The sequence below is a fragment of the Camelus ferus genome, chromosome 12 (assembly GCF_009834535.1).
Source record: "Camelus ferus isolate YT-003-E chromosome 12, BCGSAC_Cfer_1.0, whole genome shotgun sequence".
NCBI lineage: Eukaryota > Metazoa > Chordata > Mammalia > Artiodactyla > Camelidae > Camelus > Camelus ferus.
In genome coordinates this window covers 53,071,908-53,177,585 of record NC_045707.1, presented here as the reverse complement: position 1 = coordinate 53,177,585, position 105,678 = coordinate 53,071,908, and the positions used below count along the sequence as shown (strand labels likewise).

Genomic DNA, 105,678 nt, shown 5'->3' with positions numbered 1-105,678 from the left:
GTGCAAAAACTTGTACGTTTAATTAGATCCCATTTGTTTATTTTTACTTTTATTTCTGTTTTTCCAGGAGGTGGTTCAAAAAATATATTGCTGTGCTTTATGTCCAAGAGTGTTCTGTCTGTGTTTTCCTCTAGGAGTTTAACAGTATCTGGTCTTATGTTTAAATCTTTTTGAGTTTATTTTTGTACATGGTGTTGCAGATTGTTCTAATTTGTCTTCTACAGGTAGCTGTTCAATTTTCCCAGCACCACTTACTGAAGAGACTGTCTTCAATTTCTCCATTGTATATTCTTCCCTCCTTTGTTGTAGATTAATTGACCTTAAGTGTGTGGGTTTATTTCTGGACTTTCTATCCTATTCCATTGAGCTGTGGGTCAGTTTTTGTGCTAGTACCAGACTGCTTTGATTACTGTAGCTTTGTAGTAGAGTCTGAAGTCAGGGAGCATGATTCCCCCAGTTCTGTTCTTCTTTTTCAAGACTGTGTTGGCTATTTGGGGTCTTTTGTGTTTCCGTATAAATTTTTAACTTTTATTGTTCCAGTTCTGTGAAAAATGCCATTGCTAATTTGATAGGGATTGCACTGAACCTGCAGACTGCCTTGGTAGCATGGTCATTTCAACAGTGTTGATTCTCCCAATCCAAGAGCACAGTGTATTTTTCCATCTGTTTGTGTTGTCCTCAGTCTCCTCCATCAGGGTCTTATAGTTTAGGAGGGCAGGTAGGTCTTTGCCTCCTTGGGTAGGTTTGTTCCTAGGTATTTTATTCTTTTTGGTGTGATGGTAAATGGTGTATGGTATTGTTTCCTGAATTTCTTTTTCTGCTATTTTGCTGTTGGCATATAGAAATGCAGCTGATTTCTGTATATTAATTTTGCATCCTGCAACTTTACCGAATTCATTGATGAGTTCTAGTGGCTTTCTGGTCACTTCTTTTGGGTTTTTTTAAGTATAATATCATGTCATCTGCAAACAGTGACTGTTTTACTTCTTCTTTTCCAATTTGGATTCCTTTTTTTTTAATTTTCCTTCTCTGATTGCTGTGACTAAGACTTCCAAAACTATGTTGAATCACAGTGGTGAGAGTTGGCATCCTTGTCTTGTTCCAGATCTTAGAGGAAATGCTTCCAGCTTTTCCCCATTAAGTATGATGTTAACTGTGGGTTTGTCGTATGTGGCCTTTATTACGTTGAAGTATGTTCTGTCTATGCCCACTTTCTAGAGAATTCTAATCATAAATGGAGTTGAATTTTATCAAAAGCTTTCTCTGCATCTATTTAGATGATCATATGGTTTTTATTCTTCAGTCTGTTAATGTGTATCACACTGATTGATTTGCAGATACGGAAAACTCCCTGCACCCCTGGGGTAAACCCCACATGATCAGGGTGTGTGACCCTTTTAATGCATTGCTGGAGTCGATGTGCTAGTATTTTGTTGAGGATTTCTGCATCTATATTCATCAGTGATATTGGCCTGTAATTTTCTTTTTTGTGATATCTTTGTCTGGTTTTGGTATCAGGGTGATGTTGGCCTCATAGAAGGAGTTTGGAAGTGTTCCTTCCTCTGCAGTTTTTGGGAATAGTGTTAGAGGGACAGGTGTTAACTCTTCTCTAAACGTTTGGCAGAGTTCCCCTGTGAAGCCATCTGTCCTGGACTTTCGTCTGTTGGGAGTTTTTAAATTACGGATTCAACTTCAGTGCTGGTGACTGGTCTGTTCATAGTTTCTATTTCTTCCTGGTTCAGTCTTGGCAAATTGTGCCTTTCTAAGAAATTGTCCATTTCTTCTATGTTGTCCTTTCTGTTGGCGTACAGTTGCTCACACAGCCTCTCATGATCCTTGTATTTCTGTGCTGTCGGTTGTAACGTCTCCTTTTCCATTTCTGATTTTACTAATTTGGGCCCCTTCCCTTTTTTCTTGATGGGTCTGACTAAAATTTATCAATTTTATTTATTTTTTCAAAGATCCAGCTTCCAGTTTCATTGGTCTTTTCTAGTTTTTTTTCAGTCCCTATTTTGTTTATTTCTGCTCTAATCTTTATTTCTTTTCTTCTAACTCTGGGTTCTGCTTGTTCTTCTTTCTCCAGCAGCTTTAGCTGTGAGATTCGGTGGTTTACCTGAGATTTTTCTTGTTTCCTGAGGTAGGCTTGTGTCGCTATAAACTTCCCTCTGAGAACTGCTTTTGCTGTGTCCCAGAGGTTTTGGACTGTTGTGTTTTCATTTGTCTGAAAGTACTTTTTTATTTCCTCTTTGATTTCTTTCGTGATCCACTGGTTGCTCAACAGCATACTGCTTAGCCTCCAGGTGTTTCCAGGTTTTTTCTTGTAGTTGACTTTTAACCTTATAGCCTTGTGCTCAGCAAAGATGCTTGGTGTGATTTCAGTTTTCTTAAATTTCCTGAGGCTTGCTTTGTGTGCCAGCATGTGGTCGATTCTGGAGGATGTTCCACGGGCACCTTCCTTGAGGAGAACGTGTGTTCTGCTGCTTTCAGATGGAGTGCTGTGTAGACATCAGTCAGGTCCGTCTGCTCTGATGTGCCGTTTAGGGCCTGTGTTTCCTGACTGACTCTGTCTGGGTGATCTGTCCACTGATGTAAGTGGGGTGTTAGGGTCCGCCACAATTACTGTGCTATTGTGGATTTATCCTTTTATGTCTGTTCACAGTTGCCTCATGTATTGAGGGGCTCCCACATTGCATGCATATGTATTTACAGTTACTACATCCTCTTCTTGGATTGATCCCTTGAGCATTACGTAGTGTCCTTTGTCTCCTGTAGCAGTCTTTAAAGTCTGCTCTGTCTGATACAAGTATTGCTACTCCAGCTTTTTTTGGTTTCCTTTTGCATGGCTTATCTGTCTCCATTCCCCTCATTTTCAGCCTGCAGGTGTCTCTAGCTCTGGAGTGGGTCTCTTGCAGACAGCATATATATGGGTCTTGTTTTTATATCCATTCAGCCAGACTGTGTCTTGGTTGGAGCATTTAATCCGTTTACATTTAAGGTAATTGATACATATGTTCTTATTTCCATTTTGTTAATTGTTTTGGTTTTGTTTTTGTAGGTCTTTTTTTCTTTTTCCTCTTCTTTTTGTTCTCTTTCCTTGTGTTTTGATGACTAGAGAAGTTCCTTTAACATGCGTTGTAAAGCTAGTTTGGAGGTGCTGAATTCTTTAGTTTTTGTTTATCTGTGAAGTTTTTGATTTCTCCATCAAATCTGAATGAAAGCCTTGCTGGATTAGAGTACTCTTGGTTGTAAGTTTAGTCTATTCTTGGTTCCTTCTAGTGTGTTACTCATTTCAGTAATTTTATTTTTCAACTCTGTTTGGATATTCTTTATATTTTCCAACTCTTTGCTAAAAACTTCGCTCTGTGCATCTATACTCCTCTTGAGTTCTGTGAACACCTTTGCCATCATTACTTTAAACTCTTTCTCAGATAAGTTGCCTATCTCCTCATCACTTATTTCTTCTGGGATTTTATCTTGTGCCTTGGCCTGGAAGACATTCCTCTGCCACCTTATATTATCTGTCCTTCTATTTGTATTTTCAGGTAGGTTACGTTTCTTGACCTTGGAGAGGTGGCCCTCTGTGGGAGACGTCCTGTGCGTCCCAGCAGTACACTGCTGTCTTGTCACCCAAGGGCCAGGATCCAGCTGGTCCCAGTGTAGAGTCTGGCCTGTTTGTGGATTCCTCCCACAGGCTTCAGGATTGTTGTCTTATTTCTGGTACCTGCCCCTGGTGGGTGAGGCTGGACTAGAGGCTTATGCAGGTTTCCTGGCAGGAGGAGCTGGTGCCTGCTCACTGCTGGGTGAGGCCTGGTCCTGGGCCTCTGGTGGGTGGGGCCGTGTCTAGAGGCCTTTGTGGCTCAGGAGGTCTGCTGATGGGTGGGGCTGCGTTCCCACCCAGTGCGTTGTTTGGCCTGAGGCTTCCCTACAGGCTGTTGGGTGGGGCTAGGTTGGTGCTAATGATCCAAGCAAGGTGTCAGCCTCCAAGAAAGCTCAGGTAGGTGAAAACAATTAATTAAACGTCATTAGGAAAGTGTACTTTGTTATTAAACATAGGCAGGTGCAGGACTAGATTTGGTTGCCTCCATTAAGAGAACAAGTTTACTTAGAATGCTTCTGGTAACAGACTGTGTGAAACTTACTGATATTTTTGACAAACTTTCTATCAAATTCTAATTAAAGTTCTTCTGACTTCAGCTGACTTTGGGACGCTTCAGAGGGCCCCCGAGATGTCTTAGAGAAGGACATGAAGCTAACTAGGCCTGGTTGCTGTGCAGAACAGCGGGGAAGCGGTCAAGCGAGTGATGAGGGGTAAGCCTCCTTCGTTGTCCCACACCTCTGCCTCGGGTTATACGGATTAAGGTCATTGGTGTGGCCGTCCTAGGAATTATGGGAAGTTTCTGTCCTGGTATAACATGATCAGTCATGACTCTAGTTAGAATGTCCTGTGTCACAGCAGCTTGATAAAGCACCGTTGTCAGAAACACTGTGATCCGATCATGTCCTTTTCAGGTCTTCATCATCCACAGGCAGTCAGGCTGATGCTTTGCAGAACTGCTTCACCTTCAAGAGGATCCATAGAGAAGACTTTGACAGGTACAGGCTTCTCTTAAATTGTACTGCCGAGCTGGGCAAGATATTTAAGACATCTGATGAAAACTGATTTCATAAAACTATTGGTAACAGGGATCGACTGCATAGGACTGAGTGAACTGATGAATGTGGTTATAATTTTTTTGGTGGTTCGAAGTATTACTGGCTTTTAATCTACTGTTTTCTCACTGGATTGTTTACCAGATGTTTCCCTCCCCATCAGTACTGCCCCCAGTGTCAGGGCAGAAAGAGAATTCTCTAACGGAGTCGTCAGGGTGCAGCTACGCATGAGGTGGAGCAAGGCTTGCTGAGTCCGCTGCTAACAGCACGTGCACGAGGCTCGTGAAACACAAGTGATAAAATGTAGGGCCTGTGAAGCGCCTCCCACTGACACACCTCTGAGCCCGCTCACAGGCGTCCGGTTAGTTTCCCCCAACGTGGATAACGGGGCAAATACAAAGGAGGCCTCACACCGAGGGACTCGGCCTGAACCGGGACAGAGCCACCCCCACCCCCAGCATCGAGGGGCAGACGTTGTGATCATCAGTGCTTTCTGCTGAAAGGCTTTCAGTCAAAAGGAGAAATGATGGAAAAATCTGCACATACATACGGGGAGGCCATTCTGGCTCAGGTACGGTTTAACTTACAATTTACTGGCCAGAGTGGCGTGTTTTGCGACATTTTGGACACGCGCTGTACACCTGCTCTGGCCTTGAGGAGGGGAATGCATCTGAAAGTCAGAGCGAAGTAACTGTGGTTCAGATGGCCCGGGTAAACTGGGCGGCCACCGTGGGTGTGATTTCAGACACGTTCCTCTGTTGCTGAGAACTCCACTTTTTTTGAGCTGTGTCGGACTAAGGCACCACCAGCCATTCTCAAAGCAGCATCTGCTGGCAGGAGGCAGCTGCAGCCTTATGACCTCAAAGGCCTCCTCTTGTAAAATTAAATCTTTAGACAATAAAATTGCTTTAGATCAGATGTTAGCAGAGAAGAGGAGACATGTGTAGTGGCCAGTAGCTTTTTAAAATTTTTATTTTTATTGAAGTACAGTCAGTTTACAATGTTGTATCAATGTCTGGTGCACAGCATCATGTTTCAGTCATACATGAACACACATATATCCATTTTCATATTTTTTCCACAAGTTACTACAGGATATTAAATATAGTTCCCTGTGCTGTACAGTATAAACTTGTTGTTTATCTATTTTATATACAATAATTAGTATTTGCAAATCTCGAACTCCCAATTTGTCCCTTCCCACCCCCTTCCCCTCCTTGCGAGCATACGTTTGTTCTGTATGTCTGTGAGTCTGTTTCTGTTTAGTAAATAAGTTCATTTGTCTTTTTTCTTTTTTTATTTTAGATTCCACATATAAGTGATAACATGGTATTTTTCCTTCTCTCTCTGGCTAACTGCTCTTAGAATGACCATCTCCAGGTCCATCCATGTTGCTGCAAGTGGCCAGTAGCTCTTGTTACGTATATGTTGACACCACGTTAAAAGTTAAACCCTGAGATAAGTAAGTGGACAACTGGCTCCAAGTCTCCCCCAAAGTGCTAGGTCCAGACTGGTTTTCAGGCTTCCTCTCCTGAATTCCTCAGGGAATGAGATCTTAATCATACAGGACTCAGATCCAGGACTTGGAACTCCAGAATATTTCCAACTCCACAACCGTTCCCCAAACTGAAGTTGGGCTCTACCCCATTTCAGCAGGAAGTAGCCAAGTGGTTGTCACCCCTGAAAGATGTGGGGAGAGATGACACAGGACTGTCCACAGCGTCATTCCCCTCCTTGTCCAGCACCTGTTCTCCTCAGGACTGAGCAGCATCTCAAAACTAGGGGGTTATAACTGAGGGGGACCCTGTGGGATCCTCCCAGGTCAGACCCTCCCGCATCCTCTGCTGCAGCTCCCCTCTGAAGGACCAGATACCAGTATCTCATGCTTACTTCCTGAGGTTTTCAGATGCTCAAAACCACCACCAACAGGAAGAAATGAACTATTGACACAGAGCACATGGCCTCAGCCCTTCTCAGCTTGGGGTTGAGCATCAACCACCCTGTTCCATACACATCAACCAGCCAGAAGATTGTGCACAGCTGATCACGGACCCTGAGACCCTCTCCCTCAGCTGCCCTTTAAAAATGCTCAGCTGAAACCCTCGGGGAGGTTCTGGGGTGTGAACCACCCTGTCCTCCTTGCTCAGCCATGTGGTAAACCTTCCTCTGCTCCAGACCTGGAGATGTCAGTTTGTTTGGCTTCAGTTTGTGTCACGCACGTGGACTTGCCTTCGGGAACAGGCTCAGCTGGATGTGGCTCGGCTGGGCCCCTGGGGCCAAGTGTCCTGGTGAAGGCTCCTCCTCCCGCACTCATCATGGCACCGACAGACATGAGCACAGACAGGGACAGTTTCTTCTAGATCCTTCTATCAGCCAAAGCACGGCCAGCCCCGAGTCAAGCAGAAATATGCCCCACCCTGTCGGCATGAGGAACTTCGGCATCAAAGAGAGAAAGGCGAGCAGCTGGGGTGGGCCTCACAGACGTCCCAGGTGCACGAGTTTCCTGCAGCTGGTCTAGCTGACTGGCTGTTCTCGGCGTCCGCGGGGGCTGGTTCCAGGACCACCCCAGGCACCAGACCCACAGACGCTCTGGTCCTCTTGTGGAATGGCCTGATATTTGCAGATTTTTACACAAGTGCACCCTACGTGACTGACAATACAGTGCAAATGCCGAGGAAACAGTTGCCAGCGAGCAGCAAATTCAAGTTTTGCTCTTTGGAACCTCTGGAATTTTTCCCCCGAGGATTTTCCATCTGTGGTTGGTTGACCCCGCTGGTTTAAAGGGCTGACCGTACCACAAACCTATTGGTTTAAAGCAACACAAACTTCTGCCCTTAGGTCAGAGGTCCTAAAACCAAGGTTTCAGTAGGGAGTGTCTCGGGGAGACTTGAGAGGGACCCTTTCCTGCCTCGTCTGACTGCTCGTTCGTCCACACTCCAGGGCTCCTGGCCCCCGTCCTCCGAGCCAGCGCTCAGGCGGCCCGCCCACTGCCTCCGTCACCGTGTCTCCTGGCTCTCACCCTCCTGCTGCTCCGTCCTCGGAAGGCCCCTTACGATGACACAGCCCACCCAGGCAATCCAGCCACCTCTCCCTCTCAAGACCCTGACCGTAGCCACCTCTGCTCAGTCCCTTTGCCAGGTGAGGTCGCAGTCACAGGCTCGTGGACGAGGCAGGAGGTCCTGCTGCCCACGGTTAAGTACGCGCGAGGGGTGGAAACGACCACGTGGCCCCGTTAGAGGAAGTGCTCTGTCAGATGCTTTCCACCGGGCCCACCCAACCGCGTGGATAAAGCGTGAAGTGCGGGCGCTCCCTTCCTGCCGGGGACCAAGGGGTGGATGGGTCAGTCTGGGCTCCGGGCGCCGCTCCCCGCTGGACACACGGCCCTCGCCGGGAGGAGGCAGGGTCCCTGAGCCCCACCCGGAGTCGGAGGACATCTAATCGGGCCTTTGCTCACTCTAGTCATTTCTGGCAAATCACTCACTTTGGCCACAGCGATGACTTTAGAAGCCCCAAGAGGTTGCTGTCCTGTGTGGCCCTGACACCCGGGCTGTGATCTGAGGCTTCACTGGCTGCCCACCCCGTGTCGCTGGAGAGTTTGTGAACCAGGAAAGGTCAGGAGATGCAAAGGGTCGGGAAAAGCCACTCTGGAGGGCCAGGGAGTCCTCCTCAGCTGTACGTTCAAGGAGAAGCTGGTAGGTATTTGGTTTAGAAAACCCTGCAGACGGAACCAGAAAGAGAAGACTGAAAACCGTTGTCCTGAGCCTCCCGTGCCTGCCTTGTCACTCGGTACAGGCACCAGTGACCCCGTCACCCAGCTTATCACGCCTGTGCCTGGTCCTGTCTCCCTCGGGGCTCAGCAGCCCCGGCAGTGACGCCCGCGTGCCTGCCCAGAGCTCACGGGGACGGGGGCGTCGTGCTGCTGTGAGAATTAAGTGGAAAAGCACTCCATCTGGCACGGAGTGAGGTCCAGTGAGTAAGCACCATCGTTACATTATGTCAACTGACTGGAAAGGCTAGGAAGTGGGCGAGCTGCCCGCAAAGCATCTTCCAGAGGGAACGAGCAGAGGGCCCAGGTCACGGCGTGCGCCTGCCCGCAGCCCAGCCTTGGCCGTGCCGGGGCCCAGGCCAGTTCATGCTGAGGACCTGAGGGCTTCGACAGCCTCCAGAACAGCCCCCAGATGGTTAACTTGGCCATCTGGGTGGGCACCCCCCAGTCTGACTGTAAAATCACTGTGATCGGGGAACTACGGCTTGTGGATGGAAATGGGGTGAAAAGCGCCAGCCCCTCAGCTGTGGGCTCACGGGCACGAGACCAGCAAGTATGTGCACGTACATCCACGTGTGTGCATGTGCCAGCTGCACACGTGAGCAGACATCTTCAGACAACACCAGGCAAGCGTGGAAGCAAGTGCCACCGTCCCCTGCGCCCCAGGTCAGAGCACAGCGCCCGCGTCGGGGGCCCCAGGTCAGAGCACAGCGCCCGCGTCCAGGGACCCGACTCAGAGCTGCTCCCTCCCGGGCTGCAGTTCTTTGGAACCATGTTAATCTGGGTGCTTCACCAAGCTCACCTTCACTCACGTATTTACTGTTTCTTTGCTATTTCACCTCATCCCTTCAACTTTCTGAAACCATTTTGCTTCTTCCTAACGTGCGCCCTTTGGAGGCGGACGTGGAGTTGACTGGTGGTGGCAGTCAGTCTGGGGGCTTGGAGGGCGTGTGCGGCGGGGACGGGACCCGAGGGCGAGGAGGCCCCTGAAGCGGCCCATTTTATCTCCGCTTCAGGTCCAAGTTCCCTCAGAGGTGAATTTCCCTACGGCGATATCGTCTTCTTCCCACTCTACTTCTGACTCGCCTGGCTTCTTGAGCTGGAGCCTCCCTTCTCGTCTTTCTCGGTGCTTTACCCTCAGCCCCTCCCTCCTCCCGGGCTCGTCCCACATGTGTCGGACCCACCTCTGCCTTGTCCTTTGTGTAACACAATCTCGTAGGTTCTTCTTGCTTCTCTGGGGCTCCCGTGATTGCTGGGACCAGGTTTCTTTTTAAATGTATCCCTGACTTTCTAATTTCAGTGACTGTATTTTTACTTCTAGAAATTATTTTTCAAAACTTTCTGGTCAATGTTGTTGGTTTCATTTCTCCATATTCTAATAACTTTGTTTCTCTAAACCTGCTCAGCACACCTTACATCATGCTGTGTCCACCGTCCTGTGCAGGGTTTCCCTCGTTTAATCAGTGTTGCCCCTCAGGGGTCCTAGCTCTCTGCAGGGGTCGTGGTCCAGGCCCACCCTCCCCAACAGCCTTTACTTTCTGACCGGTTTGCCGACCTGGCTCCGGGCCCCTGGCGACTGGAAGGCGGCTGAGGGGAGCTGGGCCCCAGGCCCCAGGGTCCCACCCGACTTCTACGTTCCATCGTCAGTTCTGGCAGCAAGGACCCTTCTACTTCGCCACCAGCTTGGGGGCGTGTGTGTGTGTCCCTGACGTCCTTATGCACCACAACCGGGGGGACGAGTACACGACACCACAGCGCTGGAATCAAGCTTTCATTCAGAAAGACGCCTCCTCTCATCCCAGCAGGTCTGGCGGCGTGGACCTGAGTCAGCAGGGACCAGGTGACCCCAAGCCCGCAAGCACCGGGCGCCCCTCGGCAAGTCCCCTCAGCGGCTGCTCCTTCCTAGAAAGGCTGTGCGAGGGCGACGATTATGGCGGAGGCCATTTCCCGCCCCCAGGAAGGTCAAATAAAAACGTGAAGACGTGGCTCGTGTCCAGAGCGTCAGTCACAGAGCAGCTGTGCCTGTCTCCACAGCCTGCCTTCTCTGACCTGCTGCCTTTTCCAGATGAGCTGTAGGACGATTTCCCCGAGTTGTGAAAAGAGCTCTTCAGAATTCTGATGGAAATCAGTTTTGGCTCAGGTGTGTGAAGTGCTTGGGGAGCTGAGGCGTCCGGACAAAACTAGGGCTCTCATCCCGGAACGCAGCCCCGGCCTCATCAAACCTCCCTTGACGTCCCTCAGCCGAGAGTGGACGGTCGCTTGTCCAGGCTCTGAGACCGTCATGTTTGACCCCTGGTCTGGACGGGGTTACAACGTACACTGTTAGGCTTATTACCAACACTGTCAGTGAAATACTAATTTCTAATTAGATATCGCTGGAGTATTTAAGTGCTTTGCTTCTGTGTTCACTTTATAAGCGGGCATCTTGCTGAAGTTCTGGAATAACCCACAGCTTTCCTGGCGGTCACTACATCTACAATAACCCAAGTTACGGCTCCTGAAATACCCGAGTGCGTCACAGGAGAGTGGTGAGTGGGCGCTCCAGTTTTGTTCCCAACTTTAACAGGCACACGTCTCATGTTTCATAGTAACTTTGCTAATTTCACCTTCCTTTAAACATACTGGGTAACGAGTTTTATCAGGAATGGAAGCTGAATTATATTTTGAGGCATTTACCGAGTGTATGCCTTTCCACCTTTGTTCTACAAATACAGTAAAACGTGTATTTTTGCCACAAAGCCAACTGTGTATTTCTAGGATGCGTGCTAGCCTACTTGGTCGTGGACCGAAGTTCCAGTAATACAGCTGGTGCTGATTTGTTCATAACGCTTTAAGACTTTTGAACCTTTAATTATTTCTTACTTTCTCTGACAATTTTTGGTACGGGGTTCATGCTACCCGTATAAAATGAATTAGAATGTTTTTCTACATTCTGGGACAATTTAAATAGCTTTAAATATTTTCTCTTTGAAATGTTTAAACAATTCACCTGGAAAACACCTGGAATTAAAGTCACTTTAAAAATTTTCATGCTTTTATAAAGATGTCAATGGTTTTCTATCACAGACTCCTTGAGACGATTCTGATCATTTGTCTAATTTATAATCCGTCTTATCAAATTTACCAGCATAGAGCAACAGGGAACCTAGGATTTTTAAAAACTTTCATTTATCCTGAATAAGTACCTTGCTCTGTGTGCTCCTGGCTCTGTCTTTTGCTGTCTGTACACACAGCAGTTTCTTCAGTTCCGTTCAAAGCATTTTCTTCTGCTTTTAATAGTCGTTATCTCGACAGTTCCCCAAACATTCTTTTATCCTTCATTTTTGTCTCCATTTTACTTAGTTCCTGTCTGGTCTTTATTTCCTCCCTTCTGCTGACTTTTGGTTTTGCTCCTCTGTTTCTGACTCTTCCCGGCGCAGGTCAGGCTGTTTATGGGAAGGCCTGTGTCACTGTGAATGCCCCTCTCAGAGCTGCGCCTGCTGCGTCTCAGAGCCTTGGTATCGTGTTTTCAGAGCTTTCATTTTTCTAACTGTGGACACTGAAATGGAAGATTCGACTCCACTTCTGGTGAAAAGGTAGGAAATGTTTATTCACTAGGTCCTCCGTCCTACCTCGACCTCAGAGTCCCCTTAGTTCTGTTTTGACGTCAGTTAACACAGTTTCATCCAAATGCAACCAGGTTCCTGCTTTCCCTGTTACTCGTCCTGCTGAGCTCAGCATTTCACCCCATTTCATAAGCAGAGTCACAGTGATTTAAGCCTCCGTGTGGGTTCACTGCAGTCTCTGGTACGAGGCTGGTTTAATAAACTCAATTTTCTTCGCCTTTAAGCTGAACAGAATGACCCAAGTTCTCAGGACTAGGACGTGAGTGGTGTAACTTCAACACCTGCCAACCTGAGAGTGTCCATCCCGCTGTCTGCACCGTGACAGGAATGTTCACAGGCATGAATTCTCGGACCACAAGCGCCCTCCCTAGACCTGGAAGGTGGGTCCCACTGACCTCTGCCATCGTGTGAGGCCAGCGTGGTTTCTCCCCTCTTGCAGGAAACTGGCTCTGGTCTGCTTTGTCTCTGCCCCGGTCACATGAGCACTTGTGTCTAATACAGGACCTCTTCTCATGGGTCCCAGAGCGATGAGCCCTTGTCCCCCCTCAGATCTGCCTCTGAACAAGGCCTCCACCCCGCTGGCCCTGCCTGCCTCTCAGCATAAGCGTCGGGCCCTCCAGGACCCCGCTGCCAACACCAACTCGTCCCCTGAAGCACGGACGACGGTTCTTGTCTCTGATGCTCACTTCAGTCCCTACAAGTGTCACTGTGTCCACCCGAGCCTATTCCTACTATTTCTGCTGCTTCACATCTGCATGGGTTCTTACGCTTCTGAAGAGACACACACTTTCCTGAAAACTTTTCTTGATTCTGAAATGAGATTATATACTGATAGAGTATAATTTTTATGAGACTTGAGGATAATTTGTTTTGTTTCTCAGTATCCAACCCAAGACCCGAGTACCCCCCGCCCCCCAGTTCCTTCACTCATCTTTGGCTTCGGTGACAGACACCCTGGGTGTTGGGACCATGCAGTTAAAATTACGTACTCCTGCTGCAGAAAGGGAGATCTTTAATACAGTGAGAGAAGGACGCTGACATCCAGCTTCGCTCCCAAACACCAATTTTATTACAAATCACATAATTTTTACAGTCAACCCATGCCTTTAGTTCTGGAAACCCCACCTTGTGCGTCTCCACTGCCTCAGCTGAGCTGAAACATTCTAAACCTTACACAGCTTGTACAGGTTGCATTTCATAAGTTAAAAAAATGTTCTATTTTTCATGATAAATGGTGCTACTCATAACTTCACTTGGTAGACTTTTAGTTAGTTTGGTGATTTTTACAGTCGGACAAATAGCAACATGTCTATAATATCTCTAAGGAATAATCCAATCTAATGGTTTGCACCGGAGGCCAGGGAGTTGGATTTTGTCAAACCCAAATTGAACAGAGTTGAATTTAGGTTAATACAGAGGAAGGCGTGCTCTGGGTGCGTTGTCCTTTGTATTTCCTGAAGCATCAGGTGAATTGTAAACAGTTCAAAGAGCTTCTTGTTACTCCTGTAAGAGAACGGGCACAGGAATCACACACTTGGTGTAAATGCGGGGACACGGGTGGAGAAGGGGGGCAACACAGGGACAAAGGTGCCAAGACAGCCAAGCAGGTTCCATGAAACAGGCCTTAATGTGGAAAAGGACTAAGGAGAAAACAATTTTTTGTAACCCTGAAAACTGCACTGTGTCCGCTACCCGAGCATGGAGGGTTACCCCAGGAATCAGAGACGCCCGAATGACCACAGCAAGACGCCTCCCGCACAGAAGGTCAGAAATGAGGGGTTCTTACTTGATCTTGGAGAGCTTCTGTAGAATAATGCTGAGCTTTTCCAGGATGTGGAGGTCGAGCTTCGGGGCCCGGAGCAGCACGGAGCAGGTGCGGAAGAAGAGCGAGGTGCTGCAGGCCGCCAGGAAGGGCCGCAGGGACCCTGCCGACAGGACGGGCCAGGTGAGGGGCTGCGGGGAGCCGGCCGGCCGGGGGCCAGGACCGGGGGCGCTCACGAATACTCACTGGCGTTTTCACCCTTTCCACACTGAAACTCGGGGCAAAAACACCATCACATGTAAAATTAAAGTGTCTACTGGCTCTGGTTGAACACGCTAACCAAAGGGAGGGCCATTTTCCTGACATCAAACTTCCACCGAGCAGAACTCAGAAGAAAATCCATATGTGAGAGATGCCAGTAACAGTGGCCTGTTTAAATACTTAGCAACAGGACACTTTGTTGGGGTAGTAATTGTTTTTTAATGGAAGGAGGAGCCAATGTAATGGCTGGTCTTTATTGGAAAAAATGGGGTAGTAATTTTTTGAAAAATGAAATTCTTAAATTTATGGTTTTTAAGTGTTAATGACAGGTCATATAATCCCTGAAAAGGGAAGAACTTTTTAAGCATAAAAGGAAAAGGGGGAAAGATTCATAAAAGATTGAAAAATTTTACAAAATGAGATTGTTAAAATGTAAAAAAGAAATAGAGCTTTTGTCTTTTATTTTTTTCTAAAAAACAACAACAAAAAAAGGGGAAATCCCAAACTTGTGGTATGGGGAGCAGAAATCTTGTAATGTATTTGCCAAAAGATGAATATTTTACTAGAAAAAAGAGCTCTTACAAATCACTAAGAAAAAGACGTGGCCCCAACACGTTTAGCAATGAGCACGGCGCACACGGCAGCGACTCACAGAATAGACACAGGACAAACACCCGCCCTGGGGAGGGGTGGAACAAGTGGAATTTGGCAGATATGTATGAGAGGCCTTGGGTGTGTCCCCTGACTCAGCACCCCGCCTGCAGACTGAGGGGCACGAACGTGCACCTGCACGAGCAGGAGACGCAGCCCTAACAGGGAGAGGCGCGCGCTCTGGGGAACAGAAGGCGCACGCCGGCTGCCACGGTGCAGCACTGGTCGGTAACCAGGGAAGCTCGAGCAGAACATTTAATCGTGGCCTTTAAAACAGAGTCCCCTGTACACTCAGAGGCTCCCACAGTGAGTACAGAATTTATTGCAAACACAAGTAAGTGAACAAAGGACGTAAAATGAGAGCCCTGCGCTCACCGTTCTCTGCGAGGCCACAGCCGCTGAGTGAAGCGGACTATCCAGTAATGAAACCTGCAAGCCCAAACCCCAAACCATCAAGTCAGAGGAACACTGTTGCAGAACAGTGAGACCTGTGTGCAAGACGTGGGCTGTGCCCTTCACACGTGGCCACCTGGGGAAGAAGACACACCACTGCCCCCAAGAGTAACCAACACAGCGTCCACACACGCGTCTGGTGAGGGGGGGCCTGGAGGGGAATGGAGGAGTTGGCGGGGGATGGCTGGGATAGTGGGGTATGGAGCGGATGAAAGAGGGATGGTGAAAGACGGTGGCGGATGGCTGGGGTGGAGGAAGATGGTGGGGGCTGCCCAAGGAGATGCAGGGGGTAGTGGGGGATGGTGCGGACTAGCTGGGATGGAGGGGGATGGCTGGGATAGTGGGGGGGTGGGGGAGAGCTGGGATGGAAGAGATGGTGGGGTAGGGAGGGGGATGGCTGGTATGGTGCGGAATGGAGGGGGTTGGGGGGGTTGGAAGGGATGGCGGGGGATAGCTGGGATGGCCAGGGATGGAGGAGGACGGAGAGGTTGGTGGGAGATGGCTGGGATGTCGTGGGTGAAAGAAGGATGACGAAGGATGGAGGGGGAATGAAAAAAGGATAGAAGAGAAAGATGGGGATGATGAGGGGATGGTTAGGATGGTGGGAGAGCTGGGGTGGCTGGGAATGGAGGCAATGGAGGGATGGTGGCTGTGATAGTGGGGGGATGATGCGAGATGGCATGGATGGTGAGGAATGTCAGGGGATGGCTGAGAATAGAGGGGGCTGGGATGGAGGATATGGCAAGGATGGCAAAGGAGATGGAGAGGGCTGGTGGGAGATGGTGGGGCTGCCTGGGATGGAGGGAATAGTGTGCGATAGCTGCGGATGGCGGGGGATGGCGGGGGATGGCTGGGATAGAGGGGATGGCACAGGATAGCTAAGATGGCTGGGAATGGAGGGGGATGGTGGGGATGGAGGGGATGGTGGGGGATGGCTGGAATGGAAAAGATGGCTGTGATGGAAGGGGATGGAAGAGATGGAGGGAATGTGGGGGATGGCAGTGCATGGCTGGGATGGAGGTGATGAAAGAGGGATGATGGGGGATGGAAAGGGATGATGCGGTAGGGAGGGGGATGAAGGTTATGGCGGTGATGGTGGGGGTAGGAGGGGGATGATGGGAATGGAAAAGACAGTGTGGATGGCGGGGGATAGGGATGGAGGGGATGGCGAGCGAGATGGTGGAAGACGGGGGATAGAGGTGATGGCTGGGATGGCGGGGATAATGAGGGATGGAGGGGGATGGCTAGGATGAAAGGGGGATGGTGAGTGATGGCTGAGAATAGATGGGGATGGAGGGGATGGCTGTGATTGTGGGGATAACAAGGGATGGAGGGGGTAAAAAAGGGATGGTGGAAGATGGTGGGAGATGGCAGGTGACATCTCCAATGAAGGAAGGTGGGAGGGTGTGGAGGGGGTTGGCTGGCATGGAGGGAGACAGTGGAGGGTGAGGGGGGTGGCTACATGATGGTGTGAATGCCCTCAACGGTAACAAATGGCACACCTAAAAATGGCTGACATGGTCAACTATTTGTGTTTTTAACCATAATTAAAAATAAAACTATTTCAAAATAAATGAAGAAAAAAACTAAAGTGATGTGTGGATGGCATTTTTAAAATACTTTAGAGAACAAGAAAAAACAAATCTGCTTTTCACCTGTCCAGGATTAAACTTCAGAGAAGGTGTCTACACAGGTGTCCTCAAATTCCGAACATTACACCCTGAAGCCCCCGAACCATGTTGGGCATCAGCCCCCGAGCCGGGCGGCCCAGCACCAGCCCAGGGTCCCCTGTAGGCGGTGCTGCTGTCTGGGCACCAGGGCCCCTTCCCCTGCTGGTGCACTAGGGGCAGGGCCACCCAAGCCCCCCTCCCACTGCCCCCCCCAACCCCGGCCATGACCTGAGGTTCCGGCAACAGGCAGTTAGGAAAGAGCAAGTTGCAGAAAACAAACAAAACACAGGACTCAGGAATTCTGTGACCGCCTCTCTGGCTCTCCTGTTCCTTTTCCTTTGTTATTTTACCCACTTTTTACTCCATGTCATTCTTGTAATCTAAGAAATTTTCTTTTGATCTAACAATTCCACTTTCAGGTCTATTCTCCCAAATAAGCTCCTACATGTGCACATGAGCTTTTTTTATAAGTAAGTTTGTGGAGAGAAGCACTGTTTGAACCATAACAAACACAACAATAATGAAAAAGATTGAAATGTTGGGAGAATTACCAAATCGTGACAGAGACACAAAGTGAGCAGACGTCGCCAACAGACTTGCTGGAGGCAGGGCCATGACAGGCCTTCAACTTGCAAGAAAGTGAAATATTTGCAAAGTACAATTAAGTGACGCAAGCTTGTAAATAAATGTATATATATCTGGATAATAAAGCTTTTTGGTTTTTTGCCAGTTTGTAGTTTTCCAAATTTCTATTATTTTTATAACAGAAATAAATTTTACTTAGACACAAACTCAAATCTTTCTACTTGAACTATGCCTGACAAGAAAAGGAAAGTGTTCTTTGAAACAAAGTAAGACTCAAGTTCTCACACAGCTAAACCAGTGAGTAAGGGCTTCACCAGCGACAGGAGGGAAAACCAGAAACCACAGCCTTTCTGTAAGCACACAACCGGCCATGCATGGCTGCGCCCAGACGGCTGCAAGCAGAAGCCCTCCGCCCAGGAGCCCGCACTCAGGACACGCTGAGGGCACAGACCTGGGTCCACGCTCACGGCAGGGCGTCCTCGCAGCACGCGGGGACCCGAGCGGGGCTCCGGCCGCCCCTCCGACCTGGGGCTGGGAGCGGACGCCGGGCCCCCAGGCTTCCCGAGTCCCACCCAGCACAGAGGGCCGTCACTCTCCACATGCACATGACAGCAGAACCCACCAGGAGGCCTCCAGGTCACAGCCACCCACACCCAAGCCGCACTCGGGCCTGTGGAACAAGAACAAGGATGGCCGTCCTGACAGCCGAGTGCGGAGACGGCCGCGGCGGACCCGCGCGGCTCCTCTTCACCCTGCCTGGGCTCCGCCGCGGGCCCCAGCCCCGACCCTGACCCTGACCCCGATGGTCTAGGTGCTGCCCCTGTGAATCCAATAACCTTTTCAACTACAAGGTGTCTCAGTTTACCATCTTACAACACCATTAAAAACACCAGAAAAGGAAATAAACATACAAAATTCAAGTCCAATGTTTTAAATTATCACTGGAGTTAACCAACATGAAACTACTGTCAAGTCACTACCCGGTTTGCCTTCTGTGCAGGCTCCCGGGGAGCCAGTCCGGCCCCCGGAGGCCCGGGGCTGGAGTTCAGGCCCCCTGGCAGCTCCTTCCAGCCCCTCAAGGCCCCAGACGGGCTCAGAGGAGGCCTGAGACCCGGCACCTCACACGGGCCACCAGCACCCAAACGCTGAGGAGACAAGCCACCTGCAGACCAATTCCACCGAGGTTTCTTTTCCAACAATTTTCCCTGTGAACTTAAAAAACAGCATGTGGAAAGTATGTATATAGTGAAATGAGTTTACAAAAACAGAACATAAAACCAACGGTGAAGTACTGGCTACATTTTGATCCATCACTCATTCACTCCTTCAACAAATTTCACTGGCAAACACCAGGTACCAGACTTACAGTAAAAGTAGAAAATATACCCAGCAAATAGATAAACTCAGTCCAGTATCATCAAAGATCTCCCAAAAGTTCCCCAACACTGAGAATAGCGCAGCTCCCCAGCCATCTCCTCAGTGGGTGACAGAGGGTGAGCCCGGGTGTGAGTGCGGCTAGGGCAGGGCCCTGGCGGCCCGCAGTCTCGCGCAGGTGCCTGCAGCCACCTTTGGCTGCAGGGTGATTTGTCTCTGACAGACACACGCGGGCAGATCTGCTCTGAAGGACAGACATCGACATCTGAAAGATTTCTGTTTTCCTCAAAAAAACAAAAACAAAAAACAAAAAACAACCACACCAAAAAACCGTGACACTAGACGGAACTCTGCCAACCTAAATAAACAGTAATCTTGAGATACCATGTCTCAGTTTACCCATTTTTCACTTTTTGCTCCATACCTGATGTAGTGAATCAAGATCCAAAGCCTCAAGCTTGCTTACTGGTGGCCAGATGCCCATGGGCAGTCTAATGTCTGTCTCACAAGTGACAAATAGCAAGAAACACTATAAAGTCCGTCACAGGAAACAGATGGACTCTGGGGCAGGAGCAAACCTCCACCAGGGAGAGGTGCTCCCCGCATCGCCCCTCCAGGACCCACAGCCCAGTGTCACGCCCGAACTCCAGGTCGCCCGGCCGCGGGGCCCAGGACCAGTTCCCTGGGCCCCATCACTCACCCCCGCGCAGAGCAGGGCTTCCCGGCTGCGGCCCCACCTCTGGGAAGGCAGCAGCAGCCCCCCTGGAAGCACCGCGGCGGGCGGAGGGCATAGCACGGGGACGAGGGCTGCTGAGGCTACGCGCTCCCAGCCAACGCGTGACTCGAGGGGCCACCACCACTGCCAAGCGGAGCAGACGGAGAGATCACACTCGGCGCCCCCACCTCCCGGGCCATGCCAGGCCCACTAGGACAAGGCAGAGGGGCTTGTTAGACTAGCACAGAGCAACGGGAGAACGCCGCCGACTGCAGAACGAAATCCAGAGCCGAACCATGAGAACTTAACGGCGGCCCTGCGTCCTACACTGGGCCAGGGGGGCTGCGGGGCCAGGGCAGGACAGGGCTGGCCTCACCCTCCCCGAGGCCTCACCCCCACCAGCACATGGGCCTGCAGTGTGCTCTGTCACAGATGAGACCAAGGAGAACAGAGGAGGTGGCCCCGAGAGAAACAGGAGGGACGCTGGCAGAGCCAAGCCCACAACTGAGATGACCCCTGGGACCCACGTGGGGTTAGTGACAACGTAGACAGAGGGTTAGACAGGGCTGTCGAAAATCTTTTTAGCCCTTACACTACAAAATGCAACAGCGCCTGATGCGTAGGGTTGCTTTCAGAACAGATGAGAAAAGTCACCCACCGTCACTCCTCTGTGTGTACGAAACTGCAAACTTACTAGATTCCACTGTCATCTGAAGCAAACTATCGATGACACTGGACAGGAGTCCTTTACTGGATACTTTTAGGTGGCTTAGTATCACTGGAACAGCTTGATATTCCAAAAACAAGGCTTTTCCTTCCTCTGTCTTCAAGTCCACACAAAGAGAATCGAATGCCCGAGCCAGGAAGTCAGCTGAAAAACAGCGAGTAAACCAACGGCCATGTCAGTGGTCAGCGGGGTGAGACACAGGAGGTGAAGGGGACACTGTCACTCCAGCAGGTTCAGGAGGAAAAGAAAAATCACCTGATCGGGGATTACGGGCTAAATGCAGACATTACAACTCAAATGGGGGAGAAATGACATCACGACAGGGCATGTCTCTTTCAGGATTTCCATCTTTTAACACCAAAATAACAATAAACACCATTTCTTTTTCATATCAAGAAAGAGAACAGTCACTAACAGTAAATACCACAAGTGACGTTACTTCTCCACATGCGACTGTAACTACCGCCTGCTTCCAAAATTTAAACAGCACCGGTGCTTCCGCCTTCACAACCGCTTCTGAGGTCCCGCTGCTTCCTAGGTGTTTACCTATTTCAGAACGTAACTTCATACAAACTCGCCCAAAGGGTTCCACTCGGGGGCCCGTGACCCTGACGGAGGTCGCACACTGCACTCAGAGCCGGCCTTGGAGGATGAGTGCTGTGGGGTGTCACCCGTGACGCCCACCAGCAGGGACGGGGCCGTGTTTCCCTGGGGCCAAGGCAAGGACGGCCCTGCCAGACCCGGGTCCCCGGCGCCTCGTCCCAGGCGCTCAGACGCCCAGGAAGCACTAATGTGACTGGAATCAGTGCAGACGAGCCACACTTCCAGCCTCGCCCTTGCGCACCCTGCGCTCTTCATGGTCCAACACGCCAGCTTTCTGAGGCCCCTTCCACTCAGAACGCGAAGGTACAGAGCTGTTCACGTCCCAGTGAGTTAATCCTTCCACTCAGAGTTCTGTTTAAAAAAGGCTCAAGAGAGCCCTGAAATACCCTGAAAATACGACAGAGTCATCATTAAAATTCAGTCTTCTGGCCTCACGCTGCATTTCTTCTTTGCTGTCCCAGCTTACATAAACTAAAGAAATAATTTAAAACCCTAATTATTAAGAATGAGAAGCTGGAAATAACCTGTGTGAAATTAAAATACACGTGAAAGAACTTTTAGAAACCAAGATCGGTGCCTCTGCAACAAGCCACAATGCACCTCATTCTCACTTCTGGTAGGATCCAGCTCAAGGAGCATGGCTGTACTTAATTTTCGTAGTTTAATGAAATAAAACATTGCAAACTAAATGTGCATCTAGGTTAAGCAAAGCTGCTGGATTCTCTTCGGACCTGCGTCACTTAGGGACCCCCCTGCACTCGGCAGTAGCTCAGGGAGAAGAGCACAGGGCAGCCGCGCCCGGGAGCAAACGCTTTCACCACAGAGCCGCCTGCGGGGTTTGACACAAGTCCCTCCCTTCTCAGTGATGACATCTCAGATTAAACAGGATGGGTGCTACACGCTATAGAAAGTTTGCAAACTCACAAAACAGTCCTTTATCAGTGGGGCGGGCATGTAGAAAAATGGTGTTTGGTTATTTATTTAAAGTGGCCTTATTACATCCTTACTTTAATTTCCCTAATAGTGAAGGCTTGTTTTCTAAAAACAAGACCAATTTAACTTCAAAAAGCGTATTTTAAAAAATTTAGTTACCAGTTGTACCAAAACTCTGGTTTCTTTTTACCAATATGCTGTATTATTGAGTCTTTCGAAAATGCCCTGGCATTCAACGGTAATCTTCGCCCTATCAAGTGCACATGGCCGGCTCCACACCCCACTCTGCAGTGACCACTCACCCTGTGCACCCGGGCCAGCCAGTGATGGTGACACACAGACGCAGCAGAGATGGCTGAGCCCTCTGGGCCCAGGTAAGAAGAAAAAAGTCCTGTATTTCTGCCATTTAACTTCAGAGATAATCTCATTAGCCTGCTCACTCACCCTTATTTACCTAATCTTCACTCACGTTCCATTTACTCACAAGGGAGATGTTTTACAGGCATCGTATTAGACTAATACCCACATTTCACATGTTTGGCTTTGTCACCTGAACAGAATTTCTTTTTTCTATTTATTAACTGACAGTCCCGACAGTTACGCTCAGGTCGCAGGAGCTACGCTCTGGTCATGGCAGCTGCACTGGGGTCATACAGTGGTGACAACAGTCAAAATCAACAGACTTCTGTGAATCTCCTCTGGAGCTCACTTTCCGAAACAGTCACGTGGTGGTCCCTGAGCTGCTGTAACAAAACCCCACAGACCAGAGAAAGCATCGCCCACAGTTCCAGAGACTCCGGTCCGAGGCCCCGGCGCCAGTGGCCCTGGTGTCCGGCGAGTCCTCTTCCCGCCTCTCAGACGGTGCCTCGGTCGTGTCCTCACTAGGGGCCAGGGAGCTGCGGCCTCCTGCATCGGGGGGCAGACCAATCCCACCACCCCAACCAACCGCCCCCAAGGCCCACCTCCTGACACCACCTCCCTGCGCTGAGGACCTCACTGTGTGATTCCCAGGGGACACCAGCACTCAGACCGCAGCGCGTCACAGTCAGCAAATCTCTCCAATTTACAGAGCGTCCGCGAAGCAACAGCTGCCCCTCTTCCTTCCCAGAGTCACCCACCCTCCGTCCACGGCTCCCTGCGGGCAGCAGGTCCAACACTGCATCGCACAGAAGTGGGGACGGGGGCACTGCACTCTCCCTTTTTAGTATCTCCACTTCCTGTTTTATTAGCAGTGAGTGTTGCGTTTCATCAAATGGTGCCATGGTGCAGATGAGCTGCAATCTGGGCAACACCTCTCCTCACAAACGCCCTCTCAACCAGTCACCGCTCTGTCTGCTGTAACTCTGGGAACCACAGCCATGAGGGAGAAAGTAACTCAGAGTTACAATTTTGTCCTTCTCTTAAATTCCTTATAGTCAGGGGTAAGTAAAGAGAATGTGCCTCAGAGACAGTAATCAAATTAACTGCCGCTGTGCACTTAAAAAGCCACCAGACTGAGTTATAAAATTTAACAAACAGGGAACACAGAAAGATGGTCTGTTTACTGTCTGGCTACGCTGACATCGCTTACCTGCAACAAAAATTCTCATATTTAATAACCTGAAAAAATAACTACTTACTGTACATCAAAACTGCACTAAGAATGGCCACCTCTGACGGAACATTTTCAACTCAGTCATCCCCTGGCTCACTATTATACCTTGAGTGCTGGGCTGGGTGCTGGGGGGCAGCGGCAACCTTACAAACTAGCTGTGGGCCTGGCAGGCTTCCTCCGTGAAGGGCACATCACAACACCACAGGCCCTGGAGGGGCTCGTGGTCTCTGCCACCAGCCACTCCACTCTGCTGTCGCAAAGCAAAAGCAGCTGTGGACAACAGCAAACAAAGGTTGCGGAGACTGTGCCCAAGCAGAGCTGTGCTTATGAGATGGGGGTGGGCACATGCGGCCCAGGGGCTCCAGTTTGCCAGCACCTGCTCAAGCAAAAGGGAAAACAGGCCGCTTCAGTGCCGCGTCCCACGCGGTGCGGCGACGGCGAAGGTTTTTATGGGAACGTGAGTCAGCAAAGCTTCTGGGAGGGGCAGCAACCCAACCAACCATTTTCTCAAATTCTGCAATTAGACGAGTTTTTTACAATGTGCCACCATCACAGCACAACCTGAAATCTGACTGTGAAAACGTGAGGCACCGTGGACTGTGTGTGACTGCGTGTACGCGGCTTCACCGTGGAGCTGCTCACAGGACGCTATTCCATGCGCACATCTGAACGCTTACCTTGAGTGACTGTCTTGAGAACAATTAAAGTGGATAAAAATCTCAGAGGCAGACTGGAACTCTTAAAGAAAGCGGCTGTCCTTGGTTTGCTCTCCACCGAATGCACCACAGAGTTCTCCTGCACTCCCTTAGCTGCTACGCCTTTGAATATGTCTTCACCCAGTCTCCTCAGTGTTGACGTCAGAGTCGAGTGCTGTTAAAAACAGGTACTATCTTAGTACACTTATTCATGTTCAGAAAATATGTATTTTGAATAGTACAAATATATTAACTAAAAATAGCCAATCTTCTGCTAACTAAAAAAATTAAATGGAGGGGAAAATATGCAAGATCAAAAGGCAATAATTTTAAAATCAATTAAAAACTATTTGCAACTACATATTTCTCTAAAAGAAATAAGCAGAATTAAGACATTAGAAACAGTCATTTCCTAATAATAAAATTAGGAGAAGACCTGAGACCAGATTCCTGACGCAGAGCAGTCAAGAGGACAGAGGGAGGCTCGTGGGCTCTGCGCTGTCCTGCCACTTCCGTTCCCACCACTGGGAAAGGGCCCAGCAGGCGCACCTGAAGGGCTGGTTTACAAGGTGCCCGCCAGGGCCTCACTGCTTTCAAAGCTCAGGAAGACTGTAAATGTCACGGTGATTTTGATAAATTTTAACACCTTCAGAAAGATAAAACACTGGCTTAGAATCATGGATAATTCTCATGGCAAACAAACTAAAACAAGAAAATGGGAAAAACAGAAATGATGGCCATGACTGCCTCTAAAACAGCACAGGCTTTTTGGAGTTGCACAAACACGCTAAGAACAACACAGGAAAACCATCCAAACTGCTGCAGATGCGAGCACTTCAGCCAGGCTCAGAAATAATTTAAAATCCCTTTTATTACAGACCAATCCCCCAAACCCTCGTCACCAAGTTTTACAATGGCTTCCCCCATTTGTGAGGGTTTCTTCCAACTTGTACCCAAATCAGCACTGAGCTTGCAAGGTGGGTGACAAGTGTCCGCTGCAGAATTTCTGCACATAAGTCAGAGACAAACTGAGGCTTCCCGGACGCCAGAGGCCAAACGACCCGGTGGAGAGGGGCGCGCGCGGTGCCAGCTGGGTTACCCGCATCGCCACTGAGCTTCTACTGTCACCAGGAGAAGGTGATGCGTCTGTGTTTTACAAAAGAGGCGGTAGAAGGGAACACTTCAAACCGCACGCAGAGCGAGCCCACTAGAAAGACAGAGCTAAGTGGACTCTCTGATGTTCAAACATTACGTGACACCTGATACCACCCTTTATAACGGGAAGCACACTTTCTTCCTAGAACGTGTGTTGTTACGTCTCCCTTCACGTGAAACAAATGTGGCATCTGACTGTTCTGAATTCTCTGCCGACACCTTGCCCTCCCCGGGGGCCCACCTCCGCCAGGATGGGAACCCCAGCACTGGCACAGGACAGGGGGCCCGCCCAGCTGCGATGAGGGCATGTCACGGACAACACTGACCCTGTCTACCACGTTCTCAACAACCGGAGAACAGGACTTACACAGGAGAAGAAAAGCCAGACGGGCTGAAGAAATACCTGAAGAGACAGAGGCTGAGAACCTGACATTTGGCAAAAACTGTCCAGAGGTTGAGGAGGCTGACAGAGCCCCAAACAGGGTAAATCCAGAGCCCAGCAAGACGCACCACAAACTTACGAAAACTGAAGAAAAAGGGAAAACCTGAACACAATGATAGCGAAATGGACACATACAGGAAAGCAATTCAAATGACAGCAGATTTCTTACTATAAAGCATGGAAACTGACTAACAGGAGTGGGCAAGGGAGATGTGCTCCCAAATCCGGGATCCAGAGAGGACGTCCCTCAGGGATGGGGGAACATCAGGACTCGAAGACGAGGGACAGGGAAGCAGCTTGTGTCCAGCAGACGGTAGGAGGGGTGCCTCCAGGAGGGCACTGGTGCGGCGACACGGCAGACCCATCCCTTCGCCTGAGTCACAATTATGGGGTGGGGGGCGATTAAGGGATGAAAGGACGGTGCGGCCTTCAGGAGGTGATGGATAAACCAACCGGGGTCCATCCAGACAGTGGAATAGCATTCAGAGCTAAAAGCAAACGAGCTGTCAAGCCGTGAAAAGACGTGGAGGAGCCTTAAATACACGTGGCCAGGAGAAAGCCCATCTGAGGGTGCCTGCTGCACGACCCCAACCACGACGTTCCGTGTGGACCATGCGGACAGGGGGTGGTGAGAGGCTTCCAGGAGCCAGGGTTGAGGGAGGCAAGGCTGCAGGCAGTGGCTGTCAGTGTGTGTCCATTGACTGTGACAGATGTCCCCTCAGGTGGGGCCGGTCGTGGGGGAGGCTGTGTGTGTGTGGAGGCGGGGTATATGGGAAATCTCAATGCTCAATTTTGCTGTGAACCTAAATCTGCTCTGAAAAAATATAGTCTATACATTAAAACAAAGCAGTGTGAGCAGTCTTTATGGTGGTGGAACCGCTCTGTCACCTGGACCACAGTCATACCGGTATTGCGGCTGTGAAACCATGCGAGTCCTGCAAGGTGCTACCTCGGGGGCGGGGGTACCGGCGATCTCCATATTACTCCTCACAACTACAAGCAAACCTACAATTATCTCAAAGTAAAAAGCCTAATGTTTTAAAAAGTACACGCAAGTAGACAATTGTTAAAACTAGAATATTAAAATCCGTCAGCAGGTGTTGACTAAGTGAATGGGAGAGTGGCAGGAACACTACTTTTCACCAACGGCACAGAGTGGGGCACTGAGCACAGATTGGAAGTCAACAAAAATAGACTATAAATTACCTGAGGGAAAACGAGAAGACTATTTTGGAAGGAAGATAAAACAGTTTCATTCAGTTTTATGAGTCTAGCCTTCTATGGCTGAAAGTGAGCCTCCAGCCAACCTTTCTCAGAAAGCATGACACAAACAGCAAAGCAAACACGCTGTGAGAAGACAGGGGCGTGAACAGCCCTGGCAATGTATACAACTTTGTTTGGTGAGACAGTTAAGACCAATACAGTACCAGAAGGAACCCTATTTCAAAAAGACACCTGCACCTCAATGTTCACAGCAGCACTATCTACAATAGCCAAGACATGGAAACAGCCTAAATGTCCATCAACAGATGACTGGATGAAGAAGTGGTAGATTTACGCGATGGAATACTATTCAGTCATAAAAACTGACAACATAACGCCATTTGCAGCAACATGGATGCTCCTGGAGAATGTCATTCTAAGTGAAGTAAGCCAGAAAGAGAAAGAAAAATAGCATATGATATCGCTTACATGTGGAATCTAAAAAAAGAGAACAAATACAAAACAGAAACAGACTCATAGACATAGAATACAAACTTGTGGTTGCCAAGGGGACGGCGGATGGGAAGGGACAGACTGGGAGTTCAAAATTCATAGATACTGACAGGCATATGCAGAAAAGATAAAGAAGATTATACTGTATAGCACAGGGAAATGTATACAAGATCTTGTGGGAGCTCATGGTGAAAAAAAATGTGACAATGAATATATGTATGTTCCTGTATAACTGAAAAACTGTGCTCTACACTGGAATTTGACACAACATTGTATGACTATAACTCAATAAAAAAATGTTAAAAAAAAAAAACCTGGACTGTAAAAAAAAAATTAAATAAAACAACAAAAAGACCAATACAGTAAAATGGTATCGTGTGTGCACACACACGTGCAAACACACACGCTCACATACTCACACGCACCATGCAGGCAACGCACTTAGGACGTCCCCAGGAAAGAGACGTGTCCTCAGCCCATCACACTGCGTGCTGGATCCCATAGGACCAAGTGTGCACTACCGAACACAAATCTGTTTCTTGCCGCGGTAATCAAATGGAAGCTAGAACAGCATTTACAACAGTAACTGGGGAATTAAATTACAACTCACAAAACAGATGGTCATATATGCACCCCATCACTTGAATTAAATGACCTTTACATGAGTAGGTGGCACACACTCTTCGTTTTTTAAGATGCTGGAATAATTTCCCCTTCTTGATTATGTTACCCTCGTAATCACTGTCCCATTTAGCTAGTGTGTGTTTACTGGCATAAACACAAGAAATCAATTTCCATTACTTTCAAAAGAATATGAAAAATTATAAATTAAATTAGGGAGGAAAGTTGGTTTCGATAATAACCTAACTCAGTGAAATTCCTTCTTTACACAATTCTGAAACAAAAAACAAAGTCACACACTGAATCCCACTTATAGCCCTGAGCAGACAGACATAACGAGGAGAAAGGAAGAGAGTAAGGCAGAGGAGGCAAGGTGAAGTCCCAACACACAAACCCAGCATGTGGGACACCCGCTGGGCGAGCAAGACCAAGAGAAGGAATCCCAAGCAGGGTCCACGTGCGGACAGACCATCACCTGGGTTCCAGTATCCAGCTGCCGCAGAGACCAGTACAGAAACTTCACAAATGGCTCGTGGAGTTTGGTGTTCACAAGGGGCATCCACTGCAGCTGCTCGGCCATCACAGGCAGGAGCTGAGGGCGGAATGATGGAGATGTAAACCCATGCTGTTGTTCAGGGTCTGAAATCAATTACCACAACTTCCCCAAAATTATCTTCTTCTAAAAGAAAAAAGAAGTTCTCTAAAAAATAATCTTCACTTTAAAACCACATGTGATACAACATGAAACTATGTATCTGAAATATTAAATACGTATTTTCTTTGACCCAGCAATTGCACATCTAGGATTTTAAGGCTAACCTATAGAAACACACTCTTTAAATCTTAAATGGTTGCATAAATGTATGGGTCATATACAATCATTAAAAATGGTAACAGCAACTCTATTTACTGCAACGGCATATTCCGAGCTGATAAAAGCAGGTTACAAAGGTGTAGTAAGACCCCATGTACATAATATATACCTGAATTTATATTAAAAGAGATATGAAAAGATGTTTTTAAAAAATATTGACAGTGACATTTTAGTAACTGAAGTGATACTTACTTTCCTCTTTATATGTCTGTCTTTCATAATATCTTAATAATCCCACTTCTTAGGTTAGTTATCCTAAGAAAATCACCTAGAACATACCCCTCTGAAAGCACAGGTACAAAGATACTCAGCTACGTTGTTTATAAAACACAGAAGTAACGAACAGCCTAGCCACAGGGAAGCGGCTGTGTCAAGTGGAGAGCTACTCAGTGGACTACAGATTACAAACAGAAAAACATTAATGATAAAAATTAAGTAGGAATAATAAAAGCTAGGACACAAAACGTATCTAATGGACCACAGATGTGATGTCCAAGTCCGGCAGGACTCATCTGGCCTCTCCCAGTGTCACCAGGGCCCCGCCATCCACTCTCTCCCTGGGAAACGCGCCCCCTGGCCTGTAACACCGGTTTCTCCTGGGACTCCCCCACATCTTGGCCACCAGCTCTCTCTTGCTGCTCACCCTTGTCACCTGATCGCTAAGTATCGGAGCCCCTCACATTTGGCACGGCCAGCACAGACTCCAGACCCCCATGTTTACACATCAAGGCCCCCGTATCAATGCCCACAGGACACGTGCACTCTGGTGTCCCCAGTGCAACTTGCCCAAAATAAACTCATCAGACTGTGTGATGCTTCCTTTCTGAGTCAGAGCTACCAACACTCATCCTGGTGCAGAGGAAGAACAAGGGTGCCAACCCTGACACCTCAGCTTTCACACTGGCTCCATGACAAGTCTCATCAGCTTCACTGGCCAAATGCTTTTCACTGGCCCACTTCTAGGTCCACAGCCACCACCCTCCTCGCCCTGAACCACCTAAGAGCTTTCTGGTTCTTCCTCAGCGTCCACTCCTGTACCTCTTCAGCCTCACCTCCATTAATGGCCTCTGCTTAGGGCATAAACTAGGCCCTCTTCTCCCCCTAGAGCTCTGCACTGGTCTCCTCCTAGCCTTAGTTATTGTCTAGAATGAAACTTCAAGCAAAACTGAAAAATTACAGGCACCTTAAGTTGAGTACTCTTGTGGGTGTACAGAAGTTGATAACCACCTAATCTGTGTAGATCATAATTACAGGAAAAATGTATACTTTTAATCCCTCCCCTTAAATAATAATATTTAAACTTGGTCAAGAATGGAACACAACATTGTAAACTGACTATATTTCAATAAAAAAAATAAATACAGCAAATGAATTTTAAATTGAAAAAAAAAAACATGAAAGTGTTCTGTTTCAGGGGGAAATCTTTCCATTGGGACCACACACATATACATACAGGAAAAGTGCTCAGAATCATCTATGAGGTGTTTCTGCCACCCGACAAGTCACATAACACAAGGAGGCGAGCAGAGAAATGGGAAGCGGGAGAGTCGGCTGCCCGGACTCTCCAGCAAGCATCGGCAGGACCCTGAGGGCGGTGGGGGGCGGGGGGACGCCAAGTGCCCGCGTCCAGAGAGACTTCGGAGACACCGAGACCAAGAGCGCCTGGGGTTCTCTTCAGGTTTTTATGCTGGTGAGTTTTTCGCTAATGGCTTTAGTGAGATACAATTCACACATGTAAGGTGTACAATTCAGTGACTTTTAGTATATTCAGAGAGTCGTGAAACCATCGTCAGAACTGGTTTGAGAACGTTTCCACCCGTCAGCAGCCACCCCGACACTCCAGTCCTCGCAACGCGAGCCGGCTCTTGGCTGACGGACAGAATGCAATCACACAACACGCAGTCTTGGGTGACGCGCTTCTTTCACTCGCTGATGTTTTCAAAGTTCATTCACGCTGCAGCCCACACGTCTTTGGCCTTTACCAGCTTATTCAGCGCTGTCAGCTGGCAGGCAGCCGGCTGGTTCCCACTCGGGGGCCGCTGAGCCCCACGCCGTGTGAACAACCACGTGCGAGTCTGCGCGCGTGCCCAGGATGGGAGCCGCCACCCACACTTTTCCACCAAATAATTCAGGTAATTTCTCACCATTAAACCTGCCATTCAAGAAGGTGAAAAGAAGTTCTTCAGAGTAAAGTAAAAGGATATAGGTCAGAAACTGGGATCTACATAGAGAAAGAGCATTAAGGAAGAAACAAATGAAAGTAAAATAAAATCTTTCATTATTCTTGGTCACTCTCACAGGCAACAGTTTGTTCAAAATAACAACGGCAGCAAGGGTGTCAGGGATTCAGGGGCTTCTCATTACCAAAGAGTTGTAACTATTTTCTTAAATTACAGACATTAATTTGGATACTGACAATCATGATTTCAGTCAGTATGAGTTGTCATTAGAGATTGACAAGAAATACAGGTTTTCAATTTCTGGTCTGTTTTTAAAAAGAAATTTAAAAAGAAATTCCCATTGTGTTAAAAAAAAAACCCTAAGTATGAATTCATTTGAATTAAGCAAGAATGAATCTTTTTACAACTGACTATTGGAACGATCAATTTTCTATCAGAAATACTTTCAACACTTTTCTCTTGTACATTATGCCACAAGCTCCCTTCTCAGGTCTCACATGCACTGAATCATGCACCTGAAAACAAACCTTCACACACTTCTCCTGAATGTCATCTCTCTGAGAGGCAGGTCCAAGCACTGGCTTTTCACCGTCCACCTCAGATTCTTCCTGCTTCAATTTGCTGAGGTGATGATCCGAAATCCAGTCCATGAAGACAGTTAAGAGTTCATAAACCTGTCCATTAAGTGGTACCTACATGTGAAAATTAAATCAAACATTAATTTAAATTCATAGCCTCCTAGAACTTCAAAGGCAAGTTTTAAATTCGGCAAGTGATTACAGAATAATTTACCTAAGACACTTTACTAAAATATGTACTGAATGACAAAGCTTCTCCAAATGAAAGAAATTCGAAATCAAGTATCTCCAGTTAACATTAGAAGCACGTGAAATGCTGGTTGACCGAAGGCGAGAAAACCCATCACAATAAGGGAACTGAAAAACCTGTACCTTATTACTAAAACTGAGAATTCTTATTAAAATTCTTTACACACGTTTGATAACACAGGGAAGTAAAACTGGCCTTAAGAGCATGAGTCTTAAAAGAAAGAACTTAAACAAAAATGGCAGCCCCCCCCCCCCCAAGAACATGAAACCACCATTACTAACAGACTTTAGTAAAGGTTTCAAAAGCTGAACAGTTTCCACCATGGAACTTCTTATCTTCTTCCCAAGAAAGCTGGCTTTCTTTACATTAGTAACATTCTTTAAACAGGGTATGAAAATTTTTTCTGGAAATCCTGTTCAAGTGTCTACCAAAATAGGAGGAAAATAAGAACAAAAGGCCACAAAAACTTAATTCAACTAGACTGATTTTAGCACTCCTTCCAATCACTGTTAGTCAGTTAAATTCAACATTTATCACACACGTACCTTAAGAAGGGAATTATGCTCATTTTAGTTTTAGAGAAACATAAATGCAAATGAATAAAAAGGCAAAAGTAAGCAGATAGCAATTCACAAAAGGAGAATCAGATGAATGAAAACAGTTACCACATTATCCATTATTTTTAACCTTCTCAGTTTTCTTCAAATAGGAACTTCTGATGAAAACCACGATCATCTTGAGTACCTGAAAAAAAATCTCCACTTTTCCCAATTTTTTGTAATTAAAAAATTATTTTCACCAGCATCCCTCTAATAAAACACGGAAGGCTGTACGTCTGGTCAAAAGGAGGGGAGAAGTGACTCCTGCAACCACAAGACCCTGTGCGTGTCTGGTGCCCGGGGGAGAAAGCGGAAATTGTGGGGCCACAGGCCAGAAGGCAGAGCCTGGCTGGAGCCCTGGGGAAGACGTGCGGTCACTGCTGCTGCCCTCGGTGTTGCCCCCATGCTCCTGGGATGTGACGCACTGGACAGGTTCCGTCCTGCTCCCAGGCCTCCAGCTCATGCAGCAGAACTCCGACAGCCTGCTGGCTAAGTGCAGGCCCAGGGCCTCTGGCCACTGAAGGAGGTCTGCTCCCCACCTGCCCCACCAGGTCCACAACCATGGGTGGAAACCCTCAGCTGGGAACTTGGGGAGCCGGGGGCCCAGGCCCGGTGGTGCAGGTGTGGATGGCTTTCTGCTGATGGAGGCCATCCTCTGGCACTCCGTAGGCAGGACCGAGAGGCTGGCGGCTCTGAGACCAGAGTCTCGTCCTGCTGAGCCAGACCGCCAGCGCCGGGGTGGGGGTCACTGCCCAGCTCCCCTCCTGCGCTGCTGCTGAGACCCCCTGCCGCCACCTCTGAACAGGGCTCTCCTCCCACCTTACTTTGTGAAAAAACCCAGAGAATTTATCACCAGGAGACAGCAGCATCCACCCGCTGGAAAGGTCAAACGAGCAAGACAAGGACACCAGGTGATGCCAAGTGCCGGTGAAACCAGAGAGCACACACCGCCAGCAGGAGCAGGCGCAGGAGCAGGCACAGGGGCAGGACAACCCTCTGGAAAACTGGCCACTGCCCCAGAAGGTATGTCAACGTAATCTACCTCACGACCCAGACATGCCAGGCCCGGTCAGACTTTCAGAGGAACGGAAACATCTGTCCACAAAAAGCCTTGTACACAAATTTCCTTAGCGGATTATTCACGAAGAGACAAAACCCAGAAACAACCCGGGTGTCTATCAGCAGAAGGACGGACAAACCTCGACACAGTCACACTGGGACACCGAGCAGACGAAGGAACAGGTGCTGCCACTCCTGGCGTCACCAGCACGCACACCACAACGCCACCGGACTCAAGCTCGAAGTCAGGCAAAATTAACTCCTGGTGAATGAAATCACACCAATAACTACCACCCGCAGGGAATGAACATGAGGGAACGTCCCAGGTGTCGCCTACGCGAGGGAGGGCATTTGTCAAAGCTGATCAAACTGTACACTTAAGATCTGTGCATTAAGTTACTGTAGGTGATTTACACCTCAAAGAAAAGAAAAGTCTCAGCACAAAGAAATCCGTGAAGCGCACTCAGGGTGGCCTGCAGGCTTGAAAGAAAAGTAACGCCGAAGGTTATAGGTCCCAAAACACGACGAATAGCAAAGCCGGTAATAAGCTTAAGTTCCTGTGATTTGTCCATGTTCCTGGGCCTAAAACACTGGTGAAATATTTTGTTTTTGCAAACAAAAGCATATTTGAAATATTACAGAGACATTTCTCTGTAAAGAAATTATTATAATGAATCCTTTCACACCAAAAAGAACAAAGAGAAAAAAAAAGAACAAAGAGAAAACTACCTGGCTTTCCACTAGAGAAATTTTCAATCATATCATACCTTACAAGGTTTTGACACTGGAGCTTTTTCTTGTTTTAAACTTTTCACTTCTTGAGCAGCATGAGAATTTCCTTTCAATCTCTGTATTGTCATGAACTCATACTTCCTCTGCAACAGCACATATCCATGAGTTAAAGAAAAATTACACTAGAAGTGAGAAAATCCAAAGGCAGCCATTTTAAAATTCCCTTCTGTCACAAGAGAAGGTAACTTACCTGTAAATTATCCAAACGAGCTTGAACTCTTTTAGCCTGGGCCTCCAACTTCTTGTTTTCTTCACTTACTTCATTTAACTAAAGTAGAGGAACATTAGGTATTTCAACACAAACCTTAAGCCGATTTCACACTCAAGCTCATCTAGTCTACATACCAAGCAATGTAAGCAGCAGAGGCAGCATTCATGACTACAGGCCACAGTGAAAACCACCACTGTCCCTAAAACATTGGCAGTTTCTAAGAAAGTTTACTTCATTCTATGAAAAGAAGTAAATCTTTTTCTTCTATGCACAAGTCTCTAAACATCTTACACGTATATATTTTAATAGGAAACGTCTTTCAGAAAAAATTCAATTTTATACACACAATATCTTCCTTCCAAAAGAGCTCATCCTTTTCTCTGCAAGGTATTTAAAACAGGGACAGGGCACCTTAGTCTGGTTAGGAACTGAAATCAGTTAAGGCCAGGTTTTGGTTTGAGGAGGGTCAACCCACTGCTAATCGGCCTCCAGCCAGCATGCAGCCTACTGCGCCCACCTGAGAGCCTGGGGTGTCACTGGTCTCTCCCCACGACGGGGCTGGACATGAACTCCTGTCCCCTCAGCTTGGCAAGACTTGATGGGTAACGTTTTATTATTAACATTCATAATAAATCGATAGTAAAGCAAATTTTATGTATGCCCAGTGCAATCACAAATTACTACGTAAGTAGGTCACAGAAATAATTTACCTTTACTTAGCAATTTCAAACTACAGACCACTCTTCATGCTGGACGCTGGCAAACTGTGGCCCCTCCCTGCTTCTGGAAGTGATGTCTTAGCCGAGCACAGCCATGCCCACTCCCACGGCTGCCTTATGCTCCGAAGGCAGAGTTAAGTCACTGTGACAGAGACCACATGGCCCACAGAGCTCAAAATGCTTACTATCTGGTCCTTAGTAGAAAAAAAAATTGCTGACTCTGAGCTACACTAAACAGAGTAACCGTAAAGATGCATCTTCCACGGGGCCTGAGGGGCTTCTCTCAGGTTCTTTCAGTTTGCACACACTAGGGGACACACCCAGTTGTCAACAGGCTCAGGCACTTAAGGATGCACAGATCCACTCCAGTCCCCACACATGCCTGCAAACACGGATCATACTAACTTAAGAGGAAGTACGGGCAATAACGTGCTAAGCTTGCAACCAAAGACACCTTCTCAAAACACTGGCTGACACTGGTGGGAAACAGCAGGCATCCAGACAACAGGAAGCCAAGGTCACCCTCTAACCGTAGGAGGCGATCCATGAATCCAGGGATGCCAAAGTATTAGAGCAAGTGAGAAGCGGGTACCTGGTTATCACCGCTGAGGAGGAAGGTTCTAACAAGCAGCGACTACAGAAAATCAGAAAAAGAAACAGAGAACACATGACCAGCTCAGGAATTCCAGGAAGCCAACGATGTCTCTGAGTCTAAGCTTAGCTACCTTTCGGAATCCAGGGAGTTCCCAGCCCGACGCTTCCACTGCTCAGCTGACCAGGTGTACCCCACTTCCTGCTGTCTCCTCTACACACAAACACACACAAGACCATCCTCCTGTCCCTCTTTCACATACCCTTCACCTTCACACCTTTGTCAAACACTAGCAAAGGGAAGTAAAAGAATAAGTAAAAATACAACTCACAAAAACTTGGTGCACCTTTAGTATTGACCTAAACCACACTGCTTACACACATAAAAAATCCCTGTACCTGCGACCCAGCCTGTACTCATGACATGAGCTCACGCTCCTCCAAGCAGTCCCTGCACAGAACACACTCCGAGATCAGTAGTGTGTGTAACAGCATGACAAGGGGAAGCACTCCAGCCAGAAATTAGTGCCTGGAGGCGCCCAGGTGAGCAGGTTTTCCTTCTGCTTTTGTTAATCTAGTAATTGCTCTTATATTTTTAAAAATTTCAAGTTGCCAAACATCTCAGCTAGTTAAAAATACTTTCTTTATATTTGGAAGTATTTTATAAGGCTAACAAATAAAGATAATCATGATTTTCTCCAGCCAGAATATATTCTAAGATGTTCATTATTCATTTGTTCATCTATCTAGTTCTAAGAATGTCTTACAATCTAATACAGATAAAATAGGTCTTACCTGCTTTTTTAAGCTATCATTCAATTCCTTCAGTGCATCAAAAGAGGACCTTAGCCTCTTGCTTTCTTTATTCCTTTCCTTAAGAACTTCAGTTAAGTGCTCAACTTCTGCATCGTGTTGCTAGGACAGAAAAAATACGATCTAAAAATTAGGTACAGATTCCATGTTGCTAATGCTGCTGAAAATAATTAAAAATTAGGGCTCCTTGAACCACAAGGACTTTAATCAGTGTATTTAAGCATAATGACTAATACTGCAAACAACTTATAAAAACTGTATAATCAACCAAACTAATAACAAAGCATTAAAGGCTTTCATTAAATTACCTATTAAAACGTATTACACAAATTAATTAGCAAGCAATAAGGCTATTTTCTGCTTCTGTTCAGAAAAACTCACCACAGAAACTCACTGAAAAAATTTCTATTTGACATCACAGAATGATAAAACAATGAAGGATTTCTGATCCTTTCCCAGTGTATAGTTAGTTACTCATAGCTTTGTGGATTAAAATTTAAATAAAAAAGAATTAAAATTTAAATTATCCCTGAGGAGTAGAAGAAATAGTCTATAAGTAAAACTAATTTCTTGTTCTCATAAATTAGCTAAAATTGTTTTACATCTCAAAAAACCTAAATACATAGTAAAATTTTTTGAGCCCCAAAATACTGGACTCTCCTTAATCAGTTTTATAAATTATTATAATAATAATTTATTTCCCTTATTTAAATGAGAAGCACGTGTTAGATTTAAAGTGTGAATACTTATATAACTTCTTTCACTTCTTACTTTCAAATTTATTCAGAATGTATTAAAACAAGTGAGTTTCCATAGGAAATCAAGAAACAATTCATTTCCCTCTTCCAAGTAATCATATAGGCACCATTTAAATAAAGCAGTTAATTTTATACTTAATATGAACAGCAGACAGACTCCAAAGAGAAAAAAAATCAAGACTGAAGATGGAGGTCGCTGAGAATTTAAGCACTCATTCTTTTGCCCTGTTTGAAAATCCAATCATGAGGAAAAAGTTAGCTTTCTGCAGTCTTATTACTATATTAAATGACCCCTTAAATAACTTAGGCTATGGTTACACATACTATAAATATTTAAAAATTAGATTAATATTCTCACCACACAAATTTTCCCACATCCAGAAGATATGAAAAACATATGACACCGGGGGGGGAGGGGCGGCAGACACAGCTCAGTGGCAGAGTGTGTGCTCAGCACACATAAGGTCCTAGGTTCAATCTCCCGTGCCTCCGTTTAAAAAAAAATTAAATTAAAAAAATAAAAAAACAAACAAAGTATACAACATGGGTTCCATTTCAAGGGTGGTGGGATAAGCCCACTGCACTCTACTTCTCTTTCTGATTATAACAAAAAACCGGAAAACCGTACACAAAACACAAAAAGCAACCAACTGAGGAATGTCAAAGGGAAACAAAAGCAGGGAATTGGAGACAGGAGCGAACACCTGGAGAAGCAGCCCTCCAGGGGCTGAAGTTCCTCGGGCTTCGCTTCCCTTTTCTCTGGAGTCTCGCCCCAGCAGGCCCCAGTCACGGCTAATCGGACGGAGAGAAGCTGCTTTTCAGGGCTGGGAACCCAGGAATGAGGAGCCCAACGAGCTGAAGAGCGTGCTGAAACCCGGCTTGGCCCTGAGCTGGGGAAGGGGCAGAGGCCAGGGCGCAGTTTAAAAACAGGTGCCCCCACCCACTCAGCCAGCCACCCTCCGCCTCGCGCAGGCACATCAGAGACCTGAGCATCACAAGAAGGCCGAGAACCTGAGGCTCAGGCCGCCCAGTGGGGGCCACAGCACATGCCCTGGAGCAACAGCCCTGGCTCCAGAAACGGAGCAAGAGGCTCCGGCCCACATGGCGACAGACCAACTGGGCTCAGGGCTTCAGAAATCAGTGAAGACAACCAGCGCTCTCCAGGAGACTATGACAGGGTCCAGAATCTACACAGCATCATCCATAGAAGGTCCTGAAGACAAGCCAAAGGCCACCGGACACAGAGAACCAGAAAAATGGGACCAGGTTTCAGCAGAAACGCCAGCCCTGGACGCCCTGGAGTGGGTTTGTAACTGAATTCCATGAGGTAAACACACGTGGACAGACACAAACTTTTGTTAGAAAAATGGAAATTGGACGTCGTGGAACTTTAAAATAGCAGAAACAAAGCATCCTCTAGATGAACTCAACAGCAGCACGGAACGAAAGGAGAAACCACGAGCAGAGCAGGCCCCGAAGGCCCCGCCGCGAGGACAAGGAGACGGAAAGCCTCCAAACCGGAGGGCAGCCAGCACCCGGCACGAGTTGCCGGAGGCCGGGAGGAGGGGGAGCAACTGGAAGAGAAGAAACACCAGAAGGGGCATCAGCAGACATGCCCCTGATCTGGGGACAGACCCAAGGTTATAACTTCCAGACGTTTGGTGACGCTGACAGGACAGAATCAGGGAGCAGCAGGCAGACACATGCTGACACACCACTGCTAAATCCAAATGTGCACCGGCCATGCTGGCCTGACGCTCAGGGCCGGGCCACGGGGCTGACGGTGGTTGAGGGCACAACCAGGGGCACTAGGGACTCCCGTGCTGAGTACAAGACTGTGTGCGCTTCTCAAAACAAACAAGGAATTCTACACTATGTAAGGCAAACACACACTGACACATGGCTTGATGTAAAACAAAGAACGATGCCAGACCAACCACGTGACATAAAAACACTGAATGTGATCGTTAGGAAACAATCAGGCAAACAGGACACACCATACTCCACAGGACTGTTGGCCAGGAGTCTTCACAGAAAAGCCGCAAAAAAGCAGAAATGAGTAATGATGCTGACTGCTCTAGATCCAGAGAAACCGGAGATTTACACAGATTTTGTCTAGTTCATTGATCAGAGAACAAAATAGAACAAAGACCAATAAAAGACAATTGGGGGGCCAACTGGGAAAGCGAATGTAGACTGTACGTGTTTATGAAGTTAATCACTTAATTAGCATTCTTTTCCTGTGAGATACTGTTGTGGAGAGTGTCCTAACTCCCGGGCAGTCACGCTCCTCCTGGGACTGAGGAAGGACTCAGATGCTACGCTTGGACTTTTGCAACTTACCTGCAAATGGTCCAGAAAACATGTGCATGGTTGGGGGGACGGAGAACAGGGACGTGGGGGACGCTAACAACCAGAGTCCAAACTCAGGGGAAAAGGGGAAGCACCTGACTCTAAAGTCAAGGCCAGGTAGTTACCTCCTTTATAATCTGGAATCTTGTAAGAACCTCTTCTCTGACACCTTTAATTTTACTCAAGGCAGTTTCATGTTGGAAAAGCAGCTGTTCTCTTTCAACCAGGAAACGTTCTCGCTTCTGAAGCTCTTCAGCGAACTCCTGCTGTGCTGTGGTCTCACACTGCATCAAAAGGCCAGACCTCAGTGTTTTTAGAATTCACCATAGTACACATTATCTTTCCTTCTTCACCAGGCAGTGCTCAGGGCCTCCGGGCAGCCGGCGAGACCGCAACCAGCAGCAGCTGGACTAGTGCAGCAGGAGACTTGCACAGGAACTCTGTCCTGCTGCAGAATGTGTGGACCAGACCCGAGAGCACCTGGTATCCCAGCAGTCAGTCCCCCAGCCCCCAGGCCCAGCCTCACCCTCGCTCCATGCCCACTTTCCTGCCTTCCTGGCCCCCCCAACCATGGCGCCGAGCAGACCCTTGTGCTGCCAGGGCCAGCTCCTGCCCCACCACCTCCACTCCCTCCTTCCAGTCCGCACGTCCTCTGCACCTGAATGGCCGGGTCTCGCTCCACCCCAGGAAGGAGAGGGCAGAGCGGGCTCTCAGGACACCCTGCCTTGCATGGAGACTGCCCCCATCCCCAAGCTCTCACACCTCGTCTGAAATGAGGTCTCTCTGGACCCCACCACTGATCTCCCCTCACAAACTCAAGAATTCCATCTACACTCGCTGAGCCCTCTTCCCGTCCCAGTCACTTAACCACTCCTCAATTTCCTTGAATCTGGCCTCGATCTCTGTCCCCTGCAGAGTGGCTTCCCCAGGGCTAAGTCTGTGGCTCGGTCCCCCTGGGTCTCCTGGTCTCTCAGCAGCATCTCATCCTCTGCCCCTTCCTTCCGGCTTAAAGGGCCCCTCTGTCGGACCCCCTACTCCCTCGGCCATGGTGTCCATCCCCCCAGCAGGCTCGGCCTCCTCACTGCCCACCCTTCAACTACTAATGAATGTTCTTTGGGCTTCAGCCACTTTCTCTCTGTCCACACTCACTCACTTGGTTCCATCCAGCCTAGGGCTAAAACCACTGTGTCCGAGACAAGTGCCTCCAAGCTCTTTCTCCCAATCTCCAGACTCAAGTCCAAACGGCCCACTTACATCCCAGCTGCATGCTGTCAGGCAGCACAACATAAACACACCCAAAATTCAACTTAATCACCCCAACGAGACAGCACTCCACACCTGCTAAGATGGCCTGACAGTGACAAGTGTCCTCGAGGGCAGGGAGGCCGGGAGCCCCGTGCACTGCCGGTGGGGCTGGAAACACCACAGATGGCTACCGCCCGACCCAGGACTCCACTCCCAGGAGAGATGACAGCATTACGCCCACACAAAACTTCAACACGAATGTTCACAGCAGCGTTAGTCATAAAAGTCACAAAGTGGAAACAGCCCACATCCCGCCCCTGGGAGCACAGATAAGGAAAACGTGGCGCACCCGTGTGAACGTCACTCAAGGTTTGGATGCGCTGCGGCCTGGACAAACCCTGAGGACACCTGCCCGCACTCTCTCTGCACCGCCTCCGACACATCACGCCAAGTCCCAAGTAAGTCTCCCATCTACTCGCTTGTCTCTCGGCTGCCACCCCATTCCACGTAACCGCTCACTGGAGTATCCTGTCCAAGTTACCAACTTCCACACCTGCCCCCTCCACACCATCAGTCTCAGCTCACCTTCATTCAAGCCATTTCTCAGTTACCCACCACACTTCCCTACAGTGAGCATGACGCCAGGCCTCGGGGCCTCTCCCACTAGAATGTCTGTCTATAATGTGCCCCTTTGCCGGGCAGACCCTACCCTCCTTCAGCGTCTGACCTCTTGGAAACGCCTTGCCTGACCTCTCCAGCCACCCCAATTGGGTGTTCCTGCTGTAACTACACTGTGCACTTAAACTTATTAACTATATGGGACTTAATGATTCCCTTCCAATAAACTATGCATGGCAAAGACCATATATAATCTATTCACATCTATATACACAGCACTTAGCATGAATAACCATATTAACAGGTGTTCAAATATTTGCTGAATGTATGAAATCACGTAGCATAACAAGAATGTATATATTTAATAATTAACAAATAGAAGACCACAAAGTAATTTTTAAAGTCACATAAAACTACAGATTAATTAAACCAGATTAATCCACTGCATTTCATTTTTTAAATTAAATATTTATACTTCATGTGCTTGCCATGGATGAGATATATCCTTAGGATCCTTTTTTTTTAATCCCATAAAGCATTACCGAAGACATCTTCCTAGTGCACTGTTTTTCACCCTGGCACTCCTCTGCCTGAGTTTCCACTATCTTCTTTCAGTATCAGACAGGCTGATAAATTCACAATCTGATAAATCACTCTTTTCCAAAAATCTCTCACCTCCAATTCCTCATACCTAGAATGTCCTCCCCACTGCTCTCCTCTTTAAATTCTACCTTTGGGTCAAGTGACCAAGCTAAGTCTCTCCCTGAACTTTTCCATTATTTTAGGCCAAAAAATCTTCTGAAATGCTATGGTAATTATAATCTGAATTATTTAGACAAAATGAGTTACTGATTTTTAAAAACTGTTTATTTCATCTGTATAAAAAGACTTTCAAACAGAATTGTTCCTATATATGCTTTTGCTTCCTTCTGTAGTCCCACCTCCTGGACACTTGATGAATACACAAATTACATCCTTTAGAAACAACCACAACAAAAATCCCAGGGAAGACAGATAAAGTGATATAGACTGGATAGAGACTGAACAAGAGAACTTCCTACTTATGGGTATTTAAAACAAATGACTCTAGAAGACCTACTTCAAAAAGCACACTTTACCAGCAAATTTTACTTCTTAAGCAAGGATGGGATGGCACGGGAATAAACACAAAACACCACCAGCCACACTCCTCTCTCAGCCAGCTCTGCCCTGCTCCACAGGAGCTCTGAGGCACTGCGAGGGCTCCTGCCGACCCTGTCTGGCTGCACTGATCTAAAATAACTGAAACCAGATACCTCACACTTGTATTTTCTAAATGTTCACTGCTTACAACAAAATATTTCAGAATTCCCAATTCAGCACCGAGTGCCCACCTGCAGTTTCTGGTGGATGTGAAACAGTTCATCGTATATCTGGTTGATCTGATGAGGAAGCACACTCTGCCTGTTTGATGCCTTGGATGCCGGGGATGGGGCCTGCCTCGCAGGGGAGACACTTGCATTACTACAACAGTCAGTCCAATTTCTTGAATTTGAGGCCAAATTTGTTGGCCAGGCAAGTGCTAAGAAAATAAAACTTAAATTAACAACTTCCTTAACTTAGTTTTAAATATCCTTAGATTGAGTAATCTTCAAGAAGAATTACTTTACATATAAATTACAGTACTGTTTACCAGTTTCAAGTATTATATGCAGAAAGAATGATATAGCAAATCTTAACATTTAGAAAAGTTGGGTGAAGGCTATTCAGGAATTCTTCGTGTTCGTTTTGCAGCCTCTCTGTAAACCTGAAATTATTTTTAAAATGAGTGCATGAAAACACTCGCAGATTAATCGCCTCGGCCGAGAAATGGAAAGTTACCTCGAAACCCCCAACCACACTCCCTTCTCTTCCTTGAACCAAAATTAACTACTAACCCACAGTGTTTAGTCACTGTTTTATTTCTTTTTAATTTTTACTACTTACGTTAAAAGTTTTATCTTCCCTTTTTTAAACTTTATATAACATCTGTAATCAAATAACCATACAACTATGAAACGCTGTAATTCCTTCCATTAAATAATATGTTCTAACGACAGAATCAGGTCACAAGCCCTCCCGGCTTCACTGTTTATGGTTTGCATGCTGGCACCGGTGCAGACCGCGCACAGACGCCATGCGGACACGCGCCCGGCCCCGGAGAGCAAGTGCGTGGTGTGCAGAAGAGGCGTCCCAGGGCTCCCCGTGGGGCCAAGGGGGGCGGACGTCTCTTTCCCTGAAATCCTGACAGAGCCAGGACAGGCAACCAGGGACAGAGAGCAACTCCTTGCTCAGGGCAAGGGAAGCCAGACCTCCAGTGGTCTGGACCATCTTCCAACAGTGTTGAAGGGTAAGCCACGTCCCACCTGAACCTCAGCACTTTCTAACAAACACTGACATGAAAAAGAACTGAAGAAATTATGAAAATATTCAGTTGATTGTGAACTGACTTTGGTAAGTTTTGAGAGTGTACAAATCCTACTGGAAAATGATGGCGTTTTACTCTTCTGTGGCTCTATGACAGTGACCATCTCAGGGCTTTACAAAAATTCACTCAGAAACAGCTTACAGAGAACCATGCAGTCACCGCAGGGTGGGCCTCATGTGTTCTACTTGACAGAGTTACTATTTAAATGACTGTTCTAAAGCGAATATTTCTCTTACCCTTTTCTATTTCTTTAAACGGCTGCTCATTTACTTTGGAGGCATTAACCCTGTGGCCATTCCCAATTAACTCTTCTGTTTTCCGCTGCTTCCAATCTCGGAAAGGATCCAGTTCATCATCTAGGCTTTAAAGAAAATTCTATCACAGCCTCTGGACAGCATTTAAAGAAGACAAGATTGCCTTTCAAATAGCAGCACAACTGAGAAAAAAGTAACAAGTAAACATTTTTTAAAATGCAAAAGGAAAAATTTTACAGTACCAGTCACATGGGGGAGGGTATTGCTGCCAGGTCTAATTTCAGTAAAAGAAGTAATGTTTAAGGTCAGGACGCTGAAGTTAAATGACTGACAGGTAACAACGAGCAGAGGTGAAGCAGAACTAGAATCCCAGGCATCCTCTCCAAAAAGACCATCTCAAAGTTGCCATTTCTGGAGCAGCACTGTTCTAAAGGGATATGCTGCAAGTCACGTAAGATAATTTAAAATTTTCTGGCAGCCACATTTAAAAACATAAAGAGACGTGACATTTTAACAACATATTATATTTAAGCCCCTATATCTAAAAGGTTATCATTTTAACATACAATCACTATTAAAAAATGAGATATTTTACATCCTTTTATCCACCTTTAAAATCTAGTGTGTATTTTACAATTACAGGACATCTCAATTCAGATCAGCCGCGTTTCAAGAACTCAACAGACACCTGTGGCCTATGGCTACTGTGCTGGGCAGGTCTGTAATTCCTGGGATTGTGAAAAAACTGTCCAATGTTATAAAACTTTCATAGTCCAAAATCTTCAAATTATAACTTGGAATTTTACCCAGATCATTTATTTTAAAAATGATAAAACTATCAGTTAAACATAAGAAAATAATTTCCATGAATTCATAATTATCTTCAAGCAATTTTCACTTTCCTTCCTCTATATTCAATTCACCCCATGTCCAAATCTTCACTCCAGACCAATTATGTGACTCTCTACTGCCAAATGCAACAGCAGAAGGAACGACAACAGTGCTAAGGGCACACGTGAGTGCCTTTCTTGGTCCTGAGGGCGGTTCTAAGTGCCAAATGCTCTATGTGGATTAATTCCTTTAATCAGAGGATGAAGCAACTCAGTATCAATCACAATAATATACATATGTTTTAGGCAGTTGTTTCTTTCCCTCCATAATCATGCCAGTGCTTCATTTTGTGTTACGTACACCTCTTCAGGGTTTAACATTATTCCAAAATGTGGATCCCTCTTGACACCTAAGCATTTCCTTCTGCCACATATTTCTGACACTTAATATTCAACCAAGAACTTAATTTCACCTTAGCTTCTAGTGTTTTGACCTCCTCTTCATCACTGCTGACCCCTTCCCACCCGGCAGCATATCACACATACTTTTCAGGTACCAGCACCACAGGCTGACTTCTTCATCTCTCTCAACCACCTGAAACTCAGTGCTTACCACACCAGGAGACACACAACACAGACTGACCTGAATATTGCTGCCTAACAAACTTGTATTCATTTTTATCCTAGTACTCTTTTTTTTTCTAAAAAAAAAAAGAAAAAAAAGTACAGTCTTCATTTGGGTCCTGGATGAATAAACACACAAAAGTAATTTTTCATTTATCATACTGTGTAAATCGCTTTCCATGAAGCCGGCAAACCTCATGCTATGTTTGTGCAGCTGTTAAAGAGATTCTCAGAGACAGTCACTCGGTCTCTTCAACTACTCCCCAGGCTCCAGGCCGCTTATGCCTTCTCTCAGGGAAAGGCAAACACGCAGCGTCTTTACCTTTCCTCAGTTTTCCAGGATGCTCTGGGATTGGGGGGGCGGGGTGGAGAACAGCACCAGCAAGGACCCAGGGCATCTTACCATCTCTCAGGTCCGCGCTGGAGGGAACCACAGAGGGTTGCTGGGCCCCACGTCCTTTCACCAGAACCACATTTTAATGGTGAACCAACTTTATCTCCACATGAGTAGATATCGAAATCAACTGTTAAAGAAAACAGCAGATGTTACTCATTAAGCTCAGATACTAACAACGTCATTCTAGGTTCCTAAAGGTAAGAGAGCAAAAGTACTTAAGAGAGCTCTTATCTCTATGTCTCCCTAATGCAAACTTCTAGAAAACAAGCATCAAATCTTATATTTAAATAGTTAAATAGCACTTTGCTGCTTACAAAATACTCTTTCATCCACTCCTGCAAGGAGGCTGGGAAGCAAGTAGAGAAGATGCCTTTAACTCTAAAGTCTAGGAACCAAAGGACCAGAGATGTTAAGTGAACTTTCCCAAGCAACACAAGCAGAAAGTGAGCGGAAATACTAAAATTCAGGATCCAGCCTTCCTGCCTCATCTCCACATCCCACCACTCCTCAATCGTTCACCACGTTATTTCTTCCCTTTGAGTGTTTCGAACATTAAATGCAGGATAATCACCCACATCTGATGCAGTTTAAGAACGAATGAGCACCTCCCCAATAAGACGCTGAGAGATATGTCCTAAACACGCGTGGGTGCGGACACCTGGGGCCCCGCTGGCCTACCTGGGGTGCGGGGAGGCCGCCTCTGATGCTCTGCGCGGTCGGAACACCGACGCCCCGGCTGAAAGAGAGCGACAGTCGCAGTGATCTTAAGCTGCCCGACCCTGCCCCAGCCCCGCACGGCCATCCTGGTGCCCTCACCGCCGACCCCGACCCCGACCCCGCACAGCCAACTCCGTCCCCCCAAAGCCCACCCAAGCCCCGCATAGCCATCCTGGTCCCCTCACCGCCAACCTCGGACTCGCACAGCCGACTCCGTCCCCCTAGAGCCGAACGCCGTCCCGCCACAGCCCAACCCAACCTCATTCGCCTAACAAAGCGCCGGGTCCAAGGACAGAGGCCACCACCCCAGACCCACCGGGCCACGCGCCTGCACCTTCGGCGTGACACCGGCTCCGACACGCCGCTTTGGGCGAGGACAAAGGCGGTTCTGACCAGCACGCAAGTCACCGCCGGGAGCCCGCTCCCCGCAAGCGCACGCCACCGCCACCAGGGAGCCCGCCTCACGCCGACGCCCCTCAGCCCCGCGCCCACACGCCCCGACCCGCAGACCTGGCGACCCGCCGACCTGGCACGCACCGACAGGCAGGGCGGGGCCTCACCTCGGCGGGACAGCCGCCCCCGAGTCCGTAGCGGCTTTTGAGGCGCTCCACTACTAGGTCCTGCCCGGGCGGCTTCACGACCCTCGGCTCCATGGCCGCGGCCGCCGTCGTCTCCGCGGCAACGGCGTGCTGCGCGGCGGGGCGGGCGCAGCGGATGTGCGTCACGACGCACACACGCACTCACGCCCCGCCCCCGGCGCCGTGGGCCGTCTGTGCTCCCGGGCCCTGGCGGCGCGAAGCTGGAAGGCCCGGTGCTTTCGCTTCCTTTCTTCTTTCCTCTCCTTTCTGCGTGCCTGGCGCTGCGCGACTGCTCCGCGTCCCGCCGGGTCGGGCTGAGGCGCCGTCCTTGGAAGCCCTTGCGATCACTAGTACTGGAGAGTCGGTTTCGGTCAAAGCAGCCGTTTCCGAGCCTCTCCAGTCATCGTTCTGCACCGCGGAAATCGTGCACTCGGCGCAGGAAGCCTCTCGGGTGCAGCTGTCTTTACTTGGGATCTGCTCTGAACCCGAGACAGGGGGTCCGGGGTCCCAGCCGAGAGGCTTGTATTTCACAGGTTTCCGAGGAAGCCGGCTTTTCTCAGCAGACGTGCGCGCACACACAGACATGTGTACACACGCGTACACATGCACACACAACACATACACATACAGCTATGCGTACATATACATGTGCACACAGATACACATGGGTACACATACACATATGCGTACACACACACACACACACACACACACACACACACACACACACTGCGTTTGGCCCACCGTCCTCTTTAAGGCTCAGGACCACCGGCCGCTCCTGCACGAGCCCCGTGACACCCTCCTCTCCTCTGCCCCGCGCTGAGCAGGTGCTCATTACAGGAGCCACTTTGCAGCTATTTTCCAAATCCCCAGCAGTGCCATCAAGCCCGATGTGTCACCAAACACAACGAGGTGACGTCACGGGAAGAACACAGGAGGGCAGAGGGCACCACTGGCAGCGACTAGAACCCGAAAACGCACTCTAGATTCTCTGCAGTTCTGCACTGAGCAGGCCGGTGACACCGTCCCCCGTTTCGGTCGAACTTTTGACACACGCCGTTTCCGAGTGAGTTTTTCGTGTACACCCAACTCGAAAACAGGCACCTCTTTGGGAGCTCTGGGAATTATGCAGCAGTGTGAGTTTACCGACCTAAATTATCCTCCGCACTTTGGTTAAAAGATGAACAAATAACTAGATGCACAAGTAATTAATTTTTTAAAATGTCATGGCTGTTAACAATTGTCACTTTATTTTTGCTACAAAATTCACCAGAAAAAGGTACTGCAACAATCTAGTATAAAGCAAATCTTTAACCAAAAAACATGGTATAGACCTTTTAAAAATACTCATACTTTATCACAATAACTGCAAGGAAAAATTCAAGTTCTGTCAGAACCAAGCTGCAGTTTGAGGTAGTAGAAACAGATGACAGAAAGGCTTAAAAAAATCTTTAAGTAAATAACTTGTTTAAAATGTAAAAATTAATTAAATACCTTTGAAAGGGAACAGGAAGCTAAATATCATTTTAAGGAAAGAAGGTACTCTGCTGAAAAGTTAATTCAACTACACAGGAGGTGCAGGAAGTTAAAGAAGAGCACTTTGGTTACGTTTCTACCCTCTGTGGCTCTACCATTCATAAGTGACTCTCTGCAAAAATGAGCACACCAATAGTTAAAATTACCAAATATATTCCAAGTCTAAAATAAAACTTATCCAAGTCATGGTCCCTTTATTCAAACAGTAAGTATATCCATGCAGGAAGTCCAGTATCTTAAAAGAAATTAAAATTAAATTGCATATGTCATATTCCTTCAATAGTTTGAGAAGGTCCTATTGCTTTTAACAAGATTAGTATTACTCCATTTTAATACAGATGTCAGGAGTACATAAACACAAGTACACCTGAAATACACCAGTGTTTAAACTTTTATTTCACACCATGCAAGGTCAATTATAGCACATTAAAAAGTGACCACAGCTATAAGCTGCAATTTTACATTTATACATTGGAAACGTCCATTTTCAAAAGCTGAACATAATTATCATATTGTCATAACAGCTAAGCTTCAATTCAACAGTTTATACAGGTAAAATTCACTATGAAAAACAAATTTATATCTGTCCACATTCTGTGATGATAATTCTTTGACTAACAGATCCTTTAGGAGAACCAAATGATTCAATCTTTTTCACAGTATCCATGCCATCCTTAACAAACCCAAATACTACATGCTTAAAGTCCAAATTTTCTGCTTTTTTCAGTGTTATGAAAAACTGAGAATTATTGGTATCCCGGCCTCGATTGGCCATGGATAGTAAGCCAGGACCAGTATGTTTCACCTTAAAATTTTCATCTTCAAATTTATCTCCATAAATGGACCGTCCTCCAGTTCCATCGTGTTTGGTGATATCTCCCCCCTGAAAAAAAGATTTCAATTAACAGGAATCCCAAATAAAATGTTACAACAGATACAGAATTAACCACTAAAGGATAGGTCCTAAACACTCAGCTTCTTTGAGAATGTAGTTTAAAAACTAAGAAAATATCCATTTGTGAAAGAAGACAAAAATGAAAAGCTCTTTTTCCCACCCTCAATTTCTAGCAGGTTCAAGATATTAGAAATATAAATGACTTTAGGCTGAAAGTACTTGTGAGGATAGAAGTTGGGGTGGTGACAACAATTGATATGTGGAAAAGCTAAGAAGTTGTCTAAGAAAATTACAGGAAAGGAGAAAAGGAGAAACACTCAAATTTCCCAGCTGGTGTGCTGGACTCTCTAGACTCAACTGTGAGGTACAGTTCAGACTTACCTGGCAAATAAAACCTGGAATTACTCTGTGAAAAATGGAGTTCTTGAAACCAAAGCCCTTCTCTCCAGTGCACAGTGCTCTGAAGTTCTCAGCAGTTTGAGGAACAATGTTTGAAAACAATTCTATGGTTATACGTCCTAGAGGTTCATCTTCTGCACAAACATCGAAAAACACTACAGGGTTTGTCTCTTTTGACAATTCTGCTGCCAATGACACCTGTCCTTTCTGGAGTTTCAGTAAATTCTGTTGACATTCTTCAAATTTTTTCTTAAAACAATCGGCCATTTCTTTAGTTTTAAATCTCACTGCAAGCTGTTCCACTTTGGCTTCTCCATCTATTAAACAGCAACAAACAAAACAGTAAACTTAGTGTTTAAAAAAAAAGTTACAAATGGTTTTACCTGTTTGCTATAGATTTTAGAAAAATTCAAAAAACAGAAAGTAGCATTTGAGAATAGAGCTCACCAGCATAATCTGAGGCAGTCCAAACTAAAGCATTGTTAGAAACATTCAAGGGTTTCAGTTCCATGGTTTTGGTGATGACGTGGTTTGCGCACACTTTGAAGACCTGGTCTCTTCTCATGAGGACGCGGTAGTAGTTCTTCATCGTGTGCCACAGGATCTTTATGTCTCCAACGCCACGCTCCTTCCACTGACTGACCTCTCGATCCCACCTGTAAAGTTTGGCTCTCTCTTTAAATAAAATTTCTTCATCTTCTTCTCCAGATTTTACTTCTACCTGTGATAGGAGGCGAAATTATCTATGAGCTGCTGCTTATAAAATATCCCATAACAAATCCCAGAGATCCAAATTCCTTAAGATACTGACATGAACAGAATTTGAAAACAGCTAACATCCTAGGGCTACAAATACAGCTAATTTGGATCAGGAAGGAAAGTCCCAATTTGCCATTAAATATTTTCCTCTTATGCAGTTTTATTCTTCATTTTGGAAAGTCCTTTTACAGGGGAGGAGAGGTTTCAAAAATGTGTTTGTTCTTCAAGAGAAATATTATTCCCTACTGACTGAGGATGAACCTGATAAAAGTAATTTGCCTAAAACAACATTCTTGTCCAGAAAAAGAATTTACTTTTTATTGAAAGGACTGTGGCAAGTATGAGTTTTTTTTTGCCCCTAGAATTGTTACGAAAACAAACATTAAAAAAATTAACTTTTTCCCTATATGGCATACACACACACACACACACACACACACACACACAGTGGAACACCACCTTAGCCATAAAAAAGAATGAAATAATGTCATTTGCAGCAACATGGATGGACCTAGAGATTGTCATACTAAGTGAAGTAAGTCATAAAGAGAAATATATGATATTGCTTATATGTGGAACCTAAGAAAATGATACAAATGAACTTACTTATAAAACAGAAACAGACTCATAGAAAACAAACATGGTTACCAAAGGGGAAGGGGGGAGGGATAAATTAAATCTGGGATTAACAGATACACATTACTATATATAAAAAAGATAAACAGGACAGAGGGTGGGAAGGGATAGACTGGGATTTCAAAATTGTAGAATAGATAAACAGGATTATACTGTATAGTACAGGGAAATATATACAAGATCTTATGGTAGCTCACGGAGAAAAAAATGTGACAATGAATATATATATGTTCATGTATAACTGAAAAATTGTGCTCTACACTGGAATTTGATACATTGTAAAATGATTATAAATCAATAAAAAATGTTAAAAAAAAGATAAACAAGGGCCTACTGTATAGTGCAGCAAGCTATATTCAGTATCTTGTAATAAACTATAATGGAAAAAGATTTTAAAAAAAGACAAAGGAAAAAGAAAAAAAAATTAAGTTCTTCCCAACAATTTCATATAGAATTTACAAAGTAACATTTATATATAAACTTTAACAAAATAAACAATTTAAACTTAAAGGCTGAACTTCTAATAAAGAGCTTCCATTTGAAAAGGTCAGCATCCTGAAGGAAATGCAAACACAGTAAGCCCATGTCAGGCTGTGAACCCACAACGTGGAGTCCCTTCAAGTGCCTTGGTTTCCCCATTTACCTCGGGAAGCGACACTATGGGCTCAAAGTGGACGTCTTCATTAGGAACCACCTCTTCGTCACTGCCGTCCTCATCCTCGCCGGCCTTACTGGCTGCCTGCGCTCCGAACACGGCTGCCCCAGTATTTGCCCACTGGAAGTTTTTATCTGATAAATGAATTGGGATATTTAAACAGTGGTGTCTACTTTTATATGCTTTTAAGCCCCCCGTTCCATTAGTTTATCAAAGAACCCAATTTCCAGTGATGTGACATACTTTTAGTGAAAATGTTTCAAATCATATTATTCTGCAAGTTACACTCACGTGGGGGAACACCAAACAGCTGGAAATGTCCATGCCTGGACACACAGGCTTCGTGACACTAAACTACACAAGAACTTTCAGCAGTGAGGCAGGTTCCTAATAGAAGTCACCCCCCTGGAACTCTGAAAACCCAACTCAGCTCCAAAGGTAGTTTATTTCATAAAACAATCTGTCACATGAAAAAACTAACTTTTAAACCTAAAAATGTCCTCACAGAGGCCAAATCTGCTGCTTTCAAACTAGCCAAAGCAGACTAAACACATGTTTACAACTTTCCTCCCTCACCTTCCTCCTCAGGGAAACAGTGCTGGGGCTCAGACTTCCTGGCAGGCTTGGAAGAAGCGTGCCGACCCCACTGTCCCCAAGCAATTCGAGGCTGTCAGGGTGAAAGGACCCCATCCCCAATGGTCTTAAAGGAAAGAAACCTCTCTTCATCACCTGCTAAGGAATCACTGCCTCAGAGAACCCTACACCTGGTGCTACAAACCTGGGAGAAAGCAAAATGTCACAAATCAGTTAAAAAGCAACTCAGCATCTTGGAGAAAGAACAAAATGAGTGACTAAAACAGTATCCTTCTAAGTCAGATTTAATGGGGAGAAAAAAATCAGGAAAGAAAAGAAGGAAAAAAAAGACAAAAATTCTTAAGAGGACCTTGCAAAAGAGCGCCCTGGAACAAGATGAGCACAATCTCGGGCTGCATGGGGGCTCCTGGGGAACAGCAAGCACAGGTGCGGGCTCAGAGATGGCTGGCTCAGGAACACCCAAGCAGGAAAAGTTTAATTAACTCAAATACCCTGGTGGGGGGAGGGGGTACGGCAGAAAATCTCAAAACTCCTCTGCAGCAATGGTTCTTAACACTGGTGCATACTAGAATCACACCAAAAGCTTCTGTAAAATATGAATGCCCGGCACCAGGCCTAGAGAGCCCAATCCAATTATCAGGTGTCTTTTTTTCCTAAAAAGGCTCCCAGGAAATTCTAATATGAAGCCAAGAGTTGAAAACCACTGCTCTAGATGGAACAGGAGGGAGAATTTGTACAGTAAAAGTATAAAGACATGCATGTCAGTAACATCAACTTCACATTAACAGTTCTAGGTAACAGGACCTAGGACACTTCCACCCTGTGTCCAGGTTTAATAAAAACACTGCAAACTATGAGGGAAATACAGTAAAACAGCAGTGATAACAGGTGTTCCTTATGTTCCCTTAGATTCCGCATGAAATACCACACAACAGACAAGGAATGACTGATAGACCTATGTGTGAATAAGACTTTGGAGAAAATAGGAAAAAAGGAACAAAATAAAACAAAAATAAAACTAAGGAAATGAACAACAATGACAAAAATGAACAGATGAAGAAAAAGAAATCACCACAGAAATAATCCGTAATGGGTGCGAGAGACTCCTCTGAGCTTAAAACCAACCAAAACAGTTAAGTGTAAGATCAAACAGGTCCACACAATGCCAGAAGTAAAAAACAAACAAACAAACAAAAAAAACCAATTCTGGTGAAATTGATGATCTTAAAAAAAAAAAAAAACTAAATCCTACAAGCTCTTATCAAAGAAGGCAAGACTGAAATTCTAAATTATTAAGAAATTTACAAAAGTGTGAAATTCCCCATGAAAATGATTCCAGGGGATTTACAGTTTCAAAATGCTTTTTTGTGCTTGTTACTACAAACTCAAGTAAAGCAAGCATTCAACACACAAGAAAACTAGTAATTTAAAAGAAAGTTATGACAAAATCTGAAAATAAAAAACACAAACTAGAGCTTACTCTATAAACCAAGCATCTTGTTCAATTTAGGTGATGCTATAATCAGACAATATGAAAGACATTGTAAGAATGAGAAAATATAATAAGCCAATCAACTTGAAACAATCAAGGAAAAAGATTCTCTTCTATAAATGATACCAAAATGGACCAAAAATAGAAAAACCATTGGAAAAGATGGGAAAGCTCAACAAACATAAATCAGCACAACCATTAAAGATATAATCAAGGGTACTGGAAAAACAGAAAACTGCAGAATCATTTCCTTAAAAATGCACAAGTCTTGAAATATAAGTCAAAGTATAATTAAGAGGACAATGTACCAAAATCAAGGTTATTCCAAAACTGGAGACACGGTTCTGCATTTCAGGATGGGGAGGACTATCACCATGACTTACCATGAATTAAGAGAAAATTCTTTTATTAATAAACATCAAGAATAGTACGACAAGGGAAGCCCTTCCCTGACCCGGCACAGCTGGAGGAAGAAACGTCCACGGGAGTAACAACACGGGGACAAAGGACTAGCTCCTCCAGGTGTAGCCCGTTCTGTAACACATGGTTAAACTCTCTCCTCTTGATCTTACCTTTGGAACCAAAAGCAAAATCCCCAGAATTACTGGAAGCCAAGTCTGCAAACGACAGCCCTGTACTACTTCCAAATCCAAATGAAAGTGTTTTGCTTTCCACTGGCAAAAAGGAAAAGAGCAATTTAATATTTCATCCAATGTATGTTGAACATCAAAGCTTTACCAAGGACCCAAAGAGAATGGCGGTAGGACCTTATATACTACTGAGGGGGGGTGTGTGTGGAACATTTATAACCTGGTTATTCCTCTGAAGTTACTAAATACATCCAAGCTCTGAGCTTCTTCAGTATTAAGTGCAAGGCACTACTCTCAACGAGCAGTACACCAAAAGCATGCCGAAAGGCATTTTTAAAAAGTGAGATGTAGGTCTACACTAAGTCAGACACAGAGCTGAACAGTTTCTGCTTTATAGCCTTACATAATCTAAAGCATCTGCATGAAGACTGCTTGTGTTCCCTACTGTGAATAGTAAGAGCTTAATGTCTTTTCATCTCATCAGCAGGCGTCTGGGGGCTTGTCCTGATCCTGCGCCCGTGCAGCTGCAGGACCTCAGTCTTGCACTCTGCTTCCCTCATCTGAAAACATGTGAGGTTTTAGGTCTGAAGTCACCTTCCTCTTCTAGAATGTTAAGACTCTAAAGTGCCTATAAACATAGTTTTTGTGATTTATTCAGGACTATTACTGAAAAAAAAAAGGTAATATAGACAATGTAGACATAAAAAGCACTACAATTATAAAGACTCCAAAAATCAAGTGAAATGAAAGGGGGGGGGAACATCAGGTATTAATTACTGTAAATAAATACTTAATTTAATGAAGTGGGTAGAGAAAAGGACAATTAAGTAGTATCATTAAAAAGTTGACACCTCTACTTAAGATTTCTATAACTACTTCATGTACTTTACAACAATTTTGATATACTTGGGTGGTGATGTAATTTCGACAACAGTCAAATGCAAATACACAGACAAAGGAAACTTCCATGTAAGCAACCTTGTCGTTTACTCTTAGGCAGACTCGTGAGAGTCACAGTGGTTGGTGCTCCCTAATCACTGCAACCCAAACGACAAAAATACATGTGTGTTGTCTTTGTTGGCAAGGCAGCTAATTTTCTGATTATTATTACAAATATTTCACGTCCCTTTATACATCCAAAATTTAAGAAAGGGAGTTTCTGATCTACATGTAAAAGTCTATCTTCTCAAAATCACAGGTCCTTTATGTAGTAACACCTGCCTAGAAAGTTTTTGTAAACATCTACCACATTTTACCTTGGCCTGCAGACTCTGCATCATCTTCCTTTCTAGTAGATAAATCCACAGGTTTGTCAACAGTCCCAGAAGAAATAGGTGGCGAACTAGCGGATCTGGTGGTAAAATCAGGTTCTTGAGATTCACACACGTGTGGGACGGTCACTTCACTCCCACCTGCACACACACTCTCAGCCCTGCTAGTTGCTTCCTCACTCTGGGATTTCTGCAAAGAGAAAGTAACAAATAAGAATGCCACGAGACACTGACTGACAAAGAGGATCATACACCTTATTTTCAGAGGAACTGAGGACGCGGGGGTTTGGACAACGCGGAGTAAGCACGCTTTTCTCTCTCACCCCACCCTCACTCTTGCCCTCCCAACACCCACAGCTGGACTGGACTTAAAGCAACTCTAAGAAGCCTCTGAACTGTGGATGAAAGCAGGAGGATTAAGAATCTTAGGACCTGAGGGACAACCTGGTGGTGACAACCGTGTGGGTTTTTCCCTGTTCCCTAAATAGCTCTTAGGGAGAAACGACATAAAAAAATTGTATTAGAAATGAAGAATTCTCTTCAGTCAGTAATTTAACCTTCCACTTTAAGAAACTAGAAAAAGAACAAGCTAAACTGGAAACAATGTTCTGCAAAGGGCAAAGGATAACGAATAAACTGTGGTACATCCTCACAGCGGAGTACCAGCCAGTGACAGAAGGGTTGGCCACCAACACACGGTGACCAGGATGAATCTCAAAGGCATTATGCTGACTAAGAAAAGACACTGTCTAATGCTGCCTGTGGTGGAGGTGACAAGCACTCAGGCCTGTGTAAGAATTTACAGAAAACATAACACAACAAGTGAATTTTACCTATGTAATTTAAAAAAAAATCAGTACAAATGAAACAAGTCGTTACTTCCTAATGTTCTGAAGCACAGGGAAAAGGTCACCTGCCCCGTTTGTGTCGAGTGACATGGGCTCCCACAGCAGCAGTATTCCTAACAGCCAAGAAGGTGGAAGCAACCCCAATGGCCATCAACAGATGAAGGATAAACAGAATGTGGTACATTCACACTATGGAGTATTACTTGGCCATAAAGGGAATGAAATACAGATATATGCTACAATGTGGCTATACCTCAAAACCTTACTAAGTGAAAGAAGCCAGACACAAAGGGCGACATATGATCTGTCTGTATGGGATGTCAGATCTGCAGAGACAGAAGAAGGCCATCAGCGGTTATGCAGAGCGAGAGGAGGCGGTGTAAATGGGGAAGGGGGTGACTGCTGGAGGTTACAGGGCTTCTTTTTGCAGATGACAACAATGTTCTAAAATTGACTGTGGTGAATATACTAAAAACCACAAGCGAATCTACTAAAAAATCACTGAGTTCTACATTTTAAAATGGGTGAACTGCATGGTATATGAATCGTATCACAATAAATGTTATCCAGAAAGTGCAGGTGAGATTACTTGGGGACGGGAGTGTCGTAATTCAGCAACTAACACATACTCCACGTGGGAGTCCACGAGTGAGACTCCTGGAGACAAATCAAGCCGCTCCTGCCCGTTCACACTGGGCCCCCAGTCCTCAGCTCCAAGCTGGCACGCAGCCAGCACCTGCAGAAGCACTTGGGCACGCTATGCAGGGAATGCACCATCCGAAGACCCTGCGTGGTCCAAGAACCAGACTGAGAGTAAAGTAGGAAGGATGCATTCTAAGAGGATGAACACCTACATCCGTTATGAAGCATATTCATATTTTAACTTTAGTGGTCTTAATTGTTTCATCTTGTGTATCAAAGGGTGCTCTCCTCCAAAATTACGATTTATTGTGGCAATTTTTTTCAACCTTTATAGCGATTTATCATATTTAATTTCTGTACCAAAGGTATTTCTGGACAGCCCCTATGACTGCAATTTAATGAACATTATGATAGTGCTACAAGATATTTCACAAAAAGATTTTAAATTATAAGAATGATGATACACCAGTCACTCAAATAAGGTATCTCAACAGCTATTAACAGTATGGTTCCCAAAACACTGACAAAAGGTACCAAGCCCTTGTGTGCCACAGGAGGAAAAGGAATAAACGATGTGCAATTCAGCCTGCACATCAGTGTGGAAATTATTTTTCAGTTTTAAGTTTTAAATTAGGTAAATTTTAAATAAATAAGCTTAACTATTTTTAAGTTCTGCACCTAAGACTGAGGCCGTGTTTAAACTGCACTGTTTCAGCCTGCGGAGCCCTGCTCTGAGTTACTGTGACTACTGCACTGCGAGAGGAGCCAATGGTGAGGGCGAGCTGCAACCCGTGTGCCCACTGGGTCCAGGGCGCAGCCAAGCGGTCTGAGACACACTGCAGGTTCAGGGCAGCATGGCCTCCGGTGGAGAACCTCAGCTAGGTCTTCCACAGACAAGGCCACCGGGTCGTTACATCAGCTACACGTGCACTACACGCAGCCACCTCAAGCCTCTGGGGCAAGGAGACACCGAATCCACGTCAGTGTGGGGCTGTCAACAGTTACTAGTCAGGGACCTTGCCTTCTAGTGTCTGTAGAACACAAATTAAGACAACAAAGTGTTGACAGCTATCAAAGTTACTACAGTTGAGCTAAGGAAGTAATCAAATCATGAAACTGTTGACAAAACAAAGTACAAAGACAGGCCAAGGGAACTACATTGCAAACGCTATTTCTTGTCCACCCTGCCCACTCCACAATAAACTAACCTGCATGAAAAACGACCTCCATCCTGTTCTTGGTGCAGGGGCAGACCCTCTAAGGGACATCTGCACCGTCCATGCCACCACCCTCTCCCCATACCCAGCATGCACGGGGGTGACAGTGTGGGCCTTTCGGGTCCTCTGTGGAGAACACAACCCCTTCTCTGGCCAGAGCTGAATGGGGGGCTCGACCCACCGCTAGCTGTTCCCCATCACTGCTGTCCTGTGGGTTCACGGCACCAACAAAGACAACTGAACTCCTACCTGAGCTTCCTGAACTTTCTGAAGCTCCGACTGGAAGTCTTCCCCGTTTCCATTGTCCTCATCAGTGTCACTGCAGGCTCCACAGAAAAATGTGGGTGGAAGTTTTAAGGTGTCTGCTTTTGCCTTCTCTTCAACTGTTGGTTTCTTTTCCCAAACAATAACACATTCTTTCTCATTACCTGAAAACCCCGTACAATGCAAGCAAAGTAAGGTTAAGATAAAAGTAGATGAAGTCCAACTCCTCCCCAACAGTGGGCCTCAGTGTCACCTGCAGACTGCAGACAGAATAACAAGACCTCAGGCACCGACGGAGCACAAGCACCCCTGGGAGCAGAATGCTAGTTTTACATACTTTAAATCACCATGCCAACGCCGGTCATTACAGAGTGACCACACTGGGAGATTCCTTTTAAATAGTTTTAAAAAAAATCAGACTTAGTCTTTTTAACGTCACATACCTGGCAGGTTTTCTTCTAGCGGTCTACATTTTTCTGAGTCATCCAGATACAGTTTTCCATTAAGTTTCTTGACAGCTGTGTCAAAATCTTCATCTTAAAGTATAATTGGTTTTATTAAATAAAAGAATTTCTCATAAGTTTCAGGAGATTTTCTAGCCAGGAATCTAGGAGTCATCTTCAACTTCATCCTTTCCCCTCCTCCCCACATCCAAATAGCAACCAATCTTGCCAATTCCACCCCCCAGTGCTCCTGTTCTTGTCTGAGCTGCCCTGTTATTTCAGCCCCTCTCCTCACCTCCATCTCCACAACCCTCTACACCTCTGCCTCACTGTTCCCCACACCTGCTCTGAGGACGTGACTTCCCTGCCTGGAACCTGCCGTGGCCCAGAGCTTCCTGCAGTCAGACCCCATCTCTGCCTCTTGGCACTTCTGCCCCTAAGACCTCAGGGAAACTAGGACTGCTGTCAGTCCCCTCAAACGCCTGCCCTGCTCATGACGGGCACCCAGGGAACGCTAATGAAGAATGCAGCCATTTCAGTGGTGACACCCACTGACTGCTCACATGCACCTGGGACAAATATTCATCTGTGGCCACAGCAAGGGGGGCCTCTAAGAGGCAGGCTTAAGACAATCTCACAAAGAGGAGTGTGAACAGGATGCTTTAAAGCACAAAAGACTTACCATCCTCCTCCTCTTCACTGACATAGTCTGGCCTGTTCTTATAGCAGAAGAAAGTGGGAGGAAGCTGCAGTTTGCTTGCAAGAGCCCTCTGCTCAGGGGTCGGGGTCAGCTCATACACCACGAGGACATCGTCATCCAAGGGAGGGTCTTCTGGCTTTTTCTTCTCTTCCGCTAAATGACAAGTCAAAGAAATTGATCAAGACAAGGTGTTAAGTATTAATGTCAATATTCTAACTGAAAATAAGTCATGGAATTCATCTCTAGGTTGAAACAGCATGCTGATAAAAACACACACTTTGATGTGGACACAGCTCATAGTAACCATGAATTAGAAGCCTGATTTAATGTCCTATCAAAAACACTTAGTGAACACAGAATCTACTGAAAAATCAAAAAACGCCCCACTTTTACTTACTGATCATTGAAAAATACAGTACTGATGGCTATAAATTAAAAAGGTACTTAAAAAGTGCTGCCATAACCATATTTGGCAAACTAAATGGTTTATCAAAATATCCCTACATTTATAACTGAGAAAAATTAAATCATAAGCAAAGATTAGTATAAATATAAAACAAATGCAAAGCCCAACACTGATGAGACCCTACAAGAAAAGGTTACAACTGCCAAGGCAGGTGGTAAGAATTCCATCTACGGGGGGAGGGAGTGGCTCAGGGGTAGAGTATGTGACTAATGTGCATGAGGTCCTGGGTTCAATCCCCAGTCCTTCCAATCAGTCAATCAACAAATAAATAAATAAGTCAAATTACCCCTGCCAAAACCACACAAAATAAAAATAAAAAACAAGAATTACATCCAGTATTCCATATTTCTAAACACGGTAATAGAAGCAATTAAATTAAACTGTTACCTTTTGGGTAAATAATCCTGTAAGAAACTAAGGTAACTCCTATTAAAACCAACAATAACAAAAACAACAAAAAGGCAAAAAATGGAGAGAAAAAGAACTCTTCATACGATATGCTCTGGTCTGTTGACTTCTGGCTAAAGGAACTGATAAGGTCAGCAAATCAAGAAGCATGTTACGTGCCAAAGGGTGCGGTCCAGATGGCAGCCCAGCCACACCTGAAGTGCGGCCAGTCCAACTGGGATGTGCTGCATTGTAACGATACACGTGGGACTGTGAAGACTTGACACCAAAAAAAAAAAAAATCTCATTGTTAAGGTTTTATCCTGAGTAGAAGTTGAAATAATATTCTGAACATAATGGGTTCAGTTGAATAGATCATTAAAATTAATTTCATCTGTTTCTCTTTTTTCACCTGTTTCCTTTTATTTTTTGACATGACTAGAAACGTTTTGATTCCATACACAGGTCGTATTTCCACTGGATGATGCTGACCGAGAGAACAGTCCTGCAACGCTGAACTTGCCTCTTGCTCCTTCATTACAAACACTTCACGCCAGCTCGCAGCCAGGACAGCACAACGCTGTGTATCAGGCACCTGGCGGGGCCTTGTTTCCCCGTGCCCACAGTCCTCCTCTCTAGGGTCCTCTGGAACTATGACCTCCTCGAACTTGAAAGAGGACAGGGCTTTTTGTCCTGTAGCAGCATGTTGGTAAATCTGCTCTCAAACCTGGGGCCCACGGAGTCTGTGCACAAGTATATGCCCTTTAATAGAAAAAAGCCCACACTTTTCACATAATTTTTCAAAGACTGTGTCCTTAGGCTAAGAGCTGCTGTGGCCAGTTGCACAATTGGTAAACTTTAAAACTGAATGTCCTAGAATCAAAGGTTGTCATTTTATCACTGTCCTTGCTTGGCAACCTGCAACACAGCTGTGTCATGTCATCAGACACTAAGGGTGAGTTTCCATTTCCCCAGCCTTGCTCTCGAAGGTCTCCAGCAGACCCCACCGCCTAGTGCTCCCTCTTGCACTGACACTGACCTCTGCGGACGGTCTGTGCTACACATGCTAACGTGCCAGGGCACAGTGGTGGCTGTGAATCATGGGGCTGCTTTCAAACACAGCATCGTCCTAAACCACAGCCAAAAGGACAGCCTTAAAGAAACATATTCCCTGTGCGATACACGCTGCTGCCAACAAACGTCTGGGTGCTGGCAGACACCAGTGGCTGTTGATAAAGGTTAGATAAAACACAGCCTTCGTTAATCACAGTTAGAAACAACACGTATGACGTACAAGACAGAGAAAGGTAAAGACCACGTGGATCTGCCTCCAAGCAACTGTGCACCACGCGGGAAACACGACACCCCAGCCCATGAGAAACAGCGTCACGGGGTTAGGCAGGCACTGACATGCAGGCTGCAGGGTTACGGACTTCATTGTCACCCAGCCAGCCACCCCGCTGAGGACCAGCTGCCACCAAACAGCCTGAGTCCTCCTCTCACTGCGGTGCCAGCTCTGTACCTTTGTCCTCAGGCTGTGAGGGAGGGGCGCTGGTCCAAAAGGCCATTGGGTTAGATTTAAAAAGGCTAAAATTAAATCCTACAAAATAAAGAGGATTTCACTTTCGAATGTTTTGAGAATCAAAGTAAACATAATTTAAAGTATACAAGCCAGAGTCCCACATTCACACCAACATGACTGTCTCACGCGTCCCATTTATCTGGGGGTTTCTTTCCTTGTTCACTTTGTAAGTGGTGGCGAGACTGCCTCACATAAAACGTGAACATATCAGCATCCGGTTTTATGTGTGACAAGAACACAAGGATAATACACTGAAGGACGAGCCCTTTCGAGCCACCAGCCTGGAGTGCACCTCAGGATTCGAGTGCTCAAGGCCCTGCGCTGGGTTAGGGTTAGGGCTGGGCGCACCTCCGGGTCACTGAAACCTCCTGAGCAGCTCGCCCACTGCCTGCTCCTGTGCAGATACTCACGGGTAAACTGGCTGAAGGAGAAAAAAATTTGCACAATTTTGTTTTGGCTGTTCACAAAGCACTGTGTTAACAACCCGACCTTTACTAAAACATCCCAGCCGCCTACGAAAAGGGAGGGAGGGAGGAAGATTCTGCTGAATCTAAAGACGAGTGAGTGCTTACCCCTTTCTGGTGTTTTGAACGTGTGACCACTTGTGGACTCTTCCTTCGGTAACACAGGAGTGAGGTTTCTGGCACTGCCGTCAGGAGCTGGTCCAGGGTCAGAGCTCTGCGACAACTCGTCACCACCCGGCCCCATGCTTCTTTCAGATCCACTCTGGGCTGAACTGGTTTCACTACTGCTGCTTTTCAAAGGTGCATTAAAACTAAACCCAAACAAGGACCCAGTAGCTGAACTATTGCCAAATGCAAATGGCTTTGATTTTTCACTACTGAAAATGCTCTTAACAGACTCAGAACCAAACACAAATTTTGGAGGTGAAACCACTGCTTTTGTTGTTTCAGACGTGCTAGACACTCCAACTTCTGAGGTCGTATCGGCCACATCACCCTGAACCAAATCCGTCCGCTCCCTCGTGGTTTCTTCTAACACAGCCACGGCAATTTTGCCACACGGTGACTCTCTGGGAGTGGCAGAACGAGAAACATGAGGTGTTATCAAAAGATCTTTTTCTTGGGCTATTTTTGCTTCATCAAATATTTTCTTAAACGAGTCTGCAACATCCTGTAATTTAAAGCGGACGGCTAAGTGTTCCACCTTTCTTTCTCCGTCTGCAAAGTCACACGCAGTCCACACCCACACTCGCTCTGTCCCCTTCATGCTCTGCAAAGTCATGTCTGGAGTTATTCTGTGGTTGGCGCAGAGTTTCAACACCTGATCCCTCCGCATCACCACGCGGCCCTGCCTGCTGTCGTAGTTTTGCAGGATCTTTATGTCGCCGATGCCCCTCTCCTTCCACTGCCCCGCATCTCTGTCGTACCTGTAGAGCTTTGCCCTGTGACTGAACACCACCTGCTCATTCTCCTCACCGCTAGACACCTCGACGAGATCCGGCAGAGGGACCACGGGCTCGAAGTGCTGCCCATCCCTCTCCTCCTCCTGGGTGATGTCCGAATCTTCATCGGTGCCCACGGAGGCCCCACTCTGATTCAACTTGGCAGGAGACTTAGATGGACTCAAAGCAGATTTAAAACTGAAGTTGAACCCGGTGGTTGACTCACCAAAGCGGAAGAGATTTTTCCTCACGGGGCTGCTGGCCAGGGGCGAGGTGTGCACCGAGCCGCCGCCATCCAGGGCGTCCTCCCGCAGGTCGTAGCTGTCCCACTCCAGGGCGGGCCCGCTGTGCTCCGGATTCGGCAGGCTGCTGGCGTCCTCAGCGCTTGCAGCGCCCGCCCCTGGGCTCTTACTCTCTTGGTCGGTGACTTTCATCTGATCACTGGTCAGAAACGTTTTGAAGTCTTTCAGCCCACTCTTCATCTCTTCAGCCCTCTGTATTAACTTGGCGGCTCGGCCAGTGTCCACGAGCTTATGGGGCGTCTGCAGTGGTATGTCTAACAGAAGTCGCTGGCATTCCTCAAACTTCTGCTTGAACTCCTCAGCCAGCTCGGGGGTCTTGAATTTTGCTGCCAGCTGCTCCAGTTTGGCGTTGCCATCAGAAAAGTCACTAGCCAGCCACATCCAGGCCCTGTCCGACCCAGAGAGGGGCTTCAGATGCATGGTGGTGGTGATCCAGTGGTTGGCACACACTTTCAGCACCTGCTCTCTCCGCATCAGCATTCTCAGTTTGCCGTTGACTTCATTTTTGAGAATTTTTAAGTTCCCCAAACCCCTTTCTTTCCACTGACTTATCTCGGCATCAAACCTGAATAATTTCACACGCTGTGAGTAAAGAACTTTCTCATCCTCCTCCCCCGTGACGAGCTCCACCTTCTCAGGCATCTGGACGACAGGTTCAAAGTGGATGTCGTCACTGTCCTCCGTCTTATCATCGTCTTTCTCAAGGTCAGCACAGGTGTCTGCCTGATCAGCCATCTTACCACTTTGTGATGAGAATAATTTCTCTCCAGCACCCGAAAATCCCTTGAAGTCAGGGTCTTTTTTGCCAAACTGAAAGCCTTCTCCTGAAGTTGACTTCGCAAGGTCTGCAAAGGTGAAAGTGCTGCCAGCCTGGCCGAAGCCTACGGCAGCCCCGTCCTTCTGGCCGCCTGCTTCCTGAGCCTGACGACCAGAGTCGCTTTCAAGGGGCTTTTCACTCTTCTCCTCCTGATTTCCCGTCTCCTGAATGCCAAATTTAAACCCATCAGCAGGCATGGGAACAGAAAAACTAAATCCTTCTTTTGTTGACCTAGACTCTGTGCTGGAAGAACCCTGAAATTTAAACGAAGGTACATTTTCTTGATCCACATGCCCAAATTTAAATCCTTGTTCTGAGTTGCCATATTTAAAGGCTTTTTCTGAAAAGTTATTTTTAAATCCTGTTCCCACCTGACTTCCAGAAGAGTCGTTTACCTTAGCTGTTGAGCCCAATGAGAAAGCTGAAGGTTCTTCTGCAACAGGTTTATGGGCTGGTTTAGAGGCATCACAAGCCAAGCATTTTAAGGAAGAACTCTCATTTAGCACAGAGCAAACACCACAATCCCACTGTCCTTCCTTCTTGGGGAATGCCTCTTCTTCAAGTCCACTCTCTGGAGCCTTGCTTGTCTCTGAAGAACCAAACTTAAAAGAGGCAGGAGCTGGGGCAGCAGAAGCAGGTACACTCTGTTTTCTGGGATTCTGACAAGCCACACATCTGGCAGAGCTTCCTTCATTTGGCACCAAGCAAACGCTGCAATCCCACTGCCCTTCCTTCTTGGGGAACAGCCCTTCAAGCCCACTCTTTGGAGCCTTGCTCACCTCGGCAGGGGCAGGGGCAGGGGCAGCGGGAGTGGGTGGATTCTGTCTCCGTGGATTCTGACAGGCCACACACTGGGCCACGCCTGCCTCATTCTGCACTAAGCACAAACTGCAACCCCACTGTCCCTCCTTCTTGGCGAACACTCCTTCAAATCCACTCTCTGGAGCCTTGTTTGTCTCTGAAGAACCAAACTTAAAAGAGGCAGGAGCTGGGACAGCAGAAGCAGGTACACTCTGTTTTCTGGGATTCTCACAAGCCACACATCTGGTAGAGCTTCCTTCATTTCGCACCAAGCAAACGCTGCAATCCCACTGCCCTTCTTTTATTGAAAAAACAGATCTGAAATCACTGCTGGCAGACTTAGGAAGATCTCCTTGGCCAAATTTAAAGGAAGGTTGCTGAACAAATGGAGATCCACTTTTGCTAGCAGACTTTGTATTCCGGCATGCAATGCATCTAGACACAGTGGGTTCATTTCTAACTAAACAGACACTACAATCCCAGTGACCTTCTTTCTTTGGCGCCATCAATGCAAATCTTTCTGGAGCACTTTCTGAACTAGTTTTAGGAGTGGAAACAGTTTCAACTAATGGTGGGCCAAGGAGGTCTTTACTGCTTGGGTTGAGGTTTTGGCACGATACACACTTCTTAGCAGTTGCAGCATTCCTTAACGAGCAGCTGTTACAATGCCACCAAGACCCTTCTTTCTTTGCAACTTGAAATTCAAAATTCATGTTTCCAGCATCAGGTTTGCAGATATCTGTACTATCGTGACTTGTGGGTTCTTTTACAGTTCTCGCAGCCTGACTTGTGGTTGTGGCTATGTTTGCTCCAGAGGCTTTCAACAGGCTCTGGGCCTCTTCAAACTTGCACTTAAAAAGTGCTGCTTCCTCAGGCGTCTTGAACCTGATAGCGAGCTGCTCTGGTTTGGGCGACTCGTCTGCGTAGTCCAGAGCGCACCACACGAAGGACCGGTCTGAGCCCGCCATGGGCGCCAGGGCCGTGTCTGGGCTGATGTAGTGATTTGCACAGATCTTCAGCACTTGCTCGCGCCTCATCAGAAGGCGGATCTTCCCAGAGGTTTTGTGTCTCAGGATCTTTACATTGCCAACTCCACGCTCCTTCCACTCTCTGGATCCTCCATCAAAACGGAACAACTTTGCACGATTGCAGAAATACTCTTCCTCGTCCTCCTCGCCAGTCTTCACTTCAATCTTATCGGGGAGAGGCACCACCGGCTCAAAGTGGGGACCATCCTCATCGTCCTCTCCATGGGCACTCCCACCGTCTGCTTCGGGACTCCTGTTGGCCGGCTCTGCGGCAGGTGCTCCAAACACTGACTTCCCTGGACTGTGGAAAGTAAACGTTTCCTCACTGCGCCGAAAACCAGAATTCTTTTGCTGATTTGGGCCCATGTTTTCAGTAAATGAAATTTCAGGCACATTTTTGCTTCCGAAATTGAATGTATTTCGAGGTCCAATGGTCTGAGCAGCTTTTGGTCCACTGTAGCTGTCTCCTTGCAAAGGCTTATCTGAAGTCAGGAGACCTAAAAGGCTTTCACTATTATTGTAAGTCGTAGAAGGGGGCTGTGCCACAACCTGTGGTGAGGAAAATGTGAAGTCACCATCATTTGATTTGAAATTTGAGTTAAATTTAAAAGAAGTGGGCTGTGCTGGATGTGCAGGTGCTGCCAGAGATGGCCTTATTCCTTCGCCTGGTACAGGCTGAACAAAATTGGGTTTCCCAAATTCTATAACCTTAGATTCTGCAGATCTTGAAGCATGAGCTGCAACTGGAGGTTTTGTGAAATACCCTGGTTCTGGCAGAGGTGGATTTGTGCTTGTCTGTTGAACGTTGTAATTAAAGTAATCGTCACTCCTGGGTGAGAGAATTCCTGTTGCAGGAGACTCAAAACGCAGCGGGGGACCATACATGTCCTGGGAGAACATACAGGCAGATGAGCTCTGCACTGGGGGGGTGTGCATCTGCTGAGCGTAGGTGTAGATGTGCTGCTGTGGCGGCAGCCTATTCATGCCATAAACTGGTCCCTAGAAGAAAAATAAAGTTAAAATGTTTGTAGGTTGTCTAGGCTGTCTGCAAGACTACAAGTTAACCAGATACAAACCAAACCTCATCACCCTTAAACGTGAGCACTACGAGGTAAATGCATCCTCAGGGTGTGCAGCACAGCCTCGAGAAGACATGACTACAAAGATACTTACAGCTCTAGTCCATCTTGGCATGTAACGAAAACTGCCTTAAGTAATGACAGCACCTTAAAAATCTAATTCTCCTCCAACGTACCCAATACAATAACACCCCCTCCCTCCTGAACAAGGTGTAAAAATGATGTTAACGATGATGATGAAGATGAGGACTAACACTTGTTAGTGTGCCGCGCGGCACAGTTCTAAGCACTTTAACATCTCGTTTTAATGTCCTCAAAACCCTATGAATTAAAGTATTATCCTCATTTTACATATGAGGCAACTAATGCATAGAGAGGTTAAGAAGCTTGCCCGAAGTCACGGTGAGCAGAAGAGCCAGGGTCTAGGTGCACCCAAGCCCTGTGCCTCAGTAGACATTTAGTGCAGCATGCCAGGCCTGTGAGGACTGTGCACAGTGCCCTGGCGTCAGGGCTGCACACAGTGCCCGGTGAGGACACCCAGGCCTGCTTCTGTCACAACGGAATGAAGAAGACCCCACCCCCACCCCCACTTAAAATATTCTAAATGTTCACGCTTACTGTGACATAAAATTTAGACAACTAATATCGTTGAAGCAGAATTTCTACATCAGGAAAGAAATTTAAAATATCTATATCTTGTGGGACATTAAAGTATTAATGGTGAACTACTTCTTGAGTTTTTTTGTAGGAAGCCTGGACAATTAAAAAGGAGATATTTATAAATGTATAAATTATTCCTTTGTTACCTTTGTGGGAGTAACATTAGCTGCTGGTCTGAGAAGATACTGGGAATTATATGCTGGTGACTGACTATAATATACTGAAGGGCCAGTAGTTGCAACTAAAAAAAAAAAGAAAAGAAAAGAAAAGAAAAAAAAGAAAGAAAACACTGTTAAAAAAGTCTATGCTGCAGTTAGGACTACCTAGGCAAGAACTATAAATACAAAACCAGTAGAAACCAAAGAGAGATTTAACTACACAGGTTTTTAAAAAATTTCTATACATCAAAATTCACCACAAGGAAGATTATCCAACGACAAACGGGGAATGACTGCTAAGTGTGGCACACGAGGAGGGAGAGAGGAGCAGCAGGCGGGCAGCAAGAGCGAGCCCACAGCAAGCACCCGAGGGGCCGAGAGAGCGCAGGGCAGCTGCCAAGGGAAGACGGCACGACGCAGAAGCAGCTGTGCGGGGTCAAAGACGCGGTGCGCGAGCCACAGCAAGGACTGCGGGAGCCAGAGCGCGTCTGATGGCCTCGGGGCCACGTGTCTGAAGTGAGCTTTGACGATCTGCAGGATGACAAGACTGCACTTTATAAACTCAAGCTGAGAACGTTCAGGTCAAAAGTCACCGACAAATTCACGCGAAGGATCTCACAACACAAAACGTGTTCCCTGGCTGAGTAAAAAGGGCACAGCATGACTGACACTCAAGCTCGTGGCCAAACTATTTGCTCAATCTGTTTTGTGCCTGTGTGTCACCAGGAAACCAACAACTAAAAGACACTCCTGTCAATGGTAAAAACAACCAACAATCATTTATTTGCTTGATCTGCTTAATGAAAGTTTTATCAGAAAACAAAACAACTTAAAGACCATTTATACCTTTACATAGAAGAAGAACTGGAAGTTAACTGTGACCCAAGAGGTGCTGACCAGCTGACTCTAGAAAGCCCTGAAAGCCTGAGAAAAGGCGAGCTAGCTTGTCTGTCCTCTCGGGACAGTTCCCTGAGAGGCCGAGCCACTGGACAAGCACAAGTTTGAACATGGAAAACTAACAGGACTGCCTGAAGATGGTCACCGTGAAATATTCTGGGGAGAAAACAGGCATAGAACATAGACAAGCTGATGGATTCGAGCTAAGAATCAGAGAGTCTGAAATGTAACTAGTGCCTCCATCAGTGACCATGAAAAAAAATAAACTCGGATGTTTTATTAACCTACTAAAAAAATCTAATAGAAAAATGCACCAAATGAACAATAACTCAGGAAATATAAAGGGTTATAAAATGTTGAGCATGCCTAGTAGTAAAAAAAAGAAAAAAAGAAAAAAACTCCAACAAACTTAAAAGCTGATACTATTTTTGTTTTTAAAAACTGGCAAAGGTTTTATACACTGATAGCAGTTACCCCTCGGCAAGACTGCAAGGAGACGGGCACCAGCAGACACTAGGGGTGAGTGTAAAAGCTGCACGGCTTTTCAGGAAAGCAGTTTCCCAACAGGGAAGGACTTCTCCAATACCCTACGATCTCAGGACTGTGTCCACAGCACCATTTATAATAGCAGCAACTAGAAATAAACAAATAAAGGAATAAAATTTGCTACACGATGGGACACCTTGTATTTAGCAACGGTGCTGTCAAAAAATGTTCAGTGGAAAAATGCTCAGAACTTAGAGAAATACTTAAAAAAGACTGACTCATCTCCACACAGCATGATAACACGGTTAAAGTCTCATTAAAAAAATCTCTACACACACAAAAAGACCAGAAGGAAATGCTCCAAAACGCTGGCAGGGCTCTCCGTGATGTGTTTAGTTTTCAGTTTTCTTTACACTGTTCAGTACTTCTGAGTGTCTCCTTACTATAAGTTTACTAATTGTTTTTTAATCACCTTATTTTAAAAAGACAAGGACCACCTTGGCACACCTGTACTTTCATTAAGAAAAAACGTCTGTGAACACAGGAGCAGGAACTGGGAGATCTGAGCGCTCCTCCCAGGCCCCCTAAGCTGCCCAAGACCTTGTCAAGTAGCCGCCTGGGCTCTCCGTCTCCTCAGCTGCAAAATGAGGATGTGCTGCTCTACACGTTCCACAGGGGTATTGCAAGAATGAAATGAGACACCGTGAATGGTATGTTTCTGTGTGTTTAAACAAGCAGAAGACCTGTGACGCCGGCACACAGGAGGATAAGATGGGACTGTGACCCACGAGGTGCCAAGTGATGAACGCACAGCCCAGAGGAAGCCCTGGAAGAGGCCGGCCGCCCAGCTTAACTTCTCCACACCAGGCTCTATGCAGCACACAGGGTTCAAAGTAAGTGATGCTTAAAACTCTTGACTTCTCACACATTTATACTATGACTCAGCTCATGCAGTGAGCTGGCCTTTACAAAGATGTTCTGTCATCTCATGCGCACTGGGAGGACACTGTTAGGAGACAGCAGGTCTTCCCTAAGCATGGCCCTCCAGACCATCACACCAATGTGCTGCACTAGGCCCTACCACGCTCAGTCTTTTTTGAATTAAAACCAACTGGAAAAAAATATGCACTACCACCATGTCAGCAATCTGTCTCATGTAAGAGAAACCCATTTTTACCATCACTTCTGGCTAATGGGGGCAAGTGGCTTTAATGTTAGAGCACTGGAGTGTGAACCCAGCTCTACTGGTGCTGGCTGTACAGTAACAGCTGAGTCACCTAACCCTTCCTGACCCAGTCCCTCATCTAAAAAACGGGTTAATAATGGTTAATAATGGTTAACACTCTGCGTTACTGTAATTAAACTAGATTACATACACAGAGCACCTCTGCACGCAGACAACCCAAAGGAAGCACTCTCTGCACCCTCCACACACACATGCTCACAGCAACCACATGATGCCAAGTATTATCTCTATCCTTCAAAAAGACAAACTGGCTCAGAGAGATCAGTAAGTGGCAGAGCACAACTTACAAGTCCTGTATGATCTAGCTCCAAACTCCTTCCTTCTATATGCGACTGTGGTATTTCAAAATAAAACTTCCTATGAATGTCATACCTCTCAGTATATCATCAAAATAATTCCCAGAAGTTTAAGTTCTTAGCTAGGCATCTTTTAAAGTACAACACTATTAGTTAACATTCTCCAATTATAAGGCATAGTTCCACCTCAGTCTCAGCGCCTTTGAGATGTGCATTTAAGGGTTTCTTTAAGCCTTGATATAAACAGGATCAGATAAAGCTTGTTTTGCTTCTGCTTATAAAAAGCCTTGGCAATACCAAACACAGCTTAAGTAACACAAAGGCAGACATATACAGATACACATATAAACATACAGAGACAAGTTCTCTACGTAAGGGAGGACGAAGCACAGTGACTTTACCAACACCTGGGATTAGTCAGCTGCCAACTCACCCGTCAGAGGGGCCCCATGAAAATTTTGTGGCCCCTGATGTCCATCAGGCACTGAGTCTGGCCCATAGTTCTCTGCAGGCCAGCGATGAGGGGACCCCGAGTTACTGCTGTTCAGTCTCAACTCCTGCATTTCTTTCTGTCGGAAGAAGACAGTTTAAAGCAATTCTATCACCAGAAACAGTGCCAGAGCAAACTTAATGCTTGGTGATGCCTTTTTAAGAGATTCTATATTCTGGTAAGATTCGGAAACAGGTGCTGGTCTAAGACGCGATCCTTAAATCTGTTAGAACTTGTATTTGCTCCCTTCTCTGGTTTCTTAGTGCTGTCACCTAACTCACTCACTCCAGAATTCAGAGGCAGCTCTAACCTAAACAATAGGACAACTGCCTAAGTGGCCGCATCTCCGTTTCTATCCCACATGTGCTCAAATAACCTCTCTGAAGTTCCATTCCAGCCAAGACACTTCTCTGCTCAAGGAAACTAGGGCCTACAAATTAAACTCCTCTGACGCTGAAGGTCCTAAGCAGTATCACCTCAATTTCAATCCTTCCAGCATCCTCATTCCACACTGCTTTACTCCTCAGCCACCTGGACCACCCACATTCCAAACTACCTCCCAATATTAGCTTCCCACTCACCGCATACGCTGCATGGAACACTGCTAATGTTTCAGGTAATGCTCAAATGCTCTACCAGGAAAGGGAAAACAAGTGATGCTTGCTCAGAATATATTACGTAGACAATAATGCACTCCAGGCACTTCTTAATTCTGACAGTTACAAAGCGGCAGACATACTGTCTTCTAATGACACTAGTGGATAGCAATCAGATCTATCACTTTCTGGACAACCAAATGACAACCCCCTTCCCCACCCCCAGAACCTACAAAGCAGGCACTTGTCAGGAATAGTAAGTTATTTGAGGTCAGACACAGACCCGGCATTTCTGCTCTCTTCTTCTACAAGTGTTTTAGGAACAGAAATTTCCCAAAGCTATAGCTACTGAGGTAAAAAATATCCGAATTTCCAAACTAAATAAAAACTTCCCCATTCATCCATCTACTGTGTCTAATTCAGATGCTACACATCTATAAAAAAAAAAAAACAGAAGAAACTGATGCAATCAACCGGAAAACTTTGCTGGTCACGACTGGTATCCAGGCCATAACTTAGAACATGCAATTAAATCTATAATCACAATTTTAAGAATTCAAACCAGAACATGTGATAGAAACTGGTTGTACAATTCTCACTTTACAGGTGAGAAGCCAAACAGAGAGAAAGATAAGGAAGTGCCTGGCTCGAGACCACGAGTCAGTGGCTGTCGGTACCAGAAGCCAGTTTTCCGGCACACGGACTGGCACTCCATGACCAGTGCTGCCAGGAGTACAAGGCTGGGCGCCAGAAACCTAGACAGTAAATGTGTACTATTTAATAGGCCACGAGTCTACACAGTTCACACAAAAAGTGCTGCTTGGAGGGGAACAAAGATTCTGTCGATCTTACACACTGCTGACAGTACTGCAATAATCACACACACACAAGACTTCTCTGGTGTAACTAGCAGTAGGAATAATTTAGTTCTTACCAAAGAAAATGAAACAATTTACTTGTACTTCCCATTTCAAAGAAGTAAAATAAAGCTCCTTGGACTGTTATACTTAGGGTCACCTTCATATAGTTATAAAATATGATCACATACACATAACTATTTCTTCATAAAATTAAGTTAAATTCACATGAAATATCAAAAAGGAGACCTTTTGAAGTTTAGACCCCTTGTGAAATCTGAGCTATAAATATGACACATACAACCACAGTCAGTCTGAGACATGAGCTCACAGACCAAGGTATGAATACATATTTCACTAGTTCAATTCAATCACTTCGGAATCTCCTCTGTACCAGGAGCAACACTATGTTCTGGGTAAGAGTCTCCACCTGTGAAAGTCACATCTAGGGGAGGATGCAGACACACACGTAATTTCATAAATATGGCAAATGTCACGATGGAAGTATGTGAAACAGAGTATGAGTCTGCCATTGTGTGGCCAAGGGACCTTCTGAACAGGGCTGGAAGGGAGTGAGAAAGTGGCCAAAGAAGGAACCTGGAATAGGAGAGGCACAGTTCAGAGAACCTGAGTGATTTACCTTAATGGCCTCCACCTGCTGGCAGATCATTTTCAATAAAGAATTTTGATCTTCTGCCCATCGTGGTGGTGTTCTGGGAGAATACTGAAAAAATAACAAGACAGGACTTAGAACATTTAGAACAGCAACATACCCTGCAGTGTGGAAAGATTCATTTCTTCCCCACTTACCTTGTAACTTTTACTTGGTGACAGAGAATATTTTGTGGGAGATGGTGTCGAATGTTTCATTTCTGAATCTGCATTTCGCAAGGAACCATTTTTATAAAAAGGACCTCCTTCACTGTAGTCATCGAGTTCCTGCATGACGGAATTAAGCATCTCCTTCACAGATTCCAGGGGCACAGGCAACTGAAAGCAGAAGGCACGAATCAACGGCTTCAGTTTGCAAAAATGCCAAAGAACGAACTTGAAATAATTAGATTTTATCTTACTAATTTACAGGCTCCACACTTTTGTGTAATAAGAACATTACACTTTATGTAATAACACATGAAACTTTCATGTAATCTAATGTCTTCCCGCTCTCCAGCCTGTGCCGTTTCTGTTTCTCCTGTCAGCCGCAACAGTGGCAGAGCAATGCTAACTGGGGAAGCTTTTTCACTTGAACAAAGTAAGTTACAGATTTGGACTAGGAACAGAAACACAGAGGCTGGAAGGCACCAACATAAGCCCTAATCCAAGCAACACAAATTAATCAACAAAACATGTGGAAGATTGAATATAACTGAGGTTAATGCAGTGGTAACAGCCTCAAACTGTTGACAGTTGGGGAAAAGGGAGCTGACAGCAGAGGGTGAAGATGAGAAGAAATGCTCTGAAGTTGTCAGCAACTATCTCCGATTTCAGTAAAATATTTAACTGCCAAATCCATTCCAAACTAGTCCTTTGGTGGCAATTATTTGTTGACTACATTGCCAAGATAACAAAAATAAATGCCTGCCTTAGGAACCTTTTCTAATTCCCCAACAAGTATTTTTGTGAAGAGTATAAATCTAGATGCCTAAGATAAAAAAACAAAAAACAAAAAAACAACCCCCCCCCCCAAATCTATGGCAAAGCAATGCTAAATATTTAAACACAACCCCCTTCTGGGCACTAACAAAGTGTTACTGGGTGTTTTTGAATTTCCCAAAATATAAATCCAAGGCAGAAGCACTTACCACCCAGGAACCAGAAGCAAGAAAGTGCAAACCACCTGCAGCTCACCTTCTGAACCACCGAGAGGCTGGAGTCGCTGTCGTCCAGGATCTTGATCAGGTAGTCTCTAGCCTTTCTCAGGTAGTTTTTGCATTCTTCTTGTTCTTCTGGAGAAAGCACATCATTTTCAATGTCTTCTGCTTTCCTGTGAAAAATCTATATACACAGAGTGCTTTTGTGAAACAATTAGGTTTTAAAACAAAAACCTTTTAACTCAAGTATCACACTACTTACCAGTGCAAGATTCCAGTAAGAGACGACGTTATTAATAGATTCAAAAGCAGTCATAGCATCTTCTATGTTTCCATTAACCGCATCCAATATGGCAAAAGTTATGTGTGCTTCCTCTTCATATTCACCAATTTCAGATGCCTAAACACAGTGAGTAATTTTCAGTTAAAATGCCTCTACCTGGAATATCAAACCCAAATGATTTCCCAAAGATTTTATGTGATCTATGAGATTAGCATCTCAGTACTCTTTTCTGCCATCTTGTATTTATGACAGCTAGTGGACCTACACAGCAAAACTACCATCAGAGAGCCAGGCAATTGACGGAAGCAGTTTCTACCTGCATGCCTTCATTTATAAACCAGAAATCCACATCTCCAGTTAACTCACAAGGCCCTCCATTACCTGGATGTCTGCACTGTGAAAATGCTTGAACAGAGGGTCAGTAGGTTCAGGAATACTGCTCTTCTTTTTGATTATCTTCAACAATGGCAAAACCTTCTTCCAATAATGAACACTTCTGCCTATGTATTCCCGTTGATCATAAAAAGAATTAAGACCACTGCCCTAAAATAGAAGGGGAGACGCACACAAAGGGTCAAATCTAAAAATTCAGTTACACATGGTCTGAACAACTGGTTAAAATTTCAAACAAAGGCAAAATAGAATCTCAAAACTCATATGCTCACCTTTCCAAATATTGGAATAATCAACTACTTTAATACCAGTGATCATTCTAGATGCAATTTTTAAAAACTTTCAATGACACCACCTAATCCTAATCAGGCAGCCCACCCTGTTTTCTTAAAGTTGCTATTTTTAGATAGCCAAACCCTGCCACTCTGTAAGTGTCACAGTTTGGTCAAAGGGCTAAACATTTACACCCAATCTTGCCACAGAACAGACCTCAAATATTTAGCAAGATCTATGTAGGTAATGCCCTCACCTACAGAGCCTTGTGCCACCAAACATGCAAAAAAAATTTTCAAGCTGGACAGTATTTATCATCAGGTAATTATCAGTAATAACAACATATAATACCTTGTAACATCCACTGTGCCAGGCACTGTTCAAAGTGCTTAAATATTAACTACTTTATGGCAAGATTAAGAAAATACATTTCACCTGACATAATATGAAGCTGCTATAGTTTTCAGAACTGAAAGACTTCCAATGGAAAGCTTGTGATTTTTAAAAACTAAGGTAATGTTCTTAAAAACTGCTTTCACTTTAGTGAACTCACCGTTTTCTGAAGGCACTGTGCCCAGTGCACAAGCAGAGCAGGCTGAAGGCCATGTTTTTCCTGGCCCCTTAGAGTGTTTATGTCGTGCTGAACTAGAAGTCGCAATTTTGCTGAGGTTCCAGGTCTAAAAAAGTTTAATTTAATAAAACTGATTTATAAATATGCAGCTCAACACCTATGTGCATGTTAATCACAAGATTACTAAAAATTAAAACATGAGAAGTGAATGAAGTCTTTGGGCAGTAAGGTAAAAGAGCACTGTTATTTTACTACTTACATTGCTTTTCTATGAATGAGATTACACACCGCATCCCACCAAGCTTTCTGTCTTTCCGTGCAAAGCTGTTTACACACAGGAAGAGGCAAGCACAGAGGCTGATAGAAGCTGTAGTGAGAATTACACTTCTCTTTTAACTGTAAGTGGCTGGTATATATTACTCCAATTAGAAATACCTGTTTTATTTAAAGAAAAAATCAATTTAAGTAGAAAAAAGTCAAACAAAACACATAAAACTGAAGCTGTTAAAATCTCTGCTTACCTCCAGATCTAAAGTACATATTGATTCAGGTGCGTTTGTTTCAAGCCTTGAGGTTTCCTGGGGCAAATGATGAAAAAGCTGTTTTAGCCATTTTCGAATTACAGGTAAGGAAGGCAATGAATTCCACTGTAAGCCAAGCCAAGTAAGGTGCTGAAGGCTACCACCGTGTGCTCGAACCGCACCTGAAATGAAGGGGAAAAAATCGGCTTGAGGTTTTGAAAAAATTTTTGTGTGCCATCAGTTTTGCCAACATAAACAACTGACTCACATTAAAGGCACCTTAATTTTATTACCACTTTTCTACATCAGAGCACAGGGAAAACCTATGGTAAGCAAAGTCTCGTGATCTTACTAAAGGTACTCATACTCTTTATTTAGGAGTTTTAATAAAACAGTTTTGATGAAGAAAGCTATTTTCAAGTCCACCTAAGAGGAAAAAAAAAAAGAGCCTCACTAGAACGCAATAAAACAAAACCTGACAGGGGTCAAATTCAGAACAGTCACCCAGTAAGAAATCGTGCAACAGGAGACGTCCTTTTCAGTCAAGAGTCATTCAAACAATGGGACACCATTGTATTAATCCGTCAGGGTAATAGATCTTTTCCTCCTCAGGAAATTCATTACTGAAAAATGATGGGTTTCTCAAAGCATAAAGAGCTACAAGCTTTCTGGCAACGTGGCAATTTGCAAGAAACTTAAACATATTCATCAACTTTGTCCCAGTAAGTCTGCTTTTAGGAATCTCTATGGAAAAAATCTGAAATGGAGACACTTCATACTAAAGTCTTCATCAGTATTTTTTTAATATAAGTGAAAAAACTGGAAACATCTTGGACACTCAATAATTAAAAGTGGCAAGCATATATAGTTACTTTATTAAAAAGACCATATTACCATTAAAAGTAATATTCAGAGAGACAGCATGAGAGAGAATTCATGGAAGACAAGTCATGTATACAGTGTAAACAACTATTTAGAAAAAAAAAAAAATACATATATATATACATACCACCACCCCGTTATACTTACTCCAACCCCCCAAAAACCTGAAAGGAATCCAAGAAAATATTAGTCATTACTTCTGGGTAATGAGATTACAGGTAACTTATTTTCCTTTTTGCTTTCGTCTCATATACTAAAAGAATGAAAATGCAAAATGTTTCCTTTGAAAGCTACAACTTACCAATGTCATATAAAAGATTTAAAATGTAAAATGTTAGTGTTTCTTTTGAAAGATACAACTTACCAACGTCACATCGAGCCAAATCCTCAGGCTCCGGTGCTTGTACATCAAGGTTTCCAATAACATCGCTACCAAGGAAAGATCTATCCTTAGGTGACAGACTGGAAAACAGAGCGTCATATAAAGCAGACTGCCCACTTTCATTGGCAAAGGATTCTACAACCTCTTTTAAAAAATCTTGCTTGTCACGACTTAAGTTTAGCAGCATATGCCCTGAAAAACAAATTACATTCCATCATTTTAAAAATACAGATTTTTACTGACATCTCTTGACAGTTTCATTCACATCCTCTAAAGGGAAATAACAACTATCTCGGCTGACCACCACCCTAGCTGGACACCCAGAAGGGTGCTGATGCAAAAAATGAAGAGACCACAGATTTAACTGTACCTGTGTCTACGTGACAGAATAAAAGGCAAGAAAAAAAAGGTGTGAAAAATACCAAAGTGTTTCCATTTTAGATGGAAAAGTGTGGGTTTCAAGTGGCCACAGGAGAACAGGACCAAGTGCACATTTTCTGCCCTGACACACCTGACTTCTAAACCTGGCTGGTCAGAACCACCCTTTAAAAAGTTTAAAAAATTTTTATTTCCAGACCTCACGCCCAGAGGTTCTGATTCCACAGATTTGGGATGAAAAATCTATTTATAAAACACTCCTTGGATGAAGTTCTAGTTCACATTACAACATGGGTGCACCCTGAAAACACTCTGCTGGGTGTAAAAAGACAGTTACCCAAAGACCACACATTGGATGATTCAGTTTCTATGAAATGTCCAGAATGGGGAAAGCTAAAGAGACACAAAGTTAGTGGCTGCTGAGGACTAGCGGGTTTGGAGGGAAATGAGGAGTCACTGCTAATGGATACAAGGCTTCTTTATGAGGCGATGAAAACATTCTAAAATTGACTGTAGTGACCGCTGCACAACTCTGAGAACATACTAAAACCCACCGAACTGTACACTTAAAAAGGGTGAATAATACCATATAACAATTTTATTTCAATCAAGCTATTTGAAAAAAAAAAAAAACACAAAACTCTTTGGAGTAATTCTGGTGGTCAGTCAGGTTTGGTTACCACCAGACTATTATCTCTGAAAATCTGCAGAGACAAGCTCAGAAAGGCCCAGATCAAAGACAGCGAAAAACAGTTCACTTTACCAACTATGATACCCTGCAAAGGGAGAAGGGAGACCCAAGAAAAAGCAGGTCACTTCTTCAAGGACTGAAGCCTGCCTCCTACAAAACAGTAAGCTGTGGGAGAGAAGCAACGTTAGCCTCGACCAGCAGTCCACCTACAGACCAAAGCTTTTAGCTTCTCTAATTTAAGACCACTTCTTCACTCTTAACAAGGTCTGTCCAATTTTATATCAAAATTGCTTCTCCTGGAAACACTTCCCTATGGAGTCTGCCTATGTGAACACCTTCATGTCTTGCCTTAGCAGAACTAAACAGTATGTAACAGACCTTCAGGATCCATCCCCAACAGTCAAAGCTGGGATAAATCTACAAATTCCAAGAGCCTAACAGAATGTGGGTATGTATCTTCTATCTTCTTTACTATGTTGTCAGTTCCTTAAGAGAGAGCTGTGTATCCTTTCCATCTTTATATCCCCCATGGCACTGCCTTATAAGCAACTGCTGTTAAATGGCTGGCAAATCAGTAACTTACTCTTAGCTCAGGAAGTACTTTAAAATATTCTGGATGGAGGTTCTAGAAGCTAGATTATAAGGAGGGGTTAAGGAGTTTCTCCACCTGGGAACTAATATCAAGTATCTGTCCCTTTTAAAGAAGAAACCATTTCTTCTAATTCTTGCTATACCTCTTGCCCTATTCCAACACAGCAAAGAGAAATGATTATGACAAATTATCTTCTGGACAGACAGAAGATGCAATCGTAAGATGTGCTAAAAAAGAGAAATTTTCTTTTCAAAATAAAATCAGTTAAACATTACTATTACCTGATTGGCTCAGACGATCATAGGCCATCATTTCCAGCAGATTCTGTCCAGCGTCTCCTTTTATTAATTTAATCTTTGGTCTTGGAACCTGATCATTTTAGAATCAAAAATCTTTATTTAGTGTTACATTTATAATAATTAGATGTTCCTTTCTATTACCTTCTGGTTTTCTGACAATGAATATACAGCCAATGGTTAAACCGAGTTGGAAATTCAACTGCAAAACACTGGGAACCAAGGAATTTAGATAATCTATAAAAGATGCCTACAGGGGAGAGGGTATAGCTCAGTGGTACAGTATATTCTTATCACGTACAAGATCCTGGGCTCAATTCCCAGCATGTCCATTAAAATAAATAAATAAAAACCTAATTACCTGTCCCCCTCCAAAGAGACTGATTAAAAAAGTAAATAAAAGATGCCTACAAAGAGGACTTCTGAGAAATTACTTTCCACTAACAGCACATTCAGGACCCAGTCGGGGAAATGGAGTATTTGGTTAGGGGTCTCTTCTCCCCTCCATAAACAGAACTGCAGCAGGGGAAGCAGTGGCAGCTCTGTGACCTGGCACAGGGGAATCCTACTTATTAATGCCGTACTGTGGACAGCACGCTTCCAGAGAACAGGTAATCTGAGACACCACTGGGAAAACTGGGACAACCAAGAGAGTAAAAGGACTCCAGGCCACATCCTATGAAGAAGAACTGGAAGAATGAAGAATAAATAGAAGGGTGAAGAGAAAACAAGATAGCCACCTTCAGACATCAGTAAGATTATCTTGTGAAAGAAGGGCTAGACTTTTTTAATAGGACAAAAGAAAAAATGCCAATGAGTAGCAGCTTGAAAAATATTTTTACTTTAAATAAGGAAGCACCAAGAACCAAATTACCCAAAAATGCAATGGGCTATCCTGAAAAGCAGCAAATGTCCATCACTGAAAACGTTCAGTCCAAACAGTGACCACTTACTAGAGATATCCTAAAAGTAACGATGAGGGTGAGGCAGGTAAATGCTGTTAAACGTCTAATTACTTTCTTAATTGGCAGCAGGAATAAACTTGGTACAACCTCTATGAGGTTGCAAATTTGGCAATAGCTCTAAAAATTATAAATGCATAGATACACTTTAATCTTGCCATCTTCTTTCAAGAACTTATTCCACCCAAAAATGTTCACATGTGAAATGGCACAGGTTAGTCACTGCAGAATTATTTTGAAATAGGACTGCAAAAAAGTAAAGTCTGATATCTTGCTTTTAGGGACTGGTTTAAAAAATCCAAACTATGGTATATCCATAAAATAATATGCAACCATCAAAACAAATGAGGGTGCTTTACCCACGCTGTTTTCTGTGCTGATATGGAAATGTCACCAAGGTGTATGTCGTGGAAATAAAACCAAAACAGACAGAATGTACAGTGCATCTTCTTTCTGTATTTTAAAGAGGAGTGGGAGTACAGGTGTGTACATGCAGCATAAAACATTTCTTGAAGAGCTCATAAGAAATAAAATTAATGCAGGGAAGTCCATGACTAAGGAACAGAGGTAGGAAGGACTTTTCAGTGTATTCTTACATGCCACTACAATACCAAACCATGTGAATATAATCACCTTTCCAAACATAATTTTTCAAAATAAACAGATTCCTTACTAACCTAAAAACTCCTGATTTTGAATTTCTGAAACATTAGTTTGACCTATGCTTTTACCCACAAGTTTTCTAAACATGAAGCCAAACTCTGTCATGTACAGATGCTGAAGAGCACAGAAAATAAAAACAAAATGTGACAAAATTCTTTTTGCTCTCAAACTGATCTCAAATCAAAAAACCAACCCCTTTTACAGAGCACTTGACAGCTATCATTTGTGACCGGTGAACTAATTATGAATCTATTCAATCACAACACCTCAATGAGTATTTTCCTCATCTTAATTAGAAGGTTTCAAGAGAGACTGCTTAATGCTCAGCTGAAACCTCGACCTACAATGTGGGTAACACCCCAATAAACCCATGAAAGGCTGAAAGAATCATAAATCAAAATGCATTTAATACACCTAATCCATCGAACACCACAGCTTAGTCTCGCCTACCTTGAATGTGCCCAGAGCACTCAAATTAGCCTACAGCTGGGCAAAACCAGCTAAGGCAAAGCCTATTTATCATGAAGTATTGAGCACCTCATGTAAGGGACTGAATCCTGCACTGAAGGTGGCAGACAGAACTGCTGTCTGGGACAGAAGACTTGGAAGTGCACTGGCTGTTCACCCTCGTGACTGCACGGCCCACGGTGGGCTGCAGCTCCTTGCCCCTGCCCAGTGTCACTGGAGACTACCGCACTACATACACCAGCCCAGAAAAGATCAAAACTCAAAAGTTCAAAGTAAGTGTCTACAAAGTGCATTATCACTTTCACACCACCAAAAGTCGAAGTCGTAATTTGGACCATCGTAACTCAGGGACCATCTGTACTTACTAGAGCCACAGCGTTTCACTGATCAAGAGTCCAAAAACCCTACCATTAAAAAAGTCAGCCTCTCATGACTCCTTAAGGACCCCATGCCAGTCCACACCTCCCTTGTGTGCTCTGATGAGTGCTACAACAAATGACAATAAAAATACAAGTATCTAAGAGGCTTCCATTTTGTGTCCATTTCATGGAAGTATGTGGTGGGTAAAGAGACAAGACTGAGGTAGATGTCTCTGCACTAAAATCAAACAATGGAGAAAGTGAAAGCAAGGTATTCAACGGCTGACAGGTGACACCTGCACTGAGGCAAAACAGTTTTCAAAAGTAAACAGTGTATTACACGCGTGCACATGCAGATACATTTCTGAATTCCCAAGAAACCGGTAAGTGGTTGTCTTCTAGGAAAGACACAAGTAGATGAACTAAGAAAGATTTAGTTTTTACTATTAAAAAAGGTCAAAGTTTAACACAACAAACTAATAAATACAACAAAGAAACAGATTCATGGATACAGAGAACTAGAGGTGACAATGGGGAGAGGGAAGGGGGGGCAAAATGGGGGAGGGGAATTCAGAGGCACAAACTGCTGTTGTGTAAAATGAGCTACAAGCGTGTGTGTGCAGCACAGGGATACAGTCAGTATTTTATAGTAACTGTAAGTGGAGTCTAGCCTTTACAAATTATGAATCACTGTATTATACACCTGTAACAGACAATGTACAACCAACTGCACTTCAGTTGAAATGTCAATGTTTGAACAGTTGACTGTGTGTTAACTGAAAAAAATTTAATATACTTTACCTTCATATTAAAAATACGAAAACTATCAGCTACTTGAGGATTCTATGGAAATTGAGTCATAAGAACTTTTTAATGCTTATATAAAATCAGCAAACTCTGTTAACTTCACTAATTCTCACCAATAAATACATCCCTTATGAAGCAGAATGCCTCTGCTGAGCAGTTAAGCAGCGCTTAACTCTGTGGGGTGAGTATCAACAAGTTCTTAAAAGATCCAGGTAATTCGAACGAGGAGGAGGCGTATTCTCTAGAGGAAATTCTACAGTGAATCCTTTTTTCTTTTCCTCAAGCAAAAGATCATTCTTTAAAGCTAACAATGATTTCTGTAAGCCAGGCTTACTGCACTTTTTGGCAGACCACTTAAGCTTACAAAGGGAAAACACTAGAACTACGATGGATCGGGGAAGGGGTAACAGCCAGCATCTCATCATCAAAAAATAATGGTTACGTTCTGGCATATTTCCTTCATGTCATGTTTTGTATATACAGCGTCATGTTTCCAAAGATGAATAAATATACTGCTGTACAATAAAGATCACCTCCTGTCAATGTCAAGTGCATGTTACACACACAGCGGTATCACTTCCTGTCAATGTCACGTGCACGTGACACAGCTCACCTAACACGCTAAATGCTTGTGGTAAACATGCTCTTACATCACGGCTTATGTAGTCACACCCAAAAATTACTTCCTTAGGTTTTCGTCCAAGTTATGAATATTTTTTCCACCAAGTTTTATCCGTATTTGAGAGTATTTCCTTACTACAGGGCCCCCAAAATGGCAGAGTAAAAAGATCAAACTCTTCAAAGTCTCAGCAATGCTGACTGCTGCCAGCCACGCATCCACCTGCCTGCTTCACCGCCTCACTGTGCTCCATAAATCCTTATTCTCCACCCATCAAATGAACTATTTCATTTTCACTTTCATCTATTCATATTTTCACTAGGTACCAGGACACACTTCCATGTGAAACACAGTCGTCTCACTGGACTGTCCACTGCACGCACAGCTGGAGGCGGGTTACCTGGAATGCCACGAGGTAGCACAAGGCCGCCAGCTCTGCGAGTGCCCGCCACTGCACGGTGCTGTGCTGGCCCATCTTCAGGAGCAGAGAGCCAGCGTGCATGTACAGGTGTCCCCGCACTTCCACAAACGTCGCCGAGAGCTCGTCGTTCGCACCCACACAAGACTTCACAGACTGAAGAGCACTGTCAAAACTGTCACAGTGAAATGTTACATAGGAATTCCACTCCTGCATTGTGAATATGTAATTTAAAAAAACTAAAAAAAAAAAAAGAATTTTATTTCCAGCTTCATCTTCCATATTCCATCCCTAATAATCCCTGTTCTCTGTTTGATGAATCACGAGTCATTGAGTGCCTACTCTTATTCCACACACTTCCTACCCTTCAAATTTAACCTCTAGAATGACGTCCAAAACATCTTCTAGTCATATGGCTTCATTCTTTGATTCAAAGTTGAAATTTCTCACATTAAACATGTCATTTCCACACCGTAAGACAGTAACTAAGGTAGGTGGTCGTCAACACCATAAGTGCTCTTTCTACTATATACACAACTACAGAGTTAAATAAATTATATTTCTCACTACTATTTGTAATTATGTACTAGTTAGGCCTTCTGAATCCTAACAGACGTCAAGAGTCTTCATTTTGTAAGAAAATCAAAAACAAATACTTAATAGAAATGTGAAGCGTGATTATAAAGCAGGTTACAGTAAGAAATCCGGGCAACAGCTATTTCTTCTAGTATGTAAGTTCCTGGTCCCCCTCAAAGTTCTCAAGACTCCTTTAAGGAATCCATGAAGTTAAAATTATTTTAGAGTACTACTAGGAAATTATTTGTCTCTTCACCCTCATTCTCCCATGTGACCGAAAGCTTTATAAGCCACATCAAAAAGAAAAAAATTCCTAAATATTTTCTAAAATAATCTGAGTGTTCAACTTAGTTGTTCTGGACCACCTCTACCCTATCCATCTCAGGACACCACGTACTTCTTCAAGAAAACTACTATCCGCTCCACTCCAGTGAAAAGAACTTCTTTCCAAGTCAGATGAACGGTATAAGCCAGGGGAGGCCACACACTGGAGGGGCCAGGCAGGCACACAACTGTCACAGGTGCTCCGCCCGTAAGTGCAGTGTGTGGGCAGAGCAGCCGGAACACACAACACAGAGGCATGGCACACCCAGTGGGACTCAACTCACAGCTGGGCAGGGAGCCTTGTCTGCCACGAGCTCTGTCTAGTCAACCTGTGCTCTCAACGAACATACAGATCCAAGTGCTGCTTTCATTCAATGGAATTTAAACAAGTGGAGATACTGGTCCTCAAAATTAAAATGTACAAAAACTGAAAAATCACACACTTTATTTTACTTACCCTGTTTCTAAGCTAAAACATTAAGTGTCTTCTGAAATACCAGTACTTCAATTTTCAAATACTTATACTAGGACATCTGACAGATGACGTTTATGCTCTGACTTTCACTCAAGAATGTTTTTTGGAATCAAACATGAAATAACATTTAGAACATTCTTTTTCAGGTTTGACTCTTTATTAAGCATTCAAACTAGGTACTTACCAGCAAAATAGTTCAATCAAGTCTAAAGAGTAATACCGTTCTCTACAAATCAAAGTCACACAACACCAGTTAATATCCCCACAAAAAAAGATTCCTTTTAAGTGGTTCATTATACTACCTATCACCTCTGGATACATTACAGAAATAATACCACTGTTAAGGTGTTTAGACCCATGAACTGAAATGCCACAAATACAAGTCTACATACCTTTCCAATAATTCTCTGCTTTCTTGCACATCTCTAGCAGAGAGCGTAAGCAGCATAAGGTTAGCATAGGCTAGAAGTAAGTCCTTGCTGGTTGATCGCCAGTTACTTTTATCAGACTCCAGACACTGGGAAGATTCCAGATATTCCTATTTCATAGGAAAAACTCTTAAGTTATAAAACTTTATCAAGTGCTACAAAAATGAGTATTTCATGCCTACAAATTCCTTTGCCCATTCCTATACTGTAAAGCCATATCAATTTTACACCAATCTACAAAAACACCAAAAAAAATTTGTCACATTTCTCTCTCCAATCTACCCATTATAAATTGAAATCATGCTAGGAAAAATCTCATTTCACAGTTGCTATACATAAATGAAAGAAATTTAAGTCTTGGGGGGCAGAGCTTGACCACAAAGGGATGCACTGCAATTGCCTATGTAGAAGATGCAGATTCAACAGTCTTACCCACCTTGAGGGTCTGCACAGCGCAAGCATTCCACTCTAAACTGGAGCGCAAGGCTGCGCTCCTCTCCACCTGGCGGCAGTGGGTCACGGCGTCCCTCAGCCTCCCGTTGGAGCGGTACAGCTCCACTAGTCGGATGTTCATGTGGATGTCATCAGGCCTCGCATGAAGTTCTGACTGAATCAAGTCGAAGAGTTTATTCCATCCATCTTCACCTTTACAGTCTAAAAGCTGTTCCTATTTTTAAAGAACCGTTCATTAGAGAAACATTTGTGCAATTTTAAACGCCTCATGGTTCCCATGAGCACCACCCCAGTGTCTGGCTTTAGTAACACCCTTCAGAGTCACTTCCAGCACAGGCACGTGGACAGGAACACCTGGGACTACATAGCAGCAGTGGCTGCCATCCTCACCTCAGACACCACCAGAGCTCCTGCCCTGCGGCCCTGCACGCCCTGGTCACTACCAGAAGCCTCGGCCTCTCCAGTCATCCTTAGCCAGGGCCCTCATCCCTGAAGGGCACTGGCTCTCCCTGCATCTGATTCAACCCCCAGCCCCCTACTCCACTACCCTTCTCAGAGTCTTCACCTTCTGACCCCACTGAATGCAGTGACATTTCAAGATAGCCTCATCCCTTTTCTGCTGGTCTACATGCAAGTAGAGGACGTGGCATTTAGGACTCCTCACTCCCAAAGTCACCTCCAGATCACGCCCCCCCGCCTCCACTTGCGGATTATCCCCTTTTCTAAAGGACTTGCTCTCCAGCTATTCCTCCCCTCCCTGATCTGACATTAGGTTTACTTTTAGACAACAGTGTCCTTAAAGAGTCATTAAAAAACATTAGGATGCTTCATTTAACTTTTGTTACACTGCAAGAAAAATAACACCCTCCCTCATATATACAGTCTTTAATGCCATTGTCACCAATGGACTGGACTGTCATGACCAATAAGGAAATTATGTTTGAGGCATAAAACAAAGTAATAAGGTAAAGAAATCTGCACACCAAAACCTAACATTTCAGATTAATATTTAAAACCTGGGTGCATATCACAGGGAGGAAAAAACCTTAATACTACTAGTATTTATTTCCAGGAGTTTTAAAAAATACATTAGATTTTAAAATCTGTACACGATTGTTCATACCAGATTTGTAATAGCTAAAAACTAGAAACCACCAAAATCTCCCTCAAAAGTAAATGATTAAACTGTACAACATTCATACGACAAAATACTACTTAGCAATGAAAGAAAGGAACCAATCACTAACACATGCAACTTGACGGGTCTCAGAAGCACTGAGCAGAGGGAAAGAGGCAGCCTCAGAAGGTCACAGGCTGCATGATTCTGTTTATGTAATGTTTTTTAATTACAAAATTACAAAGACAGAACAAATCAGCAAGGTGGCAGGATGACGGGAAGGGGGGCAGACGTGACAACAGGAATGGTGGGAAAGTGAACCCACGGCGACAGGGCAGTTTTGTGTCAGTGGCCGCAGGCCTGGTTGTGCGCCTGCACACGACGAGATGAACAATGCACCCACGGCAAAGCCTGATTTTGGTCTGTGCGATAGTTACATTAGGGTGTAGCTGGATGACACAGACTCAGGATCTCTCAGTACAACCTTTGCAACTTCCTGAGAAAAATCTTGGTAATTATTTCAAAATTTAGAAGTTTAAAAAATTCTATCAGAAACATGTATGGGGGGAGGGGTCCTATTGAAAACAATATACACTTAAAATTCTGTTTGCTTAGCACACTAGGACTTTCTCCAAAAGAATCACTTAGTAAACTATATTTTACCCAGCAGAGAATAATCAAAATCAGTTAACACATTAGCAACAATTTTCTATCCTTTTTAGTGATTATCTGTAACATACTAGAGAAACTGTCTTTTAACTTTTGCTTAAAAACTTCACTACCTATAAACAATACATTCCGTTTTTAGATAACAGTTCTTTAAAAGTTTTATAATTCTAAACTGTCATCCTGTGGGTAATTTTCACCCAATGAAGCAAAGATTTTTTATCAGATATAGCTCAGTTTAAATCTTAGCTCCACTACTTAGCTACAAAACAGTAAAATCCCTAAAATATTCTTTATTTCATAAGGGTAAATGAGATGCCATTTGTAAAGCAAACTAATGCCTAATAAGACAGCATATTGTGATATATGTATATATTGTGAAATGACTTCCACAGTAAGTTCACGTCCATCACCTCACAGTTACAAATTATTTTTCTTGTGATGAAAACTTTTAAGATCTATTCTCTTAGCAACTTTCAAATGTACAACACAGTATTGTTGACTATGGTAATGCTACACATTACATCCCAAGAACTTATTTATCTGGAACTAAAGATTTGTACCCTTCTGTCCCCCTTCACCCCCAACTCCCCATCCCCCATTTAAGGCTTGCTACTGAAAAGTCATTTAAACTCCAAATATAAGAAACAGTTGTGTCTTAAGTTTTCCCCAACTGCTTTTACTAAATGTTTTGTTTTGCTTTTTTTTTTTTTACCTTTAGCTTGTAAATTGCAGGACTTCCTGGAAACAGTTTAGCTGCCCTTTCAACCCAGTATTTCGCTCTGCCATCACTAACATCGTTTTTACAGAGCAATTCTGCAATCTTCAACACAAGATCTTTTTGTGTTGGGTTTAATTCCACTGAACGCTGACATCAGAAAAGAAATAACAGATTAGTAGGATTCCTAAAGTCCATAACTCATACATAAAAGTTAAAAATTTATCAAGTGACTCCATTAAAAACTATTTCTTAATGATAACATGTTTTTTCAAGGTTGTTAAAATTAAAGTATCTGGAAGTTTTCTGAAGATGAATTAAGTAAGAATTATGTTTTTATTAGGTAAATGTAAAAAAGAAAGGGAAGGAAGGAAAGACAAAAGGAAGGAGAGGGAAGGAGGGATGGCTGGGAGGCAAGGAAGGATGGGAGGAAACCACACACAAAAGAACAGCACTTTCTGACTATGGTAGACTTAAAATTTATAGGTGTTAATCTTCTTTTACAAATGCTAAGCTCTTTATGATAAAATAGCATACTCTGGGCCAAATAATTTAAAATCTGACAGAGGGGGGATATCTCAGTGGTAGAGCGCCTGCCTGCTTAGTTAGCATGCATGAGGTCCTGGGTTCAATCCCCAGTAACTCCTCTAAAAATAAAATAAGTAAATAAACCTAATTATACCCCCAAAAATAAATTAATAAGATAAACCTAACTACCTCTCCCCTCAAAAAATATAAAAATTAAAACAAAAAAAATTTATCCAAATAAATAAAGTGATACCAGTGCTTGTTTTCAAGACATCCATAAAATATATTCAAATTATTTATCATATAAATTAACCTGGGCATATGCATGTTTGGCTGTGCAAAGGCTAAGTATTAATCTTATATAGTTTACCTTATAACATTCAACAGCTTTGTCTATGTTTTCCTCCACTTCATAAAGAAGACCAAGAAATCTGTGAGCTTTGGGATCCCTTTCTTGCACGTTAATATATGTAGATATATATCTGTTTAAAAATAATAATATAAAAACAAATCATCTTTAAATTACGACATTTAGAACTGTATTTAAATGCTGAGAGAGTATCTTAAGCCAAAGCAACCACTAAACTAATTTACATTGTTATTCTCATTGTTGACAGCACTATTCACTTAAAGTAGAATATGCAGATAACTCAAAAGCACCCACAGGAAAAAAACAGGTAATTCTTAAACACGAACACACATACCAAGTTGACAACATACTCATTTTACTTTAAAACGCTACATTTACCAAATGCTCTTTCCAGTGCTACTCATAAGAAATGAATGCATAAATTATATTCTTTTCTGACTACATTTTGGTAAAGCACTAAAAAGTTTTGCATAGAAATTCAAACGTGATTACAGTAAATATCTTCTAAGTTATCATAATGCAAAATATTAAAGAGCAACAATTTCCAAGCAACCAAGAGAACATTCACCTATTTAACAAGAAAACATCTAAGAGGCCTGTATGCAGCTGAAACAGCGCAGAGGAAGAACCACTCCCTACAGGATGAAACGCAGGTGACCTCCACTCCTTAACTCAAGTGGCAACTAAAAATGAGCATTTTCTAGGCTCAGTGAATGTTATCACAGGAGAAATTAGCCCAAAGATCAACACTGGAGGAAAAAGTGCCATTGTAACAAGGAACAGGGTTAACAGCCCCAGTGCTGCTAGTTAAATAAAGGTGCTAACACTTTCCTTACTTATCTTTACATCTTTCCAACAATGCCACTAATAGCCTGCCTCCCTCCTAATTCCCCGCTTTAAGCCACTACAACTCAGAAAACCAGATCCCCAACCTTCTTGGTCCTGGGATAAGATAGCCTCAGAGGATCCACCTATTCAGTCAATTAAAATCTTTTGCACAAGCTATTCTCCCGCCTGGAATTACAGTTTAACTTTGTATTCATGCTATTTTCCAGTTGATAAGAGCAGACATCTCACCAGGAAGAAATGAAGATATAACCATGCTTCTCTTTTACTCTAACCCAGGACAATCTTTAGAGAAAACGTTAACCAAATGACCTCTTGCCCTAGGTATAAACAAGCGGTGGGCGTGCAGACAGTATCACCCTGAACTCCGTCTCCGAGGATCCAGACTAGTCCTCACCATCAATCTGATCGATGATTCCCTTATTCCCAGGACACACTTGGAAAAAACTGCCAAAAAGAACTTACTTTTATCCATTTCAAAGAACATGAGGAAAAGGCACTGGGTTCAGAAAATTAAGTTTACAGTTTGGTACTTACTTTTTAGCAAGATCATATTCTTTAGCTTCATAATACAGCTTTGCAAAATAGAATCCTTTCATTGACTTCTAAAAAAAATTAAGAATTCATTTATTTTTCATATTTTGAATTTTGCATATTTTCACAAGAACTAAAAATCAAGGTTAACATTAATATAATTCTTTTGTTCAGTTAAAAGGTTAAAAAGAATTGCTTGTACAAATGCATGTATGTTCTAAAAGTCAAGATTCTATGTTTTCTAATTCTCATGAAATAAAAAATAAATTTAAGAACAGCAAGACAAGATGACATCAGAAATTAGAATTTATATCAGCAAGAAACCTTAGAATCACATGGTGCCACTCCCTCACTTCACAGTTAAGGAAAGAGACAGGAAGCCACTTTTCTGGGGAAAGGAAAGGTACTTCAGGGACCTCACGTCTCCTTCCTCGTGTGAGCCTCATGTGGAAGAGTCAGAAAGTACCTCAGGCCCTTTAAGGCACTGGAGATTCCTTGGTCCAGTTACCGACCTCTCCACAGATCATTACTTTACACTCAAGGAATTAAAGAGGCAGAAATAAAAACTGAATTCTCCTGGTAATAATCCAAGGCCACAACCTGGCTCTTTTTTTCTCTATAAGTTCCGAAGTCCAGAATGCTGGGATGTACCAGATGACTTCACGTACGTGCGATACAAGTACACAGTCATCAAACATCGTATTTTTTAAAACTATACAAGGACACAGGAAAACAACAATCAACAGATTAAGTGAAAAAAGCAATCTACAAAGTAATGTTTTCATTTACTGATTTTAATCCTAAAAACGCAGACGCTGGATCTGTCCGCCATGCCTCCTGTTCACGGTTCTGGTATCGCAGATCAGCAGTCAGTTTCTCTGTCCTCACGCACGAACCTGCACTTCAGGAAGGGTGACAAGCACACAGTGATGTGTGCGGGAGCAGAACAGTGCTACCCCACAGCACTGCAGCAGTTACTGACAGCACACCGCACTTTGACAAAGCCAAAGTCAGTGTTCATCCTCACAAACCACAGGCACACTGACTGTCTTGCTAGGCTGGCAGTGTTCCTTCTTTCTTAGTTGGTTACAGTGGAGGGGGACAAAAAACAGCATGACAGATTGTACAAAACAGGAGAGAGACCAGGTTGTCAGAAAAGGTCTCATTAAGGGCATATTTGACCAGAAACCTGACTGAAGTAAAGAAGTAGTTACCTAGGGCAGACCAGACAGCAGATGAACTACAGTAATTTAACTAATCTCCACAGTTTACTATGTACAGTTTCAATTTTTCCTTCTTAGGAAATCTGTAAAACGTACTCTTAAATCACAGCCATCTTCCTGAAATCCTCTTCTCGTGACTTCAAAAAATATCAGGCTCTCTTTAGTTTGACTTCTACCTTGGTGGCTATTCCTTCTCCAGCTCCTTCACAGGCTCCTCCTCACGCATCAGCGTCCCAGGAATTGGTCCCAGGTCCTCTTCTCTCTCCCAGTGTCTCATAGGGGACACACGGTCCATCTCACCTGGGGCTACTGATGGTACACTGACTCTCAAATACATATCTCTGGCTCTCATCACTCCTGAGCTCTAAACTTAGGTGCAAAATATCATCAGTGCTACCTTTTACGTTATCTCAAGCCGTCCATTTCTCTACACCTCCACTGCTACACCAAAGTCCCTGCCTGCCATGACAGCTCCTGGGGCTACTGCAAAGGCTCATTCCTTCCTGTTCAGTGCCCATCTAATTCATTCTCCAAAGAAGTACCATTTTAAAACATAAGACAAATCACACTATGCTTTTGTTTAAATTTTAAATTCTTTTATGGCTTCCATTACACGTTGAAGATACCTAACTCTCTCACCCAGGATTAGCATGACACAGTGCCTGCCCAGCTCTCCAACTTACTTCCTCTGGCGCTTGCATACTTCGGTCCAGCCAGTGACTGAAACCAGAAGGCACTTCTCCAACTGGGGAGGCCCTAAGGAGTCTGTTTCATGTAAATAAAGGCAATGGCGGGTACTGATGTGATGTGATTTCCGTCCAGGACTTTCAAAGTCACAGTGAAGAAATACAATAAAGGCAAATAAATGGCAGAGTGACTATGAAAGGTAGTCAAATGCCTCATCATCTCATCAGACAGTTATGAATGGAAGACCAAGATTCTTACTCTTCTAGTGAAACAGCAGCTGAGGGGCAATGAGTCTGAGAGACTTGGCTGACAGAGAGGACCCTGTTAAGCGGCCCTGGCCTGGCACATGGAGACTTACGAAAAGCAGAGTAAGTGGAAGGCCCCAATGCAACTCACCTCCCTCTCACCTCCCCTCTATGCCCTGGGGAGGAGGCAGCATTGGGTCCAGTACACCTGTCAAAGGCATAACAGAAGTTTCCTAAGCTGAATAGAGAGAAAACACCAGTGAAGCAGGAGGAAAAAATTCAGAAAAAATCTCTGATAAAGGAAAAATCTTTGAGATTTTTCTAGGATTACGGACCCTGAAAGTGGCTTCTCCCAATCCTTTTGATCTTTTTAGTTTTAAACTAGAGGTACCAGAAGTTACCGTACTGGGTTTAGGCAGCCAAATATTCAGAGACCTCAACTTTTGGTCCCTGACATCACTTCTTCCTATCACTGTAAAGAGAATTCACCTGCCACAGGATTGTTCACTCACTAATACAGCTGAGTTTAGATTTGCACTTAGTGTGAGCTGGGTTTAGAGCTTTGTGAGGCAGGTTAGTTTTACTCTAATGATGATAGTACAACTGATTTCCCACATGCAAAAGAATGAAACTAAATCCCTTCCTCACACCATGTATAAAAATTAACTCAAGATGGATCAATAAAAACTAAAAACCATAAAACTCTTAGAAAAAAACATAGGGGTAAGTCTTCATTATCTCCAATTTGGCAATGGATTCTTAGGTATGACACCAAAAGCACAAGAAACAACAGATAAAATAAAATTCAGCAAAATTAAACATTTTTTTGCATCAACTGACATTATAAAGTGAAAAGGCAACTTAGAGAATGAGAGAAAATACTGGGAAATCATACCCAAAATACATAAAGAATTTCTACAACTCAATAACACAAACACAAATATTCAATTAAAAAACCCAAAGTAGAAGGCTTGAGTAGACACTACTCTAAAAAGGATATACAAATGGCCAATAAGCCAGGAAAAGATGCTCAACGTTAATGTTATTAGTAATTAGGAAAATGCAAATCAAACTCGCAATAAAAAACCCTCATCAGGATGGCTACAAATCATAAAAAAAAAAAAAAAAAAAAGAATGTGGAGAAACTGGAACCCTCTTACACTGCTAGTGGAGATATAAAATGGTGCAGCCACTATAGAAATAGTTTGGCAATTCCTCAAAAGCTAAACACAGGCTATACCCAGCAATTCTACTCCTAGAAATATATATACCCAAAATAATTAAAAACAAGGTCTCTAAGCGATGCCTGTACACTGCACCATGTTCACAGCAGCATTACTCAGTAATAGCCAGAAGGTAGAAACGCAAGTGTCCATCAACAAATAAATGGATAAACAAAATGTGGTATATACATATAGATTACTACTAAGCCATAAAAAGGAAAGTCCTGATACATGCTGTAATATGGATGAATATTTAAAACACTGCTAAGTTAAATAAGCCAGACACAAAAGGACAATTATTGTACACTCTCACAGAAATGAAATATTTAAAATAGGCGAATTCGTAAAGTGGGAAAGTAGATTCAAGGTAACCAGTGCTAGGGAGAAGAGGAACCAGGGGAATTACTGCTAAATGGTTAAAAAGTTTCAGTTTGAGGTGATGAAAAGTTTTAGAAATAGACAGTGGTGAAGGTTAAACATCACTAACGCAACTGAGTTATATGCTTTAAAGTTATTAAAATGGCAAATTTTGTTATACCTAGTTTACCACAATTTAAAACATCAATAATACACTGAAACTCTTTAAACTGTACACATTAAATGGGTGAATTGTACAGTATATAAATTACTCTCCATAAAGGTGTTGAAAACATACTTACTTTCATGTCAAAATAGTGACTTACACCCAGAAAGTCATTCCATATGATCTTAGTATGACAATATTTACTGTACATCCATAGCAGGATATATTCTAAAACTATAAACAATGTTAAACTTCAGGATTCCTAAACATCTGAGAAAACAGATCAAGAAGGATAGAACTGTAGTTAATAAGAAATACTTTAAAAAGCAAAGAAAGGAATACATCAGAATTTGGTACACAGCCTTCCTTCCCCAAACCCATGAATTCATGAATTTATAAGACAGGAGGAAGTTTATGACAATAGTAATACACAACATTCAAACTGGCACTAAAAGGAATGTAGCTTCCCCCACCCTTTTTAAAACAGACTTCCACAAGGTACAATGTCAACACATCACAGAAAAATCAACACCATAACCCATTTTGCTCACTAAAGAGGACTATCTTCAGATGATTAAACAATTATTAAAGACTAATACAAAGAATCACAAAATTTGGGGGAAACGTGATACTCTTCTGTCTCTAGTCTCCTCATTTTATGAGGGGAGAGCCCAGGTGGGTTCAGTGCCTTGTGAAGGACACACAGCGAGAAAGGAGCGCACAGGACAGTCCCTGGCTGGACCAGTGCTGCTTCCCATGACACGTCATGCCACTGTGAGCGAATACTTGAATTCACTTCAGCTGCTAAGTCTGGAGAACTGCTGTGGGGCTGAAAACAGTACATTCAGACCTCAAGAGATGCCACATGACCCTTCAACTTACACAGCCACCTGACTCCGCCTCTTGCATACATCCCCTGTAAAAACCTGAAGTAAATAGGTTTGTTCTAGTATAAACTGGTGGGTTCCAAACTTATGGAGTCCCGACAAGGGTGAGGGAAAGGGGGATAAGCAACATTTAGGTACTGAACAGTGTGTTCCCACTCCCCTTTGCTGGGAAGATTAGGTTAAAAACCATCTCTCAAAAAATACAACAAACAGAGGACACAAATAAGAGACAAAAATTTGGAGGATCAAGTCAGAACCAACTTTCAATTACTAAGAACGTCAGAAAAATAAGAGGGAAAAAAAAGCAAGAGAGAAGAAAAGCTCGAAGAAATAACATAAAAAATGTCCCACAACGGAAAGAAATGAGTTTGTCAATTGAAACTTCCAGAAAACCTGTAAGCTATTAAGAACTAAAAATCACATCACACTTCTAACAGTACAATTCAAAAATGAAGCAGTGCTCTCAAAATTGAGGAAAAAATTATTTCAAACCTAGAATCTGATAACCAATCGATTAGGTAAAGACATTCTTTAGACATACGATGTTTAAAAAAAAAAATTCCCATCGATTCCTACTCAAAGCAAACTGGAGGTTGTGCTACACCAAAACAGAGGACATGAGTTACAGGAAACCAAGAGTCTAACACCAGAAAAGAGGTGAAAGGAATTCTCAAGATGATGATATAGGAAAGCCCAGTAGCACAGCTGTGTAGCAAAGAGAAGCACCAACTGGCCTAGGGAGGAGCAATCAGACAAGAGTAATCCAGAAGCAAGACTCTTTAAAACAATTTTTTAAGCTAAAATTGGTGGATTGTGCAACCTATCTGTTAACACTTGAGAGTCTGAATTGAATTTGGGTACAGAATTAGTAATATATCAAAGGAAACTAAACAAACCAAAAGATAGAGCAATTATTATTAACTCTGGGGGAAAAAAACTATAAAGGTAACTCAAATGCAAAAATATTTACCTTCCCATAATTATACAAACACTAGATAATCATTTAACTAAAATTTGCAATAACATAACTGGAAAAATGAGGGTGAAAATAAATATATCTGTGAACAGATTTGGAGGAACTGAGTTGAAAGCCAATAAAAAGTGTCTAAAATAGGGAAAAGCAGATAAAGAAAAATACAGTTGACCATTGAACAAAGCAGGGGTTAGTAACACTGACTCCCTGGCAGTAGAAAATTCACACAGACTTGCAGCCGGTCCCCTGTACACAGGGTTCCTCTACAGTCTTGGCTCCTCTGTACCCAAGTTTCCACATCCTCAGACTCACAACACTGGGTTGTACAGTACTACAGTCCGTATTTACTGAAAAAAACCCACACAGGAGTAGACCTGTGCTGTTCAAACCCATGTTGTTCAAGGGTCCCTGTATATACGTATGTTAGAAGTATATACGTATGTTCAGAAGTATGAAGCACAGGTGTCAATGCTAGAACAACTAAGAGCTGTCAAGCTGCCCCTGAGAAGCAGGAAATCAGAGGTGAGGAATAGGAAGCCAACTAGACAGAACTCTAAGAAAACTAAATAGAAGCCATCTGGAAAAAAAATTAAAGAAACGTAAGTGACACTTTCACCAAAGGCAAAAGCAGGCATGAAAGAGTAGAAAATGGCAAAAGCAAAGAGGAGAGGAACAAACGACAGCACAATGGAGGCCTGGGAAGACAGGAGACTGTGGCCCCATCACTGCCCCTAGAACTCGGACATCCTGGTAAGTCAGTTCACTCACAGCCAGTCTCTGCCAAACTGGGCACCACGTCAACACCAGTCTCTTTCTACTCCTCACAGCCACTGCCTCTGCCTCACCCAGACCCAAGCTAAAAGAATACGGTCACAGGCTCCTAAGTCATCACTTGCTAATGTTCCACTGAAGTCCCAGGTTCTAAAGCAAATGATTTCCCCGTTTGAAGGAGAACATCTCATTAGAATAATACTCTTTATGGAGAGGTGGCTGTAGCTCAGTGGTAGAGCGCATCCTTAGCGTACACTAGGTCCTGGGTTTAATCCCCAGCACTTCCATTTAAAATAATAGTAATACTCTTTATAAATACAAAATAGGAGGCCAAAAAAAAAAAAAACCCCAAAACCTTTAAAGTCTTGTCCTCACCCTTCTTTATTTGATAGAAAAGTTTAGTTCAAAGAACATTCTAACTCCTGTCTAGACAGTGGTTCTAAACATTTTGAGAATCCGGGTTCCCACCAAGAATTTCATAAAAGCTACAGATTTGCTTTAGAAAATAAAAGTCTATCAATTTCAAGGGTACAGAGACATTAAACAAAGCCCTGTTTTAGACTCTGGTACCACGTTTGTATTTACGACTATGCCAGCAGTTTGAAATTACAAAGTTTGTAGGACACCCTTCTCTCCTGTGAAGGAATGGCCTGTAACCTGCTCCTCTACTTCTAAATGAAAACCACACGCACTACCGGAATCCCGCCGCACCACCACTCCGACGCCGGGCGAGTATCTTTAATCTCTGCAGGTTTCCATACCCGCAGGGTCGCTGGGAGCGGGAAGATAACACGTGCCCGGTGGGCGGTGAAAGACGCGCAGACTGTGTGCCACGATAGCCGTGACTGTCCGTGCGCTTCCCCTTTTAATTCCCTCAGAAACCTCTGTCCCCACGGGCCCGAGCCCAGAACGCCACACTGACAGAGCGCCTACCGTGCGCCGAACACTGTCCTGCATGTCTAACACTGCTGGTCCGAGGACAGACGCCCTAACTCCGCCCTGCGCGCCCCACGCCCCACAACCTGCGAGCCGGCAGTGACTCAGGATCCAGCGCCCACCCTGGTCACCCAGCACGCGGCCCACCTCGGAGAAGGAAAAGCGCCCTAAGAGGCCTCTCGGAAGGCTGGAAGGCCTACCCCACGAGCAAGACCCGACAGGAAACCCAGAATCCCCAAGACTCCGCCGAAAAGCGAAAAGCCAGTAAAGGCCGCGTCCAAAGCGGAGTGTGAGGGCCGGCGAGGAGCCCGGGCCGTGGGCGCAGCGGTGCCGCCGGGGCGCCGAGGAGAAAGAAAAGGAGAAGGAGAAGCAGGGAGCGCCGCGCCAACGCCCGCCGCCTCCCCACCCCCCGCCCGCCAGCCCGGCCGCTCCTCAGCCGGAGCCATGGCGCCGCCGGCCCGCCCGGAGGCCGCACGCTCCGGCCGGCTCACCTCTCGGGGCGATGGGGCGGAGCCCTGCACCGAGGCGATGTACCGCTCCACGTCGGCCTTGCTGCGCCTCATCGCGCCGCCGACCGGACTCCGAGCGCGGGACGCCAGCGCCGAGGCCGCAGGGGCCGCCGTCTCGGGAGCGCAGTGCTCGAAGGTCCGTGACGCAGCGCCGTCGCCGGCGAGGGGCCGACGCGCGTGCGTGCTGCGTCAGCACTGTGCGCCGCGCAAGTCCCGCGGGCGCCGGCGCTCGGAGACGACTGCGCTTGCGCGGCGCGGGCCCCGGCGCGCGGGAACGCGAAGCTCGTGGGTTGTGACGTGGTGAAAGCGCGCGGCGAGACGGCGGGCGGAGAGGGCCCGCGTCCGGAAGGGAGTTAGCTCCGCGCCCGTCGTCTGCGTCTTCCAAGTCGTCAAGTGCCTTCTTTCGGAACTTGAGTTTCTAAGTCTTAAGTTTAGTTTAAAACGATTTCACAAAGTGTTTCCAGTTTAAAGAAAGCGCGCCCGTGTGCACTGGACGTCGGCAGTTTACGGTTGTGGATGATTTGTGTCCTGTTTTAACAGACGAAATGCGGTTTTCTCCAGCGCTTGTAATTAACCTGGCCGCTTCCAGGCTTTCCCCATTGCTTGTCCCTTATTTTCTACAATGGACGATACTGCCTCTCCAAGGAGGGCCCCCCCAGGCTGTCCGTTTTGTTTCAGTCCTGTCCGCTAACCGGGGGCGGGACTGGAGTCCGCTCACTCCAGCCTCCGGGGGGACCCTGCGGGAACCCGGCTCCCGTGGAAACCGCGCGTTTGCCTTGGAGAGGGCGGGGTAGCAGAGCCGTGGCGACAGGGAGCACCGCCCTGATCAGGTCCTTCCCTGGCACTTCACTCTGGTGACGCCCTTGATTCTCCTGACAGCTTCCTGAGGGCACTGTTACTAACGTGCTCGGCTTTGCAGGTCAGGAGACCCAGGAAGGGAGCAGGCTGCCCCTTTCCCAGGGACTCTTACCTAGCATGTGTACCACCACCAGTCTGTTTTAGTTGAATATACTGAAAAGGAGGAGGCCAAAGAGAAAAGCTTGAGGAACTCAAAAGGCCCTTTCTTAAGTAAATTTATTAAGCTTTGTAATCTCAGTTTTTACCAAGTGGAAGGATGAGCTGCCCTTCTGGGCTTGGAAAACAGACTTTCTCCATGAAGATGTGTGTTCTGGCCCAGGTCTTTTTTCGCAGCACGGACCAGTTCCATCCAAACATTTTCACAAGTAATCACCCTTTACTGGAATGACACAGTAGCTATAAATTCTCCATAGGGAACACCTCAGCGGTGGGATGCCGTCCACTGTACCGGCCACCACTCCTGCTGACGCATTGCAAATGTAAATGCCATTCAGGTGAGAGTTGAGTCCACAGACATACCTGGCTTATGAGATTTTTCATTAGCCACCATTTCATCTGATTAACCTGAGTCCTCACCTCTGATTTAATTGAACTATATTTGATACCTTGAAATAGCCTATAATGAAAAATAATATGAAAAGGGATATCCATACGTATAACTGAATCACTGTGCACCAAAACTAAGTGTTGTAAACTGACTATGCTTTAACAATGAAAAAAGAACGCCAGAAACAGGAAGTACCAACATGACTGCTTTTTGCCACCGACGTTGTCTTTTGCTCTTGCCCATAATTAAGTTTCCATTTTAAAACTTTTGCTTTGATTGCATCTGTGAAAATAGTCTTTTGTACTTGGGGCGCTGACTTCCCTTCAACCTCCCCTGCCTTCGGGGTGCAGAAATGTCTCTTCCCTGTCAGCTGAAGAGGGATCACATGGTAGCTCAGCCCAGCCTTGCCTGGAATCCTGGAGGCCAAGCTCGCACACACCTGTAAATTAAGGAACGTGTGTACACACGCATGTACGTGGCTCTGTATGTAGACACTTGTATATATGTATATATGTGCACGTGCTTTTGTACGTACGAGTGTGCAAATTGAAGCCCCTTACTCAGTGCTGCCCAGGATAAATATAACTGTGACCCAACATACAATTTAAAATTCTCTAGAAGCCGCACTTTAAAAAGCAAGAAGGAACAGATGAATATAATTTTAATAATTATTATTATAATTATGTAATTATAATTATTTAACCCACTATGTTTAAAACATAATTTCAACATGCAGTTAATATAAACAGATTGTTAGTAAGCGATCTTACATTCTTTTTTCTGTACCAAGCATTCACAATCTGGTCTATGGAAATTGAATCTGTGTTTAGATTTCATAAAATGTAGGGTGGAAAAAAATAGATTCATTTACCCAAGTTGTTCCAGACATACCTGGAATTTGTCAATAACCGAAATGCATATCAAGCTTTACATTTTAAATTAATTAAAATTTAATCGAGTTAAAAATTCAGCTGCTCAGCTGAATGCACTTGCTCCATTTCAAGTACTCGAGTGCCCTGTGTGTTTGGTGTGTTGTGCAGCGAAGCTCTGAACAGTTCTAGTACTTCTTGTTCAGATGGTGAACTTAAAGAGAACAGGTTGTGTTGGAGAACAGTATTACGTGTAGCAGTCAGTGGCACTGTCAGAAATGCCAAAAAGTACAGCATCTCAGAAGCTAGAACAAAACTCTGAGGAGAGAATAATCGACAGCATAACAACGCTGCAGAGAGGTCAGGAAAGGTGACTGAGATAAATTCTTTAGACTTATGTAGGCCCCTGTCTGAAAGCTCTAGAGAATAGCCGTAGGTTGAACTGATAAACAAGCTGTGAGGAATGTCACGTATCCAGGCTGGTAAGAAATGGCCTACTTAATGTATCCAGTATGGATGGCTGGATAGCCAGTGACGGGTGAGCTCCTCAGAGGAGGACAACCTAAGATAGGCACAGCCGGCTGGACAAGAGATGGCCTACTTAATGAAGTTTCCTGATGAACTTTCAAACAGTCTGTCCTTGATCATGTAACATCCTGTGCTTACTGCAGGAGCTTGGGGACCTAAATAGTTTAAGATTATTAATATTGTTATAACTTAGATGATATGTGAGGCATCGTGCATATCCTTTATAAACCCTTTTCTAAGAATCAATAGAGAACTGCTTCGCTTCTCTCCACACGGTGTTCGTGTGTACATGATACCGAGCCACCGACAACTTGCTTCCTGAAAGTTGGTTTTTGAAAGAAACGGTGCAGGCAAAAACCAGCCTGCAAACAGCTGAGGGCTTAGGTGGTAAAGAAATGAGGTACAAAGTCATAATTACTATCTTCTTAATAGAACTGATGCTGGTATTTGGGGTAAATAATCATATAGAAAAATGACCCATTTGGGGTGTGTGTAGTTTTATGAATTTTAAGACATGCATAGATTTGTGTAATCACAACCACAGGATGCAGCTGATTCCATCACCCCCAACCTGGGTCAGGTGACGGCATTAGAGTCACGCCCTGCACTCGTCCCTTGCCCTGATTCCACACTGTAGTTTTGTCTCTTCGAGAATATCTTATGGTTGGAATCATACAGTGTTTTGATACTGGCTTCTTTCACTCAGCGTACTGCCTTTGAAATTCATCCAAGTTTTTGCATAATCACTAGTTCATTCTTTGCCATTGCTGAGTAATGTTCCACAGTGTGAATGTACCACGGGGTTATCCATTTACCAGCTGTAGGGCATTTGGGTTGTTACAGTTTCGGGTGATTCTGAGAACAGAGCTGCTGTAAACATTTGTATATGTGTTTTTCAGTGAGCACAAGTTTTCATTTCTTTAGGGCAAGGGTTTGCAAACAAAGTCCTATGTGTGGGCTGGTTGCCTATTTTTGCAAATGAAAATTTCCTGCAACACGGCCATGCCCATTTGTTTATGTGGTGTCCTACGGCTGTTTTGTGCTCCAGTGACAGAGTTGAGTAGTTAGTTGTGACAGAGACCTGTGTCCTGTAAGCCTAAAATATTTATTATCTGGTCCTTTAAGGATAACTTTGCTCACACCTGTTCTAAAGTAAAGATTCAGGTGTGGGACTGTTGGGCCCCACGGTGGGTGTTATGTGTAACTTTAGGAAACTGTCAAACTGTTTTGTAGGGCGGCCATCTCATTCTGCATTCCCAGCAGGGACGTGTGAGAAATCTGATTGCTCTGCACCTTAGTCATCACTTGGTATTGTCAGTATTGTTACATTTAAGCCATTCTAAAAAGTGTGTAGCAGGACTGCACATGGTTTTGTAGCCAAGCAGGAGCCTCTGGGGCCTTCCCAGGACAACCCCACCCCCCTGTCCTTCACCTGCCTCTTGTCTGTAGACCTTCTCTGAGTTCCAAAGAATAAACTGAATCAGAGAAATGAAAAAATGCAAAAACAAAGGAAAACCGTCAAGCAAGACAAAATAACGATAGTTTAGCCGTTAAACAAAGTCAAGGACCTTTAGTTCCTCCTGAAGGTTATAGATAATATTCTGAGTCACGTCCCTGGAGCTGTTTTGCAGACACTGAGACCCCCACCAGCTGGAAGGAGTTAACTGTGCTGTCCACAAGCACGGGGACCCCAGATGGGTGGGAAGCAGAAAGTTGATGATGTTGACTCCTGATGACCTCGCCACTGACCAATCAGAACAATGTCTGGTGCTGCTCATGCACCCCACAGCCCCCTCCCTCCTCTGTTGTTAAAAACCTTTCCCTGAAAGCCTGCAGGGGCTTCAGATTTTTTAAGCACCAGCTGCTCGGACTCCTTGCTTGGCACCTGCAGTAAACGCTGTACCTTCCTTCACCACAACCTGGGGTCAGTAGACTGGCTTTACTGACTGTGGGCGAATGGGCCCAAGTGTCATTCAGTAGCAGTTTTATTTTAGCCCCTATAAGGTAATATTGTTGAAGATTCTCTCATAGGCACATTTGCCATCAGTAACTCTTGTTTGGTAAACTCTTTTGTCTTGTTGCCTATATTTTAATTAGGCTATTTGTTGTGATAAAATAAAATCTACATTTTAAGGCAGAATAAGAACATTTAAGTACATGTGTAATGTTCTCCAGCAGAGACCACATGCCAGGGCATGAGACAAGCCTCAGCACGTGTAAAAGGACTGAAATCATATGAAGTATGTTTTCTCACAACAATAGAATGAAATTAGGAATCAGTTACAGAGAGAGGTGAGACTTACAAATACGTGCAAATTAACAACCAACTTCTAAAACAACCACTGAGTCAAAGGAGGAGTCACAAGGGAAGCTAGAAAATACCTTGAGATGAATGAAAATAAAGATGTTAACATGATCTGTCACCGCATGTGTGAGTCCCAGGGGCCAGTTGGGGCTGGGGGCGCTGCTGGCTCTGAGCTGAAAAGTTAGGATAGCTTCATGGAATGCTGGAAACTGGTTAAGGGCAGAGTGTGCTTT

The 105,678-nt window shown here is 44.7% G+C and overlaps 2 protein-coding genes and 2 long non-coding RNA genes across 12 annotated transcripts; 2 read left to right on the top strand and 2 right to left on the bottom strand.

Annotated features, from left to right (window-relative positions):
* The first annotated feature begins 4,095 nt into the window (after window positions 1–4,095).
* LOC116667750 lies at window positions 4,096–5,216 on the top strand. The gene is made up of 3 exons (XR_004324777.1): window positions 4,096–4,308; window positions 4,510–4,593; window positions 4,795–5,216. It is a non-coding gene; the product is annotated as an uncharacterized LOC116667750 (long non-coding RNA).
* An 893-nt stretch (window positions 5,217–6,109) lies between these two features.
* LOC116667749 lies at window positions 6,110–12,896 on the top strand. Its single transcript, XR_004324776.1, has 3 exons — window positions 6,110–10,944; window positions 11,836–11,991; window positions 12,246–12,896. It is a non-coding gene; the product is annotated as an uncharacterized LOC116667749 (long non-coding RNA).
* A 171-nt stretch (window positions 12,897–13,067) lies between these two features.
* On the bottom strand, window positions 13,068–47,585 carry CCDC138 (coiled-coil domain containing 138). Of its 6 annotated transcripts, none has more exons than XM_032493671.1 (15): window positions 47,446–47,585; window positions 46,847–46,904; window positions 46,175–46,295; window positions 44,300–44,424; window positions 42,991–43,178; window positions 39,880–40,038; window positions 36,627–36,746; window positions 34,501–34,578; window positions 34,286–34,393; window positions 31,548–31,724; window positions 28,454–28,570; window positions 24,027–24,219; window positions 20,187–20,363; window positions 13,808–13,946; window positions 13,068–13,524 (listed from the first exon to the last, which is right to left on the bottom strand). In XM_032493671.1, the coding sequence occupies exons 1-15, from the start codon at window positions 47,536–47,538 to the stop codon at window positions 13,359–13,361; spliced, it is 2,019 nt and encodes a 672-aa protein (XP_032349562.1). In that variant the 5' UTR covers window positions 47,539–47,585; the 3' UTR covers window positions 13,068–13,358. The 6 variants fall into 6 exon arrangements, with proteins under 6 accessions (XP_032349562.1, XP_032349563.1, XP_032349564.1 ...); XM_032493672.1 differs by having other exon boundaries at window positions 31,560–31,724; XM_032493673.1 differs by lacking the exon at window positions 20,187–20,363.
* Window positions 47,586–48,690: 1,105 nt separating this feature from the next.
* LOC102514604 (E3 SUMO-protein ligase RanBP2) lies at window positions 48,691–100,506 on the bottom strand. Of its 4 annotated transcripts, none has more exons than XM_032493666.1 (30): window positions 100,321–100,499; window positions 92,365–92,432; window positions 90,982–91,093; window positions 90,081–90,233; window positions 87,566–87,796; window positions 87,094–87,239; window positions 85,309–85,501; window positions 81,016–81,103; window positions 79,056–79,265; window positions 77,810–77,991; window positions 77,548–77,723; window positions 77,271–77,394; window positions 76,433–76,594; window positions 76,031–76,168; window positions 75,806–75,952; window positions 74,768–74,947; window positions 74,598–74,681; window positions 72,448–72,583; window positions 69,078–69,172; window positions 63,412–68,191; window positions 62,780–62,857; window positions 60,387–60,557; window positions 59,705–59,797; window positions 59,247–59,425; window positions 56,276–56,480; window positions 55,002–55,103; window positions 52,332–52,477; window positions 50,741–51,014; window positions 50,276–50,610; window positions 48,691–49,882 (listed from the first exon to the last, which is right to left on the bottom strand). In XM_032493666.1, the coding sequence occupies exons 1-30, from the start codon at window positions 100,390–100,392 to the stop codon at window positions 49,577–49,579; spliced, it is 9,366 nt and encodes a 3,121-aa protein (XP_032349557.1). In that variant the 5' UTR covers window positions 100,393–100,499; the 3' UTR covers window positions 48,691–49,576. The 4 variants fall into 4 exon arrangements, with proteins under 4 accessions (XP_032349557.1, XP_032349558.1, XP_032349559.1 ...); XM_032493667.1 differs by having other exon boundaries at window positions 92,365–92,429; XM_032493668.1 differs by lacking the exon at window positions 62,780–62,857 and having other exon boundaries at window positions 100,321–100,498.
* Window positions 100,507–105,678: the final 5,172 nt, after the last annotated feature.

Coding starts and splice junctions, on each gene's coding strand:
- CCDC138 (XM_032493671.1), bottom strand. CDS start 47,538: ATGGAGCCGAGGGTCGTGAAGCCGCCCGGGCAGGACCTAGTAGTGGAG. Junction 20,364..24,026: donor TCTCAAGACAGTCACTCAAG/GTAAGCGTTCAG, acceptor GCTGTTTTTCAG/CTGACTTCCTGGCTCGGGCA. Junction 13,525..13,807: donor CAGAAGCTCTCCAAGATCAA/GTAAGAACCCCT, acceptor GTTCTCTTACAG/GAGTAACAAGAAGCTCTTTG.
- LOC102514604 (XM_032493666.1), bottom strand. CDS start 100,392: ATGAGGCGCAGCAAGGCCGACGTGGAGCGGTACATCGCCTCGGTGCAG. Junction 77,395..77,547: donor CTCATTCATAGAAAAGCAAT/GTAAGTAGTAAA, acceptor AAACTTTTTTAG/ACCTGGAACCTCAGCAAAAT. Junction 62,858..63,411: donor GTTCAAAACACCAGAAAGGG/GTAAGCACTCAC, acceptor TTTATTTTGTAG/GATTTAATTTTAGCCTTTTT.